This window comes from Papaver somniferum, unplaced genomic scaffold, assembly GCF_003573695.1.
Source record: "Papaver somniferum cultivar HN1 unplaced genomic scaffold, ASM357369v1 unplaced-scaffold_152, whole genome shotgun sequence".
In the NCBI taxonomy this organism is placed as follows: domain Eukaryota; kingdom Viridiplantae; phylum Streptophyta; class Magnoliopsida; order Ranunculales; family Papaveraceae; genus Papaver; species Papaver somniferum.
Window position 1 is genome coordinate 801,601 of NW_020624598.1, and position 114,398 is coordinate 915,998.

The 114,398-nt window shown below is 38.4% G+C and overlaps 120 non-coding genes and 2 pseudogenes across 120 annotated transcripts; 1 reads left to right on the forward strand and 121 right to left on the reverse strand.

Annotated features, from left to right (window-relative positions):
- Nucleotides 1-23,852: 23,852 nt before the first annotated feature.
- On the reverse strand, nt 23,853-23,971 carry LOC113336447. The gene has a single exon (XR_003353818.1). It is a non-coding gene; the product is annotated as a 5S ribosomal RNA (ribosomal RNA).
- A 1,051-nt stretch (nt 23,972-25,022) lies between these two features.
- Nucleotides 25,023-25,141, reverse strand: LOC113336415. The gene has a single exon (XR_003353787.1). It is a non-coding gene; the product is annotated as a 5S ribosomal RNA (ribosomal RNA).
- Nucleotides 25,142-25,628: 487 nt separating this feature from the next.
- LOC113336502 lies at nt 25,629-25,747 on the reverse strand. The gene has a single exon (XR_003353875.1). It is a non-coding gene; the product is annotated as a 5S ribosomal RNA (ribosomal RNA).
- A 488-nt stretch (nt 25,748-26,235) lies between these two features.
- LOC113336486 lies at nt 26,236-26,354 on the reverse strand. The gene has a single exon (XR_003353858.1). It is a non-coding gene; the product is annotated as a 5S ribosomal RNA (ribosomal RNA).
- A 1,012-nt stretch (nt 26,355-27,366) lies between these two features.
- On the reverse strand, nt 27,367-27,485 carry LOC113336604. Its single transcript, XR_003353961.1, has one exon. It is a non-coding gene; the product is annotated as a 5S ribosomal RNA (ribosomal RNA).
- Nucleotides 27,486-27,975: 490 nt separating this feature from the next.
- On the reverse strand, nt 27,976-28,094 carry LOC113336473. The gene has a single exon (XR_003353844.1). It is a non-coding gene; the product is annotated as a 5S ribosomal RNA (ribosomal RNA).
- Nucleotides 28,095-28,537: 443 nt separating this feature from the next.
- Nucleotides 28,538-28,656, reverse strand: LOC113336418. The gene has a single exon (XR_003353790.1). It is a non-coding gene; the product is annotated as a 5S ribosomal RNA (ribosomal RNA).
- Nucleotides 28,657-29,025: 369 nt separating this feature from the next.
- On the reverse strand, nt 29,026-29,144 carry LOC113336571 (annotated as a pseudogene).
- Nucleotides 29,145-29,633: 489 nt separating this feature from the next.
- Nucleotides 29,634-29,752, reverse strand: LOC113336605. The gene has a single exon (XR_003353962.1). It is a non-coding gene; the product is annotated as a 5S ribosomal RNA (ribosomal RNA).
- Nucleotides 29,753-30,193: 441 nt separating this feature from the next.
- LOC113336607 lies at nt 30,194-30,312 on the reverse strand. Its single transcript, XR_003353963.1, has one exon. It is a non-coding gene; the product is annotated as a 5S ribosomal RNA (ribosomal RNA).
- A 444-nt stretch (nt 30,313-30,756) lies between these two features.
- On the reverse strand, nt 30,757-30,875 carry LOC113336609. Its single transcript, XR_003353965.1, has one exon. It is a non-coding gene; the product is annotated as a 5S ribosomal RNA (ribosomal RNA).
- Nucleotides 30,876-31,245: 370 nt separating this feature from the next.
- Nucleotides 31,246-31,364, reverse strand: LOC113336610. The gene has a single exon (XR_003353966.1). It is a non-coding gene; the product is annotated as a 5S ribosomal RNA (ribosomal RNA).
- A 363-nt stretch (nt 31,365-31,727) lies between these two features.
- On the reverse strand, nt 31,728-31,846 carry LOC113336611. Its single transcript, XR_003353967.1, has one exon. It is a non-coding gene; the product is annotated as a 5S ribosomal RNA (ribosomal RNA).
- A 370-nt stretch (nt 31,847-32,216) lies between these two features.
- Nucleotides 32,217-32,335, reverse strand: LOC113336612. The gene has a single exon (XR_003353969.1). It is a non-coding gene; the product is annotated as a 5S ribosomal RNA (ribosomal RNA).
- A 370-nt stretch (nt 32,336-32,705) lies between these two features.
- LOC113336613 lies at nt 32,706-32,824 on the reverse strand. The gene has a single exon (XR_003353970.1). It is a non-coding gene; the product is annotated as a 5S ribosomal RNA (ribosomal RNA).
- Nucleotides 32,825-33,312: 488 nt separating this feature from the next.
- Nucleotides 33,313-33,431, reverse strand: LOC113336526. Its single transcript, XR_003353899.1, has one exon. It is a non-coding gene; the product is annotated as a 5S ribosomal RNA (ribosomal RNA).
- Nucleotides 33,432-33,872: 441 nt separating this feature from the next.
- On the reverse strand, nt 33,873-33,991 carry LOC113336490. The gene has a single exon (XR_003353863.1). It is a non-coding gene; the product is annotated as a 5S ribosomal RNA (ribosomal RNA).
- A 442-nt stretch (nt 33,992-34,433) lies between these two features.
- On the reverse strand, nt 34,434-34,552 carry LOC113336419. The gene has a single exon (XR_003353791.1). It is a non-coding gene; the product is annotated as a 5S ribosomal RNA (ribosomal RNA).
- Nucleotides 34,553-35,040: 488 nt separating this feature from the next.
- On the reverse strand, nt 35,041-35,159 carry LOC113336543. The gene has a single exon (XR_003353916.1). It is a non-coding gene; the product is annotated as a 5S ribosomal RNA (ribosomal RNA).
- A 442-nt stretch (nt 35,160-35,601) lies between these two features.
- On the reverse strand, nt 35,602-35,720 carry LOC113336312. Its single transcript, XR_003353689.1, has one exon. It is a non-coding gene; the product is annotated as a 5S ribosomal RNA (ribosomal RNA).
- Nucleotides 35,721-36,165: 445 nt separating this feature from the next.
- Nucleotides 36,166-36,284, reverse strand: LOC113336313. Its single transcript, XR_003353691.1, has one exon. It is a non-coding gene; the product is annotated as a 5S ribosomal RNA (ribosomal RNA).
- Nucleotides 36,285-36,730: 446 nt separating this feature from the next.
- On the reverse strand, nt 36,731-36,849 carry LOC113336360. The gene has a single exon (XR_003353735.1). It is a non-coding gene; the product is annotated as a 5S ribosomal RNA (ribosomal RNA).
- A 436-nt stretch (nt 36,850-37,285) lies between these two features.
- On the reverse strand, nt 37,286-37,404 carry LOC113336314. The gene has a single exon (XR_003353692.1). It is a non-coding gene; the product is annotated as a 5S ribosomal RNA (ribosomal RNA).
- A 445-nt stretch (nt 37,405-37,849) lies between these two features.
- Nucleotides 37,850-37,968, reverse strand: LOC113336506. Its single transcript, XR_003353880.1, has one exon. It is a non-coding gene; the product is annotated as a 5S ribosomal RNA (ribosomal RNA).
- A 436-nt stretch (nt 37,969-38,404) lies between these two features.
- Nucleotides 38,405-38,523, reverse strand: LOC113336361. Its single transcript, XR_003353736.1, has one exon. It is a non-coding gene; the product is annotated as a 5S ribosomal RNA (ribosomal RNA).
- A 443-nt stretch (nt 38,524-38,966) lies between these two features.
- Nucleotides 38,967-39,085, reverse strand: LOC113336315. The gene has a single exon (XR_003353693.1). It is a non-coding gene; the product is annotated as a 5S ribosomal RNA (ribosomal RNA).
- Nucleotides 39,086-39,280: 195 nt separating this feature from the next.
- LOC113336316 lies at nt 39,281-39,399 on the reverse strand. Its single transcript, XR_003353694.1, has one exon. It is a non-coding gene; the product is annotated as a 5S ribosomal RNA (ribosomal RNA).
- Nucleotides 39,400-39,769: 370 nt separating this feature from the next.
- LOC113336401 lies at nt 39,770-39,888 on the reverse strand. The gene has a single exon (XR_003353774.1). It is a non-coding gene; the product is annotated as a 5S ribosomal RNA (ribosomal RNA).
- A 370-nt stretch (nt 39,889-40,258) lies between these two features.
- LOC113336319 lies at nt 40,259-40,377 on the reverse strand. Its single transcript, XR_003353696.1, has one exon. It is a non-coding gene; the product is annotated as a 5S ribosomal RNA (ribosomal RNA).
- Nucleotides 40,378-40,748: 371 nt separating this feature from the next.
- LOC113336320 lies at nt 40,749-40,867 on the reverse strand. Its single transcript, XR_003353697.1, has one exon. It is a non-coding gene; the product is annotated as a 5S ribosomal RNA (ribosomal RNA).
- Nucleotides 40,868-41,236: 369 nt separating this feature from the next.
- On the reverse strand, nt 41,237-41,355 carry LOC113336321. The gene has a single exon (XR_003353698.1). It is a non-coding gene; the product is annotated as a 5S ribosomal RNA (ribosomal RNA).
- Nucleotides 41,356-41,792: 437 nt separating this feature from the next.
- Nucleotides 41,793-41,911, reverse strand: LOC113336322. Its single transcript, XR_003353699.1, has one exon. It is a non-coding gene; the product is annotated as a 5S ribosomal RNA (ribosomal RNA).
- A 445-nt stretch (nt 41,912-42,356) lies between these two features.
- LOC113336323 lies at nt 42,357-42,475 on the reverse strand. Its single transcript, XR_003353700.1, has one exon. It is a non-coding gene; the product is annotated as a 5S ribosomal RNA (ribosomal RNA).
- Nucleotides 42,476-42,920: 445 nt separating this feature from the next.
- Nucleotides 42,921-43,039, reverse strand: LOC113336324. Its single transcript, XR_003353701.1, has one exon. It is a non-coding gene; the product is annotated as a 5S ribosomal RNA (ribosomal RNA).
- A 436-nt stretch (nt 43,040-43,475) lies between these two features.
- LOC113336325 lies at nt 43,476-43,594 on the reverse strand. Its single transcript, XR_003353702.1, has one exon. It is a non-coding gene; the product is annotated as a 5S ribosomal RNA (ribosomal RNA).
- A 488-nt stretch (nt 43,595-44,082) lies between these two features.
- LOC113336476 lies at nt 44,083-44,201 on the reverse strand. Its single transcript, XR_003353847.1, has one exon. It is a non-coding gene; the product is annotated as a 5S ribosomal RNA (ribosomal RNA).
- Nucleotides 44,202-44,646: 445 nt separating this feature from the next.
- Nucleotides 44,647-44,765, reverse strand: LOC113336488. The gene has a single exon (XR_003353861.1). It is a non-coding gene; the product is annotated as a 5S ribosomal RNA (ribosomal RNA).
- A 443-nt stretch (nt 44,766-45,208) lies between these two features.
- LOC113336381 lies at nt 45,209-45,327 on the reverse strand. The gene has a single exon (XR_003353755.1). It is a non-coding gene; the product is annotated as a 5S ribosomal RNA (ribosomal RNA).
- A 444-nt stretch (nt 45,328-45,771) lies between these two features.
- LOC113336433 lies at nt 45,772-45,890 on the reverse strand. Its single transcript, XR_003353805.1, has one exon. It is a non-coding gene; the product is annotated as a 5S ribosomal RNA (ribosomal RNA).
- Nucleotides 45,891-46,333: 443 nt separating this feature from the next.
- On the reverse strand, nt 46,334-46,452 carry LOC113336362. Its single transcript, XR_003353737.1, has one exon. It is a non-coding gene; the product is annotated as a 5S ribosomal RNA (ribosomal RNA).
- A 443-nt stretch (nt 46,453-46,895) lies between these two features.
- LOC113336326 lies at nt 46,896-47,014 on the reverse strand. Its single transcript, XR_003353703.1, has one exon. It is a non-coding gene; the product is annotated as a 5S ribosomal RNA (ribosomal RNA).
- A 437-nt stretch (nt 47,015-47,451) lies between these two features.
- On the reverse strand, nt 47,452-47,570 carry LOC113336327. Its single transcript, XR_003353704.1, has one exon. It is a non-coding gene; the product is annotated as a 5S ribosomal RNA (ribosomal RNA).
- Nucleotides 47,571-48,013: 443 nt separating this feature from the next.
- Nucleotides 48,014-48,132, reverse strand: LOC113336328. The gene has a single exon (XR_003353705.1). It is a non-coding gene; the product is annotated as a 5S ribosomal RNA (ribosomal RNA).
- A 443-nt stretch (nt 48,133-48,575) lies between these two features.
- LOC113336508 lies at nt 48,576-48,694 on the reverse strand. The gene has a single exon (XR_003353882.1). It is a non-coding gene; the product is annotated as a 5S ribosomal RNA (ribosomal RNA).
- A 447-nt stretch (nt 48,695-49,141) lies between these two features.
- LOC113336330 lies at nt 49,142-49,260 on the reverse strand. Its single transcript, XR_003353707.1, has one exon. It is a non-coding gene; the product is annotated as a 5S ribosomal RNA (ribosomal RNA).
- A 437-nt stretch (nt 49,261-49,697) lies between these two features.
- Nucleotides 49,698-49,816, reverse strand: LOC113336373. Its single transcript, XR_003353748.1, has one exon. It is a non-coding gene; the product is annotated as a 5S ribosomal RNA (ribosomal RNA).
- Nucleotides 49,817-50,256: 440 nt separating this feature from the next.
- LOC113336504 lies at nt 50,257-50,374 on the reverse strand. Its single transcript, XR_003353878.1, has one exon. It is a non-coding gene; the product is annotated as a 5S ribosomal RNA (ribosomal RNA).
- A 441-nt stretch (nt 50,375-50,815) lies between these two features.
- Nucleotides 50,816-50,934, reverse strand: LOC113336396. Its single transcript, XR_003353769.1, has one exon. It is a non-coding gene; the product is annotated as a 5S ribosomal RNA (ribosomal RNA).
- A 441-nt stretch (nt 50,935-51,375) lies between these two features.
- Nucleotides 51,376-51,494, reverse strand: LOC113336472. The gene has a single exon (XR_003353843.1). It is a non-coding gene; the product is annotated as a 5S ribosomal RNA (ribosomal RNA).
- A 444-nt stretch (nt 51,495-51,938) lies between these two features.
- Nucleotides 51,939-52,057, reverse strand: LOC113336331. Its single transcript, XR_003353708.1, has one exon. It is a non-coding gene; the product is annotated as a 5S ribosomal RNA (ribosomal RNA).
- A 441-nt stretch (nt 52,058-52,498) lies between these two features.
- LOC113336426 lies at nt 52,499-52,617 on the reverse strand. Its single transcript, XR_003353798.1, has one exon. It is a non-coding gene; the product is annotated as a 5S ribosomal RNA (ribosomal RNA).
- Nucleotides 52,618-53,060: 443 nt separating this feature from the next.
- On the reverse strand, nt 53,061-53,179 carry LOC113336485. Its single transcript, XR_003353857.1, has one exon. It is a non-coding gene; the product is annotated as a 5S ribosomal RNA (ribosomal RNA).
- Nucleotides 53,180-53,625: 446 nt separating this feature from the next.
- On the reverse strand, nt 53,626-53,744 carry LOC113336497. Its single transcript, XR_003353869.1, has one exon. It is a non-coding gene; the product is annotated as a 5S ribosomal RNA (ribosomal RNA).
- Nucleotides 53,745-54,193: 449 nt separating this feature from the next.
- LOC113336370 lies at nt 54,194-54,312 on the reverse strand. The gene has a single exon (XR_003353744.1). It is a non-coding gene; the product is annotated as a 5S ribosomal RNA (ribosomal RNA).
- A 441-nt stretch (nt 54,313-54,753) lies between these two features.
- On the reverse strand, nt 54,754-54,872 carry LOC113336389. Its single transcript, XR_003353763.1, has one exon. It is a non-coding gene; the product is annotated as a 5S ribosomal RNA (ribosomal RNA).
- A 370-nt stretch (nt 54,873-55,242) lies between these two features.
- On the reverse strand, nt 55,243-55,348 carry LOC113336575 (annotated as a pseudogene).
- Nucleotides 55,349-55,718: 370 nt separating this feature from the next.
- Nucleotides 55,719-55,837, reverse strand: LOC113336368. The gene has a single exon (XR_003353742.1). It is a non-coding gene; the product is annotated as a 5S ribosomal RNA (ribosomal RNA).
- A 369-nt stretch (nt 55,838-56,206) lies between these two features.
- On the reverse strand, nt 56,207-56,325 carry LOC113336332. The gene has a single exon (XR_003353709.1). It is a non-coding gene; the product is annotated as a 5S ribosomal RNA (ribosomal RNA).
- A 436-nt stretch (nt 56,326-56,761) lies between these two features.
- LOC113336394 lies at nt 56,762-56,880 on the reverse strand. The gene has a single exon (XR_003353767.1). It is a non-coding gene; the product is annotated as a 5S ribosomal RNA (ribosomal RNA).
- A 437-nt stretch (nt 56,881-57,317) lies between these two features.
- Nucleotides 57,318-57,436, reverse strand: LOC113336333. Its single transcript, XR_003353710.1, has one exon. It is a non-coding gene; the product is annotated as a 5S ribosomal RNA (ribosomal RNA).
- A 438-nt stretch (nt 57,437-57,874) lies between these two features.
- Nucleotides 57,875-57,993, reverse strand: LOC113336422. Its single transcript, XR_003353794.1, has one exon. It is a non-coding gene; the product is annotated as a 5S ribosomal RNA (ribosomal RNA).
- A 445-nt stretch (nt 57,994-58,438) lies between these two features.
- On the reverse strand, nt 58,439-58,556 carry LOC113336456. The gene has a single exon (XR_003353828.1). It is a non-coding gene; the product is annotated as a 5S ribosomal RNA (ribosomal RNA).
- A 441-nt stretch (nt 58,557-58,997) lies between these two features.
- Nucleotides 58,998-59,116, reverse strand: LOC113336458. Its single transcript, XR_003353829.1, has one exon. It is a non-coding gene; the product is annotated as a 5S ribosomal RNA (ribosomal RNA).
- Nucleotides 59,117-59,559: 443 nt separating this feature from the next.
- On the reverse strand, nt 59,560-59,678 carry LOC113336390. The gene has a single exon (XR_003353764.1). It is a non-coding gene; the product is annotated as a 5S ribosomal RNA (ribosomal RNA).
- A 442-nt stretch (nt 59,679-60,120) lies between these two features.
- On the reverse strand, nt 60,121-60,239 carry LOC113336487. Its single transcript, XR_003353859.1, has one exon. It is a non-coding gene; the product is annotated as a 5S ribosomal RNA (ribosomal RNA).
- A 441-nt stretch (nt 60,240-60,680) lies between these two features.
- LOC113336452 lies at nt 60,681-60,799 on the reverse strand. Its single transcript, XR_003353824.1, has one exon. It is a non-coding gene; the product is annotated as a 5S ribosomal RNA (ribosomal RNA).
- A 451-nt stretch (nt 60,800-61,250) lies between these two features.
- Nucleotides 61,251-61,369, reverse strand: LOC113336363. The gene has a single exon (XR_003353738.1). It is a non-coding gene; the product is annotated as a 5S ribosomal RNA (ribosomal RNA).
- Nucleotides 61,370-61,812: 443 nt separating this feature from the next.
- Nucleotides 61,813-61,931, reverse strand: LOC113336335. The gene has a single exon (XR_003353711.1). It is a non-coding gene; the product is annotated as a 5S ribosomal RNA (ribosomal RNA).
- Nucleotides 61,932-62,372: 441 nt separating this feature from the next.
- Nucleotides 62,373-62,491, reverse strand: LOC113336427. Its single transcript, XR_003353799.1, has one exon. It is a non-coding gene; the product is annotated as a 5S ribosomal RNA (ribosomal RNA).
- Nucleotides 62,492-62,936: 445 nt separating this feature from the next.
- On the reverse strand, nt 62,937-63,055 carry LOC113336454. Its single transcript, XR_003353826.1, has one exon. It is a non-coding gene; the product is annotated as a 5S ribosomal RNA (ribosomal RNA).
- Nucleotides 63,056-63,491: 436 nt separating this feature from the next.
- LOC113336470 lies at nt 63,492-63,610 on the reverse strand. The gene has a single exon (XR_003353841.1). It is a non-coding gene; the product is annotated as a 5S ribosomal RNA (ribosomal RNA).
- A 445-nt stretch (nt 63,611-64,055) lies between these two features.
- On the reverse strand, nt 64,056-64,174 carry LOC113336336. The gene has a single exon (XR_003353712.1). It is a non-coding gene; the product is annotated as a 5S ribosomal RNA (ribosomal RNA).
- Nucleotides 64,175-64,610: 436 nt separating this feature from the next.
- On the reverse strand, nt 64,611-64,729 carry LOC113336359. Its single transcript, XR_003353734.1, has one exon. It is a non-coding gene; the product is annotated as a 5S ribosomal RNA (ribosomal RNA).
- A 442-nt stretch (nt 64,730-65,171) lies between these two features.
- On the reverse strand, nt 65,172-65,290 carry LOC113336445. The gene has a single exon (XR_003353817.1). It is a non-coding gene; the product is annotated as a 5S ribosomal RNA (ribosomal RNA).
- Nucleotides 65,291-65,732: 442 nt separating this feature from the next.
- LOC113336358 lies at nt 65,733-65,851 on the reverse strand. The gene has a single exon (XR_003353733.1). It is a non-coding gene; the product is annotated as a 5S ribosomal RNA (ribosomal RNA).
- A 448-nt stretch (nt 65,852-66,299) lies between these two features.
- LOC113336371 lies at nt 66,300-66,418 on the reverse strand. The gene has a single exon (XR_003353745.1). It is a non-coding gene; the product is annotated as a 5S ribosomal RNA (ribosomal RNA).
- Nucleotides 66,419-66,860: 442 nt separating this feature from the next.
- Nucleotides 66,861-66,979, reverse strand: LOC113336498. Its single transcript, XR_003353870.1, has one exon. It is a non-coding gene; the product is annotated as a 5S ribosomal RNA (ribosomal RNA).
- Nucleotides 66,980-67,422: 443 nt separating this feature from the next.
- Nucleotides 67,423-67,541, reverse strand: LOC113336489. The gene has a single exon (XR_003353862.1). It is a non-coding gene; the product is annotated as a 5S ribosomal RNA (ribosomal RNA).
- A 438-nt stretch (nt 67,542-67,979) lies between these two features.
- LOC113336511 lies at nt 67,980-68,098 on the reverse strand. Its single transcript, XR_003353884.1, has one exon. It is a non-coding gene; the product is annotated as a 5S ribosomal RNA (ribosomal RNA).
- A 436-nt stretch (nt 68,099-68,534) lies between these two features.
- LOC113336337 lies at nt 68,535-68,653 on the reverse strand. Its single transcript, XR_003353713.1, has one exon. It is a non-coding gene; the product is annotated as a 5S ribosomal RNA (ribosomal RNA).
- A 444-nt stretch (nt 68,654-69,097) lies between these two features.
- On the reverse strand, nt 69,098-69,216 carry LOC113336449. Its single transcript, XR_003353820.1, has one exon. It is a non-coding gene; the product is annotated as a 5S ribosomal RNA (ribosomal RNA).
- A 444-nt stretch (nt 69,217-69,660) lies between these two features.
- On the reverse strand, nt 69,661-69,779 carry LOC113336374. Its single transcript, XR_003353749.1, has one exon. It is a non-coding gene; the product is annotated as a 5S ribosomal RNA (ribosomal RNA).
- Nucleotides 69,780-70,222: 443 nt separating this feature from the next.
- Nucleotides 70,223-70,341, reverse strand: LOC113336512. The gene has a single exon (XR_003353885.1). It is a non-coding gene; the product is annotated as a 5S ribosomal RNA (ribosomal RNA).
- A 446-nt stretch (nt 70,342-70,787) lies between these two features.
- LOC113336528 lies at nt 70,788-70,906 on the reverse strand. The gene has a single exon (XR_003353901.1). It is a non-coding gene; the product is annotated as a 5S ribosomal RNA (ribosomal RNA).
- A 443-nt stretch (nt 70,907-71,349) lies between these two features.
- Nucleotides 71,350-71,468, reverse strand: LOC113336417. Its single transcript, XR_003353789.1, has one exon. It is a non-coding gene; the product is annotated as a 5S ribosomal RNA (ribosomal RNA).
- A 445-nt stretch (nt 71,469-71,913) lies between these two features.
- Nucleotides 71,914-72,032, reverse strand: LOC113336464. Its single transcript, XR_003353835.1, has one exon. It is a non-coding gene; the product is annotated as a 5S ribosomal RNA (ribosomal RNA).
- Nucleotides 72,033-72,473: 441 nt separating this feature from the next.
- On the reverse strand, nt 72,474-72,592 carry LOC113336395. The gene has a single exon (XR_003353768.1). It is a non-coding gene; the product is annotated as a 5S ribosomal RNA (ribosomal RNA).
- Nucleotides 72,593-73,038: 446 nt separating this feature from the next.
- LOC113336408 lies at nt 73,039-73,157 on the reverse strand. Its single transcript, XR_003353781.1, has one exon. It is a non-coding gene; the product is annotated as a 5S ribosomal RNA (ribosomal RNA).
- Nucleotides 73,158-73,600: 443 nt separating this feature from the next.
- LOC113336465 lies at nt 73,601-73,719 on the reverse strand. Its single transcript, XR_003353836.1, has one exon. It is a non-coding gene; the product is annotated as a 5S ribosomal RNA (ribosomal RNA).
- Nucleotides 73,720-74,168: 449 nt separating this feature from the next.
- On the reverse strand, nt 74,169-74,287 carry LOC113336459. The gene has a single exon (XR_003353830.1). It is a non-coding gene; the product is annotated as a 5S ribosomal RNA (ribosomal RNA).
- Nucleotides 74,288-74,731: 444 nt separating this feature from the next.
- Nucleotides 74,732-74,850, reverse strand: LOC113336468. The gene has a single exon (XR_003353839.1). It is a non-coding gene; the product is annotated as a 5S ribosomal RNA (ribosomal RNA).
- Nucleotides 74,851-75,291: 441 nt separating this feature from the next.
- On the reverse strand, nt 75,292-75,410 carry LOC113336338. Its single transcript, XR_003353714.1, has one exon. It is a non-coding gene; the product is annotated as a 5S ribosomal RNA (ribosomal RNA).
- A 443-nt stretch (nt 75,411-75,853) lies between these two features.
- LOC113336339 lies at nt 75,854-75,972 on the reverse strand. Its single transcript, XR_003353715.1, has one exon. It is a non-coding gene; the product is annotated as a 5S ribosomal RNA (ribosomal RNA).
- Nucleotides 75,973-76,415: 443 nt separating this feature from the next.
- Nucleotides 76,416-76,534, reverse strand: LOC113336340. Its single transcript, XR_003353716.1, has one exon. It is a non-coding gene; the product is annotated as a 5S ribosomal RNA (ribosomal RNA).
- A 443-nt stretch (nt 76,535-76,977) lies between these two features.
- LOC113336453 lies at nt 76,978-77,096 on the reverse strand. Its single transcript, XR_003353825.1, has one exon. It is a non-coding gene; the product is annotated as a 5S ribosomal RNA (ribosomal RNA).
- A 488-nt stretch (nt 77,097-77,584) lies between these two features.
- Nucleotides 77,585-77,703, reverse strand: LOC113336477. Its single transcript, XR_003353848.1, has one exon. It is a non-coding gene; the product is annotated as a 5S ribosomal RNA (ribosomal RNA).
- A 445-nt stretch (nt 77,704-78,148) lies between these two features.
- LOC113336342 lies at nt 78,149-78,267 on the reverse strand. Its single transcript, XR_003353718.1, has one exon. It is a non-coding gene; the product is annotated as a 5S ribosomal RNA (ribosomal RNA).
- Nucleotides 78,268-78,712: 445 nt separating this feature from the next.
- On the reverse strand, nt 78,713-78,831 carry LOC113336365. The gene has a single exon (XR_003353740.1). It is a non-coding gene; the product is annotated as a 5S ribosomal RNA (ribosomal RNA).
- Nucleotides 78,832-79,276: 445 nt separating this feature from the next.
- Nucleotides 79,277-79,395, reverse strand: LOC113336343. The gene has a single exon (XR_003353719.1). It is a non-coding gene; the product is annotated as a 5S ribosomal RNA (ribosomal RNA).
- Nucleotides 79,396-79,841: 446 nt separating this feature from the next.
- Nucleotides 79,842-79,960, reverse strand: LOC113336344. The gene has a single exon (XR_003353720.1). It is a non-coding gene; the product is annotated as a 5S ribosomal RNA (ribosomal RNA).
- Nucleotides 79,961-80,405: 445 nt separating this feature from the next.
- On the reverse strand, nt 80,406-80,524 carry LOC113336345. The gene has a single exon (XR_003353721.1). It is a non-coding gene; the product is annotated as a 5S ribosomal RNA (ribosomal RNA).
- A 436-nt stretch (nt 80,525-80,960) lies between these two features.
- LOC113336346 lies at nt 80,961-81,079 on the reverse strand. Its single transcript, XR_003353722.1, has one exon. It is a non-coding gene; the product is annotated as a 5S ribosomal RNA (ribosomal RNA).
- Nucleotides 81,080-81,522: 443 nt separating this feature from the next.
- LOC113336391 lies at nt 81,523-81,641 on the reverse strand. Its single transcript, XR_003353765.1, has one exon. It is a non-coding gene; the product is annotated as a 5S ribosomal RNA (ribosomal RNA).
- A 447-nt stretch (nt 81,642-82,088) lies between these two features.
- On the reverse strand, nt 82,089-82,207 carry LOC113336347. Its single transcript, XR_003353723.1, has one exon. It is a non-coding gene; the product is annotated as a 5S ribosomal RNA (ribosomal RNA).
- A 434-nt stretch (nt 82,208-82,641) lies between these two features.
- LOC113336387 lies at nt 82,642-82,760 on the reverse strand. The gene has a single exon (XR_003353761.1). It is a non-coding gene; the product is annotated as a 5S ribosomal RNA (ribosomal RNA).
- A 446-nt stretch (nt 82,761-83,206) lies between these two features.
- LOC113336348 lies at nt 83,207-83,325 on the reverse strand. The gene has a single exon (XR_003353724.1). It is a non-coding gene; the product is annotated as a 5S ribosomal RNA (ribosomal RNA).
- A 445-nt stretch (nt 83,326-83,770) lies between these two features.
- On the reverse strand, nt 83,771-83,889 carry LOC113336484. The gene has a single exon (XR_003353856.1). It is a non-coding gene; the product is annotated as a 5S ribosomal RNA (ribosomal RNA).
- A 444-nt stretch (nt 83,890-84,333) lies between these two features.
- On the reverse strand, nt 84,334-84,452 carry LOC113336349. The gene has a single exon (XR_003353725.1). It is a non-coding gene; the product is annotated as a 5S ribosomal RNA (ribosomal RNA).
- Nucleotides 84,453-84,898: 446 nt separating this feature from the next.
- Nucleotides 84,899-85,017, reverse strand: LOC113336507. Its single transcript, XR_003353881.1, has one exon. It is a non-coding gene; the product is annotated as a 5S ribosomal RNA (ribosomal RNA).
- A 444-nt stretch (nt 85,018-85,461) lies between these two features.
- On the reverse strand, nt 85,462-85,580 carry LOC113336439. Its single transcript, XR_003353810.1, has one exon. It is a non-coding gene; the product is annotated as a 5S ribosomal RNA (ribosomal RNA).
- A 370-nt stretch (nt 85,581-85,950) lies between these two features.
- On the reverse strand, nt 85,951-86,069 carry LOC113336424. Its single transcript, XR_003353796.1, has one exon. It is a non-coding gene; the product is annotated as a 5S ribosomal RNA (ribosomal RNA).
- A 371-nt stretch (nt 86,070-86,440) lies between these two features.
- On the reverse strand, nt 86,441-86,559 carry LOC113336451. The gene has a single exon (XR_003353822.1). It is a non-coding gene; the product is annotated as a 5S ribosomal RNA (ribosomal RNA).
- A 370-nt stretch (nt 86,560-86,929) lies between these two features.
- On the reverse strand, nt 86,930-87,048 carry LOC113336478. Its single transcript, XR_003353849.1, has one exon. It is a non-coding gene; the product is annotated as a 5S ribosomal RNA (ribosomal RNA).
- Nucleotides 87,049-87,419: 371 nt separating this feature from the next.
- On the reverse strand, nt 87,420-87,538 carry LOC113336483. The gene has a single exon (XR_003353855.1). It is a non-coding gene; the product is annotated as a 5S ribosomal RNA (ribosomal RNA).
- Nucleotides 87,539-87,909: 371 nt separating this feature from the next.
- On the reverse strand, nt 87,910-88,028 carry LOC113336491. The gene has a single exon (XR_003353864.1). It is a non-coding gene; the product is annotated as a 5S ribosomal RNA (ribosomal RNA).
- Nucleotides 88,029-88,399: 371 nt separating this feature from the next.
- Nucleotides 88,400-88,518, reverse strand: LOC113336351. The gene has a single exon (XR_003353726.1). It is a non-coding gene; the product is annotated as a 5S ribosomal RNA (ribosomal RNA).
- Nucleotides 88,519-88,888: 370 nt separating this feature from the next.
- LOC113336352 lies at nt 88,889-89,007 on the reverse strand. Its single transcript, XR_003353727.1, has one exon. It is a non-coding gene; the product is annotated as a 5S ribosomal RNA (ribosomal RNA).
- A 371-nt stretch (nt 89,008-89,378) lies between these two features.
- Nucleotides 89,379-89,497, reverse strand: LOC113336369. The gene has a single exon (XR_003353743.1). It is a non-coding gene; the product is annotated as a 5S ribosomal RNA (ribosomal RNA).
- A 371-nt stretch (nt 89,498-89,868) lies between these two features.
- On the reverse strand, nt 89,869-89,987 carry LOC113336354. Its single transcript, XR_003353729.1, has one exon. It is a non-coding gene; the product is annotated as a 5S ribosomal RNA (ribosomal RNA).
- A 370-nt stretch (nt 89,988-90,357) lies between these two features.
- LOC113336355 lies at nt 90,358-90,476 on the reverse strand. Its single transcript, XR_003353730.1, has one exon. It is a non-coding gene; the product is annotated as a 5S ribosomal RNA (ribosomal RNA).
- Nucleotides 90,477-90,847: 371 nt separating this feature from the next.
- LOC113336356 lies at nt 90,848-90,966 on the reverse strand. The gene has a single exon (XR_003353731.1). It is a non-coding gene; the product is annotated as a 5S ribosomal RNA (ribosomal RNA).
- Nucleotides 90,967-114,191: 23,225 nt separating this feature from the next.
- Nucleotides 114,192-114,310, forward strand: LOC113336357. The gene has a single exon (XR_003353732.1). It is a non-coding gene; the product is annotated as a 5S ribosomal RNA (ribosomal RNA).
- The last annotated feature ends 88 nt before the right edge of the window (nt 114,311-114,398 follow it).

Here is a 114,398-nt window from a genome sequence, read left to right on the forward strand (position 1 = left end):
ACAATTCATATCCGAATCCTTATATCCCATTCCTTTGAATGTGTGATAAAATAATATGTCCACCGAACTCCCAACATCTACCAAGGTTCTATCTATCTCTCATTCATATTTTACTTTCGCTCCTGTACTTTTTTCTTTGCGCTCTACGGCCACTGTTACCACCAATAGCTCTGTTCGTCCTAAATTCTCTTCTGGTATTTCCTGGTGTTAGCGTAGCGCGGTAGCAATAGAGTGGGCAAGCATATTCCAGCTATGTACTCCAGCGTTTCTCTTTCAATTTTTTTTCTTGTTTTCTTATGTTGGTGCAAACCCTAGCCATAGGTATGCCTTCCATAAATCTGTAGAAATATTGTTCTTCTGAACTGGTGTAAACCCTAGCCATGGGTATGCCTTTCATAAACTTTTAGAAATACTTCATCATAAACAATTCCTATTCGAATATCACCGTAGTAATAACATCGTCTACCTCATGAATAGTGACGAGTAGTCATTATTATGTAAAGTAGGCACGTACGGATAGGGGACCCCTTTTTTTTAAAGGCAAACAAAGCGCCTGGTTTATGTTTTGATTTGAATTGATATATAACTGTTAACTATGAGTGTTTTGTATTATTCTTTTGTAATGAATTATTTTAGAATAATGTTTTTTTGGTTACGATTGCAAGTGACGCAAACATCCCAGGAAAACCATGAGACCGTGAGCGTTTCGTGTCGGTAGAGAGCATGGGATGAAACATAACATGGCTATCGGTTTTATCATTCCTGTGAAAGCTTGAAGTAGTAAACCATGTATTTTGTCTAGGAAAGACTTACTCATTTATTTATTTTTTGATCTCTTGACGAAAAATGAATCTTCCTGGTGTAAGTCCGAGTTTTGTGGGAAGCACCACCGTGATTGTGAAAAGTCCCCAGTCGACCCTGAGTCACCTGATAACCGAGTCGTCGATCCATGGGCGGATCGCTTGCTTCTACCATCTTGGAAGTCCGCAGTCACCTCTTGTCGTGTCGTGACTGGTAACTGAGTCGCCGATCCCTGAGTGGAACGTTTGCTTCTACCACCTTGACGTTTGGGTTGAAGTATGAGATTGGGAGTTGGAAATCGATATTGCAACCGAAAGATTAATCCTCCCGCTGTGGTCGCTAATTGTTTGAGGGTGAAAACAGTTTCTGCTGGTTTCAGTAATTTCTCGTGTTGTGGGTGAGAAACGAGTCTAAACCTTAAACAATGTACTACAAGGGAGTACTTTAGATTCGAGAGATCAATCTGTACAAATCCGTCCTAAACCAAGAAATGGTTGTTACATACTTGCTTCGGTCACAAAGTGGAGGATAAAGGTTGGCTTTAGGGAGGGAATCTAAGAGAGTGTTGAGACCAGAATAGTTGCTTCTGAAAGAGTAGTTGTTTGACTTGTATCAGAAAGTGAAAGATAACAGATGGAAAGCTAGCGAGTGATTTCTGAGTGTTGTATGCTCCTGACCAAAACTTATTCTTTGGTGGAAATATGTAGTACCTATCTATACAAGTTGTAACATAACGTACTCTGGTCTCGTAAGAAATGGAAACGGCTGAGTAAAGTGGAAGGAGGTGGTAATGGATAACGCCTGGAATTGATGTTCCATAATGAAAAGAGCATTTCACCATTATTCCTTGTATTTACTAACCGACTCATTCTTATGACACTTTCATGTAACGGGCGTAGTGTACACCGCACGCTGTAAACTGCCAAACCAATACCCTTTATGAGCATCCCCCAGTTTGTGTCATGTGTTAGATGTCTCGAGTGTTTTCATGGGAAAACGTGTATCCTGGTGTTACGTGTGGCATGGTGGCATGCCAGTGGCCATGGTAGAGTCGGCATGGCTTTGCCATAGAATAGGCGCGGCCAAAATTAGGGTTTGGGTGCAAACCGTGATGTTTTGTCTTTGGGCATCAAGTTAGATGGAGAACTTGAACGGTCGAGATCCGCATCTCAGAGGGAAGGATATCCGTTGATTATTACAACCCTCCGTTTTAGCATCCAGCGTCGAGCATGGCTTTGCCATACATTAGGCGCGGCCAAAATTAGGGTTTAGGTGCAAACCGTGATGTTTGGCTTTGGGACGCAATTTTCCATGCGTTAGGTGGCGAACTCTGATGGTCGAGATCTTCATCTCAAAGAGAAAGGTAGCCGTTGATTATTGCAACCCTTCATTTAAAGCAGGCGGCATGAAAGTATGGATGGCAAGTTAGGATTTTGGTGTAGTTAGGCGCGGCCAAAGGCTAGGGTCTTGGCGTAGTTTGTGCGCGACCACAGTTAAGGCTTGGCATTGGGCCACTAGTTTCCACGCGTTAGCTGGTGACCTTGGACGGTTAAGATCTGCATCTTAGATGGAAGGGTGGTCGTTGATCGTTGCAACCCTTCGTTTTGGCATCCAGTGACGTGAAGGAAAGGATGGAATGGTATAGGCGCAACCAAATTAGGGTTTTATGCATAAACCATGGTTGTTTGGATTTGGGACGCAAGTTGCCACAAGTTCGGTGGAAAACTTGTACGGCTGAGATTTGCATCTCAAGAAGAAGGGCGTCCGTTGATTGTTGCAACCTTCCGTTTGGTAGCCAGCGGCATGAAGGAATGTCCGGCGTGGCTTTGGCATGAAGTGGAGCTGCTGGAAGTGTGCGGCTTGGAAGAGAAGCGCTTTCGGCTTTGTCTAAATTAGGGTTTGGTATGCTGAAACCCTAATTAGCGCCCTTTACTAGAATTGTTGTAGAATTCTCGTACGGACTCTGATTTTGATGGTCCGCCCCTCCATTCTGCACGGAAAAGAATTTCCTATCTCCCTACGCGGGAATATCTAGGTTTTGAGCTCGTTCGGAGGTGAACACAGCCCGAACGTAAAACTCAGGAAGAATTCAGGAGGGATGTTGGTAGCAACTTGCCTAAATTAGGGTTTGGCTTGTTGAAACCCTAATTAGCGCATGTAGTATGCGCGTGCGGCATGCTTGGCGCGTTGGCGCATTTTTGAGAAGCTAACAATTTTTGAGAAGCTAGCATGTTTTGGGAAGCTAGCGTGTTTTGGGAAGCTAACATGTTTTTGGAAGCTAGCGTGTTTCGGCAAGCTAGCAATTTTTGGGACGTAGCAAGTTTAAGGACGCTAGCGTGTTCTGGGAAGCTAGCATGTATATCAACCTCTTTTGAGACCGTGGCAGGTTTGGAGCAACCTGATTGGCCACTGAAAGTGGGGGGCATTGTGTAGGTGCGGCTGGCATGGTTGGCATGCCTTGGCGCGGAGACGTGGCTAGCATGGTTTGTCATTGGCACGGTGGTGCGGCTGGCATGGTTGGCATTCCTTGGCGCGGAGACGTGGCTGGCATGGTTTTCCATTGGCACGGTGGTGCGGTTGGCATTCCTTTGCGCGGAGACGTGGCTGGCATGGTTGGCATGCCTTGAAGCGGAGACGTGGCTGGCATGGTTTGCCATTGGCGCGGTGGTGCGGCTAGCATGGTTGGCATGCCTTGGCGCAGAGACGTGGCTGGCATGGTTTGCCATTGGCACGGTGGTGCGGCTGGCATAGTTGGCATGCCTTGGCGCAGAGACGTGGCAGCCATGTTTTTCCATTGGCACGGTGGTGCGGCTAGCATGGTTGGCATGCCTTGGTGCAGAGATGTGGCTTACATGGTTTGCCATTGGCACGGTGGTGTGGCCGGCATGGTTGGCATGCCTTGGCGCGGAGACGTGTCTGGCGTGGTTTCCCATTGGCACGGTAGTGCGACTGGCATGGTTGGCATTCCTTGGCGCAGAGACGTGGCTGGCATGGTTTTCCATTGGCACGATGGTGCGGCTGGCATGGTGGGCATGCCTTGGCTCAGAGACGTGGCTGGCATGGTTTGCCATTGGAAAGGTGGTGCGACCGGCATGGTTGGCATATGCCTTGGCGCAGAGACGTGGCTGGCATGGTTTTCCATTGGCACAGTGGTGCGGTTGGCATGCCATGGCGCGGAGATGTGGCTGGCGCGGAGATGTGTCTGGCACGGCATGCCATTGGCACATGTTGTGAGAATGTGCTAGCGGTCATAATGACGCGGAGATGTGGCTGGCACGGCATGCTGATTGATTCAATGAATGCACTAGTGGTCATAATGACGTCATGTCAGATGTATGGTTTTAAACCTAAGCTAAAAACTACCATCAACACCAGCGTTATGCTAGGAAAATGAATGAAAATAGGGCAGTTGGTAATGAATATTTTATCCCCGACCATTATGAGGAGATAAAACGTTTGTTTGTATTGTGGACACTAGGCCAATGTCTGTTTCCAAATGCTATCTCAGTAGTGTTAATTGGGTTTCTCGAAGAATTAGAAGATTTAGAGAAATCACCAACATATGATTGGGGGTCTGCGATTTTATCATTGATTTACATGGCCCTCGGTGATAACTCGACGTGTGGTAAAGATAGTTTTAATGCTTTTTGGGGAGTTCTGGAGGTAAGAACCAATATTTTTCACATTATGTATTTATTTGTCATTTTCATATGGAAAATTTATTAACCTACTAAATGTTATTATTTTCAGTATTGGTGGTATACATATTTCTGTGTTTCTGAACCTTGTGTTAAGAATCATACCAATGTATTTCCGATCATACGGAAGTATGATTCCGAGAATTGGGAAGCTGCACAGATTGAAGATAATCAACATGTCGCTATTGTTCATAAGATTCAACAGTTGAGTATAACAAGCCATAACCTTGTCTCCCAGCCGTATGAAGCAATACCTGAGTTCTAAGAAGAACTAGGTCAGAGAATAATACAGTTAAGCCTTACAAGGATGGTGTTATACAACCCTATTTCTGAGAAGGGTGTTTGGTATTATGGTGAAAGACATTTTCTTCTATTGCAAGGAAGATCAGTGATAGCTGTCAACCCTTATCCCAGTTCAGATGTTTCAGCAGAAGATTACTTCAAATTGATAAGGGAAGGTCATCATTGGCAAGAAGATTATGAATTGATCCAGGAGCCGATGGACAGAAATGACTATCTATCTTGGTACAACACTATTTTCAAGCCAAATATTGTTATGCAACCGCAAAGTTTGGGTCAGGTGAATTTCCAAGCTTTAAGTAGGTTGCCACTTTCCAATGAATTTCTTCCTTTCCAACCTCCACCAGAGACGGGTGACGCATTTGTATATCCTTTTCAAAGTTCATCGTCAAACATACCACCATTTTCTTGGGAAGTAGAGACTATATCCAGCACATCTGGGGAGATTGTTACTTATCCAATTATTTCTAGTGCACCTACTCGGACTTATCCATACTTCGGGGTCGGTGCTGCAGAGTTGCAGTATCAGACCCGGTTGAACGATTTTGAGGCTCTATTTCAGGGATTTCAGAGTATGCACTTGGATGAGATGCAAAAATTGAGGGAAAGCATGATATTTGAGATGAGTCAAGGACTTGAGGGTTATGATGGTTCAGGTAGTAGTAGGGGAATGAGTCTTGGTGTTACATGAGCTGGTAGAGGAATGACTCATTTGAGTCCCAGTGTTACAGGAGCTAGTAGAGGAATGAGTCCAGGTGGAAGTCAGCAAAGTCGTGGAAGTCAGCAAAGTCGTGAAACAAGTGAAATAAGATTGAGACGTCGTCCTATGGAGGAGGTACCAGAAAGTTCAACCCCAAACATGGTGTTAGATAGTCAAGTAGTACGTGGTGGTGAAGAAAACATTGGCTTGGATACAACTCCTACACGTATGTTTAGTCATTTGCAAACTGACATAATGACTCCAGGCGGTGCTGTGAACATGGAAGTAGTTAGGCAAATTAATATGTGTACCCCAATTGCCTCAACCTCATTAGCATTTCAACTATTCCAGCAACAACATCAATAACACGTATTTCAAGATTTGTATCGTGTTCCCATACCCCCTCATCCCATTGCTTATCAAGGTTACAGTGATTTTTATGAGACTCAAGCACCAAGTGGGTCTCAAACCGGCACCATAGCTGATTCGTTGAACAACTCTATGGATCCATAAAATGCAGGCAATTGGATCTTTGGTCAGGGAGGAAATGGACAAAGAAATGAGTAGTTTAAATGTAATCTTTTAGTTGAAATGTGAAATGTAATTTTGTTTTTTTAAATTAATGAAAATATCTTTTAGATTAATATTCAGATTGAAACTATTTTTACATTTCATTAAAAATTAACCTTGATTGCATAACACGATACTTATAATTTGAATCCCTGCACATGAATATTGTAGAGTTCATAATATTCGTCATGACTAAACCATCTTCCATTGTCTTCGGCGAATTTGGTACGAGCTCTAATTTTTAGTTCTTCATTTGATAACCCAGGATTATCCCCTTTTATCAACCATATAATTTGCTGAGACTTTCTAACATTGTCATTGATGAAACAATGACGATTTTGAAGACACTCATTTGTTCTTGTTGGATTTACGTGACTTACCGTCGTAAACCTTTAAAACGCAGTGTCCCATAAGTTAAAAGTCTCTAAAGTGAAATCTCTATCGCTTGCAACTAAAACCCAACATCGAATTAGAGAAACATCTTCCTCTGGAGTAAAATCCACTTCGGTTATGCGAGCAATAGGCATTGTGAAATGAATTTGAAGTTTAGGTTGGAATTGGTAGAAATCAGGTATTTATAGGGGGAAATGGTAGCCGTTAGATGAAGATCTGATGAGCGATTATCATAGTAGCGAGCGACATCTTGACTATCGCTGTCGATTTAATTAAAGACCATCGAGAGATAAATTGACCATCGAGCGACCGAGACTCTATCGCTCGATGGGAACTCTGTCGTGTATGCCTATATGCCAGGAAAAACATATTGGCATATGAGTTTCGCAGTTTGACATACCCATAGTGGATGCATATATGCCAAATATCATGTTTTGGCATGTGCATTGGAATAAGCCTTACAATCTTCCCAGAACTTATCAAAAAACTTAATACATAATTTTTCATCAGCGAAAAAAATTGACGTGTGCCATAAACTATACATATGATCCATATATGATGACCTAAACACTCCATAGTGACTCGATGCATTCTGTTCCAAAATCAGCATATCAACCTAAAATCTACTTCATGAATCATGAACAACAGTATGTCTCATGACATAAAAACACGGACCATTACCCATAAATTTGTCACTGGAACCAAAATCTACGAAGTAAAATCTATCAAAGTTAGCAACGTGATCCAAAGTACTATCTACTTGTGATGTAAATAGAGTGTTATAATCATTTTACTCATTTGCCTGTTTACATTGCTATTTAAAGGTCCGTGTTAGCCTGTTAGGGTAGGCTGGTTCTCCTTCTCACTTACAGCCTCTATCTTCGATCTGTTTTTTTTTTTTTCCTTTTCTTCTTTACGCCGCCTCAAAAACAACCATAGCAAGTAATGGCATCAGATGTGAATGAGATGATCAACAACAACAATTAAACGCTCGGCATAATGATTTCTCCTCTCAACCATGTTTCCTTCCTTGAATCTTTTCATTATGCATTCCCAGAGATGTAGTAGGAAAATGGACGGAAGTGCAAACGCATTTGGGATCTGAGATCATAACCTTTATTGTTTGATTTGTTATCTAATTAGGGATAAATGTGTTTCTGATGATTACGTAATTTCTTTCATTTTGAAAAATTAAAGATTTTCTACTAATAATGTATGAGTTATATGTGTTTAGTTTTGATGGAGGGGCTGAGAGTAATGGTTTATTATCAATCCATCTCAATAAGCTAATTAGTAAAATTTATGTGTTGATGTGTTTCTTTCTGGTGTCCAAAGTCTTGTTGAGACTATTAGAATCAAGAAAATTCCAACGTGCAGTTGGTTCAGCACTATCTTCTGTGAATTAATTTGGTAACGATATTGCCTTTTAAATCAGCCATTGCTCACATCCATTCAATTCATAGTTAGCAATAGTTGCCATGGTTTTGCTCAAATCATTTTTAACCGAAGCCTGATGGATGGTTGCACTTACAATTGCATGCTTGCCGTCTAAAATAGACTATCAATTTAAATATATCAAATACTTAGGTAGCGCAAGATTTAAGCCATGTTGCTTCCTTCTTGAAATATGGAGAAATTCATTCATGGTTCAGTTGGGAAGTTTGAAGATACACTTTAAATATCAATGTTTGTCTTAGCAGTCACACTATTTGCATTAATTTCATTAGCATCAACTCATTGCGGAATCATTGGTTCCGGCCTGATTTGGAGCACGAATCCCGTATCTGACCTACTGCAAAACATTAAGGGTTAGCAACTAACGCTTGTTGGAACCAAGCCAAAGGTAATTTGTGCCTTGACGGATATTGAAAAAATGTAGTTGAAATAATAAATCTGGCCTAATGGGAAAAAAATATCTACCAGAATAATCTTTTCTTCTTCTTCTTTAATGAAAAAGTTCTGTACGATGCAGTTGTGAGCAAAAGATCTTACATACCGAGTAATACTATCATCCACTGTATTCCTCATCTTTGTACTTCCCAGTATATTTGGAAAACATATCCGAGTTAGATATGATGTTTCTATTTATATACAAAATATCAAACATTTTAGAAAAGAAATGCATGCTTCCTTTTCCTTTATGTGGTCTGTGGTGTCTTAGTAATCACCAAAAATCACAATTGTTTGTCATTTCAACTTCTAGCTCACTTCTCTGTCAGCTGTATGGCTAGGGCATCAGATACATCTGGTTCTGAAGTGATACCCGAATCCGTGTAAAAATTCGTCAATTTCACCATCCTTATAATGCACAACACCGAGACCATATTTTCCAGATAAAAGAAGCATCCATGTGATAGAACTTAGAGAGACTGCAATAGGGGAACACATTACCGCATCTGTTACTGCTCGAACCTCCACCCATGATTCTCCTACACCTTCTTTAGTACCATTTCATGGTATGAGTCATTAATTAAAATTGTGAAAACTCATTGACAGGGAGTCATCTCCACATCTATTTATGAAAAATCAGGTACAAAGAATGCTTTAAATTATGGGTGGGTTCTTTAATCAAGTTTGTGATAAAAATCTGGTTTAAGCTTAGGGAACATATAACGGAGGCTTTTGTACATGGTCCTTGGCATGTTTAAGGAGATGCCTTTCATTTATGCGCAAGGAATGTTAATTTGATAAAAATAAACTAAAATACATCTCAGCTTGGGTTCAATTTTAGATCAATGCTTACATTTTCGTAGATGCATCACTGCGTAAATAGGAAGGAAAGTTGGGAGAGTTTCTGAAATCTATCTTTTTAGTGCAATGCGTAAGTGACGAAGCTAACAGGACGAAGGTTAATTGAAATACTTGGTCACAGCCGAAGTAGGATCAACTCAATGCATGTAACAAAATAAAAAAACAAATATAAATAAAATTAAAGGTGGATCTCATTGCATGTAACTGGATATGGTAACAAAGTTTTTAGTTTGGACTTGCAAACACAATCCAATTTTTCCACCCCTATCCTCCTGATAAAACTCAATGTTCTATAAATGAAATGAGATTTCTAGGGTTTGTTCATACCCAGGGCACAGTACATATAACCAACCAAATCATTCAGAAACAAGAATACAACACATAAAAAACCAACCATGGAAGCAAAATAACCAACTTAAGTTAGTTTTACAACGATTTTAAATCTTCAAAACCCAGATATGTATTAGCATTCCTCGGTCAATTTAAATCACCAATTTGGTGGTTTCAAAAGGAAAACCTGTCTTCCAAATTCGACGTTGCCAGTAATGTTATCAGAGAAGGAGAAACCAATAATTTGTTTTCCGTCAATGACCAGCGATAAAAGAGTCATAAGAAAAATGGTGGACAACAATGGTGAAAACATCATAGTTTTGTGAGAGGAAAATCATGGTGTGGCGAAGTTGTTTTTGATGGCCATGCATTTGGTGTTTCTGCTTCCATCTATGGATCACAAACAAGAGATCAATTTGCTGTTGTTGAATTTTAGGGTTAGGTTTTGGATTTTTTCCTCTCTATTCGCAGCTGCTGTTGTAGGCGGAGAAGAAATGAGGGCATCTATAACTTGTAAGGTTTAGAGATTAGGGTTATATTGTGGTCCGTTCATCCGTTCTCAAAATTATTAGATTTAGCGGCTCTCATGAATTTTCAGACTGACCATATTTGATGATAGACGGCTGTGATATGTTTTGACGTACACGAGAAAGGTATCCAGAAATTATGTTACTCGTGTGTCAGATTTTAGGGCACATGTCTAACAAAGTTTACAGTCTCCCTCTCGTGTGTTTGAGATTTATTTGCTTTCTTCACAGGAATGCTCATTTAATGTTTTTTCTTGACTGAACTCATACGCTCATGAGGACCTAGCCTTCGTCCTAAATTGATTCATGTTCTTGGCAAGCAAACTAGGGCCGGCCAAACAAGGTCGCTTTTTGATGTTTCGTACCCTCGACGCCAGTGATTCTTCCCTCGGTTGCTACATGACATACTTTCTAAAACGAATCTGTGAACTTGTATATGGTGCACATGGAAAATTTTGTTCCGACATGAATGTGCATCAGTCTCCGCTACTGATGATAAATGGCATCATGGTCATATCCGAAGTTTGATGCTCGGATATGAGTGTGCAAAATTTGTCAAGTATGGAGTAGACACTTATTAGAGACATATCCCTTGTAATATCCTAGGTTTAATGTTGTTGTGGCGTATTGTTTGGGAGTTAAAGTAAGTAGTTACTTCCGACTTTGATTTTTATCATGCAATGCATTAATGGCAGAGTAGAGAAGGAATTGATTAGGTTAGAATGTATAGAATTCCATGCATGTTTAGGTGACTTTATCAATGATACGGGACTCTAATTACATGCATGTTCAAGAATTCTGATCAGATCCTTCAAGAAGTAAAAATTTTGCTTTATAATTGGTCTATGGCACCAATACTTTTGCCGGGTTTACTCTAAATACAGTGCTTCATAATTGGAATGTTTTGTTAGGAAGCCATTAGTCCTGCAACTTTAGTTTCTTTGTTGCTTTCCTCTTGGTTTTGACAGGCTTTTTCATTCTTGTAATGCTACTTGGTAGCTTCTTTGTTTTCTATCAGTTTTACCACTTCTTTGTGGTAATCTGATATTTTTAATTAATATAGCCCTTTTGCGTAAAAAAAAAAAAATACGGGACAATTGATTAGGTAATTAGATTGTATGTAGGTCTTTAATTAGAACGACAATACTCCACATCTGAGTTTGAAGCTAGGTGAACATAATTTGGTAATTGGTATGTCATCTGGCATTGAGTGGCAATCACTAAAGACCCACATAAAACCTGAATGATTCAGTTTATACATTTTGATGTATTGCTTGATTCTGGCAATGTGTTTAAAGGTATAATTTGTCATCGGAACAAAAGTATTTGTCAAGACCCAAATTCGTCAGCCCCCGGCACCCTGTTTATGTACGCTAGTGGTGTCAACATGGTGTAAGAGACATAACACTTGGTTGTCATTTTACCCTATAAGAACTTCATTGTTAGAATACGGGCATCCAACTCAAAATCAATTGGCAATGAGTGGAGAGGTCATAAAGGATTATAAACCGCAGGATCTTAGATTGCCCAACAATGTGGGACTAATAATCCCAACACGCCCCCTCACGTGTAGCCTCGTTGGGTCTAACACGTGGACAATTAAATTGGGTGACGCGGAGACAAGACAAGACGAGACAAGACAAGACGAGAATAGCCTGCTCTGATACCATGTTAGAATACGGGCATCCAACTCAAAACCAATTGGCAATGAGTGGAGAGACCCTAAAGGATTATAAACCGCAGGATCTTAGATTGCCCAACAATGTGGGACTAATAATCCCAACATTCATTTTACATTTTTTGGCTGAGTATGGTTTGCATCCAGTATGTTGATGATGCTTATGTTTTGGTCAAAAAACTGGGAATGGTCTCGGTTGTCTGATTTTTCTCACCCATTAGTGCCTATTTCAGTTTGTTCATAGTCACTGCAGCTTAACTTTCTGATCTCATTACAATTAAATTAACATTCTCTGTTTCAGTTTGGACTTGCAAATGAAGTCCACTTTTTACAACCCAATGCTCCTTGAAAAAACTCATGTTTTTATAAGTGAGATTGCTACGGCCGTAGTTACAATATTTTCTTTCTCATACTCGTATGGCGCAGTACCTATAAATCAAACTATTCAAGAGAACAATCAACTCAAGAGATCTGAATAAACTCATAGAAAACAAACCATGGATGCAAATCACAGACTTAAATTAGTCTTAAATATTAACTCAATAGCTTTATCTTCACATGAAAACTGAGAAAGGAACTTTAATAAAGATAGAAACAAAGATTAACAAATACAGTAATTAAATCTTCACTAGCTGTCCATAGAAAATATTCCTCGAAACGAAATCTAACTATTCAGCTGTTTGTAAAAAATAAGATTCAGCTGTTTGAAACTATCAACTAATGGTAGTGAAAAATCCACAGTGAAGAGACTAGAGAGGATTTGAAGAAGGAGAAGCGAATTGTTTCTCGATGACGGGACTAACATAAAAGAATCTAAAAGAATAAATATGGCAGAAAACCAAAGTAAGTGAAAATATCACAGTTTTACGAGAGGAAACATCATTGTGTGGGGAAGTTGGCACTACAAGAAAACTTGGTTTGAGCGACCAAAATCTTAGCAAGAGCACAAAATGTTGGTCATTTTAACAGTCAAACAACCATGTCTGCAACTATCAGAAATCTTGGCTGCTATTAACCTGTATCCACTTTATGGCAGCTAGTAAATAAATTTTTTGGTTGCTCCAGCATTTTTCCCAGTCATCTATAGCGAGTACAATAATAGGTTACTGGCTTTTTACTTCAAGCTACCATAGATCAGCAATTCAAAACACGTTTGGCTGGTAAAACCCGTCTCAGCAAACAAGTAATAGCGATCGCCAATTCAGAAAAGAGAAAGCGAATGGCTTTATATAGATACATACTACGGTTTCAAATAAAAACAAATTCTGTTACCGAATCAAACATATTCTCCACAATCAATCCACTTCACCTTTATCTGATTATCTTAGACACGAGAATGAAGCCTGGATATAATGGAGTTCCTCTGTTCAAAATTTGTTTAAAAATCGGATATATTTTTTTCTTCTTTGTGCCAGATTTTGAGTTCATCTGTCAGTCATGGAGAGAGTAGATGTAATATCTAGTTCAATGTTACCGATTAAACATTAAGTTGTATGCATCGTAACCACTAAGGACTGTTACAACTACATCAATTCTGGCAGAGGCAATATCTCAAACACTAAGTATGCTTGAACAAAATTCAACTAAGTAAATTGAAAATTTTAACACAAACTCAATATTGTCAACGATCAGGACCAGAATCCAAAAAAAAATAGAAATCGATGATACTGATTTTTTGTTGATCCAAATAGGTGATTTGAATAAAAAGTGAAATTTTTGCTTCAAGAAGCATTGAATGACCCACACAAGCAACATTTACCCACATGTAGAGATACACCGAAACACAACTATAAATTAAAACATCACCAGCAAAATCTGCAGCAGTTCATAACATTCTAAACTTCAACAAGAGATTAGAATTTCATCAGTGTATACGCTTGTAAAGTTGTACTGATGATAAAAAAAAACTCATCATACCATATTGCATCAATACCAGTAAGTTTCTGGAAAAATAAAACACTCATCTCTATAAACATTGACCAGGGGAAAGTTTCCAACAAATAATGGTACAAGTTTAAAAGAAAAAACAGGAGGTAAAATTCCACCCATTAATCTGGAAAAAAAAAACACCAATTCAACATTCAATTGAGAACAATATGCCAACCATATAAAAACCTAGCTTTTGCCGAACTTGAATTGAAATGAGAAATCAACAACTAATAATTAATCCACAAAATTACTTTTACAGAAATTAAGAAAATCAATGACAAGAAAATTCTTTCGATTTCAATGGAAATGAAAAGAATAAACATCTAGTTAAAGAATAACAAAGACCTAAGCAAAGAAATTCATAGACAAGAAAGACTCAATAATTTTCTTCGTTTCATAAAGGCAATATGGGCTTTGTGTTAGTCTGTTAAATCGATTCAAGACTCAACGGTTGTGGAATTGGTGTCAGTGGTGAAGATTTGGTGGAGGCTTTGGTGAGTTTTTTTTTTTTCTTTTTTTGGAGATGGATAATGCAAGGGGTGGTGAAGAGAAATTTGGGCGTGACATCTGGGAATTGGGTAGGATCTTTCCAGATACTTATTTATCAGAAAGATAGAAATTGGAGGGAAAAATAAACATTTGGAGGGAAACATGGAGCCAAAATTCAAAATTGTAACTAAAAGTGCTCTACAATTCCCGCCTAGAAAATTTAGCGTTAGACTGTTTAACAGTTGTCGTGCATGTGATGTTTTGTGGCTGAGATTGAAATTTTTTTGACAACGAGGTGGCGATCCGTGTGATGTTTCATGTTTGCATAAGGTATGGGTTTCTATTCGCGGAAGTGAATATCATACGGATCCTCCTATGTGCAAATTAGGTGATGATCTTTTTGGGTGAGAATTAGTCCCAATTTTAACCACAAATATGTAAACTTTAACCAGTGCTGTCAATGAATATTAGATATCCATTGGAGTTCGTTCGAATCGGTAGGATATTATGCGAAATTTCGGATGTCGGATACGAATGTCTTATCGGATATTCTTACTTTAATGATACAGATACAGAAATGGCATTATCTTAAAGGATAATATCCGACATCCGTTAAAGAATGCATAAGCAAATTTTTTAAATTTTAATTGAATAATATATTTAGTTATTAACTTGGTAGTTTATGAAGACGTAGAAATAAAAATATTATGGAAGAACAAAAACATAACTAATTTTAAGTCACCGGATTATTTGTTTCACATATTTCGGTAAGGGTAACTTGGTCATTTTCATAACTACATGAATGTTTGCTGTGCATTTTATGGCAAGGGTAATTTGGTTATTTTTTAAGTCACCAATTATTTGTTGCACATATTTCGCAAGGGTAATTTGGTCATTTTAAAAACGTATGATTATTTGTTTCAATTTTCCGACAAGGTTATTTTCACAATCACCGAACTATTCGTTGCACATATTTCGGAAAGTGTAATTTGGTCATTTTCGAAGTCACTTAATTATTTGTTGTGTGTTCCAGCAAGGGTATAATGGCCATTTTCTAATAAATGATGGGCAAAGGGTGAAATGGTCATTCTACGGGTTTTCCTCAGGACTTATGATGAAGACAAGCCCAAATTCGACGAATGAGGAGGGATTGATTCGATCCGAGATAGAAAGACTTTATCCGACCAGGCGTGGCTTGATCTGGGCCTCATGAGTGATTCCTACGGAAATCCGATTTGCATTAACCATATAAATCCAAGGAATCAAAGAAAAACCGAGTGAGCTCGAGGGATATATTGGATAGAAATTGATAGATAATATGTGAAATTGACCAAAGTCAACTGACATTAAGTTAAAACTTTAGTTAACTGGAAAAAAACGATGCAAATCGATTGAAAATGACCGATGCGACGAAAATTGGTAAGATAGACGAGTAACAAAGAAAAATAAGTGAGGTCGAGTATTATTGGAGAAGATTAGTATATAAGAGATGAAATTGACTAAGGTTGATGGATATTCGGTTAAAATGATGGATAACAAGAGAAAACGATGGAATGCGAGAGAAATTGAGTGAGACGACTGACATAGGGAAAATTGACGGATAACAAACGAAACTAAGTAAAACCAGATGGAAATCTGGAATGAATTAATAGTTAAATACGAGTTCAAATTGTAGTGAACTGGAAGAAATTGGAAAAACAACCTAATTGAATTGAGGCGATTGCGTCAAATTGAACAAGTGTAATCAAAATTCGATACTTTAATTGCAAATCTAAAATTTGATACTTGAGATTAATTAAGGAGTTCAGATAAAACTGAAGGTATATGAATCTTAATTTGTAAATAAAATTTTGAGTTTCAATTTCACTGCACAATGTTTGTGACGTCAGGAGGATGTTTTTTCACCCTATAGAAGGCCTCCCTTTGATCGGCCAAAAATTGTTTGGATTCTGTATAGGAAATTTAGACGGTGAAATAATGAATAGTCATACGAATAGTGTAATTTTTTGGACGACAGATATTTAATTTCGGGTTTTCATACGGATTAAGCGCAGAAAATTGAGACCGAAGAAATAGAAGTAACCGCACAAAATTGAGACCGAAGAAATAGAAGTAACCGCACAAATCCGTTTTTGTTATAAACTTTGGATAGTTCCTTGGATATATAACAACACAAACTTGTGTCTTGAGGACATTATCAGATTGAGATGCACTTATCTAAACCAAATAGTAGTTTATGTATCTGAGATTCTTAAGATCTTTAATCTAGTTTTGATGCTTCAATTAGTTTATAATCTTATTAGCTAAGCAGGTGATTAGGTTGGAGCGTCACATCATACTAGAAAAGAATTGTTGGTCCCCAAACTGGTTTGGTATACATAACGGTGTTGTTAGAGCATAGCTCGATTGGACTCACCAAGTGTTGTTATGTCAAGCTTGGTTGTCATATTTTAGTATCAAAACTCATCTAAAGTCGCTTGACTAAATACTAGAGTCAACTTCTAGGAATGTTGAGACACAAAATTATTACTCCGAAGACATGAAGAACGCGAGGAATTAACGAACTACAACGACGATATCATCCTTCCACTTGAGGTTAGTAATATTGACTTGAATTGTTTCATTCCTAATGTATCTTTCAAGTCGTGCTATATTGAAAACATAACTGCGAAGTTGTATATACTGTACATATTGTATATAATACTCTAGTGATGTGACATGATCATAATACTATGATCATAGTATTAAGGAATTAGACTATGAAGTATAACGCTTATGTTTTGAATATCCAGTTGTCGTAGTGTCTCGACTTTGTTCATAGACGATCACAGTTGGTATCGGACTTATAGGTTGAAATAAAAATATTGTGGTGTATTTGGGTACCCTTGACTTTTCAGGTACGGATGCCAAAAAGATTTTATGAACTCCGGAACTCGGTTATGTTTTAATGGTATCCATACTAGTACTCATACCGAAATTCTTTTGTGAACTCCGAAACTTGGTTATGTCTTTAAGATATGCATACCGGTACTGGGTAAGATTGATGGATAACAAGTGAACCTAAGCGAAACTAGTGAAAGTTCAATTTAAATTGATATATGACATTCAGTGAATCTAATAGATAATAGTATAAAACGATGATATATATATACACACACGTGTTATCGTGTATATTATGATTCATAATGGATGATTTAGGAATTGAGTGACCAAAAACTCAATAAAATTGCTTAGTGCTAGAAATGTGCCTCCAAATCTAAAACTTCACCACGTGGCCATATTTACACCTTGACCAAATTGCCTAACACCGATGGACATTCGGTTAGAAGTTGAATTTCATACTTTAATAGTTTGGTAAGCTGAGTATGCATACCAGATCGATATATCTACTGGAGAAGCATAACATTTGATATATTTACAACTCAGATCAACGAATGAGACCTGAGGTTTATCTTTAGTAATTCGTTAACTTGAGTATGCATATTGGATCGCTAAATCCACTGGAGAACCATAACATCTAATATTTTACATGTCAGATCAGCGGATCAATGAGACTTGAGGTCTATCTCTAGTGATCTGGTAAGATGAGTATGATACTTTACACCCACAAGTCAGCAGAATGAGCCCTGAGGTCTATATTTTGAAATCCTGTAAGCTGAATTCCATACTGGGTAGATGAATCCACCGACGAACCTTGAAATATGATATTTTTATCTCAAGTTCATCAATGAGAACCCATGGTATATCTCTTGTAATCTAGTAAGTTGAATATCATATTGGATAGATAGATCCACCGAGGAACCTTGAAATATGATATTTTCATCTCAAGTTTATCTGCAGTTGAATTTCATACTTTAATAGTCTGGTAAGCTGAGTATGCATACCAGATCGCTATATCTTTCGGAGAAGCATAACATTTGATATATTTACATCTCAGGTCAGTGAATGAGACTTAAGGTCTATTTCTAGTAATATGGTAAGATGAGTATGCATACCAGATGGCGAGTGACCTTATATATCAGAAGAAAATGATTCACAAAATAAAACAAGTAAGAGTCGGTATCCGTATGACTTGTCCGCGAATATCTAGCATCCATGTTCTTGGTCTCATTTTCAGGTTTTTTTGTTCGAGACCAGTTAAAACAAGAGGTACTTCTAAAATTAATACGAATTCAATTAAAATTCAAGAAACTGGACCGACGAATAATCCAAATTTGACCAAATATGATATTCAATTAAATTTACATTTTACACTTCCGATTTGTGCCCACATAATTGCCAATCAACGTTTTTTCACATTCAACCAATTTGCGTGCGCATTTTTTATCATATAAAATTTTTCCCCACCTAAAAATCAAATGTTTCATAATATGATGTTCAATCAAATGTTTCATAATTTGATATCGACTCAATTTATACTAAAAAATGAATTAAAATGCAAAAAAAAAAACATCGAGCATCCCGTGGCCGGTAACCTCCTGTATGTGCTGGTTTGCATTATATAAATTTTTTCTCCACCTAAAAATTAGTCTGACTTCGTCGCCTTCTTTTCTGGTCGCCAATCGTAGACTTGAAACATTTGTTGAGCCGCAAATAAGCCCCTACATGTGATTCACATGACAAATAACATTTTGTTTAAATTTTAATAATTTGGGGGAGCGGCAAATTTTCCAACATGTACCAAAAAAATTTTGGTTCAAATTTTGGTAATTTGGCGAGCTCAAATTTCCCCCCAACTTCTCACTCAGAGGCCAAAGAAAATTGGTTCAAATTTTGTTAAATTTCCCGAGCGGGAGCTCTCCCCGCCAACATCCACTTGGTAAAAATACCTTAATAAAATAAAGAAATCTCCCTGAGTAAATTTGTTTCCGCCCTATGTGAAATGGGAACAAAAGTTATAAACTGTATTCTCACCCGTATGAGTCGTATAAGTTAGAAGCTAGGGTTTTTTATTCACATTTTCAAGTTCTCGTCTCTCTCTCTTTTAGGTTTAGTAGCAGCGGCTGCAGGCAATCGAGGGTTTCTCTTCATCGCGTTCTAAATTCTTGGGTAAATCATTGTTCTTTACTTCGATTTTTTTAAGTTCATGTTTTCTTTTTGAGCATGCATACCTTTGAATTTAAGCTTTTAGATTCACTGTTTAGGGTTTAATTTGGGGATTCATCAAAAGTATTGATTTTTATTTTTAGTCTTTGAAGTTGTCTTTTTGCTACTTTAAACTTTGATTTTAAGCTTAGGATCTCATTTTGAGCAGGCATGTATTTTATTTTAAGATTCCACCGCCTAGGGTTCAGTTTGGGGATTTTTTTTTTTTTTTTTTTTTTATGTTTGTTTAATTCTCTTTTACATTTGTTTTTGGGTTGGAAGGAATCTTCCATTAACCTTTGTTTTTTTTTGTTTTTCTTCTTTCTCTGTAACTTGTCCTGTAACTTAAAAAGAAAGGAAGAACTCTAAATCCTTTGATTTACCTTATGTTCCATGGATTTTTTCTTTGAAGTTCATATACCCTTGCTGTAAGTTTTGGGTGTTGGTAAATGTGAAGTATGCTTGTTGAGTGATTTCCCTATAGTCGTTTTAGAAACGGATAGAAATAGAGGGTTTTTTTCTTTTTTTTTCTTTTGATGTATCTTTTTTGCTGCATTAAGCTTTGTATAGTTCTCTTTTAAAAAAATAAAGAACATTTAAGTTTTATAGATTTTTTTTTTGTCATTTATACCTTTGTTGTAAGTTTTGGGTGCTGGTAAACTTATGAAGTTTAGCTTGTTGAGTGATTTGCCTGATTTTTGTTTTCAGAAATGGCTAGACATAAAGGTGGTCACGTGAAACAAGTATCCCGTGGTGATCCCATGACCACTCCACAGTACTCTTCTTCTCCCCCAACACAAGAAAGGGCGTCGGCTAATATGTGATCTGTAAACGGTAACAATATTCCTTCCCCTTTCTCGTAGTTTCTCCCCTATTTTGTTAATCGTATCATTTCATTTGTTTTTCATATCTAATTGTTTTGTTTATGGGGTTACTGCAGTAATGGGTGGTACGTCTTTAAATGTATCAAAGTCCAGGAAGCGACCTGTTGCAGCAGTAACAAATCCTCAAAGGCCGTTAAAGAGAAGACAGTCAGTGATAGATATTCCACCACATAATGATGTTGAAGGAAACTCCAGTCAACGTTCTGCTTCTAGGCAGTTATCTCATCCACAGCGTCTTAAGTTTGAAAATCGTAGCAGGAAGCGTTCTACTTCAGTTTCTCAACCGACATCTGTGCACCACAGGATTCCTCGGGTGTCTCCTCGACGACATACTCAGTTTGCTCGTAATGAACGTGAGTCAACACCTCGTAGGAGTCCTCTACGACGTACTCTATTGGCTCATGATGCATGTGAATCAACACCTCGTTGGAGTCCTCGATTGTCTCGTCGACAACAAACTCTGTTGGCTGAAAATGAAGATATATCACCAGAGTTAAGTCGTCGAGGATTTTCGCAGGAAGCTTCAAATTCTCCTGTGGAAACTGATTCTGCCCATCCACCAGCTATAAGTAAAATCTCTTAACTTTTATCTATTATGTCACAGTTGATAGTTAACATGATCATCTTAAAAAATGATTTTGTTGGCTGCTTTGCATAGAGATTACTAGGGGTATTACCACCCTTCCTAAAGTTGCAATTAGAGATACTGACACGGATAAACTGAAAGTGGAAGTTTTTGAAAAGAGCTTGGTGGGTACATTCACCCTTGAATGTATTCTCGCGATAGAAATGTGGGTGCACCAAAGTGACAACTTCCCTTTGACTGTGTGTTTGTTTTGAAACATGCCTGAAGAAAAGATAGCAAGAGTATCTAAACTTGTCAGGGTAATACCTAATTCACTGTTTCTATTTTTTTCTAGTTCCTTGGAATTTTTTGATCACTGGTCACTGTTTAACTATGTTTTTTTTGTTCTAGGATTACTATATCTTAGTACCTGATGATGAAAACGCTGAAGAGGCTATTAGAACACAAATGAGGTTGGCTTATGTTAGATATCGATCTGAGTTGGCGGCGTACTACAGAGCGTTTGATAGTCATGAGGAAGCTTTGCGACATCCATCCCCAAGAATCCTCAATGTTGATGATTGGGCTTATATGTGTGACTTCTTTAACACTAATGTAAAGTTTAAGGTATATAAAATTTGCTGGTCTTATCCTTTGCAATGCATTTTGATGATTTGACATTTTAGATAATTATATTTTATATTTAACCTTTAACATGGAGTTGTGGTGTCCAGCTAGTTGCTTGTAAATCTGATTATGGTTTCTCTATCATAAGAAACAGTAAAAAGCTATATTTTTGGCGAAGGAGTGTCTCTTAATTTTCATTTTTATATTTAATTGTAGGCTGCCTCTGAGAAATCAAGGGTTGCACGGAAGGCACAAGCTCTGAACCATACCAATGGTACAGAGAGTTTCGCCAGAAAAGCGTATGATAGGGTAAGTTTTAAATTATTCATTGATGCTTTTTCCTTGTTCTTCATGTGTTAATTACTTTTAACGGTGGTAAACTCACAAGTTCTATTACATTAGGCGCGAAAAAATCTCCCGATTGATCCACTCAGTATGTTCATGGTAACCCACAAGGCTAAGAAGCTTTGGTAAACTGAAGATTGGCAGTTACGAATCTCCTTCACTTACTAGTAATAAATTTGAATAATGCTTGAGACTTATTTTTGGTATAAATGTGAACTAAGCATCCCAAGCTACAAGGTCCAGATACGCAGCATGTGTCATTTGTTACTGTTGGTCTGATAGCAATGTGTAGCTCAAATTTGTGTAGCTTTTTGGCTATGCATTTCTTACTGTTGGTATGATGGCAATGTTTTCATTCTCTCTAAGACTTTGATTAGCATATGTTGCAATCTTTAACTTGAATACGTTTGGAGATGGTAACAAAAACTTTATCTTTTTAGGCAATAAAATGAAACTGCAAAGAAAAGAGAAAGTGCAGATATAATAGACACACGCCTTTTCACTTGGTTAAGTTCTCTTCAACTTGTAACAGACTCACAGACATGCCACTTATTTGGGCACTAACTCTTACCCCTTAGAATTGTCTCATGCATATCTTCTAGGCAATTTAAATTTGTATAGGAATGATGGACGCACAAACTTTCTGTAACATTTTTAACCTGTTTGTATGATAGCAATATTTTTGAGCAACTCGGGAAGATAGGATTATTGCGCGTAGTTTTCCATTTTCAGGATCCATTAATTCTTTGTTCGTTGATGTTTTAAATGCCTGCACGCTTTTGTGTTGTCAAACAATGATTTGTTATGAACTATTTTTTGTTTCCAGATTTTGGGTTCTTTGATGATACATAGAAACCTAATTTAGGGTAGTATTTGATCCATTTATCTTTTGCTTTTTTACTCTAGTTACTGCATTTTGAATGAAAATTCTGCTTATTGTATTACTGTAATTTTGTTTTGTTGTCTTTTCTTCATTTTCTTCATAGTAGCTACATAAGCTTGAATTTTGATTTAGTTGCTTGTTTTTACAACTTGTATGCAGAAAGAGATGAACCAGATCAGTGAGCAGGTTCGCCGAGGAGAAGTCAACTACACACCTGAGGAAATATATGCAATGGTTGTTGATCCACGTCGTATAGGGTCTAACCGTGCTCGTAAGTCAAAAGTTGTTGTCCGCTTCAGTTGATATGAGAAAACTGAAGCACAGATGGTTGCTCTCCAAGAACAGTTGGGATCTGAAAAGAAGAAAGTTGTGAAGCGAGACAAAGAAATCTCAAAGCTTCAAATGAGGGAGCGTAATCTCATAGAGTACTTGAATGATGTTTTGCAGACGCTTGGTTGTCAACCTGTGCCAGATGATTCAGAGGATGAGTCCCAAGATGAAGGTGAACATGAAGTTGATGATCGATTTCCTTATGTTACTTTTTTGTTTGGACCTGTATGTTTTTTGTTCTTTTCGAAGATGGTTCGCAAACAATTTGGTTAACTTGATGGGTTTTTTTTTTTTTTTTTGTAACAAAGTTAATTTGCTTTGGTGGGGACACTGAAATACATACCACGTGTAATTAAAGAATGGTTTTTATAATTGGAAGTGGATAATTATAATTATAATTATGAAATCTAAATTAGTAATTACCTCCAGTATTAATTTTTAAATTGTAATTAATTTTCGGATTTTCTAAACCAGGAGCACAAAAGTTTGGTTTAAGCAACCAACTTCAGGCCATGTACAGGTGTTTTAAATGCTCTTGGGTTGCTTGGTCTAGCTACGAAGCAATCAAAATTTATTTTAATTTCTCAAAGGGTACTTGGTCTAGCTAAGAAGCGATCGGTATTTCACTCTCTAGTTTTGGTTGGTCTATCTATGAAGCGATCGGCGTTTCACTTGCTTTGATATGGCTGGTCTATCTATGAAGCGATCGCCGTTTCACTTGCTTTAGTATGGTTGGTTTATCTATGAAGCGATCGGCGTTTCACTTGCTCATGTTGGTTTAGTTAAAAAAAATATTAAAATATCCAAACAAACGCACGGTTTTTGAATTTTCACCCAATTAGGGCAGACGCCCTCCCATATATCACGAGATAAAAATTTCATCTTATCTCGTGTAACCCGCTTTCTAACTAGTCACTAGCCTTCATAAGAAAAACCGGCGAAAAAAAAAAGTAAAAAGGATAAAAAAGGCAATCAACACGAGGACTTCCCAAGAGGTCACCCATCTTAGTACTACTCTCGCCCAAGCACGCTTAACTGCAGAGTTCTAATGGGTTCTGGTGCATTAGTGCTGGTATGATCGTTTGCTGAAAGTTTCTCACCAATTTTACTACTTAACACGTCTCCAATGTATTGGCTCGATCCATCTAACGCCCGTTACTTCCTCGTGGCAAGTCCGATCCGGGCAAGTGATGACTCGCTGGAAACCTTATGACGAGGAGAACGCTTGACGCGGTTATTTTGAACAACTAATCTCGTTTTAATAGTTTTTTAGTTAAAAAATATTAAAATATCCTAATAAACGCACGGTTTTTTTATTTTAACCCAATTAGGGCACGAGATAAAAACATGTATTTTTTAATAGTTTTTTAGTTAAAAAAAATATTAAAATATCCAAACAAACGCACGGTTTTTGAATTTTCACCCAATTAGGGCAGACGCCCTCCCATATATCACGAGATAAAAATTCCATCTTATCTCGTGTAACCCGCTTTCTAACTAGTCACTAGCCTTCATAAGAAACCGGCGAAAAAAAAAAAGTAAAAAAGATAAAAAAGGCAATCAACACGAGAACTTCCCAAAGAGGTCACCCATCTTAACTACAGAGTTCTGATGGGTTCTGGTGCATTAGTGCTGGTATGATCGATTGCTGAAAGTTTCTCACCAATTTTACTACTTAACACGTCTCCAATGTATTGGCTCGATCCATCTAACGCCCGTTACTTCCTCGTGGCAAGTCCGATCCGGGCAAGTGATGACTCGCTGGAAACCTTATGACGAGGAGAACGCTTGACGCGGTTATTTTGAACAACTAATCTCGTTTTAATAGTTTTTTAGTTAAAAAATATTAAAATATCCTAATAAACGCACGGTTTTTGGATTTTAACCCAATTAGGGCAGACGCCCTCCCATATATCACGAGATAAAAACATGTATTTTTTAATAGTTTTTAGTTAAAAAAAATATTAAAATATCCAAACAAACGCACGGTTTTTGAATTTTCACCCAATTAGGGCAGACGCCCTCCTATATATCACGAGATAAAAATTCCATCTTATCTCGTGTAACCCGCTTTCTAACTAGTCACTAGCCTTCATAAGAAAAACCGGCGAAAAAAAAAAGTAAAAAAGATAAAAAAGGCAATCAACACGAGGACTTCCCAAGAGGTCACCCATATTAGTACTACTCTCGCCCAAGCACGCTTAACTGCAGAGTTCTGATGGGTTCTGGTGCATTAGTGCTGGTATGATCGATTGCTGAAAGTTTTTCACCAATTTTACTACTTAACACGTCTCCAATGTATTGGCTCGATCCATCTAACGCCCGTTACTTCCTCGTGGCAAGTCCGATCCGGGCAAGTGATGACTCGCTGGAAACCTTATGACGAGGAGAACGCTTGACGCGGTTATTTTGAACAACTAATCTCGTTTTAATAGTTTTTTAGTTAAAAAATATTAAAATATCCTAATAAACGCACGGTTTTTGGATTTTAACCCAATTAGGGCAGACGCCCTCCCATATATCACGAGATAAAAACATGTATTTTTTAATAGTTTTTTAGTTAAAAAAATATTAAAATATCCAAACAAACGCACGGTTTTTGAATTTTCACCCAATTAGGGCAGACGCCCTCCCATATATCACGAGATAAAAATTCCATCTTATCTCGTGTAACCCGCTTTCTAACTAGTCACTAGCCTTCATAAGAAAAACCGGCGAAAAAAAAAGTAAAAAAGATAAAAAAGGCAATCAACACGAGGACTTCCCAAGAGGTCACCCATATTAGTACTACTCTCGCCCAAGCACGCTTAACTGCAGAGTTCTGATGGGTTCTTGTGCATTAGTGCTGGTATGATCGATTGCTAAAAGTTTCTCACCAATTTTACTACTTAACACGTCTCCAATGTATTGGCTCGATCCATCTAACGCCCGTTACTTCCTCGTGGCAAGTCCGATCCGGGCAAGTGATGAATCGCTGGAAACCTTATGACGAGGAGAACGCTTGACGCGGTTATTTTGAAAAACTAATGTCGTTTTAATAGATTTTTAGTTAAAAAATATTAAAATATCCTAATAAACGCACGGTTTTTGGATTTTAACCCAATTAGGGCAGACGCCCTCCCATATATCACGAGATAAAAACATGTATTTTTTAATAGTTTTTTAGTTAAAAAAATATTAAAATATCCAAACAAACGCACGGTTTTTGAATTTTCACATAATTAGGGTAGACGCCCTCCCATATATCACGAGATAAAAAATCCATCTTATCTCGTGTAACCCGCTTTCTAACTAGTCACTAGCCTTCATAAGAAAAACCAGCGAAAAAAAAAAGTAAAAAAGATAAAAAAGGCAATCAACACGAGGACTTCCCAAGAGGTCACCCATATTAGTACTACTCTCGCCCAAGCACGCTTAACTGCAGAGTTCTGATGGGTTCTGGTGCATTAGTGCTGGTAGGATCGATTGCTGAAAGTTTCTCACCAATTTTACTACTTGACACGTCTCCAATGTATTGGCTCGATCCATCTAACGCCCGTTACTTCCTCGTGGCAAGTCCGATCCGGGCAAGTGATGAATCGCTGGAAACCTTATGACGAGGAGAAAGCTTGACGCGGTTATTTTGAACAACTAATCTCGTTTTAATAGTTTTTTAGTTAAAAAATATTAAAATATCCTAATAAACGCACGGTTTTTGGATTTTAACCCAATTAGGGCAGACGCCCTCCCATATATCACGAGATAAAAACATGTATTTTTTAATAGTTTTTTAGTTAAAAAAAATATTAAAATATCCAAACAAACGCACGGTTTTTGAATTTTCACCCAATTAGGGCAGACGCCCTCCCATATATCACGAGATAAAAATTCCATCTTATCTCGTGTAACCCGCTTTCTAACTAGTCACTATCCTTCATAAGAAAAACCGGCGAAAAAAAAAGTAAAAAAGATAAAAAAGGCAATCAACACGAGGACTTCCGCTTAACTGCAGAGTTCTGATGGATTCTGGTGCATTAGTGCTGGTATGACCGATTGCTGAAAGTTTCTCACCAATTTTACTACTTAACACGTCTCCAATGTATTGGCTCGATCCATCTAACGCCCGTTACTTCCTCGTGGCAAGTCCGATCCGGGCAAGTGATGACTCGCTGGAAACCTTATGACGAGGAGAACGCTTGACGCGGTTATTTTGAACAACTAATCTCGTTTTAATAGTTTTTTAGTTAAAAAATATTAAAATATCCTAATAAACGCACACGAGATAAAAAAAACATGTATTTTTTAATAGTTTTTTAGTTAAAAAAATATTAAAATATCCAAACAAACGCACGGTTTTTGAATTTTCACCCAATTAGGGCAGACGCCCTCCCATATATCACGAGATAAAAATTCCATCTTATCTCGTGTAACCCGCTTTCTAACTAGTCACTAGCCTTCATAAGAAAAACCGGCGAAAAAAAAAAGTAAAAAAGATAAAAAAAGGCAATCAACACGAGGACTTCCCAAGAGGTCACCCATCTTAGTACTACTCTCGCCCAAGCACGCTTAACTGCAGAGTTCTGATGGGTTCTGGTGCATTAGTGCTGGTATGATCGATTGCTGAAAGTTTCTCACCAATTTTACTACTTAACACGTCTCCAATGTATTGGCTTGATCCATCTAACGCCCGTTACTTCCTCGTGGCAAGTCCGTTCCGGCCAAGTGATGACTCGCTGGAAACCGTATGACGAGGAGAACGCTTGACGCGGTTATTTTGAAAAACTAATCTCGTTTTAATAGTTTTTTAGTTAAAAAATATTAAAATATCCTAATAAACGCACGGTTTTTGGATTTTAACCCAATTGGGGCAGACGCCCTCCCATATATCACGAGATAAAAACATGTATTTTTTAATAGTTTTTTAGTTAAAAAAAATATTAAAATATCCAAACAAACGCACGGTTTTGAATTTTCACCCAATTAGGGCAGACGCCCTCCCATATATCACGAGAGAAAAATTCCATCTTATCTCGTGTAACCCGCTTTCTAACTAGTCACTAGCCTTCATAAGAAAAACCGGCGAAAAAAAAAAGTAAAAAAGATAAAAAAAAGGCAATCAACACGAGGACGTCCCAAGAGGTCACCCATCTTAGTACTACTCTCGCCCAAGCACGCTTAACTGCAGAGTTCTGATGGGTTCTGGTGCATTAGTGCTGGTATGATCGATTGCTGAAAGTTTCTCACCAATTTTACTACTTAACACGTCTCCAATGTATTGGCTCGATCCATCTAACGCCCGTTACTTCCTCGTGGCAAGTCCGATCCGGGCAAGTGATGACTCGCTGGAAACCTTATGACGAGGAGAACGCTTGACGCGGTTATTTTGAACAACTAATCTCGTTTTAATAGTTTTTTAGTTAAAAAATATTAAAATATCCTAATAAACGCACACGAGATAAAAACATGTATTTTTTAATAGTTTTTTAGTTAAAAAAAATATTAAAATATCCAAACAAACGCACGGTTTTTGAATTTTCACCCAATTAGGGCAGACGCCCTCCCATATATCACGAGATAAAAATTCCATCTTATCTCGTGTAACCCGCTTTCTAACTAGTCACTAGCCTTCATAAGAAAAACCGGCGAAAAAAAAAAAGTAAAAAAGGTAAAAAAGGCAATCAACACGAGGACTTCCCAAGAGGTCACCCATCTTAGTACTACTCTCGCCCAAACACGCTTAACTGCAGAGTTCTGATGGGTTCTGGTGCATTAGTGCTGGTATGATCGATTGCTGAAAGTTTCTCACCAATTTTACTACTTAACACGTCTCCAATGTATTGGCTTGATCCATCTAACGCCCGTTACTTCCTCGTGGCAAGTCCGTTCCGGCCAAGTGATGACTCGCTGGAAACCGTATGACGAGGAGAACGCTTGACGCGGTTATTTTGAACAACTAATCTCGTTTTAATAGTTTTTTAGTTAAAAAATATTAAAATATCCTAATAAACGCACGGTTTTTGGATTTTAACCCAATTGGGGCAGACGCCCTCCCATATATCACGAGAGAAAAATTCCATCTTATCTCGTGTAACCCGCTTTCTAACTAGTCACTAGCCTTCATAAGAAAAACCGGCGAAAAAAAAAGTAAAAAAGATAAAAAAGGCAATCAACACGAGGACGTCCCAAGAGGTCACCCATCTTAGTATTACTCTCGCCCAAGCACGCTTAACTGCAGAGTTTTGATGGGTTCTGGTGCATTAGTGTTGGTATGATCGATTGGTGAAAGTTTCTCACCAATTTTACTACTTAACACGTCTCCAATGTATTGGCTCGATCCATCTAACGCCCGTTACTTCCTCGTGGCAAGTCCGATCCGGGCAAGTGATGACTCGCTGGAAACCTTATGACGAGGAGAACGCTTGACGCGGTTATTTTGAACAACTAATCTCGTTTTAATAGTTTTTTAGTTAAAAAATATTAAAATATCCTAATAAACGCACGGTTTTTGGAATTTAACCCAATTGGGGCAGACGCCCTCCCATATATCACGAGATAAAAACATGTATTTTTTAATAGTTTTTTAGTTAAAAAAAATATTAAAATATCCAAACAAACGCACGGTTTTTGAATTTTCACCCAATTAGGGCAGACGCCCTACCATATATCACGAGATAAAAATTCCATCTTATCTCGTGTAACCCGCTTTCTAACTAGTCACTAGCCTTCATAAGAAAAACCGGCGAAAAAAAAGAGTAAAAAAGATAAAAAAGGCAATCAACACGAGGACTTCCCAAGAGGTCACCCATCTTAGTACTACTCTCGCCCAAGCACGCTTAACTGCAGAGTTCTGATGGGTTCTGGTGCATTAGTGCTGGTATGATCGATTGCTGAAAGTTTCTCACCAATTTTACTACTTAACACGTCTCCAATGTATTGGCTCGATCCATCTAACGCCCGTTACTTCCTCGTGGCAAGTCCGATCCGGGCAAGTGATGACTCGCTGGAAACCTTATGACGAGGAGAACGCTTGACACGGTTATTTTGAACAACTAATCTCGTTTTAATAGTTTTTTAGTTAAAAAATATTAAAATATCCTAATAAACGCACACGAGATAAAAACATGTATTTTTTAATAGTTTTTTAGTTAAAAAAAATATTAAAATATCCAAACAAACGCACGGTTTTTGAATTTTCACCCAATTAGGGCAGACGCCCTCCCATATATCACGAGATAAAAATTCCATCTTATCTCGTGTAACCCGCTTTCTAACTAGTCACTAGCCTTCATAAGAAAAACCGGCGAAAAAAAAAGTAAAAAAGATAAAAAAGGCAATCAACACGAGGACTTCCCAAGAGGTCACCCATCTTAGTACTACTCTCGCCCAAGCACGCTTAACTGCAGAGTTCTGATGGGTTCTGGTGCATTAGTGCTGGTATGATCGATTGCTGAAAGTTTCTCACCAATTTTACTACTTAACACGTCTCCAATGTATTGGCTCGATCCATCTAACGCCCGTTACTTCCTCGTGGCAAGTCCGATCCGGGCAAGTGATGACTCGCTGGAAACCTTATGACGAGGAGAACGCTTGACGCGGTTATTTTGAACAACTAATCTCGTTTTAATAGTTTTTTAGTTAAAAAATATTAAAATATCCTAATAAACGTACACGAGATAAAAAACACATGTATTTTTTAATAGTTTTTTAGTTAAAAAAATATTAAAATATCCAAACAAACGCACGGTTTTTCAATTTTCACCCAATTAGGGCAGACGCCCTCCCATATATCACGAGATAAAAATTCCATCTTATCTCGTGTAACCCGCTTTCTAACTAGTCACTAGCCTTCATAAGAAAAACCGGCGAAAAAAAAAAGTAAAAAAGATAAAAAAGGCAATCAACACGAGGACTTCCCAAGAGGTCACCCATCTTAGTACTACTCTCGCCCAAGCACGCTTAACTGCAGAGTTCTGATGGGTTCTGGTGCATTAGTGCTGGTATGATCGATTGCTGAAAGTTTCTCACCAATTTTACTACTTAACACGTCTCCAATGTATTGGCTCGATCCATCTAACGCCCGTTACTTCCTCGTGGCAAGTCCGATCCGGGCAAGTGATGACTCGCTGGAAACCTTATGACGAGGAGAACGCTTGACGCGGTTATTTTGAACTACTAATCTCGTTTTAATAGTTTTTTAGTTAAAAAATATTAAAATATCCAAATAAATGCACGGTTTTTGGATTTTCACCCAATTAGGGCAGACGCCCTCCCATATATCACGAGATAAAAAATCCATCTTATCTCGTGCAACCCGCTTTCTTACTAGTCACTAGCCTTCATAAGAATAACCGGCGAAAAAAAAAGTAAAAATAAATAAAAAAGGCAATCAACACGAGGACTTCCCAAGAGGTCACCCATCTTAGTACTACTCTCGCCCAAGCACGCTTAACTGCAGAGTTCTGATGGGTTCTGGTGCATTAGTGCTGGTATGATCGATTGCTGAAAGTTTCTCACCAATTTTACTACTTAACACGTCTCCAATGTATTGGCTCGATCCATCTAACGCCCGTTACTTCCTCGTGGCAAGTCCGATCCGGGCAAGTGATGACTCGCTGGAAACCTTATGACGAGGAGAACGCTTGACGCGGTTATTTTGAACTACTAATCTCGTTTTAATAGTTTTTAGTTAAAAAATATTAAAATATCCAAATAAATGCACGGATTTTCACCCAATTAGAGCAGACGCCCTCCCATATATCACGAGATAAAAAAATCCATCTTATCTCGTGCAACCCGCTTTCTAACTAGTCACTAGCCTTCATAAGAATAACCGGCGAAAAAAAAAGTAAAAATAAATAAAAAAGGCAATCAACACGAGGACTTCCCAAGAGGTCACCCATCTTAGTACTACTCTCGCCCAAGCACGCTTAACTGCAGAGTTCTGATGGGTTCTGGTGCATTAGTGCTGGTATGATCGATTGCTGAAAGTTTCTCACCAATTTTACTACTTAACACGTCTCCAATGTATTGGCTCGATCCATCTAACGCCCGTTATTTCCTCGTGGCAAGTCCGATCCGGGCAAGTGATGACTCGCTGGAAACCTTATGACGAGGAGAACGCTTGACGCGGTTATTTTGAACTACTAATCTCGTTTTAATAGTTTTTAGTTAAAAAATATTAAAATATCCAAATAAATGCACGGTTTTTGGATTTTCACCCAATTAGAGCAGACGCCCTCCCATATATCACGAGATAAAAAAATCCATCTTATCTCGTGCAACCCGCTTTCTAACTAGTCACTAGCCTTCATAAGAATAACCGGCGAAAAAAAAAGTAAAAATAAATAAAAAAGGCAATCAACACGAGGACTTCCCAAGAGGTCACCCATCTTAGTACTACTCTCGCCCAAGCACGCTTAACTGCAGAGTTCTGATGGGTTCTGGTGCATTAGTGCTGGTATGATCGATTGCTGAAAGTTTCTCACCAATTTTACTACTTAACACGTCTCCAATGTATTGGCTCGATCCATCTAACGCCCGTTACTTCCTCGTGGCAAGTCCGATCCGGGCAAGTGATGACTCGCTGGAAACCTTATGACGAGGAGAACGCTTGACGCGGTTATTTTGAACTAATAATCTCGTTTTAATAGTTTTTAGTTAAAAAATATTAAAATATCCAAATAAATGCACGGTTTTTGGATTTTCACCCAATTAGGGCAGACGCCCTCCCATATATCACGAGATAAAAAAATCCATCTTATCTCGTGCAACCCGCTTTCTAACTAGTCACTAGCCTTCATAAGAATAACCGGCGAAAAAAAAAGTAAAAATAAATAAAAAAGGCAATCAACACGAGGACTTCCCAAGAGGTCACCCATCTTAGTACTACTCTCGCCCAAGCACGCTTAACTGCAGAGTTCTGATGGGTTCTGGTGCATTAGTGCTGGTATGATCGATTGCTGAAAGTTTCTCACCAATTTTACTACTTAACACGTCTCCAATGTATTGGCTCGATCCATCTAACGCCCGTTACTTCCTCGTGGCAAGTCCGATCCGGGCAAGTGATGAATCGCTGGAAACCTTATGACGAGGAGAACGCTTGACGCGGTTATTTTGAAAAACTAATGTCGTTTTAATAGATTTTTAGTTAAAAAATATTAAAATATCCTAATAAACGCACGGTTTTTGGATTTTAACCCAATTAGGGAAGACGCCCTCCCATATATCACGAGATAAAAACATGTATTTTTTAATAGTTTTTTAGTTAAAAAAATATTAAAATATCCAAACAAACGCACGGTTTTTGAATTTTCACCCAATTAGGGCAGACGCCCTCCCATATATCACGAGATAAAAATTCCATCTTATCTCGTGTAACCCGCTTTCTAACTAGTCACTAGCCTTCATAAGAAAAACCGGCGAAAAAAAAAAGTAAAAAAGATAAAAAAGGGAATCAACACGAGGACTTCCCAAGAGGTCACCCATCTTAGTACTACTCTCGCCCAAGCACGCTTAACTGCAGAGTTTTGATGGGTTCTGGTGCATTAGTGCTGGTATGATCGATTGCTGAAAGTTTCTCACCAATTTTACTACTTAACACGTCTCCAATGTATTGGCTCGATCCATCTAACGCCCGTTACTTCCTCGTGGCAAGTCCGATCCGGGCACGTGATGACTCGATGGAAACCTTATGACGAGGAGAACGCTTGACGCGGTTATTTTGAACAACTAATCTCGTTTTAATAGTTTTTTAGTTAAAAAATATTAAAATATCCTAATAAACGCACACGAGATAAAAACATGTATTTTTTAATAGTTTTTTAGTTAAAAAAAATATTAAAATATCCAAACAAACGCACGGTTTTTGAATTTTCACCCAATTAGGGCAGACGCCCTCCCATATATCACGAGATAAAAATTCCATCTTATCTCGTGTAACCCGCTTTCTAACTAGTCACTAGCCTTCATAAGAAAAACCGGCGAAAAAAAAAGTAAAAAAGATAAAAAAGGCAATCAACACGAGGACTTCCCAAGAGGTCACCCATCTTAGTACTACTCTCGCCCAAGCACGCTTAACTGCAGAGTTCTGATGGGTTATGGTGCATTAGTGCTGGTATGATCGATTGCTGAAAGTTTCTCACCAATTTTACTACTTAACACGTCTCCAATGTATTGGCTCGATCCATCTAACGCCCGTTACTTCCTCGTGGCAAGTCCGATCCGGGCACGTGATGACTCGCTGGAAACCTTATGACGAGGAGAACGCTTGACGCGGTTATTTTGAACAACTAATCTCGTTTTAATAGTTTTTTAGTTAAAAAATATTAAAATATCCTAATAAACGCACACGAGATAAAAAGCATGTATTTTTTAATAGTTTTTTAGTTAAAAAAAATATTAAAATATCCAAACAAACGCACGGTTTTTGAATTTTCACCCAATTAGGGCAGACGCCCTCCCATATATCACGAGATAAAAATTCCATCTTATCTCGTGTAACCCGCTTTCTAACTAGTCACTAGCCTTCATAAGAAAAACCGGCGAAAAAAAAAGTAAAAAAGATAAAAAAGGCAATCAACACGAGGACTTCCCAAGAGGTCACCCATCTTAGTACTACTCTCGCCCAAACACGCTTAACTGCAGAGTTCTGATGGGTTCTGGTGCATTAGTGCTGGTATGATCGATTGCTGAAAGTTTCTCACCAATTTTACTACTTAACACGTCTCCAATGTATTGGCTCGATCCATCTAACGCCCGTTACTTCCTCGTGGCAAGTCCGATCCGGGCAAGTGATGAATCGCTGGAAACCTTATGACGAGGAGAACGCTTGACGCGGTTATTTTGAAAAACTAATGTCGTTTTAATAGATTTTTAGTTAAAAAATATTAAAATATCCTAATAAACGCACGGTTTTTGGATTTTAACCCAATTAGGGAAGACGCCCTCCCATATATCACGAGATAAAAACATGTATTTTTTAATAGTTTTTTAGTTAAAAAAATATTAAAATATCCAAACAAACGCACGGTTTTTGAATTTTCACCCAATTAGGGCAGACGCCCTCCCATATATCACGAGATAAAAATTCCATCTTATCTCGTGTAACCCGCTTTCTAACTAGTCACTAGCCTTCATAAGAAAAACCGGCGAAAAAAAAAAGTAAAAAAGATAAAAAAGGGAATCAACACGAGGACTTCCCAAGAGGTCACCCATCTTAGTACTACTCTCGCCTAAGCACGCTTAACTGCAGAGTTTTGATGGGTTCTGGTGCATTAGTGCTGGTATGATCGATTGCTGAAAGTTTCTCACCAATTTTACTACTTAACACGTCTCCAATGTATTGGCTCGATCCATCTAACGCCCGTTACTTCCTCGTGGCAAGTCCGATCCGGGCACGTGATGACTCGATGGAAACCTTATGACGAGGAGAACGCTTGACGCGGTTATTTTGAACAACTAATCTCGTTTTAATAGTTTTTTAGTTAAAAAATATTAAAATATCCTAATAAACGCACACGAGATAAAAACATGTATTTTTTAATAGTTTTTTAGTTAAAAAAAATATTAAAATATCCAAACAAACGCACGGTTTTTGAATTTTCACCCAATTAGGGCAGACGCCCTCCCATATATCACGAGATAAAAATTCCATCTTATCTCGTGTAACCCGCTTTCTAACTAGTCACTAGCCTTCATAAGAAAAACCAGCGAAAAAAAAAGTAAAAAAGATAAAAAAAGGCAATCAACACGAGGACTTCCCAAGAGGTCACCCATCTTAGTACTACTCTCGCCCAAGCACGCTTAACTGCAGAGTTCTGATGGGTTCTGGTGCATTAGTGCTGGTATGATCGATTGCTGAAAGTTTCTCACCAATTTTACTACTTAACACGTCTCCAATGTATTGGCTCGATCCATCTAACGCCTGTTACTTCCTCGTGGCAAGTCCGATCCGGGCAAGTGATGACTCGCTGGAAACCTTATGACGAGGAGAACGCTTGACGCGGTTATTTTGAACAACTAATCTCGTTTTAATAGTTTTATAGTTAAAAAATATTAAAATATCCTTATAAACGTACACGAGATAAAAAACACATGTATTTTTTAATAGTTTTTTAGTTAAAAAAAATATTAAAATATCCAAACAAACGCACGGTTTTTGAATTTTCACCCAATTAGGGCAGACGCCCTCCCATATATCACGAGATAAAAATTCCATCTTATCTCGTGTAACCCGCTTTCTAACTAGTCACTAGCCTTCATAAGAAAAACCGGCGAAAAAAAAAAGTAAAAAAGATAAAAAAGGCAATCAACACGAGGACTTCCCAAGAGGTCACCCATCTTAGTACTACTCTCGCCCAAGCACGCTTAACTGCAGAGTTCTGATGGGTTCTGGTGCATTAGTGCTGGTATGATCGATTGCTGAAAGTTTCTCACCAATTTTATTACTTAACACGTCTCCAATGTATTGGCTCGATCCATCTAACGCCCGTTACTTCCTCGTGGCAAGTCCGATCCGGGCAAGTGATGACTCGCTGGAAACCTTATGACGAGGAGAACGTTTGACGCGGTTATTTTGAACAACTAATCTCGTTTTAATAGTTTTATAGTTAAAAAATATTAAAATATCCTAATAAACGTACACGAGATAAAAAAACACATGTATTTTTTAATAGTTTTTTAGTTAAAAAAATATTAAAATATCCAAACAAACGCACGGTTTTTGAATTTTCACCCAATTAGGGCAGACGCCCTCCCATATATCACGAGATAAAAATTCCATCTTATCTCGTGTAACCCGCTTTCTAACTAGTCACTAGCCTTCATAAGAAAAACCGGCGAAAAAAAAAAAGTAAAAAAGATAAAAAAGGCAATCAACACGAGGACTTCCCAAGAGGTCACCCATCTTAGTACTACTCTCGCCCAAGCACGCTTAACTGCAGAGTTCTGATGGGTTCTGGTGCATTAGTGCTGGTATGATTGATTGCTGAAAGTTTCTCACTAATTTTACTACTTAACACGTCTCCAATGTATTGGCTCGATCCATCTAACGCCCGTTACTTCCTCGTGGCAAGTCCGATTCGGGCAAGTGATGACTCGCTGGAAACCTTATGACGAGGAGAACGCTTGACGTGGTTATTTTGAACAACTAATCTCGTTTTAATAGTTTTTTAGTTAAAAAATATTAAAATATCCTAATAAACGCACACGAGATAAAAAAACATGTATTTTTCCCACCCGCACACGAGATAAAAAATATCCAAACAAACGCACCGTTTTTGAATTTTCACCCTATTAGGGCAGACGCCCTCCAATATATCACGAGATAAAAATTCCATCTTATCTCGTGTAACCCGCTTTCTAACTAGTCACTAGCCTTCATAAGAAAAACCTGCGAAAAAAAAAAGTAAAAAAGATAAAAAAGGCAATCAACACGAGGACTTCCCAAGAGGTCACCCATCTTAGTACTACTCTCGCCCAAGCACGCTTAACTGCAGAGTTCTGATGGGTTCTGGTGCATTAGTGCTGGTATGATCGATTGCTGAAAATTTCTCACCAATTTTACTACTTAACACGTCTCCAATGTATTGGCTCGATCCATCTAACGCCCGTTACTTCCTCGTGGCAAGTCCGATCCGGGCAAGTGATGACTCGCTGGAAACCTTATGACGAGGAGAACGCTTGACGCGGTTATTTTGAACAACTAATCTCGTTTTAATAGTTTTTTAGTTAAAAAATATTAAAATATCCTAATAAAGGCACACGAGATAAAAAAACATGTATTTTTTAATAGTTTTTTAGTTAAAAAAAAATATTAAAATATCCAAACAAACGCACGGTTTTTGAATTTTCACCCAATTAGGGCAGACGCCCTCCCATATATCACGAGATAAAAATTCCATCTTATCTCGTGTAACCCGCTTTCTAACTAGTCACTAGCCTTCATAAGAAAAACCGGCGAAAAAAAAAAGTAAAAAAGATAAAAAAGGCAATCAACACGAGGACTTCCCAAGAGGTCACCCATCTTAGTACTACTCTCGCCCAAGCACGCTTAACTGCAGAGTTCTGATGGGTTCTGGTGCATTAATGCTGGTATGATCTATTGCTGAAAGTTTCTCACCAATTTTACTACTTAACACGTCTCCAATGTATTGGCTCGATCCATCTAACGCCCGTTACTTCCTCGTGGCAAGTCCGATCCGGGCAAGTGATGACTCGCTGGAAACCTTATGACGAGGAGAACGCTTGACGCGGTTATTTTGAACAACTAATCTCGTTTTAATAGTTTTTTAGTTAAAAAATATTAAAATATCCTAATAAACGCACACGAGATAAAAAAACATGTATTTTTCCCACCCGCACACGAGATAAAAAATATCCAAACAAACGCACGGTTTTTGAATTTTCACCCAATTAGGGCAGACGCCCTCCCATATATCACGAGATAAAAATTCCATCTTATCTCGTGTAACCCGCTTTCTAACTAGTCACTAGCCTTCATAAGAAAAACCGGCGAAAAAAAAAAGTAAAAAAGATAAAAAAGGCAATCAACACGAGGACTTCCCAAGAGGTCACCCATCTTAGTACTACTCTCGCCCAAGCACGCTTAACTGCAGAGTTCTGATGGGTTCTGGTGCATTAGTGCTGGTATGATTGATTGCTGAAAGTTTCTCACCAATTTTACTACTTAACACGTCTCCAATGTATTGGCTCGATCCATCTAACGCCCGTTACTTCCTCGTGGCAAGTCCGATCCGGGCAAGTGATGACTCGCTGTAAACCTTATGACGAGGAGAACGCTTGACGCGGTTATTTTGAACAACTAATCTCGTTTTAATAGTTTTTTAGTTAAAAAATATTAAAATATCCTAATAAACGCACACGAGATAAAAAAACATGTATTTTTTAATAGTTTTTTAGTTAAAAAAATATTAAAATATCCAAACAAACGCACGGTTTTTGAATTTTCATCCAATTAGGGCAGACGCCCTCCCATATATCACGAGATAAAAATTCCATCTTATCTCGTGTAACCCGCTTTCTAACTAGTCACTAGCCTTCATAAGAAAAACCGGCGAAAAAAAAAAGTAAAAAAGATAAAAAAGGCAATCAACACGAGGACTTCCCAAGAGGTCACCCATCTTAGTACTACTCTCGCCCAAGCACGCTTAACTGCAGAGTTCTGATGGGTTCTGGTGCATTAGTGCTGGTATGATCGATTGCTGAAAGTTTCTCACCAATTTTACTACTTAACACGTCTCCAATGTATTGGCTCGATCCATCTAACGCCCGTTACTTCCTCGTGGCAAGTCCGATCCGGGCAAGTGATGACTCGCTGGAAACCTTATGACGAGGAGAACGCTTGACGCGGTTATTTTGAACTACTAATCTCGTTTTAATAGTTTTTTAGTTAAAAAAGGCAATCAACACGAGGACTTCCCAAGAGGTCACCCATCTTAGTACTACTCTCGCCCAAGCACGCTTAACTGCAGAGTTCTGATGGGTTCTGGTGCATTAGTGCTGGTATGATCGATTGCTGAAAGTTTCTCACCAATTTTACTACTTAACACGTCTCCAATGTATTGGCTCGATCCATCTAACGCCCGTTACTTCCTCGTGGCAAGTCCGATCCGGGCAAGTGATGACTCGCTGGAAACCTTATGACGAGGAGAACGCTTGACGCGGTTATTTTGAACTACTAATCTCGTTTTAATAGTTTTTAGTTAAAAAATATTAAAATATCCAAATAAATGCACGGTTTTTGGATTTTCACCCAATTAGAGCAGACGCCCTCCCATATATCACGAGATAAAAAAATCCATCTTATCTCGTGCAACCCGCTTTCTAACTAGTCACTAGCCTTCATAAGAATAACCGGCGAAAAAAAAAGTAAAAATAAATAAAAAAGACAATCAACACGAGGACTTCCCAAGAGGTCACCCATCTTAGTACTACTCTCGCCCAAGCACGCTTAACTGCAGAGTTCTGATGGGTTCTGGTGCATTAGTGCTGGTATGATCGATTGCTGAAAGTTTCTCACCAATTTTACTACTTAACACGTCTCCAATGTATTGGCTCGATCCATCTAACGCCCGTTACTTCCTCGTGGCAAGTCCGATCCGGGCAAGTGATGACTCGCTGGAAACCTTATGACGAGGAGAACGCTTGACGCGGTTATTTTGAACTACTAATCTCGTTTTAATAGTTTTTTAGTTAAAAAATATTAAAATATCCAAATAAGTGCACGGTTTTTGGATTTTCACCCAATTAGGGCAGACACCCTCCCATATATCACGAGATAAAAAATCCATCTTATCTCGTGCAACCCGCTTTCTAACTAGTCACTAGCCTTCATAAGAATAACCGGCGAAAAAAAAAGTAAAAATAAATAAAAAAGGCAATCAACACGAGGACTTCCCAAGAGGTCACCCATCTTAGTACTACTCTCGCCCAAGCACGCTTAACTGCAGAGTTCTGATGGGTTCTGGTGCATTAGTGCTGGTATGATCGATTGCTGAAAGTTTCTCACCAATTTTACTACTTAACACGTCTCCAATGTATTGGCTCGATCCATCTAACGCCCGTTACTTCCTCGTGGCAAGTCCGATCCGGGCAAGTGATGACTCGCTGGAAACCTTATGACGAGGAGAACGCTTGACGCGGTTATTTTGAACTTCTAATCTCGTTTTAATAGTTTTTTAGTTAAAAAATATTAAAATATCCAAATAAATGCACGGTTTTTGGATTTTCACCCAATTAGGGCAGACGCCCTCCCATATATCACGAGATAAAAAATCCATCTTATCTCGTGCAACCCGCTTTCTAACTAGTCACTAGCCTTCATAAGAATAACCGGCGAAAAAAAAAAGTAAAAATAAATAAAAAAGGCAATCAACACGAGGACTTCCCAAGAGGTCACCCATCTTAGTACTACTCTCGCCCAAGCACGCTTAACTGCAGAGTTCTGATGGGTTCTGGTGCATTAGTGCTGGTATGATCGATTGCTGAAAGTTTCTCACCAATTTTACTACTTAACACGTCTCCAATGTATTGGCTCGATCCATCTAACGCCCGTTACTTCCTCGTGGCAAGTCCGATCCGGGCAAGTGATGACTCGCTGGAAACCTTATGACGAGGAGAACGCTTGACGCGGTTATTTTGAACTACTAATCTCGTTTTAATAGTTTTTAGTTAAAAAATATTAAAATATCCAAATAAATGCACGGTTTTTGGATTTTCACCCAATTAGGGCAGACGCCCTCCCATATATCACGAGATAAAAAATCCATCTTATCTCGTGCAACCCGCTTTCTAACTAGTCACTAGCCTTCATAAGAATAACCGGCGAAAAAAAAAGTAAAAATAAATAAAAAAGGCAATCAACACGAGGACTTCCCAAGAGGTCACCCATCTTAGTACTACTCTCGCCCAAGCACGCTTAACTGCAGAGTTCTGATGGGTTCTGGTGCATTAGTGCTGGTATGATCGATTGCTGAAAGTTTCTCACCAATTTTACTACTTAACACGTCTCCAATGTATTGGCTCGATCCATCTAACGCCCGTTACTTCCTCGTGGCAAGTCCGATCCGGGCAAGTGATGACTCGCTGGAAACCTTATGACGAGGAGAACGCTTGACACGGTTATTTTGAACAACTAATCTCGTTTTAATAGTTTTTTAGTTAAAAAATATTAAAATATCCTAATAAACGCACACGAGATAAAAAAACATGTATTTTTCCCACCCGCACACGAGATAAAAAATATCCAAACAAACGCACGGTTTTTGAATTTTCACCCAATTAGGGCAGACGCCCTCCCATATATCACGAGATAAAAATTCCATCTTATCTCGTGTAACCCGTTTTCTAACTAGTCACTAGCCTTCATAAGAAAAACCGGCGAAAAAAAAAAAGTAAAAAAGATAAAAAAGGCAATCAACACGAGGACTTCCCAAGAGGTCACCCATCTTAGTACTACTCTCGCCCAAGCACGCTTAACTGCAGAGTTCTGATGGGTTCTGGTGCATTAGTGCTGGTATGATCGATTGCTGAAAGTTTCTCACCAATTTTACTACTTAACACGTCTCCAATGTATTGGCTCGATCCATCTAACGCCTGTTACTTCCTCGTGGCAAGTCCGATCCGGGCAAGTGATGACTCGCTGGAAACCTTATGACGAGGAGAACGCTTGACGCGGTTATTTTGAACAACTAATCTCGTTTTAATAGTTTTATAGTTAAAAAATATTAAAATATCCTAATAAACGTACACGAGATAAAAAACACATGTATTTTTTAATAGTTTTTTAGTTAAAAAAAATATTAAAATATCCAAACAAACGCACGGTTTTTGAATTTTCACCCAATTAGGGCAGACGCCCTCCCATATATCACGAGATAAAAATTCCATCTTATCTCGTGTAACCCGCTTTCTAACTAGTCACTAGCCTTCATAAGAAAAACCGGCGAAAAAAAAAAGTAAAAAAGATAAAAAAGGCAATCAACACGAGGACTTCCCAAGAGGTCACCCATCTTAGTACTACTCTCGCCCAAGCACGCTTAACTGCAGAGTTCTGATGGGTTCTGGTGCATTAGTGCTGGTATGATCGATTGCTGAAAGTTTCTCACCAATTTTATTACTTAACACGTCTCCAATGTATTGGCTCGATCCATCTAACGCCCGTTACTTCCTCGTGGCAAGTCCGATCCGGGCTAGTGATGACTCGCTGGAAACCTTATGACGAGGAGAACGCTTGACGCGGTTATTTTGAACAACTAATCTCGTTTTAATAGTTTTATAGTTAAAAAATATTAAAATATCCTAATAAACGTACACGAGATAAAAAACACATGTATTTTTTAATAGTTTTTTAGTTAAAAAAATATTAAAATATCCAAACAAACGCACGGTTTTTGAATTTTCACCCAATTAGGGCAGACGCCCTCCCATATATCACGAGATAAAAATTCCATCTTATCTCGTGTAACCCGCTTTCTAACTAGTCACTAGCCTTCATAAGAAAAACCGGCGAAAAAAAAAAAGTAAAAAAGATAAAAAAGGCAATCAACACGAGGACTTCCCAAGAGGTCACCCATCTTAGTACTACTCTCGCCCAAGCACGCTTAACTGCAGAGTTCTGATGGGTTCTGGTGCATTAGTGCTGGTATGATCGATTGCTGAAAGTTTCTCACTAATTTTACTACTTAACACGTCTCCAATGTATTGGCTCGATCCATCTAACGCCCGTTACTTCCTCGTGGCAAGTCCGATTCGGGCAAGTGATGACTCGCTGGAAACCTTATGACGAGGAGAACGCTTGACGCGGTTATTTTGAACAACTAATCTCGTTTTAATAGTTTTTTAGTTAAAAAATATTAAAATATCCTAATAAACGCACACGAGATAAAAAAACATGTATTTTTCCCACCCGCACACGAGATAAAAAATATCCAAACAAACGCACCGTTTTTGAATTTTCACCCAATTAGGGCAGACGCCCTCCAATATATCACGAGATAAAAATTCCATCTTATCTCGTGTAACCCGCTTTCTAACTAGTCACTAGCCTTCATAAGAAAAACCTGCGAAAAAAAAAAGTAAAAAAGATAAAAAAGGCAATCAACACGAGGACTTCCCAAGAGGTCACCCATCTTAGTACTACTCTCGCCCAAGCACGCTTAACTGCAGAGTTCTGATGGGTTCTGGTGCATTAGTGCTGGTATGATCGATTGCTGAAAGTTTCTCACCAATTTTACTACTTAACACGTCTCCAATGTATTGGCTCGATCCATCTAACGCCCGTTACTTCCTCGTGGCAAGTCCGATCCGGGCAAGTGATGAATCGCTGGAAACCTTATGACGAGGAGAACGCTTGACGCGGTTATTTTGAAAAACTAATGTCGTTTTAATAGATTTTTAGTTAAAAAATATTAAAATATCCTAATAAACGCACGGTTTTTGGATTTTAACCCAATTAGGGAAGACGCCCTCCCATATATCACGAGATAAAAACATGTATTTTTTAATAGTTTTTTAGTTAAAAAAATATTAAAATATCCAAACAAACGCACGGTTTTTGAATTTTCACCCAATTAGGGCAGACGCCCTCCCATATATCACGAGATAAAAATTCCATCTTATCTCGTGTAACCCGCTTTCTAACTAGTCACTAGCCTTCATAAGAAAAACCGGCGAAAAAAAAAAGTAAAAAAGATAAAAAAGGGAATCAACACGAGGACTTCCCAAGAGGTCACCCATCTTAGTACTACTCTCGCCCAAGCACGCTTAACTGCAGAGTTCTGATGGGTTCTGGTGCATTAATGCTGGTATGATCGATTGCTGAAAGTTTCTCACCAATTTTACTACTTAACACGTCTCCAATGTATTGGCTCGATCCATCTAACGCCCGTTACTTCCTCGTGGCAAGTCCGATCCGGGCAAGTGATGACTCGCTGGAAACCTTATGACGAGGAGAACGCTTGACGCGGTTATTTTGAACAACTAATCTCGTTTTAATAGTTTTTTAGTTAAAAAATATTAAAATATCCTAATAAACGCACACGAGATAAAAAAAACATGTATTTTTTAATAGTTTTTTAGTTAAAAAAAATATTAAAATATCCAAACAAACGCACGGTTTTTGAATTTTCACCCAATTAGGGCAGACGCCCTCCCATATATCACGAGATAAAAATTCCATCTTATCTCGTGTAACCCGCTTTCTAACTAGTCACTAGCCTTCATAAGAAAAACCGGCGAAAAAAAAAAGTAAAAAAGATAAAAAAGGAAATCAACACGAGGACTTCCCAAGAGGTCAACCATCTTAGTACTAATCTCGCCCAAGCACGCTTAACTGCAGAGTTCTGATGGGTTCTGGTGCATTAGTGCTGGTATGATCGATTGCTGAAAGTTTCTCACCAATTTTACTACTTAACACGTCTCCAATGTATTGGCTCGATCCATCTAACGCCCGTTACTTCCTCGTGGCAAGTCCGATCCGGGCAAGTGATGACTCGCTGGAAACCTTATGACGAGGAGAACGCTTGACGCGGTTATTTTGAACAACTAATCTCGTTTTAATAGTTTTTTAGTTAAAAAATATTAAAATATCCTAATAAACGCACACGAGATAAAAAAACATGTATTTTTTAATAGTTTTTTAGTTAAAAAAATATTAAAATATCCAAACAAACGCACGGTTTTTGAATTTTCACCCAATTAGGGCAGACGCCCTCCCATATATCACGAGATAAAAATTCCATCTTATCTCGTGTAACCCGCTTTCTAACTAGTCACTAGCCTTCATAAGAAAAACCGGCGAAAAAAAAAAGTAAAAAAGATAAAAAAGGCAATCAACACGAGGACTTCCCAAGAGGTCACCCATCTTAGTACTACTCTCGCCCAAGCACGCTTAACTGCAGAGTTCTGATGGGTTCTGGTGCATTAGTGCTGGTATGACCGATTGCTGAAAGTTTCTCACCAATTTTACTACTTAACACGTCTCCAATGTATTGGCTCGATCCATCTAACGCCCGTTACTTCCTCGTGGCAAGTCCGATCCGGGCAAGTGATGACACGCTGGAAACCTTATGACGAGGATAACGCTTGACGCGGTTATTTTGAACAACTAATCTCGTTTTAATAGTTTTTTAGTTAAAAAATATTAAAATATCCTAATAAACGCACACGAGATAAAAAAACATGTATTTTTTAATAGTTTTTTAGTTAAAAAAAATATTAAAATATCCAAACAAACGCACGGTTTTTGAATTTTCACCCAATTAGGGCAGACGCCCTCCCATATATCACGAGATAAAAATTCCATCTTATCTCGTGTAACCCGCTTTCTAACTAGTCACTAGCCTTCATAAGAAAAACCGGCGAAAAAAAAAAGTAAAAAAGATAAAAAAGGCAATCAACACGAGGACTTCCCAAGAGGTCACCCATCTTAGTACTACTCTCGCCCAAGCACGCTTAACTACAGAATTCTGATGGGTTCTGGTGCATTAGTGCTGGTATGATCGATTGCTGAAAGTTTCTCACCAATTTTACTACTTAACACGTCTCCAATGTATTGGCTCGATCCATCTAACGCCCGTTACTTCCTCGTGGCAAGTCCGATCCGGGCAAGTGATGACTCGCTGGAAACCTTATGACGAGGAGAACGCTTGACGCGGTTATTTTGAACAACTAATCTCGTTTTAATAGTTTTTTAGTTAAAAAATATTAAAATATCCTAATAAACGCACACGAGATAAAAAAACATGTATTTTTTAATAGTTTTTTAGTTAAAAATATATTAAAATATCCAAACAAACGCACGGTTTTTGAATTTTCACCCAATTAGGGCAGACGCCCTCCCATATATCACGAGATAAAAATTCCATCTTATCTCGTGTAACCCGCTTTCTAACTAGTCACTAGCCTTCATAAGAAAAACCGGCGAAAAAAAAAAGTAAAAAAGATAAAAAAGGCAATCAACACGAGGACTTCCCAAGAGGTCACCCATCTTAGTACTACTCTCGCCCAAGCACGCTTAACTGCAGAGTTCTGATGGGTTCTGGTGCATTAGTGCTGGTATGATTGATTGCTGAAAGTTTCTCACCAATTTTACTACTTAACACGTCTCCAATGTATTGGCTCGATCCATCTAACGCCCGTTACTTCCTCGTGGCAAGTCCGATCCGGGCAAGTGATGACTCGCTGTAAACCTTATGACGAGGAGAACGCTTGACGCGGTTATTTTGAACAACTAATCTCGTTTTAATAGTTTTTTAGTTAAAAAATATTAAAATATCCTAATAAACGCACACGAGATAAAAAAACATGTATTTTTTAATAGTTTTTTAGTTAAAAAAATATTAAAATATCCAAACAAACGCACGGTTTTTGAATTTTCATCCAATTAGGGCAGACGCCCTCCCATATATCACGAGATAAAAATTCCATCTTATCTCGTGTAACCCGCTTTCTAACTAGTCACTAGCCTTCATAAGAAAAACCGGCGAAAAAAAAAAGTAAAAAAGATAAAAAAGGCAATCAACACGAGGACTTCCCAAGAGGTCACCCATCTTAGTACTACTCTCGCCCAAGCACGCTTAACTGCAGAGTTCTGATGGGTTCTGGTGCATTAGTGCTGGTATGATCGATTGCTGAAAGTTTCTCACCAATTTTACTACTTAACACGTCTCCAATGTATTGGCTCGATCCATCTAACGCCCGTTACTTCCTCGTGGCAAGTCCGATCCGGGCAAGTGATGACTCGCTGGAAACCTTATGACGAGGAGAACGCTTGACGCGGTTATTTTGAACAACTAATCTCGTTTTAATAGTTTTTTAGTTAAAAAATATTAAAATATCCTAATAAACGCACACGAGATAAAAAAATATGTATTTTTCCCACCCGCACACGAGATAAAAAAATATCCAAACAAACGCACGGTTTTTGAATTTTCACCCAATTAGGGCAGACGCCCTCCCATATATCACGAGATAAAAATTCCATCTTATCTCGTGTAACCCGCTTTCTAACTAGTCACTAGCCTTCATAAGAAAAACCGGCGAAAAAAAAAAGTAAAAAAGATAAAAAAGGCAATCAACACGAGGACTTCCCAAGAGGTCACCCATCTTAGTACTACTCTCGCCCAAGCACGCTTAACTGCAGAGTTCTGATGGGTTCTGGTGCATTAGTGCTGGTATGATCGATTGCTGAAAGTTTCTCACCAATTTTACTACTTAACACGTCTCCAATGTATTGGCTCGATCCATCTAACTCCCGTTACTTCCTCGTGGCAAGTCCGATCCGGGCAAGTGATGACTCGCTGGAAACCTTATGACGAGGAGAACGCTTGACGCGGTTATTTTGAACAACTAATCTCGTTTTAATAGTTTTTTAGTTAAAAAATATTAAAATATCCTAATAAACGCACACGAGATAAAAAAACATGTATTTTTTAATAGTTTTTTAGTTAAAAAAAATATTAAAATATCCAAACAAGCGCACGGTTTTTGAATTTTCACCCAATTAGGGCAGACGCCCTCCCATATATCACGAGATAAAAATTCCATCTTATCTCGTGTAACCCGCTTTCTAACTAGTCACTAGCCTTCATAAGAAAAACCGGCGAAAAAAAAAGTAAAAAAGATAAAAAAGGCAATCAACACGAGGACTTCCCAAGAGGTCACCCATCTTAGTACTACTCTCGCCCAAGCACGCTTAACTGCAGAGTTCTGATGGGTTCTGGTGCATTAGTGCTGGTATGATCGATTGCTGAAAGTTTCTCACCAATTTTACTACTTAACACGTCTCCAATGTATTGGCTCGATCCATCTAACGCCCGTTACTTCCTCGTGGCAAGTCCGATCCGGGCAAGTGATGACTCGCTGGAAACCTTATGACGAGGAGAACGCTTGACGCGGTTATTTTGAACAACTAATCTCGTTTTAATAGTTTTTTAGTTAAAAAATATTAAAATATCCTAATAAACGCACACGAGATAATAAAACATGTATTTTTTAATAGTTTTTTAGTTAAAAAAATATTAAAATATCCAAACAAACGCACGGTTTTTGAATTTTCACCCAATTAGGGCAGACGCCCTCCCATATATCACGAGATAAAAATTCCATCTTATCTCGTGTAACCCGCTTTCTAACTAGTCACTAGCCTTCATAAGAAAAACCGGCGAAAAAAAAAAGTAAAAAAGATAAAAAAGGCAATCAACACGAGGACTTCCCAAGAGGTCACCCATCTTAGTACTACTCTCGCCCAAGCACGCTTTACTGCAGAGTTCTGATTGGTTCTGGTGCATTAGTGCTGGTATGATCGATTGCTGAAAGTTTCTCACCAATTTTACTACTTAACACGTCTCCAATGTATTGGCTCGATCCATCTAACGCCCGTTACTTCCTCGTGGCAAGTCCGATCCGGGCAAGTGATGACTCGCTGGAAACCTTATGACGAGGATAACGCTTGACGCGGTTATTTTGAACAACTAATCTCGTTTTAATAGTTTTTTAGTTAAAAAATATTAAAATATCCTAATAAACGCACACGAGATAAAAAAAACATGTATTTTTTTTAATAGTTTTTTAGTTAAAAAAATATTAAAATATCCAAACAAACGCACGGTTTTTGAATTTTCACCCAATTAGGGCAGACGCCCTCCCATATATCACGAGATAAAAATTCCATCTTATCTCGTGTAACCCGCTTTCTAACTAGTCACTAGCCTTCATAAGAAAAACCGGCGAAAAAAAAAAGTAAAAAAGATAAAAAAAGGCAATCAACACGAGGACTTCCCAAGAGGTCACCCATCTTAGTACTACTCTCGCCCAAGCACGCTTAACTGCAGAGTTCTGATGGGTTCTGGTGCATTAGTGCTGGTATGATCGATTGCTGAAAGTTTCTCACCAATTTTACTACTTAACACGTCTCCAATGTATTGGCTCGATCCATCTAACGCCCGTTACTTCCTCGTGGCAAGTCCGATCCGGGCAAGTGATGACTCGCTGGAAACCGTATGACGAGGAGAACGCTTGACGCGGTTATTTTGAACAACTAATCTCGTTTTAATAGTTTTTTAGTTAAAAAATATTAAAATATCCTAATAAACGCACACGAGATAAAAAAACATGTATTTTTCCCACCCGCACACGAGATAAAAAATATCCAAACAAACGCACAGTTTTTGAATTTTCACCCAATTAGGGCAGACGCCCTCCAATATATCACGAGATAAAAATTCCATCTTATCTCGTGTAACCCGCTTTCTAACTAGTCACTAGCCTTCATAAGAAAAACCTGCGAAAAAAAAAAGGTAAAAAAGATAAAAAAGGCAATCAACACGAGGACTTCCCAAGAGGTCACCCATCTTAGTACTACTCTCGCCCAAGCACGCTTAACTGCAGAGTTCTGATGGGTTCTGGTGCATTAGTGCTGGTATGATCAATTGCTGAAAGTTTCTCACCAATTTTACTACTTAACACGTCTCCAATGTATTGGCTCGATCCATCTAACGCCCGTTACTTCCTCGTGGCAAGTCCGATCCGGGCAAGTGATGACTCGCTGGAAACCTTATGACGAGGAGAACGCTTGACATGGTTATTTTGAACAACTAATCTCGTTTTAATAGTTTTTTAGTTAAAAAATATTAAAATATCCTAATAAACGCACACGAGATAAAAAAACATGTATTTTTCCCACCCGCACACGAGATAAAAAATATCCAAACAAACGCACGGTTTTTGAATTTTCACCCAATTAGGGCAGACGCCCTCCCATATATCACGAGATAAAAATTCCATCTTATCTCGTGTAACCCGCTTTCTAACTAGTCACTAGCCTTCATAAGAAAAACCGGCGAGAAAAAAAGTAAAAAAGATAAAAAAAAAAAGGCAATCAACACGAGGACTTCCAAGAGGTCACCCATCTTAGTACTACTCTCGCCCAAGCACGCTTAACTTCAGAGTTCTCATGGGTTCTGGTGCATTAGTGCTGGTATGATCGATTGCTGAAAGTTTCTCACCAATTTTACTACTTAACACGTCTCCAATGTATTGGCTCGATCCATCTAACGCCCGTTACTTCCTCGTGGCAAGTCCGATCCGGGCAAGTGATGACTCGCTGGAAACCTTATGACGAGGAGAACGCTTGACGCGGTTATTTTGAACAACTAATCTCGTTTTAATAGTTTTTTAGTTAAAAAATATTAAAATATCCTAATAAACGCACACGAGATAAAAACATGTATTTTTTAATAGTTTTTTAGTTAAAAATATATTAAAATATCCAAACAAACACACGGTTTTTGAATTTTCACCCAATTAGGGCAGACGCCCTCCCATATATCACGAGATAAAAATTCCATCTTATCTCGTGTAACCCGCTTTCTAACTAGTCACTAGCCTTCATAAGAAAAACCGGCGAAAAAAAAAAGTAAAAAAGATAAAAAAGGCAATCAACACGAGGACTTCCCAAGAGGTCACCCATCTTAGTACTACTCTCGCCCAAGCACGCTTAACTGCAGAGTTCTGATGGGTTCTGGAGCATTAGTGCTGGTATGATCGATTGCTGAAAGTTTCTCACCAATTTTACTACTTAACACGTCTCCAATATATTGGCTCGATCCATCTAACGCCCGTTACTTCCTCGTGGCAAGTCCGATCCGGGCAAGTGATGACTCGCTGGAAACCTTATGACGAGGAGAACGCTTGACGCGGTTATTTTGAACAACTAATCTCGTTTTAATAGTTTTTTAGTTAAAAAATATTAAAATATCCTAATAAACGCACACGAGATAAAAAACATGTATTTTTTAATAGTTTTTTATTTAAAAAAATATTAAAATATCCAAACAAACGCACGGTTTTCGAATTTTAACCCAATTAGGGCAGACGCCCTCCCATATATCACGAGATAAAAATTCCATCTTATCTCGTGTAACCCGCTTTCTAACTAGTCACTAGCCTTCATAAGAAAAACCGGCGAAAAAAAAAGTAAAAAAGATAAAAAAGGCAATTAACACGAGGACTTCCCAAGAGGTCACCCATCTTAGTACTAGTCTCGCCCAAGCACGCTTAACTGCAGAGTTCTGATGGGTTCTGGTGCATTAGTGCTGGTATGATCGATTGCTGAAAGTTTCTCACCAATTTTACTACTTAACACGTCTCCAATGTATTGGCTCGATCCATCTAACGCCCGTTACTTCCTCGTGGCAAGTCCGATCCGGGCAAGTGATGACTCGCTGGAAACCTTATGACGAGGAGAACGCTTGACGCGGTTATTTTGAACAACTAATCTCGTTTTAATAGTTTTTTAGTTAAAAAATATTAAAATATCCTAATAAACGCACACGAGATAAAAAAACATGTGTTTTTTAATAGTTTTTTAGTTAAAAAAAATATCAAAATATCCAAACAAACGCACGGTTTTTGAATTTTCACCCAATTAGGGCAGACGCCCTCCCATATATCACGAGATAAAAATTCCATCTTATCTCGTGTAACCCGCTTTCTAACTAGTCACTAGCCTTCATAAGAAAAACCGGCGAAAAAAAAAAGTAAAAAAGATAAAAAAGGCAATCAACACGAGGACTTCCCAAGAGGTCACCCATCTTAGTACTACTCTCGCCCAAGCACGCTTAACTGCAGAGTTCTGATGGGTTCTGGTGCATTAGTGCTGGTATGATCGATTGCTGAAAGTTTCTCACCAATTTTACTACTTAACACGTCTCCAATGTATTGGCTCGATCCATCTAACGCCCGTTACTTCCTCGTGGCAAGTCCGATCCGGGCAAGTGATGACTCGCTGGAAACCTTATGACGAGGAGAACGCTTGACGCGGTTATTTTGAACAACTAATCTCGTTTTAATAGTTTTTTAGTTAAAAAATATTAAAATATCCTAATAAACGCACACGAGATAAAAACATGTATTTTTTAATAGTTTTTTAGTTAAAAAAATATTAAAATATCCAAACAAACGCACGGTTTTTGAATTTTCACCCAATTAGGGAAGACGCCCTCCCATATATCACGAGATAAAAATTCCATCTTATCTCGTGTAACCCGCTTTCTAACTAGTCACTAGCCTTCATAAGAAAAACCGGCGAAAAAAAAAAGTAAAAAAGATAAAAAAGGCAATCAACACGAGGACTTCCCAAGAGGTCACCCATCTTAGTACTACTCTCGCCCAAGCACGCTTAACTGCAGAATTCTGATGGGTTCTGGTGCATTAGTGCTGGTATGATCGATTGCTGAAAGTTTCTCACCAATTTTACTACTTAACACGTCTCCAATGTATTGGCTCGATCCATCTAACGCCCGTTACTTCCTCGTGGCAAGTCCGATCCGGGCAAGTGATGACTCGCTGGAAACCTTATGACGAGGAGAACGCTTGACGCGGTTATTTTGAACAACTAATCTCGTTTTAATAGTTTTTTAGTTAAAAAATATTAAAATATCCTAATAAACGCACACGAGATAAAAAAACATGTATTTTTTAATAGTTTTTTAGTTAAAAAAAATATTAAAATATCCAAACAAACGCACGGTTTTTGAATTTTCACCCAATTAGGGCAGACGCCCTCCCATATATCACGAGATAAAAATTCCATCTTATCTCGTGTAACCCGCTTTTTAACTAGTCACTAGCCTTCATAAGAAAAACCGGCGAAAAAAAAAGTAATAAAGATAAAAAAGGCAATCAACACGGTGACTTCCCAAGAGGTCACCCATCTTAGTACTACTCTCGCCCAAGCACGCTTAACTGCAGAGTTCTGATGGGTTCTGGTGCATTAGTGCTGGTATGATCGATTGCTGAAAGTTTCTCACCAATTTTACTACTTAACACGTCTCCAATGTATTGGCTCGATCCATCTAACGCCCGTTACTTCCTCGTGGCAAGTCCGATCCGGGCAAGTGATGACTCGCTGGAAACCTTATGACGAGGAGAACGCTTGACGCGGTTATTTTGAACAACTAATCTCGTTTTAATAGTTTTTTAGTTAAAAAATATTAAAATATCCTAATAAACGCACACGAGATAAAAAAAACATGTATTTTTTAATAGTTTTTTAGTTAAAAAAAAATATTAAAATATCCAAACAAACGCACGGTTTTTGAATTTTCACCCAATTAGGGCAGACGCCCTCCCATATATCACGAGATAAAAATTCCATCTTATCTCGTGTAACCCGCTTTCTAACTAGTCACTAGCCTTCATAAGAAAAACCGGCGAAAAAAAAAAGTAAAAAAGATAAAAAAGGCAATCAACACGAGGACTTCCCAAGAGGTTACCCATCTTAGTACTACTCTCGCCCAAGCACGCTTAACTGCAGAGTTCTGATTGGTTCTGGTGCATTAGTGCTGGTATGATCGATTGCTGAAAGTTTCTCACCAATTTTACTACTTAACACGTCTCCAATGTATTGGCTCGATCCATCTAACGCCCGTTACTTCCTCGTGGCAAGTCCGATCCGGGCAAGTGATGACTCGCTGGAAACCTTATGACGAGGAGAACGCTTGACGCGGTTATTTTGAACAACTAATCTCGTTTTAATAGTTTTTTAGTTAAAAAATATTAAAATATCCTAATAAACGCACACGAGATAAAAAAACATGTATTTTTTAATAGGTTTTTAGTTAAAAATATATTAAAATATCCAAACAAACGCACGGTTTTTGAATTTTCACCCAATTAGGGCAGACGCCCTCCCATATATCACGAGATAAAAATTCCATCTTATCTCGTGTAACCCGCTTTCTAACTAGTCACTAGCCTTCATAAGAAAAACCGGCGAAAAAAAAAAGTAAAAAAGATAAAAAAAAAAAAGGCAATCAACACGAGGACTTCCCAAGAGGTCACCCATCTTAGTACTATTCTCGCCCAAGCACGCTTAACTGCAGAGTTCTGATGGGTTCTGGTGCATTAGTGCTGGTATGATCGATTGCTGAAAGTTTCTCACCAATTTTACTACTTAACACGTCTCCAATGTATTGGCTCGATCCATCTAACGCCCGTTACTTCCTCGTGGCAAGTCCGATCCGGGCAAGTGATGACTCGCTGGAAACCTTATGACGAGGAGAACGCTTGACGCGGTTATTTTGAACAACTAATCTCGTTTTAATAGTTTTTTAGTTAAAAAATATTAAAATATCCTAATAAACGCACACGAGATAAAAACATGTATTTTTTAATAGTTTTTTAGTTAAAAAAAATATTAAAATATCCAAACAAACGCACGGTTTTTGAATTTTCACCCAATTAGGGCAGACGCCCTCCCATATATCACGAGATAAAAATTCCATCTTATCTCGTGTAACCCGCTTTTTAACTAGTCACTAGCCTTCATAAGAAAAACCGGCGAAAAAAAAAGTAAAAAAGATAAAAAAGGCAATCAACACGAGGACTTCCCAAGAGGTCACCCATCTTAGTACTAGTCTCGCCCAAGCACGCTTAACTGCAGAGTTCTGATGGGTTCTGGTGCATTAGTGCTGGTATGATCGATTGCTGAAAGTTTCTCACCAATTTTACTACTTAACACGTCTCCAATGTATTGGCTCGATCCATCTAACGCCCGTTACTTCCTCGTGGCAAGTCCGATCCGGGCAAGTGATGACTCGCTGGAAACCTTATGACGAGGAGAACGCTTGACGCGGTTATTTTGAACTACTAATCTCGTTTTAATAGTTTTTTAGTTAAAAAATATTAAAATATCCAAATAAGTGCACGGTTTTTGGATTTTCACCCAATTAGGGCAGACGCCCTCCCATATATCACGAGATAAAAAATCCATCTTATCTCGTGCAACCCGCTTTCTAACTAGTCACTAGCCTTCATAAGAATAACCGGCGAAAAAAAAAGTAAAAATAAATAAAAAAGGCAATCAACACGAGGTCACCCATCTTAGTACTACTCTCGCCCAAGCACGCTTAACTGCAGAGTTCTGATGGGTTCTGGTGCATTAGTGCTGGTATAATCGATTGCTGAAAGTTTCTCACCAATTTTACTACTTAACACGTCTCAAATGTATTGGCTCGATCCATCTAACGCCCGTTACTTCCTCGTGGCAAGTCCGATCCGGGCAAGTGATGACTCGCTGGAAACCTTATGACGAGGAGAACGCTTGACGCGGTTATTTTGAACTACTAATCTCGTTTCAATAGTTTTTTAGTTAAAAAATATTAAAATATCCAAATAAGTGCACGGTTTTTGGATTTTCACCCAATTAGGGCAGACGCCCTCCCATATATCACGAGATAAAAAATCCATCTTATCTCGTGCAACCCGCTTTCTAACTAGTCACTAGCCTTCATAAGAATAACCGGCGAAAAAAAAAGTAAAAATAAATAAAAAAGGCAATCAACACGAGGACTTCCCAAAAGGTCACCCATCTTAGTACTACTCTCGCCCAAGCACGCTTAACTGCAGAGTTCTGATGGGTTCTGGTGCATTAGTGCTGGTATGATCGATTGCTGAAAGTTTCTCACCAATTTTACTACTTAACACGTCTCCAATGTATTGGCTCGATCCATCTAATGCCCGTTACTTCCTCGTGGCAAGTCCGATCCGGGCAAGTGATGACTCGCTGGAAACCTTATGACGAGGAGAACGCTTGACGCGGTTATTTTGAACTACTAATCTCGTTTTAATAGTTTTTTAGTTAAAAAATATTAAAATATCCAAATAAGTGCACAGTTTTTGGATTTTCACCCAATTAGGGCAGACGCCCTCCCATATATCACGAGATAAAAAATCCATCTTATCTCGTGCAACCCGCTTTCTAACTAGTCACTAGCCTTCATAAGAATAACCGGCGAAAAAAAAGTAAAAATAAATAAAAAAGGCAATCAACACGAGGACTTCCCAAGAGGTCACCCATCTTAGTACTACTCTCGCCCAAGCACGCTTAACTGCAGAGTTCTGATGGGTTCTGGTGCATTAGTGCTGGTATGATCGATTGCTGAAAGTTTCTCACCAATTTTACTACTTAACACGTCTCCAATGTATTGTCTCGATCCATCTAACGCCCGTTACTTCCTCGTGGCAAGTCCGATCCGGGCAAGTGATGACTCGCTGGAAACCTTATGACGAGGAGAACGCTTGACGCGGTTATTTTGAACAACTAATCTCGTTTTAATAGTTTTTTAGTTAAAAAATATTAAAATATCCTAATAAACGCACACGAGATAAAAAAACATGTATTTTTCCCACCCGCACACGAGATAATAAATATCCAAACAAACGCACGGTTTTTGAATTTTCACCCAATTAGGGCAGACGCCCTCCCATATATCACGAGATAAAAATTCCATCTTATCTTGTGTAACCCGCTTTCTAACTAGTCACTAGCCTTCATAAGAAAAACCGGCGAAAAAAAAAAGTAAAAAAGATAAAAAAGGCAATCAACACGAGGACTTCCCAAGAGGTCACCCATCTTAGTACTACTCTCGCCCAAGCACGCTTAACTGCAGAGTTCTGATGGGTTCTGGTGCATTAATGCTGGTATGATCGATTGCTGAAAGTTTCTCACCAATTTTACTACTTAACACGTCTCCAATGTATTGGCTCGATCCATCTAACGCCCGTTACTTCCTCGTGGCAAGTCCGATCCGGGCAAGTGATGACTCGCTGGAAACCTTATGACGAGGAGAACGCTTGACGCGGTTATTTTGAACAACTAATCTCGTTTTAATAGTTTTTTAGTTAAAAAATATTAAAATATCCTAATAAACGCACACGAGATAAAAAAAACATGTATTTTTCCCACCCGCACACGAGATAAAAAATATCCAAACAAACGCACGGTTTTTGAATTTTCACCCAATTAGGGCAGACGCCCTCCCATATATCACGAGATAAAAATTCCATCTTATCTCGTGTAACCCGCTTTCTAACTAGTCACTAGCCTTCATAAGAAAAACCGGCGAAAAAAAATAGTAAAAAAGATAAAAAAGGCAATCAACACGAGGACTTCCCAAGAGGTCACCCATCTTAGTACTACTCTCGCCCAAGCACGCTTAACTGCAGAGTTCTGATGGGTTCTGGTGCATTAGTGCTGGTATGATCGATTGCTGAAAGTTTCTCACCAATTTTACTACTTAACACGTCTCCAATGTATTGGCTCGATCCATCTAACGCCCGTTACTTCCTCGTGGCAAGTCCGATCCGGGCAAGTGATGACTCGCTGGAAACCTTATGACGAGGAGAACGCTTGACGCGGTTATTTTGAACAACTAATCTCGTTTTAATAGTTTTTTAGTCAAAAAATATTAAAATATCCTAATAAACGCACACGAGATAAAAAAACACATGTATTTTTCCCACCCGCACACGAGATAAAAAATATCCAAACAAACGCACGGTTTTTGAATTTTCAGCCAATTAGGGCAGACGCCCTCCCATATATCACGAGATAAAAATTCCATCTTATCTCGTGTAACCCGCTTTCTAACTAGTCACTAGCCTTCATAAGAAAAACCGGCGAAAAAAAAAAGTAAAAAAGATAAAAAAGGCAATCAACACGAGGACTTCCCAAGAGGTCACCCATCTTAGTACTACTCTCGCCCAAGCACGCTTAACTGTAGAGTTCTGATGGGTTCTGGTGCATTAGTGCTGGTATGATCGATTGCTGAAAGTTTCTCACCAATTTTACTACTTAACACGTCTCCAATGTATTGGCTCGATCCATCTAACGCCCGTTACTTCCTCGTGGCAAGTCCGATCCGGGCAAGTGATGACTCGCTGGAAACCTTATGACGAGGAGAACGCTTGACGCGGTTATTTTGAACAACTAATCTCGTTTTAATAGTTTTTTAGTTAAAAAATATTAAAATATCCTAATAAAGGAACACGAGATAAAAACATGTATTTTTTAATAGTTTTTTAGTTAAAAAAAATATTAAAATATCCAAACAAACACACGGTTTTTGAATTTTCACCCAATTAGGGCAGACGCCCTCCCATATATCACGAGATAAAAATTCCATCTTATCTCGTGTAACCCGCTTTCTAACTAGTCACTAGCCTTCATAAGAAAAACCGGCGAGAAAAAAAGTAAAAAAGATAAAAAAAAAAGGCAATCAACACGAGGACTTCCAAGAGGTCACCCATCTTAGTACTACTCTCGCCCAAGCACGCTTAACTTCAGAGTTCTGATGGGTTCTGGTGCATTAGTGCTGGTATGATCGATTGCTGAAAGTTTCTCACCAATTTTACTACTTAACACGTCTCCAATGTATTGGCTCGATCCATCTAACGCCCGTTACTTCCTCGTGGCAAGTCCGATCCGGGCAAGTGATGACTCGCTGGAAACCTTATGACGAGGAGAACGCTTGACGCGGTTATTTTGAACAACTAATCTCGTTTTAATAGTTTTTTAGTTAAAAAATATTAAAATATCCTAATAAACGCACACGAGATAAAAACATGTATTTTTTAATAGTTTTTTAGTTAAAAAAATATTAAAATATCCAAACAAACACACGGTTTTTGAATTTTCACCCAATTAGGGCAGACGCCCTCCCATATATCACGAGATAAAAATTCCATCTTATCTCGTGTAACCCGCTTTCTAACTAGTCACTAGCCTTCATAAGAAAAACCGGCGAAAAAAAAAAGTAAAAAAGATAAAAAAGGCAATCAACACGAGGACTTCCCAAGAGGTCACCCATCTTAGTACTACTCTCGCCCAAACACGCTTAACTGCAGAGTTCTGATGGGTTCTGGAGCATTAGTGCTGGTATGATCGATTGCTGAAAGTTTCTCACCAATTTTACTACTTAACACGTCTCCAATGTATTGGCTCGATCCATCTAACGCCCGTTACTTCCTCGTGGCAAGTCCGATCCGGGCAAGTGATGACTCGCTGGAAACCTTATGACGAGGAGAACGCTTGACGCGGTTATTTTGAACAACTAATCTCGTTTTAATAGTTTTTTAGTTAAAAAATATTAAAATATCCTAATAAACGCACACGAGATAAAAAAACATGTATTTTTTAATAGTTTTTTATTTAAAAAAATATTAAAATATCCAAACAAACGCACGGTTTTTGAATTTTAACCCAATTAGGGCAGACGCCCTCCCATATATCACGAGATAAAAATTCCATCTTATCTCGTGTAACCCGCTTTCTAACTAGTCACTAGCCTTCATAAGAAAAACCGGCGAAAAAAAAAAGTAAAAAAGATAAAAAAGGCAATCAACACGAGGACTTCCCAAGAGGTCACCCATCTTAGTACTAGTCTCGCCCAAGCACGCTTAACTGCAGAGTTCTGATGGGTTCTGGTGCATTAGTGCTGGTATGATCGATTGCTGAAAGTTTCTCACCAATTTTACTACTTAACACGTCTCCAATGTATTGGCTCGATCCATCTAACGCCCGTTACTTCCTCGTGGCAAGTCCGATCCGGGCAAGTGATGACTCGCTGGAAACCTTATGACGAGGAGAACGCTTGACGCGGTTATTTTGAACAACTAATCTCGTTTTAATAGTTTTTTAGTTAAAAAATATTAAAATATTCTAATAAACGCACACGAGATAAAAACATGTATTTTTTAATAGTTTTTTAGTTAAAAAAAATATTAAAATATCCAAACAAACGCACGGTTTTTGAATTTTCACCCAATTAGGGCAGACGCCCTCCCATATATCACGAGATAAAAATTCCATCTTATCTCGTGTAACCCGCTTTCTAACTAGTCACTAGCCTTCATAAGAAAAACCGGCGAAAAAAAAAAGTAAAAAAGATAAAAAAGGCAATCAACACGAGGACTTCCCAAGAGGTCACCCATCTTAGTACTACTCTCGCCTAAGCACGCTTAACTGCGGAGTTCTGATGGGTTCTGGTGCATTAGTGCTGGTATGATCGATTGCTGAAAGTTTCTCACCAATTTTACTACTTAACACGTCTCCAATGTATTGGCTCGATCCATCTAACGCCCGTTACTTCCTCGTGGCAAGTCCGATCCGGGCAAGTGATGACTCGCTGGAAACCTTATGACGAGGAGAACGCTTGACGCGGTTATTTTGAACAACTAATCTCGTTTTAATAGTTTTTTAGTTAAAAAATATTAAAATATCCTAATAAACGCACACGAGATAAAAACATGTATTTTTTAATAGTTTTTTAGTTAAAAAAAATATTAAAATATCCAAACAAACGCACGGTTTTGAATTTTCACCCAATTAGGGCAGACGCCCTCCCATATATCACGAGATAAAAATTCCATCTTATCTCGTGTAACCCGCTTTCTAACTAGTCACTAGCCTTCATAAGAAAAACCGGCGAAAAAAAAAAGTAAAAAAGATAAAAAAGGCAATCAACACGAGGACTTCCCAAGAGGTCACCCATCTTAGTACTACTCTCGCCTAAGCACGCTTAACTGCAGAGTTCTGATGGGTTCTGGTGCATTAGTGCTGGTATGATCGATTGCTGAAAGTTTCTCACCAATTTTACTACTTAACACGTCTCCAATGTATTGGCTCGATCCATCTAACGCCCGTTACTTCCTCGTTGCAAGTCCGATCCGGGCAAGTGATGACTCGCTGGAAACCTTATGACGAGGAGAACGCTTGATGCGGTTATTTTGAACAACTAATCTCGTTTTAATAGTTTTTTAGTTAAAAAATATTAAAATATCCTAATAAACGCACACGAGATAAAAAAACATGTATTTTTTAATAGTTTTTTAGTTAAAAATGTATTAAAATATCCAAACAAACGCACGGTTTTTGAATTTTCACCCAATTAGGGCAGACGCCCTCCCATATATCACGAGATAAAAATTCCATCTTATCTCGTGTAACCCGCTTTCTAACTAGTCACTAGCCTTCATAAGAAAAACCGGCGAAAAAAAAAAGTAAAAAAGATAAAAAAAAAAAAAAGGCAATCAACACGAGGACTTCCCAAGAGGTCACCCATCTTAGTACTACTCTCGCCCAAGCACGCTTAACTGCAGAGTTCTGATGGGTTCTGGTGCATTAGTGCTGGTATGATTGATTGCTGAAAGTTTCTCACCAATTTTACTACTTAACACGTCTCCAATGTATTGGCTCGATCCATCTAACGCCCGTTACTTCCTCGTGGCAAGTCCGATCCGGGCAAGTGATGACTCGCTGTAAACCTTATGACGAGGAGAACGCTTGACGCGGTTATTTTGAACAACTAATCTCGTTTTAATAGTTTTTTAGTTAAAAAATATTAAAATATCCTAATAAACGCACACGAGATAAAAAAACATGTATTTTTTAATAGTTTTTTAGTTAAAAAAATATTAAAATATCCAAACAAACGCACGGTTTTTGAATTTTCATCCAATTAGGGCAGACGCCCTCCCATATATCACGAGATAAAAATTCCATCTTATCTCGTGTAACCCGCTTTCTAACTAGTCACTAGCCTTCATAAGAAAAACCGGCGAAAAAAAAAAGTAAAAAAGATAAAAAAGGCAATCAACACGAGGACTTCCCAAGAGGTCACCCATCTTAGTACTACTCTCGCCCAAGCACGCTTAACTGCAGAGTTCTGATGGGTTCTGGTGCATTAGTGCTGGTATGATCGATTGCTGAAAGTTTCTCACCAATTTTACTACTTAACACGTCTCCAATGTATTGGCTCGATCCATCTAACGCCCGTTACTTCCTCGTGGCAAGTCCGATCCGGGCAAGTGATGACTCGCTGGAAACCTTATGACGAGGAGAACGCTTGACGCGGTTATTTTGAACAACTAATCTCGTTTTAATAGTTTTTTAGTTAAAAAATATTAAAATATCCTAATAAACGCACACGAGATAAAAACATGTATTTTTTAATAGTTTTTTAGTTAAAAAAATATTAAAATATCCAAACAAACGCACGGTTTTTGAATTTTCACCCAATTAGGGAAGACGCCCTCCCATATATCACGAGATAAAAATTCCATCTTATCTCGTGTAACCCGCTTTCTAACTAGTCACTAGCCTTCATAAGAAAAACCGGCGAAAAAAAAAAGTAAAAAAGATAAAAAAGGCAATCAACACGAGGACTTCCCAAGAGGTCACCCATCTTAGTACTACTCTCGCCCAAGCACGCTTAACTGCAGAATTCTGATGGGTTCTGGTGCATTAGTGCTGGTATGATCGATTGCTGAAAGTTTCTCACCAATTTTACTACTTAACACGTCTCCAATGTATTGGCTCGATCCATCTAACGCCCGTTACTTCCTCGTGGCAAGTCCGATCCGGGCAAGTGATGACTCGCTGGAAACCTTATGACGAGGAGAACGCTTGACGCGGTTATTTTGAACAACTAATCTCGTTTTAATAGTTTTTTAGTTAAAAAATATTAAAATATCCTAATAAACGCACACGAGATAAAAAAACATGTATTTTTTAATAGTTTTTTAGTTAAAAATATATTAAAATATCCAAACAAACGCACGGTTTTTGAATTTTCACCCAATTAGGGCAGACGCCCTCCCATATATCACGAGATAAAAATTCCATCTTATCTCGTGTAACCCGCTTTCTAACTAGTCACTAGCCTTCATAAGAAAAACCGGCGAAAAAAAAAAGTAAAAAAGATAAAAAAAAGGCAATCAACACGAGGACTTCCCAAGAGGTCACCCATCTTAGTACTACTCTCGCCCAAACACACTTAACTGCAGAGTTCTGATGGGTTCTGGTGCATTAGTGCTGGTATGATCGATTGCTGAAAGTTTCTCACCAATTTTACTACTTAACACGTCTCCAATGTATTGGCTCGATCCATCTAACGCCCGTTACTTCCGCGTGGCAAGTCCGATCCGGGCAAGTGATGACTCGCTGGAAACCTTATGACGAGGAGAACGCTTGACGCGGTTATTTTGAACAACTAATCTCGTTTTAATAGTTTTTTAGTTAAAAAATATTAAAATATCCTAATAAACGCACACGAGATAAAAAAACATGTATTTTTCCCACCCGCACACGAGATAATAAATATCCAAACAAACGCACGGTTTTTGAATTTTCACCCAATTAGGGCAGACGCCCTCCCATATATCACGAGATAAAAATTCCATCTTATCTTGTGTAACCCGCTTTCTAACTAGTCACTAGCCTTCATAAGAAAAACCGGCGAAAAAAAAAAGTAAAAAAGATAAAAAAGGCAATCAACACGAGGACTTCCCAAGAGGTCACCCATCTTAGTACTACTCTCGCCCAAGCACGCTTAACTGCAGAGTTCTGATGGGTTCTGGTGCATTAGTGATGGTATGATCGATTGCTGAAAGTTTCTCACCAATTTTACTACTTAACACGTCTCCAATGTATTGGCTCGATCCATCTAACGCCCGTTACTTCCTCGTGGCAAGTCCGATCCGGGCAAGTGATGACTCGCTGGAAACCTTATGACGAGGAGAACGCTTGACGCGGTTATTTTGAACAACTAATCTCGTTTTAATAGTTTTTTAGTTAAAAAATATTAAAATATCCTAATAAACGCACACGAGATAAAAAAACATGTATTTTTTAATAGTTTTTTAGTTAAAAAAAATATTAAAATATCCAAAAAAAACGCACGGTTTTTGAATTTTCACCCAATTAGGGCAGACGCCCTCCCATATATCACGAGATAAAAATTCCATCTTATCTCGTGTAACCCGCTTTCTAACTAGTCACTAGCCTTCATAAGAAAAACCGGCGAAAAAAAAAAGTAAAAAAGATAAAAAAGGCAATCAACACGAGGACTTCCCAAGAGGTCACCCATCTTAGTACTACTCTCGCCCAAGCACGCTTAACTGCAGAGTTCTGATGGGTTCTGGTGCATTAGTGCTGGTATGATCGATTGCTGAAAGTTTCTCACCAATTTTACTACTTAACACGTCTCCAATGTATTGGCTCGATCCATCTAACGCCCGTTACTTCCTCGTGGCAAGTCCGATCCGGGCAAGTGATGACTCGCTGGAAACCTTATGACGAGGAGAACGCTTGACGCGGTTATTTTGAACAATTAATCTCGTTTTAATAGTTTTTTAGTTAAAAAATATTAAAATATCCTAATAAACGCACACGAGATAAAAAAACATGTATTTTTCCCACCCGCACACGAGATAAAAAATATCCAAACAAACGCACGGTTTTTGAATTTTCACCCAATTAGGGCAGACGCCCTCCCATATATCACGAGATAAAAATTCCATCTTATCTCGTGTAACCCGCTTTCTAACTAGTCACTAGCCTTCATAAGAAAAACCGGCGAAAAAAAAAAGTAAAAAAGATAAAAAAGGCAATCAACACGAGGACTTCCCAAGAGGTCACCCATCTTAGTACTACTCTCGCCCTAGCACGCTTAACTGCAGAGTTCTGATGGGTTCTGGTGCATTAGTGCTGGTATGATCGATTGCTGAAAGTTTCTCACCAATTTTACTACTTAACACGTCTCCAATGTATTGGCTCGATCCATCTAACGCCCGTTACTTCCTCGTGGCAAGTCCGATCCGGGCAAGTGATGACTCGCTGGAAACCTTATGACGAGGAGAACGCTTGACGCGGTTATTTTGAACAACTAATCTCGTTTTAATAGTTTTTTAGTTAAAAAATATTAAAATATCCTAATAAACGCACACGAGATAAAAACATGTATTTTTTAATAGTTTTTTAGTTAAAAAAAATATTAAAATATCCAAACAAGCGCACGGTTTTTGAATTTTCACCCAATTAGGGCAGACGCCCTCCCATATATCACGAGATAAAAATTCCATCTTATCTCGTGTAACCCGCTTTCTAACTAGTCACTAGCCTTCATAAGAAAAACCGGCGAAAAAAAAAAGTAAAAAAGATAAAAAAGGCAATCAACACGAGGACTTCCCAAGAGGTCACCCATCTTAGTACTACTCTCGCCCAAGCACGCTTAACTGCAGAGTTCTGATGGGTTCTAGAGCATTAGTGCTGGTATGATCGATTGCTGAAAGTTTCTCACCAATTTTACTACTTAACACGTCTCCAATGTATTGGCTCGATCCATCTAACGCCCGTTACTTCCTCGTGGCAAGTCCGATCCGGGCAAGTGATGACTCGCTGGAACCTTATGACGATGAGAATGCTTGACGCGGTTATTTTGAACAACTAATCTCGTTTTAATAGTTTTTTAGTTAAAAAATATTAAAATATCCTAATAAACGCACACGAGATAAAAAAACATGTATTTTTTAATAGTTTTTTATTTAAAAAAATATTAAAATATCCAAACAAACGCACGGTTTTTGAATTTTAACCCAATTAGGGCAGACGCCCTCCCATATATCACGAGATAAAAATTCCATCTTATCTCGTGTAACCCGCTTTCTAACTAGTCACTAGCCTTCATAAGAAAAACCGGCGAAAAAAAAAAGTAAAAAAAATAAAAAAGGCAATCAACACGAGGACTTCCCAAGAGGTCACCCATCTTAGTACTACTCTCGCCCAAGCACGCTTAACTACAGAGTTCTGATGGGTTCTGGTGCATTAGTGCTGGTATGATCGATTGCTGAAAGTTTCTCACCAATTTTACTACTTAACACGTCTCCAATGTATTGGCTCGATCCATCTAACGCCTGTTACTTCCTCGTGGCAAGTCCGATCCGGGCAAGTGATGACTCGCTGGAAACCTTATGACGAGGAGAACGCTTGACGCGGTTATTTTGAACAACTAATCTCGTTTTAATAGTTTTTTAGTTAAAAAATATTAAAATATCCTAATAAACGTACACGAGATAAAAAACACATGTATTTTTTAATAGTTTTTAGTTAAAAAAAATATCAAAATATCCAAACAATCGCACGGTTTTTGAATTTTCACCCAATTAGGGCAGACGCCCTCCCATATATCACGAGATAAAAATTCCATCTTATCTCGTGTAACCCGCTTTCTAACTAGTCACTAGCCTTCATAAGAAAAACCGGCGAAAAAAAAAAGTAAAAAAGATAAAAAAAAAAGGCAATCAACACGAGGACTTCCCAAGAGGTCACCCATCTTAGTACTATTCTCGCCCAAGCACGCTTAACTGCAGAGTTCTGATGGGTTCTGGTGCATTAGTGCTGGTATGATCGATTGCTGAAAGTTTCTCACCAATTTTACTACTTAACACGTCTCCAATGTATTGGCTCGATCCATCTAACGCCCGTTACTTCCTCGTGGCAAGTCCGATCCGGGCAAGTGATGACTCGCTGGAAACCTTATGACGAGGAGAACGCTTGACACGGTTATTTTGAACAACTAATCTCGTTTTAATAGTTTTTTAGTTAAAAAATATTAAAATATCTTAATAAACGCACACGAGATAAAAACATGTATTTTTTAATAGTTTTTTAGTTAAAAAAAATATTAAAATATCCAAACAAACGCACGGTTTTTGAATTTTCACCCAATTAGGGCAGACGCCCTCCCATATATCACGAGATAAAAATTCCATCTTATCTCGTGTAACCCGCTTTCTAACTAGTCACTAGCCTTCATAAGAAAAACCGGCGAAAAAAAAAAGTAAAAAAGATAAAAAAGGCAATCAACACGAGGACTTCCCAAGAGGTTACCCATCTTAGTACTACTCTCGCCCAAGCACGCTTAACTGCAGAGTTCTGATTGGTTCTGGTGCATTAGTGCTGGTATGATCGATTGCTGAAAGTTTCTCACCAATTTTACTACTTAACACGTCTCCAATGTATTGGCTCGATCCATCTAACGCCCGTTACTTCCTCGTGGCAAGTCCGATCCGGGCAAGTGATGACTCGCTGGAAACCTTATGACGAGGAGAACGCTTGACGCGGTTATTTTGAACAACTAATCTCGTTTTAATAGTTTTTTAGTTAAAAAATATTAAAATATCCTAATAAACGCACACGAGATAAAAAAACATGTATTTTTTAATAGTTTTTTAGTTAAAAAAAATATTAAAATATCCAAACAAACGCACAGTTTTTGAATTTTCACCCAATTAGGGCAGACGCCCTCCCATATATCACGAGATAAAAATTCCATCTTATCTCGTGTAACCCGCTTTCTAACTAGTCACTAGCCTTCATAAGAAAAACCGGCGAAAAAAAAAGTAAAAAAGATAAAAAAGGCAATCAACACGAGGACTTCCCAAGAGGTCACCCATCTTAGTACTACTCTCGCCCAAACACGCTTAACTGCAGAGTTCTGTTGGGTTCTGGTGCATTAGTGCTGGTATGATCGATTGCTGAAAGTTTCTCACCAATTTTACTACTTAATACGTCTCCAATGTATTGGCTCGATCCATCTAACGCCCGTTACTTCCTCGTGGCAAGTCCGATCCGGGCAAGTGATGACTCGCTGGAAACCTTATGACGAGGAGAACGCTTGACGCGGTTATTTTGAACAACTAATCTCGTTTTAATAGTTTTTTAGTTAAAAAATATTAAAATATCCTAATAAACGCACACGAGATAAAAAAACATGTATTTTTCCCACCCGCACACGAGATAAAAAATATCCAAACAAACGCACGGTTTTTGAATTTTCACCCAATTAGGGCAGACGCCCTCCCATATATCACGAGATAAAAATTCCATCTTATCTCGTGTAACCCGCTTTCTAACTAGTCACTAGCCTTCATAAGAAAAACCGGCGAAAAAAAAAAGTAAAAAAGATAAAAAAAAGGCAATCAACACGAGGACGTCCCAAGAGGTCACCCATCTTAGTACTACTCTCGCCCAAGCACGCTTAACTGCAGAGTTCTGATGGGTTCTGGTGCATTAATGCTGGTATGATCGATTGCTGAAAGTTTCTCACCAATTTTACTACTTAACACGTCTCCAATGTATTGGCTCGATCCATCTAACGCCCGTTACTTCCTCGTGGCAAGTCCGATCCGGGCAAGTGATGACTCGCTGGAAACCTTATGACGAGGAGAACGCTTGACGCGGTTATTTTGAACAACTAATCTCGTTTTAATAGTTTTTTAGTTAAAAAATATTAAAATATCCTAATAAACGCACACGAGATAAAAAAACATGTATTTTTCCCACCCGCACACGAGATAAAAAATATCCAAACAAACGCACGGTTTTTGACTTTTCACCCAATTAGGGCAGACGCCCTCCCATATATCACGAGATAAAAATTCCATCTTATCTCGTGTAACCCGCTTTCTAACTAGTCACTAGCCTTCATAAGAAAAACCGGCGAAAAAAAAAAGTAAAAAAGATAAAAAAGGCAATCAACACGAGGACTTCCCAAGAGGTCACCCATCTTAGTACTACTCTCGCCCAAGCACGCTTAACTGCAGAGTTCTGATGGGTTCTGGTGCATTAGTGCTGGTATGATCGATTGCTGAAAGTTTCTCACCAATTTTACTACTTAACACGTCTCCAATGTATTGGCTCGATCCATCTAACGCCCGTTACTTCCTCGTGGCAAGTCCGATCCGGGCAAGTGATGACTCGCTGGAAACCTTATGACGAGGATAACGCTTGACGCGGTTATTTTGAACAACTAATCTCGTTTTAATAGTTTTTTAGTTAAAAAATATTAAAATATCCTAATAAACGCACACGAGATAAAAAAACATGTATTTTTTAATAGTTTTTTAGTTAAAAAAAATATTAAAATATCCAAACAAACGCACGGTTTTTGAATTTTCACCCAATTAGGGCAGACGCCCTCCCATATATCACGAGATAAAAATTCCATCTTATCTCGTGTAACCCGCTTTCTAACTAGTCACTAGCCTTCATAAGAAAAACCGGCGAAAAAAAAAAGTAAAAAAGATTAAAAAGGCAATCAACACGAGGAATTTCCAAGAGGTCACCCATCTTAGTACTACTCTCGCCCAAGCACGCTTAACTGCAGAGTTCTGATGGGTTCTGGTGCATTAGTGCTGGTATGATCGATTGCTGAAAGTTTCTCACCAATTTTACTACTTAACACGTCTCCAATGTATTGGCTCGATCCATCTAACGCCCGTTACTTCCTCGTGGCAAGTCCGATCCGGGCAAGTGATGACTCGCTGTAAACCTTATGACGAGGAGAACGCTTGACGCGGTTATTTTGAACAACTAATCTCGTTTTAATAGTTTTTTAGTTAAAAAATATTAAAATATCCTAATAAACGCACACGAGATAAAAAAACATGTATTTTTTAATAGTTTTTTAGTTAAAAAAATATTAAAATATCCAAACAAACGCACGGTTTTTGAATTTTCACCCAATTAGGGCAGACGCCCTCCCATATATCACGAGATAAAAATTCCATCTTATCTCGTGTAACCCGCTTTCTAACTAGTCACTAGCCTTCATAAGAAAAACCGGCGAAAAAAAAAAGTAAAAAAGATAAAAAAAGGCAATCAACACGAGGACTTCCCAAAAGGTCACCCATCTTAGTACTACTCCCGCCCAAGCACGCTTAACTGCAGAGTTCTGATGGGTTCTGGTGCATTAGTGCTGGTATGATCGATTGCTGAAAGTTTCTCACCAATTTTACTACTTAACACGTCTCCAATGTATTGGCTCGATCCATCTAACGCCCGTTACTTCCTCGTGGCAAGTCCGATCCGGGCAAGTGATGACTCGCTGGAAACCTTATGACGAGGATAACGCTTGACGCGGTTATTTTGAACAACTAATCTCGTTTTAATAGTTTTTTAGTTAAAAAATATTAAAATATCCTAATAAACGCACACGAGATAAAAAAACATGTATTTTTTAATAGTTTTTTAGTTAAAAAAAATATTAAAATATCCAAACAAACGCACGGTTTTTGAATTTTCACCCAATTAGGGCAGACGCCCTCCCATATATCACGAGATAAAAATTCCATCTTATCTCGTGTAACCCGCTTTCTAACTAGTCACTAGCCTTCATAAGAAAAACCGGCGAAAAAAAAAGTAAAAAAGATAAAAAAGGCAATCAACACGAGGACTTCCCAATAGGTCACCCATCTTAGTACTACTCTCGCCCAAGCACGCTTAACTGCAGAGTTTTGATGGGTTCTGGTGCATTAGTGCTGGTATGATCGATTGCTGAAAGTTTCTCACCAATTTTACTACTTAACACGTCTCCAATGTATTGGCTCGATCCATCTAACGCCCGTTACTTCCTCGTGGCAAGTCCGATCCGGGCAAGTGATGACTCGCTGGAAACCTTATGACGAGGATAACGCTTGACGCGGTTATTTTGAACAACTAATCTCGTTTTAATAGTTTTTTAGTTAAAAAATATTAAAATATCCTAATAAACGCACACGAGATAAAAAAACATGTATTTTTTAATAGTTTTTTAGTTAAAAAAAATATTAAAATATCCAAACAAACGCACGGTTTTTGAATTTTCACCCAATTAGGGCAGACGCCCTCCCATATATCACGAGATAAAAATTCCATCTTATCTCGTGTAACCCGCTTTCTAACTAGTCACTAGCCTTCATAAGAAAAACCGGCGAAAAAAAAAAGTAAAAAAGATAAAAAAAAGGCAATCAACACGAGGACTTCCCAAGAGGTCACGCATCTTAGTACTACTCTCGCCCAAGCACGCTTAACTGCAGAGTTCTGATGTGTTCTGGTGCATTAGTGCTGGTATGATCGATTGCTGAAAGTTTCTCACCAATTTTACTACTTAACACGTCTCCAATGTATTGGCTCGATCCATCTAACGCCCGTTACTTCCTCGTGGCAAGTCCGATCCGGGCAAGTGATGACTCGCTGGAAACCTTATGACGAGGATAACGCTTGACGCGGTTATTTTGAACAACTAATCTCGTTTTAATAGTTTTTTAGTTAAAAAATATTAAAATATCCTAATAAACGCACACGAGATAAAAAAACATGTATTTTTTAATAGTTTTTTAGTTAAAAAAAATATTAAAATATCCAAACAAACGCACGGTTTTTGAATTTTCACCCAATTAGGGCAGACGCCCTCCCATATATCACGAGATAAAAATTCCATCTTATCTCGTGTAACCCGCTTTCTAACTAGTCACTAGCCTTCATAAGAAAAACCGGCGAAAAAAAAAGTAAAAAAGATAAAAAAGGCAATCAACACGAGGACTTCCCAAGAGGTCACCCATCTTAGTACTACTCTCGCCCAAGCACGCTTAACTGCAGAGTTCTGATGGGTTCTGGTGCATTAGTGCTGGTATGATCGATTGTTGAAAGTTTCTCACCAATTTTACTACTTAACACGTCTCCAATGTATTGGCTCGATCCATCTAACGCCCGTTACTTCCTCGTGGCAAGTCCGATCCGGGCAAGTGATGACTCGCTGGAAACCTTATGACGAGGATAACGCTTGACGCGGTTATTTTGAACAACTAATCTCGTTTTAATAGTTTTTTAGTTAAAAAATATTAAAATATCCTAATAAACGCACACGAGATAAAAAAAACATGTATTTTTTAATAGTTTTTTAGTTAAAAAAAATATTAAAATATCCAAACAAACGCACGGTTTTTGAATTTTCACCCAATTAGGGCAGACGCCCTCCCATATATCACGAGATAAAAATTCCATCTTATCTCGTGTAACCCGCTTTCTAACTAGTCACTAGCCTTCATAAGAAAAACCGGCGAAAAAAAAAAGTAAAAAAGATAAAAAAGGCAATCAACACGAGGACTTCCCAAGAGGTCACCCATCTTAGTACTACTCTCGCCCAAGCACGCTTAACTGCAGAGTTTTGATGGGTTCTGGTGCATTAGTGCTGGTATGATCGATTGCTGAAAGTTTCTCACCAATTTTACTACTTAACACGTCTCCAATGTATTGGCTCGATCCATCTAACGCCCGTTACTTCCTCGTGGCAAGTCCGATCCGGGCACGTGATGACTCGATGGAAACCTTATGACGAGGAGAACGCTTGACGCGGTTATTTTGAACAACTAATCTCGTTTTAATAGTTTTTTAGTTAAAAAATATTAAAATATCCTAATAAACGCACACGAGATAAAAACATGTATTTTTTAATAGTTTTTTAGTTAAAAAAAATATTAAAATATCCAAACAAACGCACGGTTTTTGAATTTTCACCCAATTAGGGCAGACGCCCTCCCATATATCACGAGATAAAAATTCCATCTTATCTCGTGTAACCCGCTTTCTAACTAGTCACTAGCCTTCATAAGAAAAACCGGCGAAAAAAAAAGTAAAAAAGATAAAAAAGGCAATCAACACGAGGACTTCCCAAGAGGTCACCCATCTTAGTACTACTCTCGCCCAAGCACGCTTAACTGCAGAGTTCTGATGGGTTCTGGTGCATTAATGCTGGTATGATCGATTGCTGAAAGTTTCTCACCAATTTTACTACTTAACACGTCTCCAATGTATTGGCTCGATCCATCTAACGCCCGTTACTTCCTCGTGGCAAGTCCGATCCGGGCAAGTGATGACTCGCTGGAAACCTTATGACGAGGAGAACACTTGACGCGGTTATTTTGAACAACTAATCTCGTTTTAATAGTTTTTTAGTTAAAAAATATTAAAATATCCTAATAAACGCACACGAGATAAAAACATGTATTTTTTAATAGTTTTTTAGTTAAAAAAAATATTAAAATATCCAAACAAACGCACGGTTTTTGAATTTTCACCCAATTAGGGCAGACGCCCTCCCATATATCACGAGATAAAAATTCCATCTTATCTCGTGTAACCCGCTTTCTAACTAGTCACTAGCCTTCATAAGAAAAACCGGCGAAAAAAAAAAGTAAAAAAGATAAAAAAAAAAGGAAATCAACACGAGGACTTCCCAAGAGGTCACCCATCTTAGTACTACTCTCGCCCAAGCACGCTTAACTGCAGAGTTCTGATGGGTTCTGGTGCATTAGTGCTGGTATGATCGATTGCTTAAAGTTTCTCACCAATTTTACTACTTAACACGTCTCCAATGTATTGGCTCGATCCATCTAACGCCCGTTACTTCCTCGTGGCAAGTCCGATCCGGGCAAGTGATGACTCGCTGGAAACCTTATGACGAGGAGAACGCTTGACGCGGTTATTTTGAACAACTAATCTCGTTTTAATAGTTTTTTAGTTAAAAAATATTAAAATATCCTAATAAACGCACACGAGATAAAAACATGTATTTTTTAATAGTTTTTTAGTTAAAAAAAATATTAAAATATCCAAACAAACGCACGGTTTTTGAATTTTCACCCAATTAGGGCAGACGCCCTCCCATATATCACGAGATAAAAATTCCATCTTATCTCGTGTAACCCGCTTTCTAACTAGTCACTAGCCTTCATAAGAAAAACCGGCGAAAAAAAAAGTAAAAAAGATTAAAAAAAGGCAATCAACACGAGGACTTCCCAAGAGGTCACCCATCTTAGTACTACTCTCGCCCAAGCACGCTTAACTGCAGAGTTTTGATGGGTTCTGGTGCATTAGTGCTGGTATGATCGATTGCTGAAAGTTTCTCACCAATTTTACTACTTAACACGTCTCCAATGTATTGGCTCGATCCATCTAACGCCCGTTACTTCCTCGTGGCAAGTCCGATCCGGGCAAGTGATGACTCGCTGGAAACCTTATGACGAGGAGAACGCTTGACGCGGTTATTTTGAACAACTAATCTCGTTTTAATAGTTTTTTAGTTAAAAAATATTAAAATATCCTAATAAACGCACACGAGATAAAAAAACATGTATTTTTTAATAGTTTTTTAGTTAAAAATATATTAAAATATCCAAACAAACGCACGGTTTTTGAATTTTCACCCAATTAGGGCAGACGCCCTCCCATATATCACGAGATAAAAATTCCATCTTATCTCGTGTAACCCGCTTTCTAACTAGTCACTAGCCTTCATAAGAAAAACCGGCGAAAAAAAAAAGTAAAAAAGATTAAAAAAAAAAAGGCAATCAACACGAGGACTTCCCAAGAGGTCACCCATCTTAGTACTACTCTCGCCCAAGCACGCTGAACTGCAGAGTTCTGATGGGTTCTGGTGCATTAGTGCTGGTATGATCGATTGCTGAAAGTTTCTCACCAATTTTACTACTTAACACGTCTCCAATGTATTGGCTCGATCCATCTAACGCCCGTTACTTCCTCGTGGCAAGTCCGATCCGGGCAAGTGATGACTCGCTGGAAACCTTATGACGAGGAGAACGCTTGACGCGGTTATTTTGAACAACTAATCTCGTTTTAATAGTTTTTTAGTTAAAAAATATTAAAATATCCTAATAAACGCACACGAGATAAAAACATGTATTTTTTAATAGTTTTTTAGTTAAAAAAATATTAAAATATCCAAACAAGCGCACGGTTTTTGAATTTTCACCCAATTAGGGCAGACGCCCTCCCATATATCACGAGATAAAAATTCCATCTTATCTCGTGTAACCCGCTTTCTAACTAGTCACTAGCCTTCATAAGAAAAACCGGCGAAAAAAAAAAGTAAAAAAGATAAAAAAAAAGGCAATTAACACGAGGACTTCCCAAGAGGTCACCCATCTTAGTACTATTCTCGCCCAAGCACGCTTAACTGCAGAGTTCTGATGGGTTCTGGTGCATTAGTGCTGGTATGATCGATTGCTGAAAGTTTCTCACCAATTTTACTACTTAACACGTCTCCAATGTATTGGCTCGATCCATCTAACGCCCGTTACTTCCTCGTGGCAAGTCCGATCCGGGCAAGTGATGACTCGCTGGAAACCTTATGACGAGGAGAACGCTTGACGCGGTTATTTTGAACAACTAATCTCGTTTTAATAGTTTTTTAGTTAAAAAATATTAAAATATCCTAATAAACGCACACGAGATAAAAACATGTATTTTTTAATAGTTTTTTAGTTAAAAAAATATTAAAATATCCAAACAAACGCACGGTTTTTGAATTTTCACCCAATTAGGGCAGACGCCCTCCCATATATCACGAGATAAAAATTCCATCTTATCTCGTGTAACCCGCTTTCTAACTAGTCACTAGCCTTCATAAGAAAAACCGGCGAAAAAAAAAAGTAAAAAAGATAAAAAAGGCAATCAACACGAGGACTTCCCAAGAGGTCACCCATCTTAGTACTACTCTCGCCCAAGCACGCTTAACTGCAGAGTTCTGATGGGTTCTGGTGCATTAGTGCTGGTATGATCGATTGCTGAAAGTTTCTCACCAATTTTACTACTTAACACGTCTCCAATGTATTGGCTCGATCCATCTAACGCCCGTTACTTCCTCGTGGCAAGTCCGATTCGGGCAAGTGATGACTCGCTGGAAACCTTATGACGAGGATAACGCTTGACGCGGTTATTTTGAACAACTAATCTCGTTTTAATAGTTTTTTAGTTAAAAAATATTAAAATATCCTAATAAACGCACACGAGATAAAAAAACATGTATTTTTTAATAGTTTTTTAGTTAAAAAAATATTAAAATATCCAAACAAACGCACGGTTTTTGAATTTTCACCCAATTAGGGCAGACGCCCTCCCATATATCACGAGATAAAAATTCCATCTTATCTCGTGTAACCCGCTTTCTAACTAGTCACTAGCCTTCATAAGAAAAACCGGCGAAAAAAAAAAGTAAAAAAGATAAAAAAGGCAATCAACACGAGGACTTCCCAAGAGGTCACCCATCTTAGTACTACTCTCGCCCAAGCACGCTTAACTGCAGAGTTCTGATGGGTTCTGGTGCATTAGTGCTGGTATGATCGATTGCTGAAAGTTTCTCACCAATTTTACTACTTAACACGTCTCCAATGTATTGGCTCGATCCATCTAACTCCCGTTACTTCCTCGTGGCAAGTCCGATCCGGGCAAGTGATGACTCGCTGGAAACCTTATGACGAGGAGAACGCTTGACGCGGTTATTTTGAACAACTAATCTCGTTTTAATAGTTTTTTAGTTAAAAAATATTAAAATATCCTAATAAACGCACACGAGATAAAAAAACATGTATTTTTTAATAGTTTTTTAGTTAAAAAAAATATTAAAATATCCAAACAAGCGCACGGTTTTTGAATTTTCACCCAATTAGGGCAGACGCCCTCCCATATATCACGAGATAAAAATTCCATCTTATCTCGTGTAACCCGCTTTCTAACTAGTCACTAGCCTTCATAAGAAAAACCGGCGAAAAAAAAAGTAAAAAAGATAAAAAAGGCAATCAACACGAGGACTTCCCAAGAGGTCACCCATCTTAGTACTACTCTCGCCCAAGCACGCTTAACTGCAGAGTTCTGATGGGTTCTGGTGCATTAGTGCTGGTATGATCGATTGCTGAAAGTTTCTCACCAATTTTACTACTTAACACGTCTCCAATGTATTGGCTCGATCCATCTAACGCCCGTTACTTCCTCGTGGCAAGTCCGATCCGGGCAAGTGATGACTCGCTGGAAACCTTATGACGAGGAGAACGCTTGACGCGGTTATTTTGAACAACTAATCTCGTTTTAATAGTTTTTTAGTTAAAAAATATTAAAATATCCTAATAAACGCACACGAGATAATAAAACATGTATTTTTTAATAGTTTTTTAGTTAAAAAAATATTAAAATATCCAAACAAACGCACGGTTTTTGAATTTTCACCCAATTAGGGCAGACGCCCTCCCATATATCACGAGATAAAAATTCCATCTTATCTCGTGTAACCCGCTTTCTAACTAGTCACTAGCCTTCATAAGAAAAACCGGCGAAAAAAAAAAGTAAAAAAGATAAAAAAGGCAATCAACACGAGGACTTCCCAAGAGGTCACCCATCTTAGTACTACTCTCGCCTAAGCACGCTTAACTGCAGAGTTCTGATGGGTTCTGGTGCATTAGTGCTGGTATGATCGATTGCTGAAAGTTTCTCACCAATTTTACTACTTAACACGTCTCCAATGTATTGGCTCGATCCATCTAACGCCCGTTACTTCCTCGTGGCAAGTCCGATCCGGGCAAGTGATGAATCGCTGGAAACCTTATGACGAGGAGAACGCTTGACGCGGTTATTTTGAAAAACTAATGTCGTTTTAATAGATTTTTAGTTAAAAAATATTAAAATATCCTAATAAACGCACGGTTTTTGGATTTTAACCCAATTAGGGAAGACGCCCTCCCATATATCACGAGATAAAAACATGTATTTTTTAATAGTTTTTTAGTTAAAAAAATATTAAAATATCCAAACAAACGCACGGTTTTTGAATTTTCACCCAATTAGGGCAGACGCCCTCCCATATATCACGAGATAAAAATTCCATCTTATCTCGTGTAACCCGCTTTCTAACTAGTCACTAGCCTTCATAAGAAAAACCGGCGAAAAAAAAAAGTAAAAAAGATAAAAAAGGGAATCAACACGAGGACTTCCCAAGAGGTCACCCATCTTAGTACTACTCTCGCCCAAGCACGCTTAACTGCAGAGTTCTGATGGGTTCTGGTGCATTAATGCTGGTATGATCGATTGCTGAAAGTTTCTCACCAATTTTACTACTTAACACGTCTCCAATGTATTGGCTCGATCCATCTAACGCCCGTTACTTCCTCGTGGCAAGTCCGATCCGGGCAAGTGATGACTCGCTGGAAACCTTATGACGAGGAGAACGCTTGACGCGGTTATTTTGAACAACTAATCTCGTTTTAATAGTTTTTTAGTTAAAAAATATTAAAATATCCTAATAAACGCACACGAGATAAAAAAAACATGTATTTTTTAATAGTTTTTTAGTTAAAAAAAATATTAAAATATCCAAACAAACGCACGGTTTTTGAATTTTCACCCAATTAGGGCAGACGCCCTCCCATATATCACGAGATAAAAATTCCATCTTATCTCGTGTAACCCGCTTTCTAACTAGTCACTAGCCTTCATAAGAAAAACCGGCGAAAAAAAAAGTAAAAAAGATAAAAAAAGGCAATCAACACGAGGACTTCCCAAGAGGTCACCCATCTTAGTACTACTCTCGCCCAAGCACGCTTAACTGCAGAGTTCTGATGGGTTCTGGTGCATTAGTGCTGGTATGATCGATTGCTGAAAGTTTCTCACCAATTTTATTACTTAACACGTCTCCAATGTATTGGCTCGATCCATCTAACGCACGTTACTTCCTCGTGGCAAGTCCGATCCGGGCAAGTGATGACTCGCTGGAAACCTTATGACGAGGATAACGCTTGACGCGGTTATTTTGAACAACTAATCTCGTTTTAATAGTTTTTTAGTTAAAAAATATTAAAATATCCTAATAAACGCACACGAGATAAAAAAACATGTATTTTTTAATAGTTTTTTAGTTAAAAAAAATATTAAAATATCCAAACAAACGCACGGTTTTTGAATTTTCACCCAATTAGGGCAGACGCCCTCCCATATATCACGAGATAAAAATTCCATCTTATCTCGTGTAACCCGCTTTCTAACTAGTCACTAGCCTTCATAAGAAAAACCGGCGAAAAAAAAAAGTAAAAAAGATAAAAAAAAGCAATCAACACGAGGACTTCCCAAGAGGTCACCCATCTTAGTACTACTCTCGCCCAAGCACGCTTAACTGCAGAGTTCTGATGGGTTCTGGTGCATTAGTGCTGGTATGATCGATTGCTGAAAGTTTCTCACCAATTTTACTACTTAACACGTCTCCAATGTATTGGCTCGATCCATCTAACGCCCGTTACTTCCTCGTGGCAAGTCCGATCCGGGCAAGTGATGACTCGCTGGAAACCTTATGACGAGGATAACGCTTGACGCGGTTATTTGGAACAACTAATCTCGTTTTAATAGTTTTTTAGTTAAAAAATATTAAAATATCCTAATAAACGCACACGAGATAAAAAAACATGTATTTTTTAATAGTTTTTTAGTTAAAAAAAATATTAAAATATCCAAACAAACGCACGGTTTTTGAATTTTCACCCAATTAGGGCAGACGCCCTCCCATATATCACGAGATAAAAATTCCATCTTATCTCGTGTAACCCGCTTTCTAACTAGTCACTAGCCCTCATAAGAAAAACCGGCGAAAAAAAAAAAGTAAAAAAGATAAAAAAGGCAATCAACACGAGGACTTCCCAAGAGGTCACCCATCTTAGTACTACTCTCGCCCAAGCACGCTTAACTGCAGAGTTCTGATGGGTTCTGGTGCATTAGTGCTGGTATGATCGATTGCTGAAAGTTTCTCACCAATTTTACTACTTAACACGTCTCCAATGTATTGGCTCGATCCATCTAACGCCCGTTACTTCCTCGTGGCAAGTCCGATCCGGGCAAGTGATGACTCGCTGGAAACCTTATGACGAGGATAACGCTTGACGCGGTTATTTTGAACAACTAATCTCGTTTTAATAGTTTTTTAGTTAAAAAATATTAAAATATCCTAATAAACGCACACGAGATAAAAAAACATGTATTTTTTAATAGTTTTTTAGTTAAAAAAAATATTAAAATATCCAAACAAACGCACGGTTTTTGAATTTTAACCCAATTAGGGCAGACGCCCTCCCATATATCACGAGATAAAAATTCCATCTTATCTCGTGTAACCCGCTTTCTAACTAGTCACTAGCCTTCATAAGAAAAACCGGCGAAAAAAAAAAGTAAAAAAGATAAAAAAAAGGCAATCAACACGAGGACTTCCCAAGAGGTCACCCATCTTAGTACTACTCTCGCCCAAGCACGCTTAACTGCAGAGTTCTGATGGGTTCTGGTGCATTAGTGCTGGTATGATCGATTGCTGAAAGTTTCTCACCAATTTTACTACTTAACACGTCTCCAATGTATTGGCTCGATCCATCTAACGCCCGTTACTTCCTCGTGGCAAGTCCGATCCGGGCAAGTGATGACTCGCTGGAAACCTTATGACGAGGAGAACGCTTGACGCGGTTATTTTGAACAACTAATCTCGTTTTAATAGTTTTTTAGTTAAAAAATATTAAAATATCCTAATAAACGTACACGAGATAAAAAACACATGTATTTTTTAATAGTTTTTTAGTTAAAAAAAATATTAAAATATCCAAACAAACGCACGGTTTTTGAATTTTCACCCAATTAGGGCAGACGCCCTCCCATATATCACGAGATAAAAATTCCATCTTATCTCGTGTAACCCGCTTTCTAACTAGTCACTAGCCTTCATAAGAAAAACCGGCGAAAAAAAAAAGTAAAAAAGATAAAAAAGGCAATCAACACGAGGACTTCCCAAGAGGTCACCCATCTTAGTACTACTCTCGCCCAAGCACGCTTAACTGCAGAGTTCTGATGGGTTCTGGTGCATTAGTGCTGGTATGATCGATTGCTGAAAGTTTCTCACCAATTTTACTACTTAACACGTCTCCAATGTATTGGCTCGATCCATCTAACGCCCGTTACTTCCTCGTGGCAAGTCCGATCCGGGCAAGTGATGACTCGCTGGAAACCTTATGACGAGGAGAACGCTTGGCGCGGTTATTTTGAACAACTAATCTCGTTTTAATAGTTTTTTAGTTAAAAAATATTAAAATATCCTAATAAACGCACACGAGATAAAAAAACATGTATTTTTCCCACCCGCACACGAGATAAAAAATATCCAAACAAACGCACGGTTTTTGAATTTTCACCCAATTAGGGCAGACGCCCTCCCATATATCACGAGATAAAAATTCCATCTTATCTCGTGTAACCCGCTTTCTAACTAGTCACTAGCCTTCATAAGAAAAACCGGCGAAAAAAAAAAGTAAAAAAGATAAAAAAGGCAATCAACACGAGGACTTCCCAAGAGGTCACCCATCTTAGTACTACTCTCGCCCAAGCACGCTTAACTGCAGAGTTCTGATGGGTTCTGGTGCATTAGTGCTGGTATGATCGATTGCTGAAAGTTTCTCACCAATTTTACTACTTAACACGTCTCCAATGTATTGGCTCGATCCATCTAACGCCCGTTACTTCCTCGTGGCAAGTCCGATCCGGGCAAGTGATGACTCGCTGGAAACCTTATGACGAGGAGAACGCTTGGCGCGGTTATTTTGAACAACTAATCTCGTTTTAATAGTTTTTTAGTTAAAAAATATTAAAATATCCTAATAAACGCACACGAGATAAAAAAACATGTATTTTTTAATAGTTTTTTAGTTAAAAAAATATTAAAATATCCAAACAAACGCACGGTTTTTGAATTTTCACCCAATTAGGGCAGACGCCCTCCCATATATCACGAGATAAAAATTCCATCTTATCTCGTGTAACCCGCTTTCTAACTAGTCACTAGCCTTCATAAGAAAAACCGGCGAAAAAAAAAAGTAAAAAAGATAAAAAAGGCAATCAACACGAGGACTTCCCAAGAGGTCACCCATCTTAGTACTAGTCTCGCCCAAGCACGCTTAACTGCAGAGTTCTGATGGGTTCTGGTGCATTAGTGCTGGTATGATCGATTGCTGAAAGTTTCTCACCAATTTTACTACTTAACACGTCTCCAATGTATTGGCTCGATCCATCTAACGCCCGTTACTTCCTCGTGGCAAGTCCGATCCGGGCAAGTGATGACTCGCTGGAAACCTTATGACGAGGAGAACGCTTGACGCGGTTATTTTGAACAACTAATCTCGTTTTAATAGTTTTTTAGTTAAAAAATATTAAAATATCCTAATAAACGCACACGAGATAAAAAAAACATGTATTTTTTAATAGTTTTTTAGTTAAAAAAAAATATTAAAATATCCAAACAAACGCACGGTTTTTGAATTTTCACCCAATTAGGGCAGACGCCCTCCCATATATCACGAGATAAAAATTCCATCTTATCTCGTGTAACCCGCTTTCTAACTAGTCACTAGCCTTCATAAGAAAAACCGGCGAAAAAAAAAAGTAAAAAAGATAAAAAAAGGCAATCAACACGAGGACTTCCCAAGAGGTCACCCATCTTAGTACTACTCTCGCCCAAGCACGCTTAACTGCAGAGTTCTGATGGGTTCTGGTGCATTAGTGCTGGTATGATCGATTGCTGAAAGTTTCTCACCAATTTTAGTCTCCAATGTATTGGCTCGATCCATCTAACGCCCGTTACTTCCTCGTGGCAAGTCCGATCCGGGCAAGTGATGACTCGCTGGAAACCTTATGACGAGGATAACGCTTGACGCGGTTATTTTGAACAACTAATCTCGTTTTAATAGTTTTTTAGTTAAAAAATATTAAAATATCCTAATAAACGCACACGAGATAAAAAAACATGTATTTTTTAATAGTTTTTTAGTTAAAAAAAATATTAAAATATCCAAACAAACGCACGGTTTTTGAATTTTCACCCAATTAGGGCAGACGCCCTCCCATATATCACGAGATAAAAATTCCATCTTATCTCGTGTAACCCGCTTTCTAACTAGTCACTAGCCTTCATAAGAAAAACCGGCGAAAAAAAAAAGTAAAAAAGATAAAAAAAGGCAATCAACACAAGGACTTCCCAAGAGGTCACCCATCTTAGTACTACTCTCGCCCAAGCACGCTTAACTGCAGAGTTCTGATGGGTTCTGGTGCATTAGTGCTGGTATGATCGATTGCTGAAAGTTTCTCACCAATTTTACTACTTAACACGTCTCCAATGTATTGGCTCGATCCATCTAACGCCCGTTACTTCCTCGTGGCAAGTCCGATCCGGGCAAGTGATGACTCGCTGGAAACCTTATGACGAGGAGAACACTTGACGCGGTTATTTTGAACAACTAATCTCGTTTTAATAGTTTTTTAGTTAAAAAATATTAAAATATCCTAATAAACGCACACGAGATAAAAACATGTATTTTTTAATAGTTTTTTAGTTAAAAAAAATATTAAAATATCCAAACAAACGCACGGTTTTTGAATTTTCACCCAATTAGGGCAGACGCCCTCCCATATATCACGAGATAAAAATTCCATCTTATCTCGTGTAACCCGCTTTCTAACTAGTCACTAGCCTTCATAAGAAAAACCGGCGAAAAAAAAAGTAAAAAAGATAAAAAAAAAAAGGCAATCAACACGAGGACTTCCCAAGAGGTCACCCATCTTAGTACTACTCTCGCCCAAGCACGCTTAACTGCAGAGTTCTGATGGGTTCTGGTGCATTAGTGCTGGTATGATCGATTGCTGAAAGTTTCTCACCAATTTTACTACTTAACACGTCTCCAATGTATTGGCTCGATCCATCTAACGCCCGTTACTTCCTCGTGGCAAGTCCGATCCGGGAAAGTGATGACTCGCTGGAAACCTTATGACGAGGATAACGCTTGACGCGGTTATTTTGAACAACTAATCTCGTTTTAATAGTTTTTTAGTTAAAAAATATTAAAATATCCTAATAAACGCACACGAGATAAAAAAACATGTATTTTTTAATAGTTTTTTAGTTAAAAAAAATATTAAAATATCCAAACAAACGCACGGTTTTTGAATTTTCACCCAATTAGGGCAGACGCCCTCCCATATATCACGAGATAAAAATTCCATCTTATCTCGTGTAACCCGCTTTCTAACTAGTCACTAGCCTTCATAAGAAAAACCGGCGAAAAAAATAAGTAAAAAAGATAAAAAAAGGCAATCAACACGAGGACTTCCCAAGAGGTCACCCATCTTAGTACTACTCTCGCCCAAGCACGCTTAACTGCAGAGTTCTGATAGGTTCTGGTACATTAGTGCTGGTATGATCGATTGCTGAAAGTTTCTCACCAATTTTACTACTTAACACGTCTCCAATGTATTGGCTCGATCCATCTAACGCCCGTTACTTCCTCGTGGCAAGTCCGATCCGGGCAAGTGATGACTCGCTGGAAACCTTATGACGAGGATAACGCTTGACGCGGTTATTTTGAACAACTAATCTCGTTTTAATAGTTTTTTAGTTAAAAAATATTAAAATATCCTAATAAACGCACACGAGATAAAAAAACATGTATTTTTTAATAGTTTTTTAGTTAAAAAAAATATTAAAATATCCAAACAAACGCACGGTTTTTGAATTTTCACCCAATTAGGGCAGACGCCCTCCCATATATCACGAGATAAAAATTCCATCTTATCTCGTGTAACCCGCTTTCTAACTAGTCACTAGCCTTCATAAGAAAAACCGGTGAAAAAAAAAAGTAAAAAAGATAAAAAAGGCAATCAACACGAGGACTTCCCAAGAGGTCACCCATCTTAGTACTACTCTCGCCCAAGCACGCTTAACTGCAGAGTTCTGATGGGTTCTGGTGCATTAGTGCTGGTATGATCGATTGCTAAAAGTTTCTCACCAATTTTACTACTTAACACGTCTCCAATGTATTGGCTCGATCCATCTAACGCCCGTTACTTCCTCGTGGCAAGTCCGATCCGGGCAAGTGATGACTCGCTGGAAACCTTATGACGAGGATAACGCTTGACGCGGTTATTTTGAACAACTAATCTCGTTTTGATAGTTTTTTAGTTAAAAAATATTAAAATATCCTAATAAACGCACACGAGATAAAAAAACATGTATTTTTTAATAGTTTTTTAGTTAAAAAAAATATTAAAATATCCAAACAAACGCACGGTTTTTGAATTTTCACCCAATTAGGGAAGACGCCCTCCCATATATCACGAGATAAAAATTCCATCTTATCTCGTGTAACCCGCTTTCTAACTAGTCACTAGCCTTCATAAGAAAAACCGGCGGAAAAAAAAAGTAAAAAAGATAAAAAAAAGGCAATCAACACGAGGACTTCCCAAGAGGTCACCCATCTTAGTACTACTCTCGCCCAAGCACGCTTAACTGCAGAGTTATGATGGGTTCTGGTGCATTAGTGCTGGTATGATCGATTGCTGAAAGTTTCTCACCAATTTTACTACTTAACACGTCTCCAATGTATTGGCTCGATCCATCTAACGCCCGTTACTTCCTCGTGGCAAGTCCGATCCGGGCAAGTGATGACTCGCTGGAAACCTTATGACGAGGATAACGCTTGACGCGGTTATTTTGAACAACTAATCTCGTTTTAATAGTTTTTTAGTTAAAAAATATTAAAATATCCTAATAAACGCACACGAGATAAAAAAACATGTATTTTTTAATAGTTTTTTAGTTAAAAAAAATATTAAAATATCCAAACAAACGCACGGTTTTTGAATTTTCCCCCAATTAGGGCAGACGCCCTCCCATATATCACGAGATAAAAATTCCATCTTATCTCGTGTAACCCGCTTTCTAACTAGTCACTAGCCTTCATAAGAAAAACCGGCGAAAAAAAAAAGTAAAAAAGATTAAAAAGGCAATCAACACGAGGACTTTCCAAGAGGTCACCCATCTTAGTACTACTCTCGCCCAAGCACGCTTAACTGCAGAGTTCTGATGGGTTCTGGTGCATTAGTGCTGGTATGATCGATTGCTGAAAGTTTCTCACCAATTTTACTACTTAACACGTCTCCAATGTATTGGCTCGATCCATCTAACGACCGTTACTTCCTCGTGGCAAGTCCGATCCGGGCAAGTGATGACTCGCTGGAAACCTTATGACGAGGAGAACGCTTGACGCGGTTATTTTGAACTACTAATCTCGTTTTAATAGTTTTTTAGTTAAAAAATATTAAAATATCCAAATAAATGCACGGTTTTTGGATTTTCACCCAATTAGGGCAGACGCCCTCCCATATATCACGAGATAAAAAATCCATCTTATCTCGTGCAACCCGCTTTCTAACTAGTCACTAGTCTTCATAAGAATAACCGGCGAAAAAAAAAGTAAAAATAAATAAAAAAGGCAATCAACACGAGGACTTCCCAAGAGGTCACCCATCTTAGTACTACTCTCGCCCAAGCACGCTTATCTGCAGAGTTCTGATGGGTTCTGGTGCATTAGTGCTGGTATGATCGATTGCTGAAAGTTTCTCACCAATTTTACTACTTAACACGTCTCCAATGTATTGGCTCGATCCATCTAACGCCCGTTACTTCCTCGTGGAAAGTCCGATCCGGGCAAGTGATGACTCGCTGGAAACCTTATGACGAGGAGAACGCTTGACGCGGTTATTTTGAACTACTAATCTCGTTTTAGTAGTTTTTTAGTTAAAAAATATTAAAATATCCAAATAAATGCACGGTTTTTGGATTTTCACCCAATTAGGGCAGACGCCCTCCCATATATCACGAGATAAAAAATCCATCTTATCTCGTGCAACCCGCTTTCTAACTAGTCACTAGCCTTCATAAGAATAACGGGCGAAAAAAAAAAGTAAAAATATATAAAAAAGGCAATCAACACGAGGACTTCCCAAGAGGTCACCCATCTTAGTACTACTCTCGCCCAAGCACGCTTAACTGCAGAGTTCTGATGGGTTCTGATGCATAAGTGCTGGTATGATCGATTGCTGAAAGTTTGTCACCAATTTTACTACTTAACACGTCTCCAATGTATTGGCTCGATCCATCTAACGCCCGTTACTTCCTCGTGGCAAGTCCGATCCGGGCAAGTGATGACTCGCTGGAAACCTTATGACGAGGAGAACGCTTGACGCGGTTATTTTGAACTACTAATCTCGTTTTAATAGTTTTTTAGTTAAAAAATATTAAAATATCCAAATAAATGCACGGTTTTTGGATTTTCACCCAATTAGGGCAGACGCCCTCCCATATATCACGAGATAAAAAATCCATCTTATCTCGTGCAACCCGCTTTCTAACTAGTCACTAGCCTTCATAAGAATAACCGGCGAAAAAAAAAGTAAAAATAAATAAAAAAGGCAATCAACACGAGGACTTCCCAAGAGGTCACCCATCTTAGAACTACTCTCGCCCAAGCACGCTTAACTGCAGAGTTCTGATGGGTTCTGGTGCATTAGTGCTGGTATGATCAATTGCTGAAAGTTTCTCACCAATTTTACTACTTAACACGTCTCCAATGTATTGGCTCGATCCATCTAACGCCCGTTACTTCCTCGTGGCAAGTCCGATCCGGGCAAGTGATGACTCGCTGGAAACCTTATGACGAGGAGAACGCTTGACGCGGTTATTTTGAACTACTAATCTCGTTTTAATAGTTTTTTAGTTAAAAAATATTAAAATATCCAAATAAATGCACGGTTTTTGGATTTTCACCCAATTAGGGCAGACGCCCTCCCATATATCACGAGATAAAAAATCCATCTTATCTCGTGCAACCCGCTTTCTAACTAGTCACTAGCCTTCATAAGAATAACCGGCGAAAAAAAAAGTAAAAATATATAAAAAAAGGCAATCAACACGAGGACTTCCCAAGAGGTCACCCATCTTAGTACTACTCTCTCCCAAGCACGCTTAACTGCAGAGTTCTGATGGGTTCTGGTGCATTAGTGCTGGTATGATCGATTGCTGAAAGTTTCTCACCAATTTTACTACTTAACACGTCTCCAATGTATTGGCTCGATCCATCTAACGCCCGTTACTTCCTCGTGGCAAGTCCGATCCGGGCAAGTGATGACTCGCTGGAAACCTTATGACGAGGAGAACGCTTGACGCGGTTATTTTGAACTACTAATCTCGTTTTAATAGTTTTTTAGTTAAAAAATATTAAAATATCCAAATAAATGCACGGTTTTTGGATTTTCACCCAATTAGGGCAGACGCCCTCCCATATATCACGAGATAAAAAAATCCATCTTATCTCGTGCAACCCGCTTTCTAACTAGTCACTAGCCTTCATAAGAATAACCGGCGACAAAAAAAGTAAAAATAAATAAAAAAGGCAATCAACACGAGGACTTCCCAAGATGTCACCCATCTTAGTACTACTCTCGCCCAAGCACGCTTAACTGCAGAGTTCTGATGGGTTCTGGTGCATTAGTGCTGGTATGATCGATTGCTGAAAGTTTCTCACCAATTTTACTACTTAACACGTCTCCAATGTATTGGCTCGATCCATCTAACGCCCGTTACTTCCTCGGGGCAAGTCCGATCCGGGCAAGTGATGACTCGCTGGAAACCTTATGACGAGGAGAACGCTTGACGCGGTTATTTTGAACTACTAATCTCGTTTTAATAGTTTTTTAGTTAAAAAATATTAAAATATCCAAATAAATGCACGGTTTTTGGATTTTCACCCAATTAGGGCAGACGCCCTCCCATATATCACGAGATAAAAAAATCCATCTTATCTCGTGCAACCCGCTTTCTAACTAGTCACTAGCCTTCATAAGAATAACCGGCGACAAAAAAAGTAAAAATAAATAAAAAAGGCAATCAACACGAGGACTTCCCAAGAGGTCACCCATCTTAGTACTACTCTCGCCCAAGCACGCTTAACTGCAGAGTTCTGATGGGTTCTGGTGCATTAGTGCTGGTATGATCGATTGCTGAAAGTTTCTCACCAATTTTACTACTTAACACGTCTCCAATGTATTGGCTCGATCCATCTAACGCCCATTACTTCCTCGTGGCAAGTCCGATCCGGGCAAGTGATGACTCGCTGGAAACCTTATGACGAGGAGAACGCTTGACGCGGTTATTTTGAACTACTAATCTCGTTTTAATAGTTTTTTAGTTAAAAAATATTAAAATATCCAAATAAATGCACGGTTTTTGGATTTTCACCCAATTAGGGCAGACGCCCTCCCATATATCACGAGATAAAAAAATCCATCTTATCTCGTGCAACCCGCTTTCTAACTAGTCACTAGCCTTCATAAGAATAACCGGCGAAAAAAAAGTAAAAATAAATAAAAAAGGCAATCAACACGAGGACTTCCCAAGAGGTCACCCATCTTAGTACTACTCTCGCCCAAGCACGCTTAACTGCAGAGTTCTGATGGGTTCTGGTGCATTAGTGCTGGTATGATCGATTGCTGAAAGTTTCTCACCAATTTTACTACTTAACACGTCTCCAATGTATTGGCTCGATCCATCTAACGCCCGTTACTTCCTCGTGGAAAGTCCGATCCGGGCAAGTGATGACTCGCTGGAAACCTTATGACGAGGAGAACGCTTGACGCGGTTATTTTGAACTACTAATCTCGTTTTAATAGTTTTTTAGTTAAAAAATATTAAAATATCCAAATAAATGCACGGTTTTTGGATTTTCACCCAATTAGGGCAGACGCCCTCCCATATATCACGAGATAAAAAATCCATCTTATCTCGTGCAACCCGCTTTCTAACTAGTCACTAGCCTTCATAAGAATAACCGGCGAAAAAAAAAGTAAAAATAAATAAAAAAATGCAATCAACACGAGGACTTCCCAAGAGGTCACCCATCTTAGTACTACTCTCGCCCAAGCACGCTTAACTGCAGAGTTCTGATGGGTTCTGGTGCATTAGTGCTGGTATGATCGATTGCTGAAAGTTTCTCACCAATTTTACTACTTAACACGTCTCCAATGTATTGGCTCGATCCATATAACGCCCGTTACTTCCTCGTGGCAAGTCCGATTCGGGCAAGTGATGACTCGCTGGAAACCTTATGACGAGGAGAACGCTTGACGCGGTTATTTTGAAGTACTAATCTCGTTTTAATAGTTTTTTAGTTAAAAAATATTAAAATATCCAAATAAATGCACGGTTTTTGGATTTTCACTCAATTAGAGCAGACGCCCTCCCATATATCACGAGATAAAAAAATCCATCTTATCTCGTGCAACCCGCTTTCTAACTAGTCACTAGCCTTCATAAGAATAACCGGCGAAAAAAAAAGTAAAAATAAATAAAAAAGGCAATCAACACGAGGACTTCCCAAGAGGTCACCCATCTTAGTACTACTCTCGCCCAAGCACGCTTAACTGCAGAGTTCTGATGGGTTCTGGTGCATTAGTGCTGGTATGATCGATTGCTGAAAGTTTCTCACTAATTTTACTACTTAACACGTCTCCAATGTATTGGCTCGATCCATCTAACGCCCGTTACATCCTCGTGGCAAGTCCGATCCGGGCAAGTGATGACTCGCTGGAAACCTTATGACGAGGAGAACGCTTGACGCGGTTATTTTGAACTACTAATCTCGTTTTAATAGTTTTTTAGTTAAAAAATATTAAAATATCCAAATAAATGCACGGTTTTTGGATTTTCACCCAATTAGGGCAGACGCCCTCCCATATATCACGAGATAAAAAATCCATCTTATCTCGTGCAACCCGCTTTCTAACTAGTCACTAGCCTTCATAAGAATAACCGGCGAAAAAAAAAGTAAAAATAAATAAAAAAGGCAATCAACACGAGGACTTCCCAAGAGGTCACCCATCTTAGTACTACTCTCGCCCAAGCACGCTTAACTGCAGAGTTCTGATGGGTTCTGGTGCATTAGTGCTGGTATGATCGATTGCTGAAAGTTTCTCACCAATTTTACTACTTAACACGTCTCCAATGTATTGGCTCGATCCATCTAACGCCCGTTACTTCCTCGTGGCAAGTCCGATCCGGCCAAGTGATGACTCGCTGGAAACCTTATGACGAGGAGAACGCTTGACGCGGTTATTTTGAACTACTAATCTCGTTTTAATAGTTTTTTAGTTAAAAAATATTAAAATATCCAAATAAATGCACGGTTTTTGGATTTTCACCCAATTAGGGCAGACGCCCTCCCATATATCACGAGATAAAAAAATCCATCTTATCTCGTGCAACCCGCTTTCTAACTAGTCACTAGCCTTCATAAGAATAACCGGCGAAAAAAAAAGTAAAAATAAATAAAAAAGGCAATCAACACGAGGACTTCCCAAGAGGTCACCCATCTTAGTACTACTCTCGCCCAAGCACGCTTAACTGCAGAGTTCTGATGGGTTCTGGTGCATTAGTGCTGGTATGATCGATTGCTGAAAGTTTCTCACCAATTTTACTACTTAACACGTCTCCAATGTATTGGCTCGATCCATCTAACGCCCGTTACTTCCTCGTGCCAAGTCCGATCCGGGCAAGTGATGACTCGCTGGAAACCTTATGACGAGGAGAACGCTTGACGCGGTTATTTTGAACTACCAATCTCGTTTTAATAGTTTTTTAGTTAAAAAATATTAAAATATCCAAATAAGTGCACGGTTTTTGGATTTTCACCCAATTAGGGCAGACGCCCTCCCATATATCACTGATTAAAGATTTTTCATGGGTTGTAGTAATAAAGGTTCGAACTCTAAGACTTGTGAAGGTAAAGGATTTTTTTAGACTTATAAAAATATATATACAAAATATTAACAATTTTGGGCGAGAGGTAACCAAGACACTAGATTCCACTACTACGCAAGATTGAATGATAAATATTTCAAAACTCTATTCAATTCTTAAGTCCTCTTTTATCTTTAATTCACTATCAATCATACAAATTCTCAAACATTATTTGTAAACCTTAAGCATAGATTATCAAGAGATTAAACCAAGCATAACCTATCAAACTGAATAACAAATAATTAAGACAATCATTCAAACAATTTAAAACTCTGCAAAAGCAGCGATTAGGTGAATTATATAATTAAATGAAATAGTTACCCATTTATGTTGCGTGAATAGCTTCCTCCATTGTCTTGGTTACGAGGGAATTAACTCATCATGTTGGAAAACCTCTCAAAATATTTTATTAAGCTCAATTGATGTTTACAATAAAGAGAAAGATAAGTAAATGTTCTAAAACAGGATTCTGCGACCCACAGAAGGCGTCCAAAATGAACGACAAAGCTGAGGTGCTGTTGTCGCTGAAATGCTACGACCCACACCTACGACCCACGGACGTGAGTCATTTCCACTGTTGATAAACGACTGCTACTGCGAGTCCGTTCTTCGTGTTCTTGGTGTTCTTCATCAGCAGCAGCAGCAGCAGCAGCAGAGTTTGATCAACTCTTGATTTCTGCGTCTGTGGCTCTCCTCTATTCTCCCAACTCTCGACAGCCTCTCTAGTACTCCCAGGGAACATATTTATACACATACAGCTCGTTGAATCTCCCTCAATTACTCCATATAATTCTCTTTAACTCGGCAGTAAAGAAAAATATTCTTGGGAATATTTTCTTTCCATTCTTGCTCTGGTACGCATAGATTTCCATCCTGGTCACTCTATAAGTGCTTAAACACGACCCAAAACGTTTCTAGAGCCCTCATGCATGAGAAGAACACGCTCAAATCTTCTCCAATCCCGTGTCCAACCCGTGTTTCCCTGTTTTGCTTCCGTGAATTGTACAGCTAATTATGGCCAAATTTGATCGAACCAAAAGCCCAAAACGTGTTCCTTATCCTATATCACATCTTCTTACCAAGTTTGAGCCATTGAATCGCACCACAACACCTTCATTTTGTCGATTGAAATTCTGCCAGTTGATGAACCAATTTTCCCGCCAAAAAGTTTATTTGAATTTGAGAAGAAGGTGCCCCTTATCCAGAGTGCTGGGGTGCGAATAGTAATTTGGGTGGAAATAGTAATTTTGGGGTGGAAATGATAATTTTTCTGGGATCCTCCGGTACATTTCTGGGACGTTTCCGGTGCATTTCTGGGGTGCCTTTCAGTGCATTTCTCCGGGGTGTAAAACATTACTTATTGAGCAACTCTTTCTACACAAGGGGTATTTCTCCAAAAACACCTAAACAAACATAAAAACACCACAATAAGCAAAAATGGGTACTAACAAAATACACAAAAGAGATGAAAATAGACACATAAATGCGTCTATCAAGTCTTAGTCTAGATATTTAGGCACCCTGATTCTAGCACAATTCACATAGTGATAAGAAATTTGCACGCGCACGATCTACCAATACATGTATGGCCTCGATCTTCAAGGTGTTTGATAGGAAGTTACGATTGACAATCACTTTAGAATACTGAACGAAACTTGACTAGCTTGTTCTTTGGTTGGTTGGGATAGAAGGTGGAGGTTACATTAAGAAAGACAACCATCGAATTTAACTGGGTGCATCAAAAAGGGCTACCTCTTGCAAAGTGTCATGTAATCTTTTGTTTCTTTTTGTTATGTATCAAAAGTGTTTCCTTGTTCAAAAAAAAAAAAAACAAAAAAAAAACAAAAAAATCAAGTATTTATCAATTCCATCATCTCTTGTTCCAAAAATAAAAAGAGAATAGTCAATGTAAATAAGAGTCATTTTGTTGTTTCATTGTAATAAGCAAGGAGGGTGTATGCCATTGATGTACAACGCGAGTAATTGTGAAATACCTCCAACTCATTCACAATTCTCGTAAAGTCCGGACAGCTAGCTAGATTTCGACCTCAGTTCTTAGCCTGAGAAACTATCTCTTGGTGATTAGTAGTCATAACTTCAAATCTTTCTTTACACATGTGTAGATACACTTTACACTCTTATCACATGTCTTTTTTTTGTTATCAGTGCTAGGATTGTGCCTTTGATAGCTAGATTGACATCTCCATTTTGCTGTGAGCTTAACTGTTTTGCACATGTCACATTTGATGGAATCTGAGCTTATATTTTGACCTAGAACTTTGTAGGTACGTTCTAAGCAAACCTTCACGAGACTTCAACTCGTCCACTAGGGACACTTAGTGGTTTAAAAGGATTAGTGCATACGCTAAATGCATTCGAGAGACCAGCGACAGTGGTATAGGTAGGATTTCCTTAGTTTTGTTTTACTTGAGGACAAGTAAAATTCAGGTTTGGGGGTATTTGATGAGTGCTAAAAAGTGCATATTTCTATATCTTTTTGTTGGCATTTAGCTCATCTTTTGTGCATTAATTCTACATTTTATCCCATATTCTGTATTTTCGTTGTTTTCAAGAATAAATACTTTTCTTAATTAATTTTGCATTTTTAGGTACTAAATAAAGCCTGGTTATCTCACTGAGCGAAAAGAGCAAAGGAACGGCAAAGACTCTCGCTAGGAGGAAGCGAAGAATGATGTTTGCAAGAGCCGGATCAACGAGAAGTGGGCTTGAAGAGGAAGAATTGTTCTTAAAGAAGATATGGGCTTGGCATACCCAAGGCCCAAAACCCTTACCCAAATCCATTTCCTTTATCCATACCCATTTCCATGAGAGCCGTCAGATTGGATCCATCTTGTCATCCAACGGTCGCCTCATCATTGTGCATCAAAATCCGAAGCTCCTGTCAAACACCATAGTACCTAACTCCATTTGAAGCCGTCAATTTTGTTGTATCTCATAATCCAACGGTCGCTACATACCTCTCCATCGTAGCCGTTCGATTCAATCTATATGGGATCATCCAACGCTCTTTACTCGATGTTCATCAAAGTTCGCTATCCCCGCTTCACACCCTAGCAACCGAACACCTACACCCCAAACAAACAGACCCTAATCTCATTATCCATCGAGCTCTCTCCTCCCCAAATCCTCTGCAACAACCATCCCCCAACAGAGCTCTGCAACTCCATCTCCTCACCCTCTGCGCCACCACCACCATGCCTTGCCACTCCGTACGAACCACCATCACCTCCCCTACCTCAAACCCATCTCCCTAGCCTAGTTATTTTCCCCATCTCACAACCACTGAAACCCTAGGTTTTGGGGTGATTAAAATAACTCGAACTAGGGAACAATTAGAGCAGCATAGGCGTCAATTGAAGGCATAGAAGGACCAGAAGAGGCAGAGAAGAAATGGGTCGACCGTTTTGAGTGATTTGTCACATCAAATTAGGTAAATATCTAACCCTAATTTTGAGAATTTGGGGGAAAACATTGTAAACCCTAATTTTGAATTCTGGGTATAATTAGAAGGTGTGGGTGTGTGTTGTAACCATCGCTGGACTAGCCAGTAGACGATTAAAGACATTTTCCATTATAATTTCAATTCCAGTTCTCTTTATCACAGTTGACAGTTGAATGTTATGTGTGTGTTGTTTGAATTATCTTGTATGATGTTTATTGTTGTTCACAAGATTAGCATGAGCTAAGTTGCACTAGCTAAGGCTCAGATGAATCCTAGTGCACTGTTAAATGATGAATTGCTAGGATAGTCGTCTTAATGCTTGTCTTGCTTGAGCAATGGGAAGAAGTCAGTGCTCTGATATGCCTGTGATTGACTGTGTTGTCAAAAGACAGTCAATACTAGGGGCATATCAGTGAGCAAGCTGATTTTCCTCCCATTCTAATGTATGCATAGGATATTCAACTCAACCTAGGATCATATTGTTTGGCTAGGACACAAAGGTGGACTCTAAGCCTTAGCTTAGACCACAATACCTTATTTCAGTCACTTACAATTTCAGTCTTATTTTGCTCCCTGCTCAACTAAATTTCTTAGCTATCTTGTTGTTTATTTCTTGTATTTTGAAGCCTGTTGTGCGTTGAAATCAGTGCACAAACTCACCCCTGCCCTTGGTCCATGCTGTTTTGTCATCTTTGCTTTGTTAACTGTTTTGGTTCTTTGCAATTGCCATATTACTTTGCCTTGCTCACTGCCATAGTGCCTTGTCTCCATTGCTAGCTTAGGAAAATTTCTTGTATGCTCCCACTCCCTGTGGACTAATCCCTTGCTTACTCTTTATACTAAAACTTGACCTTGTATACTTGCAAGTCTTTTGTGTGTCGTTCCCAAGCACATCAATTATTGTTCCAAACATTCTTGTGGGGTAAATCAACGAAAGAGGACGGAGGAAGTAGAGATAAATAGCACGAACGTACCGTAATGCACCATCAGCTGTCCACTTCCAATTTCTCCGGTCTTGTCTTCATTTAAAGTCACATTTTGCAACTTGTGCGATAGATCCCCTGCCTCTGCAATCTCAACATCTGATAATCTCCTTCTCAAGTCCAGATTCCAATTTGAATGCCTTTCCTGATCGCGAAAGTAAAATTGGCTAACAACATTGTTCTTCTTCCGAGAGACATTATAAAGATTGGGAAAAGCTATCTTCAAAGGCATATCACCCAACCACTGGTCTTCCCAAAACCTTGTTTTATTCCCTTTACCCACTGTGAAAATGATTCCTTTATAAAAAACTATCCATTCGGTTTGTGACCCCTCGCCAAATTCCGCTGCCGTACTTCTGCTTTGTGCCTCTGGTTCCTCTTGGTATCTCCACAACCACTTGCACAGCAGAGCATCATTAGTGATGTTCAAATCCCGAATCCCAAGACCTCCCCTCTCTTTGCTTTGACAACATTTGTTCCACACAACCAGTGGGTATTTTCTATTAGAGTCTGTGATATTCCACAACTACCTTCTCATAATCCCATTTAGCTTTTTCGATACTGATTTTGGTATTGAATAAACTGACATCAAGTAAATGGCCAGTGAACTTAACACATTCTGAATTTGTACAAGCCTCCCTCCATAAGTTAAGAACTTCGAGCTCCATCCTTGTAGTCTTTTTTCGGTCCTTTCAATAACAATATCCCATATGAATTTGCTTCTATAAGATCCCCCTGTAGGCATACCAAGGTAGTTAATTGGCAGTTCTTCGATGGAGCAACCCAAGATTAGATTTACTATCTCATTACAAGAAGTGTTCCCAATGCTGATTGCAGAGCTTTTAGATGGGTTGATTTCCAAACCCGAACATAATTGAAACCAAATAAGGGTAGCTCTAATAACTTTTATTTTATCTCACTACACCATTTTCCCCGAATTGCAACTAAATTTTGTAACGGCCCAGCAGCCGTTACAAACTTTTATGTTACAAATGGTCGTTACAACCTAGACGTAACAGGGAGGAGCCTTTACGAAATTTTTTCCAGATTCGTAATAGGGGGAAACTGTTACGAATAGTAACATGCTAATTTTTTACGTGTGTCAGTCACACGCTTGGTGACACTAGAGCCGGTAACAGATATTATTGCGCGTGTGCCATTCAGCCGTGTGCCCCCTTTTTCCACCCAAGTTCACTAAGCTAGAGTATTATTCCTCCCCTGAAGAGATAAGCTCGTGAAGAGATAAGGGTTTCATCGAGTACACTCATTACATTTTTTTCACTTTCTCTTTCTCTCTTCGTTTCTCATCTCGTTGCCTCCGCAGAAGATACCAGAAATTTATCAAAGACATTTTTCGATCTGTTATTTCAATCGTAAGTTTTTTTTATTATTATTCATTCAATCATCATCTATTTTTTCATGGGGGTTTTTAATTTTAGGGTTTTTCCATCTGATAAATCTATTGTGATTTCTATTTCTGATTTCGTTTTAGGTTTATTTTTATCTGATATAAATCTGATACGATTTCTTTCTCTTATTTCAGGGTTTTATCTGTTGAAGAGCTGAAGAACTTTGAAGGTATTTGTTTTATCATATGTTAAATCAAGTTTTAGGATTTGAAGGATATATACTAACTGATATAATCAACTCTTAAGAATTAGGGTGTTTTATTTGTTTGTTTCTATAAACTAGCATGTTTAGATTTTTGATTTGTTGAAGTTACATTGGTGATACAGTAGTTGAATGGTTCTGAAAATGACCTAGTTTTTCCAGTGAAAAGTACTAAATGTCCATCTGTAGAAACTAAACATATACTTGGTTTGTAATGTAAGGATACTGAAGCAACAATTTTTACTTATTCGACGATTTTTCGCTTTATCTGCAAATATACCATCATTCAAAAACTGTGTTGTGAATTTTCAATCATGATGTTTGTTTATTAATTTGAGCAATTATTCCTTGATTTGTTTGTGAGCTTTGGCTGATTTGATAATCTATAAGATGAGCATTTAAATTCCCTGAAATCATATGCTATCCAAGGAATAATTTCTGATGTAAATTCTAAAACAAGGTAAGGTAGGAATTTTGGCACATACATGAAAGTCTATCAAAATCGAGAAGTTCCTATGAAAAGGAAACTATGAGAAGACTTTACGGATAGAGACTAGATGGCATCTGAAGAGACGCAGAACATAAAATTAGGATACAAATTTAGTAGACATAAAATAATTTGCGTAGCAGCATAAACCATTAATTTTACATCAACAAATACAACTACTGTATCATGACCAATATTGCCATACCCTGTTAGTATATATATATATGTTGAACCTGCCTAACTATGCATGCCTTCCATTAATGAAATGGATTTCAAGGTAGTGTGTCTCATGCCAGTACTGGTGCAGAGTGTATAAATCCAGCTCGTTATAGTTGGTAATTTGAACTCTTACTTTTCATATGAAATGGACGAATAGTTTGTTTGCCATTGTTGATGCCTTGTTAGTTGCTTATTTAACCATTTTAAAATATTCAACAAGGTGGTCATAGACTTCTGACCCTTTGTGCTGGGATGAGATGGTATTGCTTTGTTTTATCTTGTTTTGGGGTTAGTGTTAATAATCAATGACATGGGTGTATGCAGCTGCTAACTAATTAGTTTGGTTACTTAAATTAATAATAGTGTTGTGTGGTGGTCAGTAATGTTTATTAAGGTCAGATGATAGTGGATAAAGGATGCATGTTTAGGACCAAGGTTTTACATCCTTACTTCCTCTTTATGTTTATCATTGTGTGACTTGCCAAGAATGAGGTCCACCAACAATTTAACTCCAAGAACTTGTGTGAGGTGGACGGTTATCAGAAAATGTAATGTATATGCTAGATATCTAAAGTTCCTCATGGTTCAATAGTGTATATAAGCATGCAAAAATATCTTGGTTCAACTAAACAGTTATTGTTGTTTCTACTGTTCTTGAATACCTATTTTACTACATAATCCTATTATTATTGGTACCATTTTAAGTTATTGAGATTCCGGTAGGCTCATCTCTTGCAAGTGGTCCTCAAAGTAATACATCTATTTTAAACATTGTCATTTGCATATCGTGTTTTGGTATGCCACACAACCCAGTTTATGAACTGAAATTTATTTGCTACTTCTGGGGGATTGAAAGTTTTCCATGTGGTTTTCATAAATCTTAATACGGTATAGTTATTAGTTTATATGATGATGATACTAATTCGGCGGAATAAGCAGAGATACTTTTGTTACTTGTTTCATCCAATTGACTTATCCATCTCACCTATATATAATTTTTTCGTGTCTAAGAGTCAAGCAGGATGAGGGTTTGGAATCATCATCCATTTTTTTGCATACTACATGGACGCAGTTGCTTTTCCTGAATTTGACCTGTTAAGATCAATAGATATTTGTATTGAATTACACCCCCTATAAAATAATAATGATAATCTTAGCACCTGACCAATTTTTGTTACTGTGATATTTGTAGTCATACAATTTGACTTGTTAGAATGGTGTATTTGGACATTATAGCATATATTTGTTAGGATTGCAGTAATCCCGATTTATGAACTAAATTTGAATTCATTTTTTAGTTGTTGATATATATAATTAAATTACATTCCAGAACTAATTGTTAGGTGCAAAAGTATATATAATTAACTTATTTGAATAAGATTTACTTTTTTCGGTGCATTTTGGGTGCAAAAGTATTTTGATAAATGTGAATCTGATATTCTGATTTCATGTTAGGGTTTGAAAGACTGAAGAACTTTGAAAAACTCCAAAGAGCTGAAGTTGAAGGTATAAGAATTGATTTGTTTAATTTCAATTAGTATGAATTGATTTTTTTTTACTTTTATTGTTAGGTTTTCAATTAGTATGAATTGATTTGTTTAATTTCAGTTTTAGGGTTTCAATTAGTATGAATTAATTTTTTTCTTTATAGCATGTTAAGATTATGGTGTTTTATGTAAACTAGCATGTGAAATTATTCGGCCAGGGCTTCGACAACCCTATCACTAGGACTACGTACATTATTTGAACATAATCGTCTGTTTTTGTCCATCTGTAGAAATATATTCACCTTCAAATATAACATCATTAAAAAATTGTGATGTGAGTCAGTTAATTGAGACAATGTTACAAAACTTGCATACCATATGTATGAACTCTGTTTTCTATGAACTACTTGTAGCTCATCCTCTCCTCGTTGAGAGGATGTTTCTGTCGTTTTCATGAGGGCTTCGGCGAACCCACCACTAGGAATAAGTACTTGGTTTGATCCTATAAAGTCTATTTTGAAGGGTAATATGTCATCTGATGAGAACAAGAAATGGATGAAGTGTGACCGTAAGTCTGGTGAATACATACAAGGTGTGAGGTCATTTATACAGTTTTCCAAGAATAATGGTGGTGGGAGGGTTTTATTTTCATGTCCTTGTCGAAATTGTATGAATGGAAAAGGTTCAGTTTCACTTAGTGAGATATCATTGCATTTGCTCAAATATGGTATTTGTTTGACGTATACAACATGGCGTCATCATGGTGAAAGTTCGGTAGAAGCACGATCATGACATAGGGATAACACTGCAGCAGGTATGGATGGGAATGTTACAGTAGGTTTGGATGTGGATGGGAATGTTACATCTGCTATGGATATGGATGTGAATGTCACAGCAGGAGTTGATGTGGATGAGAATGTTACAGCAGGTGTGGATGTGGATGAGAATGTTACAACAAATGTGGATGTGGATGAGAATGTTGGGACCAAGGAGTGTTGTAAAAAAAAGTTATCAGCGGCCGAGCGAGCAAGAGTACCATTGTATCCTTCGTGTCCTAAAGGAAAGTCGGCGTTGTATGTAGCGATAATGGTGAACAACATAAAGACTCAGTATGCAATTTCAGATAATGGTATGACTGCAATGTTAGAATTGATGAAAGAGTTGCTTCCCGAAGAAAACACCCTGCCAAGTAAGTTTCCAGATGTCAAGAAGATAATTCAAGAGTTGGGGATGGATTATGTAACCTACGATGCTTGCGTGAATGATTGTATACTCTATTGGAAGGATAAGAGTTCATTGTTGAAGTGTCCTGTATGTCAAGAACCGCCCTGTTATGACTTTCGACAGCTTCACCGGTTCTGAATTTCTGATGAGAGCTAGGTTTTTATGGGCAATTCATGATTTTCCAGCATTAGGGACTCTTTCTGGATGTGTAACTCATGGGTATTTTGCTTGTCCAAGTTGTGGAGAAGAAACAGATGTTGAGTGGCTGCCATATAGTAAGAAGTTGTGTTATATGGGACATCGAAGATGGCTGCCAACGAAACACAAGTTTAGAGATGATAAAACAAACTTCAATGGAGGAGTTGAGCATGGTAAAGATACATGGCCACTACCAGGATTGCAAGTTCAAGAGATGGTAGCTAATTTGAAAAGCAAACAGGGTAAAGTAAAACCATCATCAAATAAACGTAAAAGAGGGACTGAAGGGTATTCTGATGAAGAAATTTCCGATCACTCTTTATTTTCTCTAAGGTCTATTCTTTATGATTTGCCGTATTGGGGAGCGAACACAGTTCGTCACTGTATAGATGTGATGCATACCGAGAAGAATATAACTGAGCACATTGTTAATATTGTATTGGGAAATAGTAAGTCAAAAGATGGTCTTAATGCACGTAAAGATATGGAAGCTATGGGGATTAAAAAGCAGTTATGGTTGAAAGAGGATGACTACACGGGCAAGACAACAATAGAAGATGGGTCTTTTGCCTTAACAAAGGATGAAAAAGTTGCTTTATGTACAGTTTTGAAGAATTTAAGGGTGCCTTCAAATTTCTGTTCCAATCTTCGCAACAACGTTGGTATAAATCCACCGGAGTTGAAGAATTTAAAGTCTCATGATTACCATGTTATGATGCAGTCTTTGTTTCCACTGCTTGTTCATATTGCAACTTCATTTCCTGAAGATCTGCGAGTTGCTCTTCTCCGGATTAGTTTATTTTTCAATATCTTATGTGCGAAGGTTATTAACAGAGGGCATCTTTTACAAGCTAAAGCTAGTTTGGTGGAAGCGATGTGTGTTCTAGAAAAATACTTTCCCCCATCCTTTTTTGTCATTAGTATCCACCTGATGATTCATCTGGCAGATGAAGCTTAAATCTACGGTCCGGTCAGATTTAGGTGGATGTACCCCTTTGAGAGGTAAATTTCCCACTTGACTATTTCCCCTGTTTAGCAATTTTGTTTATTGTGCTGTCGTGATTAATTTATTTTATGCTAGAGGATGACTTTATTTCGTGAATATACTATTTGCGAATCCGTGATGTCCTTATTAGAAATTTCTAGTGTTGTAATTATTTAGTGGAACTCAGTTGTTAAATGCATGATTGGACTAACACAGTAGTATAAAAATCCAATGGTAACCATAAAAAGGAGTGGAACTGTTAGTTCTCATTATTGAAAGGTTGTGTCTTTTAACATCTTACTATGTGTGTTATGCTAGTGCTGATATGGAGGGTACAAACCCTTTCTTTATAGATTAAATTGAATTTGAGAATGTTATATGGAATGTCAGGTGCTGAGTGTAAGATACTTTGATTAAGAAAGTTTATATTTGAAGTTTTTTTCTTCTGAAATTTTATGAAGTTGACAACTTAGTATAAGAATCATGCTTGATAAGGCCTTGACAGCTTCTACACTTTACTATTCTTTGTAGGTTAATGAAAGGATTTAAAGGGTTGGTGCGCAATAAAAGGTACATTGAGGGATGCATTGAGAGAGGTTATTCGTTGCGATAAGCTAGCTTATTTCTTATGGATGGCATGTCAGATGATGGTGATGGTACTCATAAACATACTCGACGGGCTTTTTTAGATGATGACTATGAGTTTGCAGATGAGATGCCTCTAAGTACTGGAAAGAGTATGACTTTAACTCAAGTACAATTTGAACAATGCCGCAGCTGGATCCTATCTAAGTATTTTGAGATAGATGACTAGCGAAGGTAAACATTACTGCTTCAATGTGAATTTTAAATTGTTGTGTAGTATGCTAGAGTTATGATATTTATTTGTTCTTTGAAGTATCAATGTCTATGTATTTGGTTTTATTTGAGATAGAAGTTTCATTGATGCATTAAGATGTTTTCATTATTTGATACTATTTTTATGTGGTTGGAGGAAGTATTATTCCTATGTTAGCGGCGACATGTCTAATGGTCAGCAGACCTCAAAGAGTTTTCATGTATGGTTGCGCGACGAGGTAACATGATATCTTAAATCTTTCATCCCAACTTGTTATGTTTTTGGTTGTGATACTAACTCCAACATGCACTTTTATAGTTGATAGAAGCCAAAGAGACTGATTCAACACTTTGGAGACTCGTGCAAGGACCCCTCTTCAAGGCACGATCCTACAGGAAATACCAAGTTAATGGCTTTACTTTTAGCACACTAGGTTGTGAGGCGAAGAATGTATCCCAAAACAGTGGTGTATCAATGAAATCTTTTACAAGACTGAAAGCGAAGTCGGCCGAGGAAGCCGAAATAACTTATTATGGAGTTATTAAATAGATTATCGTCTTCAATTACATGGAGTTTGAAGAAACTGTTTTCTGTTGTGATTGGGTTAGTGTTGGAGATAAAAATGCGTGCAAGGTTGATGCAGTTTCAAAGGTTATAAAAGTCAACTTATCCAAGATGAAAAACAAAGTTAGAGTGTACGATGAGCCGTTTATTCTTTCATCTGAAGCGACTCAAGTGTTCTACTCGAAGGATCTTACAGATGAGGGATGGTCCGTGGTGTTGCACTCACATCAGGGGTTAACTTGTTCAGTAGATAAATTTGAAGTTCCTAAAGCTTATCAATCAGTTCTTACTGACAATGAGAATTTCAAAAAGTTTCTTTCAATTGGTTCTATTTGAAATGAAACTGATGCCACCTTTGCAATGTGTTGCGCTTCACGAATATCTATAAAAAGAACGAATACCTTTGTTTTGCTCTTGTTTTGCTTTTGTTTTCTTTTATTTGATCGCTTATTATTTGATTGTGTTATTTGTTTTATTCGCTTGTTCTGTGATCTTTTCTCTTGTGCAATATTTTCTTTCATGATGTTTGTTTTTTTTCCAGGATATGATAGCAGTAGTCGTCAATGAGTATGGACAACCAGTTTCCAGGAACTGCACGACAGTTGGTCACCGGAAGGGCTCATTGGTTCGTACACATGTGCCTGTTTCATACAAAAACTGGAAGCTTGTGCCTCAGAAGCATAAGGATGATGTTTGGAATACCCTTAAGGTACAAAACTTACCTTAATGAGGGTTGTATCCTCAGTTGTTGTTCACTCCTTTAACTTCTTTTATAGTGGTTGTATCCTCAGTAATCCATTAATGAGATCTGACTTTACAGGACGAATTTAATATCCCTGAAACATCGAATGATATTGTTCAGAAGTCCATGGCTGGTCCATGGAGGAGATTTAAAACTGAGTTACGTACCGATCATTATGATTTGTACCCTACTCATGAAGAAAGGATTCTACATGTTCCACCAACTGTAAGAGAAGAGGATTGGATAAAATTTTGTGAGAATGAAAAAGAAGAAAAGGAAACGCAAAGTAGAATTGATCATAAGCGGAAAAGACAACAATATGGCTACACACATTGTTCCGGTCGCAAACCTCATTGTTTGGTCAGAGCTGAATTGGTACGTAACTTTTCTCGATCTCTTCTACATTCACAATTTTCCCCATCTATGTTGTATTTCAATAATGCCTCAAACTCTGATATATTCACAACTTGTCTCGATCTCTGTAAATGTAGGAGGCCGAGAATCCTGATGTAGAGGTCAGTCCTGAGGATGTGTGGCTTAAAGCTCATACACAAGAGAGTGGTTCAGTCTTACCTAGCGCCCAGCCATATGCTGTGAGTCAGTTCACTTTTCAGTTATTTCAAGTCTTCTCATTGTTTTTAGTTAAACATATTATAATTTTCTCGATTGTTATGCTTGGCACAACAGGATAAGCTGAAGAAGGCGCAAGAAGAGATCAAAGAAAAACTGGATGCAGGTCTTCCAGTAGAGGAACTTTTTGCACTTGTTGCGGCTTTTGGAAAGGATACTAGAGGACGGGCTCGTTCTATTGGTCTTGTATCTCGTACACAAGTCCAACTTTCTCCTCCTACGCGTCACAAGGTCAATGAGTTGAAACAGAAGGAGGCTGGTGTTACTCAAATGGTGGAAGAACTAGGTGGCAAGGTGGGGGTTCTAATCGAAGGACTTGGCAAATTATGCCACATAGTTCAAGATATCCAATCTGCAATGCCAGCATCAGTTGGCTCAAACTTGGCCAGCACCTCAAAAGCTCCATCTCCACAGGGTGTTTCTGCTTCACCTCTATCATCTCCACAGGGTGTTTCTGCTTCACCTCTATCATCTCCACAAGCTGCGACGAGTTCACCAGCTGCATCAGGAGTACATGGCATGCCGCGTTGTTCATTACTGAACTTCGAGGGTCAAGTGGTTGCAACTGGTAACATCTGTAATGGTGGTTTAGGAGAAATAATTCACGGAGATCATGTACCCTTACATCATGCCAAGGTGTGTATCGATACTATTTCCAAGCCAGCTAACTGTGAGTGCCAACATGTATGCAGCGACCTTCAGAGACGTTGGAATTGGAGGATATGTGCTTCATCCAAATATGTGCCTCTCAAGTTACGACACATCATCTCTTTCTTTTTGATGTGTCAACCTTTTTGAGCATCGCGTAGTATCTTCATCAACTCATATGGTTCTTTTTGGTCTTTTTATGCAGTTCAAACTTTTTTACGTATGCTCTTATGCAGTGGTGCATAACAATTTTTAGTCTTATTTCCCCCTTTTTTTTCCAGTTCACACTTTTGTATGTATGCTGACTGATACGCATACTCTTATGCAGTTGTGCATAAGAATATATTTACTTGAAGCAACTTCTGCAGTGCTGCATAACAAGTATTTAGGCTTATTTTCCCTTTTTTTTTGCAGTTCACACTTTTGTATGTATGCTGACTCATACGCATACTCTTATGCAGCTTTGCATAAGAATAGCTTTACTTGAAGCAACTTTTTTTGTCCGATGTAACTTTTTCCTGAATTATGTGAACATAAACCGGCTTATGAATGGATATGCACTTTCAGTTCATCATTTATCTGTATATGTGTTGGTGGATTTTGTTCTGTTATATGTGAATGCACAGGGGACTTCTCGCAAGGCTAGCTGAAGCAGCAGTAGCCAGCCGTGGAAATATCAATCCCTGGTAAGTACTTCACTTGGTTATATTTGTACTATAAAGTTTAAGAGGCGTGGTTTCTGACCTTCAATTTAAACTTGCGAGGTATTATGCTGGTGGGAAGTGAACTACAGCTGGATTGGCATCAACTTGTGTACCTGCTAGAATACCGGGTAAGTACTTAACTTGTATATTTCTAGATTCCATGTTTCTTACGGGACTTTTGTTTGTTGCGCGTGCGAGAAAGCTTATGGACTTTGGTTTGTTTCAGGACCAATTACAATGATGTCCTGGATCAGTGGTTGCAGTTCCAGTTGAAGCTCTTGATGACTAAATCATGGGCTTGTTCTTATTACAAAACCACAGTAAGTATTTCTCATTGTTCTTCTCCCCAATTTATAATTCTTTGAAGTTTTGACTGCTTTTAACATAGGTTGGTATATATGCTTAGGAAGTTTAAACTTAGCAGATACTTTTCATCTATAACTTTATGCATGGATTTCGAACTTGAAGTCTTAAAATTTGCAGCTTCAAGTTGGTTTAGCAGCTCTAGCTGTGAACATAGAAAATTTGCAGTAAATTTCTATGTACAGTCTAAGTTATATAAATTTGTGAATATAGGAATTTCTATGAACTGATACTTATGGGAATTTGTATACATTCCCCTACTATTTGATACTTAGAAGAATTTAAGTTCTATTTTGTATGAATCCTTTGTATGAATCCATTTGAATGTGATAAGAATTGATTGAATGAACATGAATTTGATTGAAAAAAAATATTGTTGATTGTGAAGGATAAATGAAAGGTGTATGCAGGTGGTTTTGAATTCCGGCGTATTCCGGCCGAGAATGAGCTGCCGGTCAACCTTGACCTAGTCAAAATTGGTCATTGCTGACTGATTTTGACCAGGGCAAGGTTGACCAGCAGTAATTTTTTTACTGTTGCAAAAAATTCGTAACGGCTTCAGCTTGTTACAACGTTATGTTACTAAATAAATTTGTAACGGCTCTCGCATGTTACGACAGTGCCACGTAGTAACGGCTCTTCGCTGTTACCCCTTATCGTAACGGTCTGGAACAGTTACAACCCCGATTCGTAACGCTTGATAACCGTTTCGAATCGGAAAAAATGGTGTAGTGTCTGGAGAGTCGTTTGAGAAGAACAGGGTGTCGTCGTCGAAGAGAAGATGGGTCACCTGCTTTCCATATTGATTAACCTTGAAACCTTCATACATACCATTTTGCTCTAACTTATCTATCATCCGACACAGTCTTTCCATTACCATTGTAAACAGAAATGGAGACAAAGGGTAGCCTTGTCGTAACCCTCTTGTAGATTTAAACATACTGTCCGGACTACCGTTGAGTAATATTGCGAAGTGTGGAGTTGAAACACATGTATGAATCCACCTCCTCCATTTGATACCAAACCCCATTTTCTGCATCACACGGTCTAAGAACACCCAGTTAACCTTGTTGTATGCTTTTTCCACATCCAACTTAAATAACCAGCCTGGTTTATCTTCTTTTGTTCTCGAATCAGTGCACTCATTCGCCATGAGAATGTTGTCTACAATCTGTCTGTTAGCCACAAATGCCGCTTGCGAATCCGAAATAAGCTTTGGGGGGACTCTTTTCAATCTGTTAGACAACACGTGGGTAATGATTTTATAGGAAATTTTTATGAGGCTTATGGGCCTAAAATCTTTCACATCCTCCACACTGTCTTTTTTCGGAATAAGTGCAACGAAAGTGTTATTGGCTCTCCAGTCTATGAAATTTCTCTCATCGAAATTTTTTACCATTGCGGTATAATCTTCTTTAATTGTCTGCCAAAAATGAATGTAGAACTCAACTGGGAATCCCTCTGGCCCAGGAGACCGGTTGGAGTCCATCTACTTTAGTGCAATCTTAATCTCGACTTCAGTAATAGGTCCTTCCATCATGGCACTTTCTTCCCCATCTAGTGTTGTGAACTCCAAATTCTCCATAAAAGGTCTATTAACATTGTATTCTTTATATAAATCTGAGTAGAATTGTTGTAGATGAGAGAATATTTCTGTTTTATTTTCCGTGAGATCCCCGTTGATTCTCAGACATCCAATGTTGTTCTTCCTTATTCTTCCATTTGCAAACAAATGAAAAAAGGTAGTGTTTCTATCTCCCTCCTCAATCCAGTAGTCCTTCATTTTGCTCTTCATCCTCTTGTCTTCTAAGTTTGCCCATCTGATGCAGTCCCTTTTCTTGTTGATCCTTAGGATTCTATCTTCCTCTGTTGCAACCCCTTGCTCTTCTATTGCGTCAAGATTTTTGATGTCGATGAGGAGATTATCCATCGTCTTGCTCACTTTTCCAAATGTCTCAATGTTCCAGACGGACAAGTAATCCATGAGCCCTTTCAACTTCTTACAGAAAACAAACCCCGGATTTCTTGTAAAGTGTAAACTATCCCACCATTCCTGTACCAATTTTTTAATATCATCGTGTTCCAACCACATTGTCTCAAATTTCCGAGGTCTAGGACCTGTGTCAGTAAAATCTGTGGAGAGCATAATCGGAATGTGGTCTTAGACAGGTCTAGGTTTGGTGGTTTGCAAAGATCCCGGATAAAACTCATACCACTTTTGATTCATTAAAAACCTATATATTCTAGTGCACACTGGATTTTCTTGGAAATTTGATCATGTGTATTTTGCACCACTTAAAGGAATATCAACAAGATCAAAGTTAGATTTAAACCTGTTGAAGTCACGCATAGCTCTGGTGATGATACCATCCCTATTCTTGTCTTCGAGAGCAGATGTCACATTCCAATCCCCCCTATACAGCCTGGCACATCCCAAATACCTAGCACTTCACCAAGTTCACACCACAATACTCTTCGATCCTTTCTATCGTTCGGAGCATATACTGACGAGATAAAGTTAACAGAATGATTCGATAGATTTTTGAACAGACAAGAAAGAGAATGGATTCCTACCAAAGTGTCCAAAAGCTCAAACTTATCTCCGTCCCACATAATGCAAATGCCTCCCTTAGTACCTATGGAAGGAAGAAAGCAATGTTGAATCCCGGTTTGCTCCATACTCCCCTCCTAATATGATGAGTAAAATCTTCCAATTTGGTCTATTGAAGAAGAACAAAATCAGGTTTCCACTTCTTCAAAACAGGATTTATGGAAACCCTCTTGTGATCATTTCCTAAACCCTTTATATTCCAAGATATGATTTTGTTCGTCATTTGAACTTACTTGTGTTTGCTTGGTTCCTTCTTTCCTCCTTTGTCGATGATGGGACTGAACTAATCATGCTGCAATTGAGTCTTCTTCGTTCCCTTTCAGACCTGTTCGAGCCCTCTTCTATACCTCCCATCGGATCGTTTTCCATCTCATCTTCATCTTCCGTGTGTTCGCTAGTGTCATCATCCTCTTCAGTGTAAAAATACTCCTGCTCACTTTCTTCACCTTGTTGAATCATCAGTTGAACCCCTTCCAAGGAATCATCAGTTATTCCTACATTAGTTGAGGAATTTTCTTTGCCTTTATGCATCTTATGAGGCTGATTTAAAAAGCTTTTTAGGGACTGCATAACGCTCTCGTGGATCTCAACTTCTTGCTCTATCAAAGGAAGACCCATGAGACTTCCCACTGCTCGGACTGACTTAAAAAGATTGGCCTTTTCACGTTCCAATAGCATTTCCCTGTCGGTAATACAATGTTCCCCTGCTTTACTGCCATCCTCATGATCCACATCGAAAAATTCTTCTTCTTCCCCGCCGTCTTCGTTATTAGAGAGATGTTCTTCATTAGGCGAGTAATGAGAGGATGAGGAATCCAATTGGGCAATGGGCACAACATGAATGCAAACAAACGAGTTTTCAAAGTCTTGTGTCGTGCTAATCACCAATGCCGACTGATGTATATCCTCACACTCTTTGAATTCTTCATCAATCTTTGTGGAATATTGACGAACAGCTTGTGTACCAGAAGTTGATGAAACAGGATTCGACTGAACTTGTGGCAATAGATTCGAAGATTTCTAATTATTATTAACCTGTCTCAACACCAATGGGTTATCCTCACAATCCTGAAAAATCTCACTATCATCACGATGTTCATTAGGAGTATAAGCTGGACCTGGCAGCACAAATCTTGTTTCACTAGTGTGGGAATTTTCTGGCATAGCTAAATTCCTACTAGAGCACTCACCTCCCGGAAAGATTTCCTCGACCTGAACCTCCTCAGCAATTGGTTCGTTGATAAATGGGAACATTAACGGATCAACTTGTTTTAACTTTTGTTGAGCTTCGGTCGTTTTGAGGAACTGGGTGTTCTTTTCAACATGTTGGGATTCACTAATCAGTGACCCCGAAAATTTTGGGTCTATATCATTGGAGGGTATGACACGTTTCCAAAATGTTTTTGATTTGTGATTATATCCCTTCAAAATGTCTTGTTCTGGAGCCGAGATGATGGCCCACCCTTTTTCTTCTTTTTCTTCTTTCGATTATCTAAAGTTTTGTCAACGGTCGGATTGGGGATGGGTCGTTTATTTTGATTACCAATGCTGGTTGCTTTTTCTTGACGCCGGTTGCAAGGCTGACTTTTCATAAATGCCTCAGTACCATCGTCCCTCCTATCCCTGTCAAGTCCGTTTCCAGCATTTATTACAATTTGTCCTTCATCTGCTCCCTTAATGAATGACAAATTCTGATCCAACGGTGGTGCCTCCGTCTTCTTTTCCCACGGGTTGACTTGGTCTCTCCGATCTCCCACCGATTTCTCCGGTTGAATGTCGGGAATAACTAAGGCAACAGTAAAAGAAAGACCTTCTTCCTTCAATACAACCGTCCTCGGAAGATCTTTGATCAATAGAGAAGTTTTCAGATTAACTTTAATCCCTTTAAGATCACTGAAATCCATATCTCCAACCGATCCAAACTTCATGAGTAGACCTTCAATGATTCCTGGTGACCAAAGGTGAAAAGGAACCCCTACAAGAGAAATCCTAGCTATTTTATCGGATAAAATTGGGTTAGCGGCGTTAACAGATGGCCACCACAGCATGAATTTAATTTCTCCGCTTAGGAATTCTATACTCTTCTGATTGATGATCATATCATACTTTCTTGCTGATGAGGTAAATAAGATTCCCACATCAGGACCAAAAATATGGATTTTGATTTTTTCATGAGTATGAAAAGAGGCTTTAATTCGATCCTCCACCATTCTCCACTGTAGGTTCCTGATCCAGCTTGCATATAATACCATCAACCCACTTTGCGAAATCCCTAGCTTGTCCTTTGAAGTTAATATCAATCCCATCTACTAATGGAGAAATAGAGTACTTCACTTGGTTATTAATGTTTGTTGGTTTGTCTTTGTTAGCAATAACTGAAGGCCTAGAGTCCTAGACTCTTTGAGAAGATTAAAAGCTCCCTTTTGATTCGGATGAAAATTTGGTTGCATTGGATGGAGACATTTATCCCTAAAGTATTCTAGTAGAAGAACAAAATTACTCCACCCATAGCTTCTCTTTCCTTCTGGAATCAAAATACGATGGACCTTTTCACCTCTGTTGCCGGTAAACCAATCAAGAGAAAGATATCTTCCCCTCGAGTCAGCACGACCAAGAATGAGTAAAGAAGCTCCATTACCCAGTGATATTCTCCAAAAAGGATAACGTGTAGCCTTAAAACCAGCTTCGGCATCCGCAATAGAGTTAATAAGACATTCTACTCTATCAAAAGGTATTGTACATCCATTGACATACCCATTAGACCTCTCGATAATTCTAAAAGGAGGTTTAGAATCTCTACAGTAAACTTGAAACTCAAAATTCTTATTATCAATTTTCAAGGACCTTGACTCCATATCAACAGAGAGGATCTACACATATCAACAGAAATGATCTACATCACTCGAAATGGAGAAGAAGAACCCAAAACAGAGCCGAAGTTTTTACTAAGATTCTCACTGAGTCAATACCGGTTTAATCGCCCGATCCTCACTGACTCTCTCTCCTATGTGATACCAAAACTAGTTTCTTCTTTTGAATATTCCATGCGTACCATAACAGAAGACTCTCTCATATTCTTCTTCCATTCATGATCCATCTATTGAAGCAGAAACATCAACAGCAACTTTCCACACAATGATTTTTCCTGTCAAAGAACTATCAACATTTCTAAATCAATTGTTACCATTTTTTTAGATTCTCTTCTAGTTGGTGGCGGTCTAGGTTAACAAATTGTTGATTTCTCCTTGTCTTTGAACCCTCCTGCTTTTTTATTTTGTATCACTATCAGTTGATGGTGCCAACGGTCATAACTGCAATAGTGATCTTTTGTATTTTGTATCACAATTACAAACCGGTAGATTTCAATTGAGCGAGGAAGCTTTTCATGGACAACCTCATTTACCAAAAATGCAACTACATATCTGGTTTTGAATAGTTAATTTTTGTATTTGTTAATTCAAGCTAGTGTAATTGTAATTTAATTTGATATTTGTTTCCTATTTGGTTTGTATTCTGATCTATGAGTATGCATTTACAGACCTTAGAAATCACATTCATAAAACATTGAGTTATTTCAGGGTCGTATGGCTGCGAAAAGTGGAACCAAGAATGACAATTTAACTGTCGGTATAAAAGCGTACATCAAAAACTTCTTAATAGTTAAATGAAGTTGTTACTTGTTTCATTTACAAAAAAACATAGCCTAAATTAACTATTACATTCCTCTTTTAGTTTTTAATGTGATGGAGAACCTTACATAATTTTTTTTTTTTTTTTGTTTTTTTGATCGGGAGAACTTTACATAATCTGTAAGCTGCTTTTAACAATGAGATCTTGATGACTATTCATCAACCTAATCTGAAATGGCTCCGTTTAGGATTTGGTAAAGTTCTTTCACGTTTGCCTAATGTGAGTGCACAACCACCAAAGGCACCTCTCACAAATAGTACAGGAACTATGTAGTATTTGACCCCGGCTCGAACCTCCCTTTCCATGAAGTCACGAACAGGCTCTTGATGAGAAAAAGAAACCGAAGAAAAATTAAATTCAGCTTCTGGTTCGGAATGATCAATGTAATGACCCAGCGCGATGATTAGCAGAGGAACGAGAATACGAATAATAGTATCGATACTAGTATCCATTGCTGTTGTTGCTGTAAAATGTACGAAGTTTTCTTTGGAGTGAGGATGATCGAAGAAATGAATCGAGAATTATATATTTTATAGAGTTTAAGATCTGATGTACTCTTTTATTAGTTAAGGTCAAAGCTAATTTGCTTGGGAACCAAACTTACATACGACTAAAATTATTCATATGCTAATTGATGGCATTTGTTTATAAGGTTAAACAAATCCACATTATCTGTCTCAGCATCCATTGTGAGTTGATTATTCTTCCAATACAACGTTGCTGGGTTGACCAGATCACCGCTGGATGATCATGAACCGGTACAGCACTGGGTCGTGTAGGATCGTTGTAAATTCAAATAATGGTAATTTGCCTGATTGTGGAAAAAAAGTAACGGGCCGGCAATATGTAACTTCTAGCTCTCAAGAGAACAAAACTATGCTCATCTGTTCCACAGACTGTTAACATAGAGATCAACCAGAATCAGTTACCTAGATGACTGAACTCACAATAGTTGCTCATTGGCAGAACCGTCTGGGTTGTAACTGTTGGAGAAAAATGAGTTTTAACAAATTGATTTTGGTATTGGTATGGTTTGATCTAATGACCTAACGGTCTAAGGATACTCACTCATTTTTTGAGTGAATAAAATGGAAGATTTAGTCCCACATTTTGGAAAATTAAAAAAGTGCTCCACTATATAACCATACTCTTATGTATGTATTGTAAAACGTGGGTGGAGCGGGTGGGAAAAATACATGTTTTTTTATCTCGTGTGCGTTTATTAGGATATTTTAATATTTTTTAACTAAAAAACTATTAAAACGAGATTAGTTGTTCAAAATAACCGCGTCAAGCGTTATCCTCGTCATAAGGTTTCCAGCGAGTCATCACTTGCCCGGATCGGACTTGCCACGAGGAAGTAACGGGCGTTAGATGGATCGAGCCAATACATTGGAGACGTGTTAAGTAGTAAAATTGGTGAGAAACTTTCAGCAATCGATCATACCAGCACTAATGCACCAGAACCCATCAGAACTCTGCAGTTAAGCGTGCTTGGGCGAGAGTAGTACTAAGATGGGTGACCTCTTGGGAAGTCCTCGTGTTGATTGCCTTTTTTTATCTTTTTTACTTTTTTTTTTCGCCGGTTTTTCTTATGAAGGCTAGTGACTAGTTAGAAAGCGGGTTACACGAGATAAGAT